This window comes from Cynocephalus volans, chromosome 3 (assembly GCF_027409185.1).
Source record: "Cynocephalus volans isolate mCynVol1 chromosome 3, mCynVol1.pri, whole genome shotgun sequence".
In the NCBI taxonomy this organism is placed as follows: Eukaryota; Metazoa; Chordata; class Mammalia; order Dermoptera; family Cynocephalidae; genus Cynocephalus; species Cynocephalus volans.
Window position 1 is genome coordinate 66,058,978 of NC_084462.1, and position 106,668 is coordinate 66,165,645.

Consider the following 106,668-nt stretch of genomic DNA (forward strand, 5'->3'; position numbering starts at 1 on the left):
CAGAGAGAGCCACAGGCCGGCCCCAAAGTGACTCATCTTTGAAAACATTGGATTGTTTCACTCTCCTTGATGCTGAAATGAAATCTGTCTTTGCAAAACTCCATCCAGATTTCTGTGGTGGCCCCAACACTCAGCAGTACCATGTACTGCCAGAGCAAATGGGAGCAGGAGGCAGTTCAAGCCATCTGTCCTAGAACAAGACATCTGGTCACAGGCCTGTGCCTCTGGTCGGGGTTCTTTGGGAGCCATCTGGCCCTCCTTCTGACAGACCTGTAATAAGCCAGGCTCTTATCAAGTGTTGGTGAGACTAAGATAAGAGGATGCCCAAGCCAAAGTCAGCCTGGCAGTGAGCTTGACTGGCTGGAAGAATTGGGGGGTCAACCAATCACTATAAATGTGTCCAGAGATACCTATACAAGTCCAAGGGCTTTACATCCATCAAAAATCTTCATTTACAAGCACCAACACTGAATGTTGGGTTATCAAGGGCAGTCATACATTTTCTAATGTCAAGGTTGGCTGGGACTCTAGTTTTCTCTGGGTTAAAAAACAACAACAATCTGTCAATTTCAGCAGGAGAAAAGTATAGAGAAGTTAGAGGACACTAGACAAATATTTTAGAAACAAGAGCTCAGAGAATGCAAGGTATTCTGGAGAAACTTCAGTGGAACAGTAGTTTCCCAAATACAGGTGGGATATACACTTGCTTTTGTTAGGTTTGAGATGTTATACAGGTGGGGAGCACTTGCTTTTGTTAGGTTTGAGGTGTTTGGGCTCCTGGTTCATCATGTCTTCATTGCCTGATGCAGCACATAGCACACAACTAGTTCCTGTTGCAAGCTTGATACTATGTTATCCCTGGTTCTTAATTAGAAGAAGCTAAGTGTAGTGTAATAGGAGTTCCTGAAATTTTATTAAAGTAAAATATGTTCAATGCTAGAGAGATTGAAAAGTTTGTACTCCAGGCCTTCATTTACTGCTTTATGGCAAGAGCACATGTTGAATGCTTAGAATGATTCAAACCAATCTCAACACTTAACCCTGCTGCAATTTCAGAGAATAACGGATAACCAACAACCTCATTAGGGAATCTGATTCAGGATCCTCACCTTTTAAAACTGAGCTGGAAAAAAACAAAAACAAAACTGAGCTGGGTTTTCAGTCTCTCCAATTAAAGTGAAAGTTTGATTTTTTAATGCTTATAACTATACTGAGATTATGTTGGAAGACAATAGGGTAGTTATACAGTTAACTGATCTAATATCCTCCTGACCAATTCCCTTCCATACCCCTCTCCCTCAGAAAAGGAGCAAAATACTCAGCATAACACTGTGGTCATTAAGCAACCAGTCATTTCCTAATATGGCCACATCGGCCCTCCAGTTTCACTTCTGGAATCCAAGTGCTAGGAGAATGGTATTTATATTTGTGTACATTTTCTACAACTCCTTCCTTTCTCACTCCCCAAAGTGATGAAGCCTCTGTGTTGTTTGCTTAAACATTAATTATGGAATCGGCAATGACTTATTTTTCTGAATCTACAAATATAGGATCAGCCCTGAATAGTCACAAAGTTTGAGGAATCTCTATTAAAAATGAGTGGTTACAGCCATTTAAAAGAATGAAGTTGATATACTTCTACTACATGGGAAGATTTCAGTGGTACTATATAAAGAGCAAGTTACAGAGATGTATGCAAAATAAAATCATTTTGAATAAGAAAAAAATTGATGATTTAATCTTTTGAAAAACACCTTCCCACTTTAATAAAGTTATGGTACATATTCTATCTTTACACTCAAGTTTCATCTTTGCTTTCTTTGGTAATTAAAAAAAATTAAGGAAAAATCTATAGTATTTGTTGAATGAATCTTATCATGTGCTGAGTTCATTATCATTTAATCCTCACAATTCCCCCTTTACATGTGAGGAAACTAATGCTTATAGGAGTTCACTAACTTGCCCAAGGTTAGGTTGCATGATATAAGCAGCAGAGCTGAGATTTGAATCCAGGGCTATCTCACTGTAATTCTTGCTTTTAGGCCACCATGTTATAGTCCTCCTACCAGTGTAAATATTTGACTTGTAACCAGTTGAGTTTATTTTTCAGTATACATTTTAATATAGTGGACCACAGAGAATCAATGTGGGTGTATATTCGCTTTGGAATTTGGCTAGCTGAGGGGACGTCCTAAGTTAGGGAATAGAACTAGACGATGCTGGACATGAAGCTGACCTGTCCCTTGCATTTGCAGAGCACCAGTTGAAAGAACTTGAACGTAATACAATAGCAAAAGATTAGTAACAACCTAAATGTCCAAGAGTAGGGAACTGAAAAACAAAGAGATTTTTAATGTACTGATATAGAACACTTTCGAAGACATTAAATGAAAAAAACAAGGTTCACTACAGGGTGTTTAACATGTTACCATTAATAATTATTTTTAGAAAGGATATACATATATAATCATTATGATGAACAAGCATGACTCATGGGGTGGGTATCAGTAAATGTAGGCTAAACTATTGCAACAAATAGATCCAAAACATGACTCAGCAAAATACTTAATTTCTTGCTCACCTCATAGTCCTGGGCACATAGTTAGGTCGGTGACGTGGCTCTCCTCCATTGTTGTCATTTAGGGCCCCAGACTCCTTCCTTCTTGTGGTCTATTGCCTCCCTAGATCAGTCAGAAAGTGGCACAAGTTGCTTCCACTCACATTACATTGGAGAAAACTGTCATATGGCCACACCCAAACTGAAAGGGAGTATGGGAAACATAGTTTAGTTGTGTGCCTAAAGAGTGTAATGACTTTTGGTAGACAGCAAGGGGTCTCTGGCTACCAAATATCCCACTTACCCTTCCCCCAAGGGAGATGACAAAAAGTCCCATCTAATTATGACGTTCAGAGGCTGGCTGGTGGCTCACTTGGGAGAGTGTGATGCCGATAACCCCAAGGTCAAGGATTTGGATCCCTGTACTGGGCAGCTGCCAAAAACAAAACAATTATGGCATTTATATCAACATCTGGATTGCAGTTCTCCCTAATTGGCCTGGATGGATTTCTTTATGGTCTAGCAACCTATGAACTAAATGCCAAGCTGTTGCCACTTTGTCACCACCCCAATAAAGCCACCCACCCAATATGCAATGATAGAGCAGGGATAGGAAAATGGCATTAAAAAGTCCTATTTGAGGGCCAGCCTGTGGCTCTCTTTGGGGAGTGTGGTGCTGATAACACCAAGTCAAGGGTTAAGATTCCCTTACCAGTCATCTTTAAAAAAAAAAAAAACGTCCTATTTGGAAAAGAGAGAATGGGAAACACCCATCTTTTGAGTTCAAAGCAATTATGGAAACCTGCTAGAAGCCCTTTCCTGGCAGTGGAGGAAGTTCCTACATTGGACTAGATTTTGCTTCTTGAGAAAAATTCTCTGTCATTGTTCTCCTTATACCCTGCTTCTGCCCTCTGGCAAGTTCCTCAGCCATTGTTCTCCCTGGCTTTCTGTGAAGTGGGGCACATGCCCTCCTGAGGGACTCTACACTTTGACAGCCTGTTTCCTGATGGTGCAGGTTTGGATATCCAAGTGTTATCTTATGACTTTACTTATTTATTCAGACCAGGCTCCTGTGGGTTTTTTGGCAATACAGTTCCCTCAGAAACTTCAGATCAATTTGCTTCAAAACAGCTTCTTGTGCCGGAAATCATGCCTAAATATTGTTTTCAACATATAAATATCAATTTTCATTTGTCTCTTCACTTCATGCGTCCCTCTTTCAGTTTAATGGCAGCTGTAGTGAGGCCATATGGAACAATAGGCTTAGGTGGGAAGGAAGTCTTTAAACTGCTCTTTGCAGTAGTGCTGAATTCCTATGTTTAATTGAAATATTTGAATGAAGGCTTTTCATTCTTTTTTCATGCTGTTGGGGTTCAACAGCATCTTCAACCCTGCAAGGCCCTATTCCTTTACATTTCACTTGCAAACCAGAATGTTCTTGCCTGAGTTTATCTCTTACCAATATCTTGTTAAACACAGCAAGGAACAATCAATACACACTGACATTCTGACTCATAGGCCAGGACTTTAGAATACCATGGAAAGAAAGAGAACTTTTTACCTCCTCAAATACTCCTATTAAAAACAGACAGCAAATAATTTCTTAACGTTTTGGAAATTGCTGTCATTAAGTAGAGGTGGTATTCTTGCCAGAAATGGATACCCTCAACCTAATTAGGCAAACCCAAACTGAAGGACATGGTACAAAATAATTGGCCTGTACTTTTCAAAAATGTCAAAGTCAGGCTGGCTGGTTAGGTCAGTTGGTTAGAGTGTGGTGCTGCTAACACCAAGGTCCAGGGTTCAATCTCTGTACTGGCCAGCCACCAGAAAATAAAATAAAAATAAATGTCAAAGTCATAAAAAGCAAAGATTGTGGACCATTAATTTAAAGGATACTAAAGAGACTTGACAATTTAAAATGGAATGTGTGATCCTGGACCAGAATAAGTTTTTATTTTTTATTTTTTATTTTTTTATTCTGATATAACAAATATTTAGGGGCATTTGGAAAAATCTGACTGTGATCTGTAAACAAGATAGTAGTATTGTATCAATGTTATTTTCAGATTTTGATAATTGTACTATGGTTACGGAAGAGAATGTACTTTATTTCTTACCCAGAAGGTAGCATACTATAAGATCATATACTTTTAATATGCTAAGGCTATTCAATGTGGGCCTTTTTTTTATTCCTGTTTCTGTTGTCAACACTCTTGCCTTTAATAAACTCCTTGTATATAACAAACACTCGTCATAATTAGCCCATAGTCTAGACAGATCTAGTTGCTGGGTTGCATTCACTACCTTTTAGGTTGTAAAATTCCCTGTTGTGGTAATTCCCTCAAATGATATCAATGACTTCACTACCAATAAAATCTCTTAATATAATTACTGGTAGCTACCATCACAAACCTAATAATGCCAAGCCACCAGTACCATTTATTGCCATGCCTAGAGTAAGATATTTTTGCTTACACAGAAATCAAACTAAAGGGCCTAAGGCAGGGACCAGACTGTGTGTTCAAACTTCTACAGCACTGATAGCCCAGGGGAAGTATCACTAGTATGGTTTATCTAAAAAAAAAATGCATAACCTATGCAACTCTTACCAGAAAGGTATACCAAAGCATTCTTTCAGACATTTTAAATTAGTTTCACTCTGAAGTAGTCTCAGATCCACTATCTTTGCCAGGATCCATAAACCCAGTTCCTAGATACCTCCTAATGAGTTGTACTTGCTTTGTGGACTAAAGGGCTGCTGGTTACTTCCCAAAAACTGGCAATAAGTTTCTATTTATGGCAGCTGATGCCTGTATTTAGAATAATTCAAGACCTCACTCAAAGACTCTCTGGGGCAATATTATGTAAAGGGAAACCCTTTCATTCCTGATATAAGCAATTAAACCTTGGCAGGTTTAAATTGCCATCGCTGTGAATTAAACTCTGAGAGCACAGACCAACCACGGAAAGAGAATTTGGAAAGGTATTTTTCTACCCTAAGGCAACTTTACACCAGGCCTTGCAGGGGGCACATAAGTTTGAGAGAGTTTTTCAAGTTTATGACTATATGAATGACTGAAAGCTTAACCAAGACCTCCCACACTTTAAACCTGTTTTTGCAAGAAGTCGCTAAAATAGGACAGGTGGTCAGCCAAAATAGAGTGGCTTTAGACATCCTCCTTGTCTCACAAAAAGAAGCTTGTGCTATGTTAAGGGAGAATATTGCACCTATATTCCCAAAGATCTCTCAGAAATTTTAATATTATCCAAAAAGTTAGAGAAACTTCAAACAATTTCAAAAGATAATAACCTGGTCAATACTTCTTTGTCTTATTCACATAATTCAGGTCAAGACGAGGCTCTTTTCTAAGGGTTTAATCTGTGAAAACTTGAAAGTTAGTTTTGGTGCACTTTCCAGTCCCTTCTTATTATACTAGTTGTATACTTGTTTATGTTGCAATCATATGCTGTCTGGTTGGTGTCCAGAATTTTAAACTCTACTGGGTAGTAGCTGTCTCATCAGATGATGCAATAGATGATCCTGAATCAAAAACAAATTAAATCATGATGATCACCATGACCACCATTTCACCCCCTAAGGAAAACCATGTCATGACATAGTGGACTGGATCTAGAATTCTAGACCAAGGCGCAGCAAACTGGCCCATGTGTCAAATCTGGCCGGCTACTTGTTTTTGTAAATAAAGTTTTATTGGAACACAGCTAAATCTATTCATTTACATCATGTCTATGATGCTTTTGTCCTACAACAGGGGAGTTAAATATGTAGTTATAAGAGAGCTCACAAAGCCTAAAATATTTATGTTCTTGCCCTGTACATTAAAAAAAAAAGAAAATTGCCCATCCCTGTTCTAGACAATATTTAATGTCCTCTTCCATGACCTGTCAAAGAGGGCCAAAAGGGATATGAGAGTGAAAAATTCCACTCTTACCTGAAGGACCCTACTCATGCCCTCAGACATTTACACAGGAAACTATAAGACCAGTCAATATCAATCTTGGGCTGAATCACCCACAGTCATCAAAACCTACATAAGTAGGTCTGCTCTTGAAACCTACCCAATAAGTGACTAACCCCACTTCACTTTGAGCCAATCAAAGCCAACCATTTATATTTTCCCCAAGTCCTGTGTAAACCCTGTCTTTTACTTTGTTCACAGAGATTACATGTCTTCTTGCAGTTCTTCCTTGCCCAGCAAGAAATAAATTCTTGTGTTTTCCAGATTTGAAAGACTTGTGATTCCTTTAACACGAGCAAACCTAAAGTATAATAAATAGCCTAACAAAATAGAGGTTTATTTCCTGCTGACATAGTAGTCTTGGACGGATCTTTAGCTTGGTGGAGCATCTCTCCTCCTTGCAATTCCTCATAGACTCAGGTTCCTTGTATCTATCATCATTTGAGTCCTTGTCACTGTCTGTATCCAGTTAGCAGAAAGGGAAAGAAAACAAAGGAGTTTCTTGCAGGTTTTTATAGGCCAATTCTGCAAGTGGCACCCATCATATTAACCCTAACCCATCTCACATTCCAGTGGGGAGAATTTAGTCAAAAGTTATACCAAACTACAAGGGATGCTGGGAAGTATAGCGAAGCTTTGTGTCTAAAGGAGAAGGTATATTACTATGGAGCTGGAGGTCTCCACTACAAAGTGTAAATCAGAAAGCATTATAATTTTTGTCTTCCACTGGCCTGTTCATTTATTCTCTGGGGCTGGTATTCCCCTGTCACCTTAGATAAAACTTTGGTCAACTCCCTCAACTTTTCTGGTTACTCTTAGGTATTAAAAGTTCTCCTGTTATGCTGGTCTCCCAAACACTATCAATTAAGTAATGAAACTGTCCAGCCCCTTCTAATAACTATTAGTGTAAAATTCATTTAAAATGGAGGCTTCGCTCTCTTTCCCAGCTTGGGCCTCTATGAGGTGGGCCACCTACTGTGGAAAAGAAGCGTGTGGCCAGCTTTGCTCCTTCCTCATTCAGTGCTTCCATTCCACTCCTTTCCTCATCTTGCTGGCCACTGTTTCTGAGCTCTCCAAGCTAGGTGGCTGGCAGTCTATCTGTGTAGATTGGAAAAACATTCCCATTCTGGGTGCATGCAACCCCATGGTGAGAGAACTATACCTCTGTGTGCATTAGAAAAAGGCAACTCTTCTTCCAAATGAACACAACCCCATGTAGGGCATAGGGTTTGGAGAATGGAACTCAGACTGGGCTTCAGCCCCCATTGGCACCTTCATCCAGGGACTCTTTAGCAGTAAACAAATTACACAACCATAAGGCCTGTTAAGGTTGGAATACATGAAGAAAGTAATAGGGGAGATGGTAAAGTTCACACTTGACTAGAACTATCATGAATGGCATCTGCACTCTCAGGTTGGCAGATGTTTAAGGCTTACTCTTATGTGGGGGGGTGGAGGGGAGGGCTGTATTCCCGAGTCCTTTAAACCTCCCTCCTTCCATCTTTGGGGATATCATCTCTTCAATTTCTTTTGCCTAGATGAATACATTGCTTTTACAGCTATTTGTTTATAATTCTTTCTTGAGACTCTAAATCTGGTGATATGCCTCCACCTCCCTTCTGCTGAAGTTCACTCACTTCTCTAGGCAGCTTTCTTGAACAGGATCCAAGACAGCCCTTCTCCAGAGCTCTTGTGTGTTCGTATCATATTTGGACTAGAGAAAACATGTTCATTTGACCCACTGTTGGGAGTGCTGCTGCAACCCAAACCACAGCCTCATCTCTACCCCACAGGATGAACTGTTGTATATCCCAGACATAACTTAGACATCAGCCCACTATGTCTCTCAGGTTGGAAGGAATAAATATTATGTTCTGCTGTGTGATCCCAGTAAAATTCCTTACATTAGTGTGAGGTAAGGGGCATATCCCCCTTAGGATGATGTTAGGAGTAGTGGCAATGACTCAGTACATCAATAGCTTTCTCTAAAAACCTTGACTGTCCTATCTTTTTTTCAACCTCTCCAACATCTTTTGTAGTCTGGAGGTGGATGGTTAACTAAGAGTGAAAACTGGTTTTCTGTAATCTTCTCTTGCAAAACCTGCGTTGGTGGACTTGCAACTAACTTTGAAATGTGACCATATTGTGTCAGCCAAACCTGAGACTAAGTGAGGTTCATTTAAATATCCTATGTATAATATATCTCTGGAAGTACACACATGGAACAGGAAATATTGGTTACCTTTGGTAGGGAATTTGTTGGTTCAGAGCAGCAGTGGGAGGGGGAATTTTTCATATACAATCATTTGAACTGTTTTAATTTTAAACCATATGTACGTAATAGCTATCCAAAAAATTTTAATTAAAGAAATGTACCTCCTAAATATATTAAAGTACATTAGTACAACGAAGCACTTTGCATATCTTTTTTTTTTAGTGGCTGGCCAGTACAGGGATTGAAACCTGGACCTTGGTGTTATACTTTGCATATCTTAAAAAGAATAAGTTAAAAAAAAATCTGATGTAGAAAAATCTCAAAAATACAGTGTTAGATAAGAAAAGGGAGATACAGAATATTTTACAATGTGCCTATTTACATATAACAGAACTATGCATAAATATATATTTCCAAATATGTAAAAAAGTTTCTGGAAGGATTTTATTAGGATAGGCTAAATTAAGTTGTAGTAACATATTAAACCTGAAATCTCCGTTCCCAGCCATAGAAAAGACATATTTCTGTGCATACACACGTCCAGTGCAAGTGGAGCAACTCTTTGGGGTAGCTGTTCTCCATGTAGTGATTCAGGGACCCCAGCTGTTTCCATCTGTGGCTCCACCATCTAAATGTGTGGCCTCCACAATTGCTATAGCAGGGAAAGTCCTACACTGACACTAAATATGTTGGCCCAAGAGTACCCATCACTTCTGTTAATAGCCCTTGAGGCAGAATTAGTCTCATGATCTCAGCCTCATTGCAAAGCAGGGTAGGAAATATTGTCATCCTTTACACTCAGAAAAAGAAGAATGCAATAGGGTTTAATATCGTGTGGCGTTGTTTCTGCCACAAGGACACAAAAACGGGTAACAGTAGGAGGGAGTCTGAGGCTCTTTTATCAGAATGAGTTACTTTTCTCTGTACTATTACTATATTGTTTGGGATTTTTAAACCGTTGACTCATGTATACTTTTTAAATTAAATAATTTATAATTTTAGTTCCAATGGATGCTAAAACTAGTGAGTGAAAGTTTTATGGGGGCCAGGATATAGTCTGAAAATATCTCTGCATAAGAAATTTTATTAATTACAAATGGACAAAGAATAACTTTACAGTGGAAAACCTGGCAGACATCACCTTAACCTAGGAATCAAAGTTAACATCACCAATAATGGGATGAATAGACATCAGGTATCCTGTGATTTAATGAACTGAGAATAACATAGCATCATTTTTATGACATTCCTGAAAAAACTTTATAGCCTGAATCTAAATATAAGGGAAGAAAACCATATAAACCTAAACTGAAGAAATTTGTACAAAATATCTGGCCTGTCCTCCTCAAGTGACAAGGTCATGGAAGGCCAAGAAAGACTGAGGAATTATTCCAGATAGAAAGAAACTAAACAGACTTATAAACTAAATGCAATGTGTGATCCTGGATTGGATCCTGAACCAGAAAGATAATTTTTTATTTTTGCTTTGAAGAACATTATTGAGGCAATTGATGATATCTCAATAAGGTCTCTAGGTCAGATAATATTATCGTATGAATGTTATTTTTCAGATTTTATATTGTGCTATTGTTATGAAAGAGAATACAATATTCTTGTTTTAGGAAACAAACACATACTCAAGTATTTAGGGGTAAAAATTAATTATGTCTGCAATTCTCAAATTGTTCTGGAAGGATAATTACATATATGTAACACGTGTGTGTGTGTGTGTGTGTGTGTGGAGAGAGAATGAGAAAGCAAATGTGATAAAGTGTTAACATTTTGGGAATCTGAGTAAAGGGTATATGGGAGATCTTTGACTTTCCTGAAATCATTTTGTAATTCAAAATAAAGAGTTTTAATATTAAATTAACTATAACTTTTTAAGTTTTTGGACTTTTGCACTGGATATAATGCTGACCAACAGATTCTATTTGTAATAGAATTAAAGTTCAGGGTAATTATTTTTTACATGATATCTCACAGAATTATTGTGAGGATCAAATGTTGTAATGTGTGTGAATGCAGTTTGTAAACCACTAATTCAAATACATTGTTTTCACTATTATTATTGTCATTTTGGCTGAAGTGGGTGATTCCCATTTTGGGCGCTTCCTATTGGAGAATAATGGGGTTGGGGTTGGAAAGTGACAAGAACAAACTATTGAAGAAGATGTGGAATGCCAGGTCAGGGGGCTGGATTCTGCCTGTAGGAGTCACTTTTGGGATACTGAAAAGTCATTGCTTACCAAAGTGGGCTAGGGGGAAATGAATTCTTAACAGTGCTGGAAGGTATCCATAGATGAGCTGATGAATGGTTCAACCTCCTCATTTTACAGTTTAGCTGGTGGGTTTTACAGATGAGGCATCTGAACTAGAGTCTCAAGGTTGAAATTGCGAAGATCCGAAGACTGAGAGGGCAGAAAAAGAAAAACAAGGAGATAACAAATGTCACATCACCAGGACCAACTACATAATTAGGAAGGCCCAGTGGAAAATAAAAATGCAGTGCCCCTTGTTGATACCTTGTTAAGAATTTCAAAACCATGACAGCTGAACATTAAACCAAGCTTAGGCCCTACTAAGCATGGGTCTTGTGTGACAGCACAGGTTGCATGCTCAGGAAGCTGGCCCTGCACATCGCAATCCGCTAAATATGTCCACGTTCAGTCATTCACCCAAGGACAGTTAAGGTCTTAATCTGAGGTGCTTTCTGTTCAAAGGGACAGAAACCCTGATTCAAACTGGCAATCATAAGGAAATGGAGCTCAGCAGAAGGTTGTAGCATAGTGGATTTTCAGGCATAGCATGATCACTGGCACCCCACATTCATCAAAGGGCCAGGTTCTTTCAGTCAAGTCTCTGCCCTGCTGTCCTCAGCGTATGGGATTTTCCCTCAGCCCTGATAATATCCAGTGTGAGAAGTGGCCAACTCTTCCTGTTCTCTTTTGCAGAGGCAAGAATGACTTTCCCAGGAGCCTCTGACATCTCATCAGCCAAAATTGGGCCCCCTTGGAGCTCCAGTGGCACAAAGGGTTAGCGTGTGGTACTTATATGACAGAATTGGGTCCCCTGTCCAAGATAGGAGCAATGTGGAGCCATGAATGGATTAAGTGATCAGGATGTCCCTCCAGTAGCTTGGGGCAGGGCCTTCTTCTCCTGAAGCACGAGGCTATGTGGAAGAGCGTGGGATGCCTGAACAAAATCAGGGCTCTGGTAGAAAAAAGGAGAAAGATTGTCTGCTACAGTATCTGACACAGTGCTGTTTCCAGAACTGCTGATACAAAGGCAGGGAAGTTAGCTACGTCCTGCTGTATGTGAGCTGCTCAGTAGAGGTGAAGGATGAAGTGCAGAGAAGGGTGCAGGGAGATGAGGCTGGAGAGCTTGGCAGGGGCACGATCATGTGTTTCAGGGTAGGCAGTTTGGGCTTCATCCAGTAGGCTGATGAGGACACTGATGTTACACTGTATAAGCTTACGTGGTTCGCAGAAGAATAGTTTTATTTCAACAGATACATGTTTATTCCTATGTGTATTTTAAAACTAGGCAGTAAGCAGAACACAAAAAGCAGTAATCATGAAGAAAAAGATTGATAATTTGAATTTATTAAAATGAAGTACTACTGTTCATCAAAAGGCAGCATTAAGAGAGCAAAAAGGTGGTATCGGCCAGCTGCCAAAAAGAAAAAAAAAGAAGAGAGCAAAAAAGTCAAGGCACAGAGAGGGAGAATATATTTGCAATGCACATATCCAACAATACACCTTTATCAAGAATATATATACACATTTGTGTGGGAGATGGGAAAAGATGCTGTGTGTAATTTGTGGCAAGCTCCAGAAGGGTCTCTGAGGTTCTAGAGCAAGGCCATACCATCTGCAGTGGAGAATCACTCTTTGAAAAATATACACACATACTTCAATACTACAAATCAATAAGAAAAAACAACTAAATTAAAGGCAAAAGACATGACCAAGCGTTTCACAAGAGACGATTTTCAATTAACTGATAAACATAAAAAGTTTTTCAAACTCATTAGTCATCAGGGAAACACAAATTAAAGCCACAATGAGATGCCACTTTCTACCAATTAGAATGACTAAAATTAAAATAACTGATGATATCAAGTGTTGTTGAAGATATGACACAACTGGAATGCTCACTCAGTGCCCTTGAGAAGATAGTAAATTGGTTTGGCCACTTTGGAGAACTATTTTGCAGAATCTAGTGAAACTGAACATACATAACCTATGACTCAGCAATTTAACTCCTTCATGTATACTAAAATACACTAACACGAATATTCGTAGCAGCACTACTCATAATAGATAAAACCTGTCTACAACCTAAATGTTCATCAATGATAGAGTGGATAAACACATTGGAGTGTGATTGTACTATTGTAAATACTGTAAAATATGTAAAAATGCTGCATATTAACGAGAAAGAATAAACTATTAGTACATGCCATAAGATGAATGGATTTCACAAACATAATGTTGAGAGAAAGAAACCAGACACACAAGAACACGCATGGTATGATTCAATACATTTACATGAAGTTCAAAAGCAGGTCAATAAGTATACTCATGTTAATATCAGCATTATTCACAATAGCCAAAAGGTGGAAGCAACCTAAGTGCCCACTGAGGGACGAATGGATAAACAAAATGTGGCATATACATACAATAAAATATTATTCAGCCTTAAAAAGGAAGGAAATTCTGACACATGCTACAACATGGGTCAACCTTGAGGACATTATGCTAAGTGATATAAGTCAGTTACAAAAAGACAAATAGTGCATGATTCCACTTTCCTGAAGTACTTAGAATAGTCAAATTCAGAGACAGAAAGCAAAATGGTTGTTGACAGGGGCCATGGGGAGAGAGAATGGGGTGTTGTTTAATGGGTACAGAGTTTCAGTTTTGCAAGATGAAGAGCTCTGGAGATTACTTGCACAACTATGTGAATGTACTTAACGCTACTGAACTGCACACATTGAAATGGTTCAAACGGTAAATTTTATGTTATGTGTATTTGATCACAGTTAAAAATTAAAATAAAAAAAGCAGGTGAACGAGTCTATGGTGTAGAAGAAGGACAATGGTTGCCTTGACGAAGAGATACTGACTGAGAGGAAGAATAAATGGAACTTCTGTGGTGCTGGTAATTTCTATTTCTTGAGCATGGGCAAGTTCACTAAACTGCACTTAGAATTTATGTCCTTTGATGTTATTGTGGGACAAATGGTGATCACCAGATCATCTTCAAGGAAAGACCTGCTACCCAGCTGCAGAGAGAGTAGTCAGCAGACAGTCTCAGCAGTCAGTTTCTTCAGAGCCTGCCTCAGTTGCAGAGAGATGCTTTACCTGAGGTTACACCCTGCCTGGGGCATCCCACATCTGGCCACTGAGCAAGGCAGAGGTATAAAGGTACAGCCATTTAGACTTGCTGCTGCACAACTCTGATAAGCACTTGTCACTCCAGAGTGTTCTGCTGATTGGCTGAGGCTCGATTGAGCCTGCAGCCCAGGTTGACTTTCCCTCTGCCCAGTCGTGCTTTCTCTCCCCTCCTTTCACAGGTGGAATGGAGATGTCAGGGTGGATGCTCCTGAAGATTTTGACTCTACAAATCCCTCTGAATCTTCTGAGCTTGAAGAAGTGGCTCATTCCCTCTCCTCTGTGAGATAATGTAGTGCCTCTCCCCCACAAAGCAATAGGTATCCTCCCAGAACTTGGCCCTATGTCCCCTCATAACCTATATTAAATTAGCTGCAACATAACCCAGCTAGGGAAGTGCTGGGCCTGATAAGGGAGGAAAGGGACTACATGTGACAGATGTGGCAAGGTCTAGCCAGCATGTACTGGCAGGAGCCAGGGAGACACGTGTGGAACTGGATTTTGAGGGTGCTTTATGAAGTGGGAAGGAACATAAAATTGGATAGGTAAGAGTTTACTGATTTGGGATCCCTCTCTCAAGCTACAGAATGTAATATACTGGCAAGGACTCTAGAAGATGGTACAAACTCACCACTAGGATGGATCCTAGAAGCATAGAAAAATGAGGACACATGCCAAAGAAAACTTAAATGCCAGAATTGCTATGGGTAAACAGAAGACCTGCCAGATAATTATCTTCCATGGGAAGGCCCACAAGACACACTATTTATCAAGGCCATAAAGAATTTGTTAGTGAGAGGTCCACCAGGATCTGTAAAAAGTTAAGTGGTGGCTCTACTCTGTAGGACTGATGATGGAAGAGATTATTAACAGGAGCCTAGAGGAAATTATGTGAAATGAAATAAGCCGGGCACAGAAAGATAAATACATGTTCTCACTCATATGTGGAAGCTAAAAAAGTTGATCCTGTAGAAGTGGGTAGAATAGTTGGTACTAGAAGATGGAAAACACGGGGAGTCAGGGAAAGGGAGAGGTTGGCCAACAGATCCAAAACTACAGCTAGATAGGACGAATAAGCTGTAGTGTTTTACAGTACTGTAGGGTGACTATAGTTAATAATTTATTGTGTAATTTCAAATAGCTAGAAGAGAGGATTCTAAATATTCCCCAACACAAAGAAATGACAAATGATTGAAGTGATGGAAATGCTAATTACCCTGATTTGATCATTACACATTGTATACATGTATCCAGATGTCACATCATACACCATAAATATGTATAATTGTCAATTAAGAATTTTTAAAAAAGATTTTAAAAAGAGAGACTATTACAGAACTTGGCTCATGGGGATAATTTGACCCTGAAATGAGAAAGGCCACATGGCAGTGCTTAACTTCCAGAAGCTAGTCAATGACAGTTATTATAATGGCTGGTGAGACTGGAGTGGCAGCCAGGAAGACCTGGCTCACAGAGAATTATGGAAATGATTAATAGAGCAAAGTATCTCTGGAGCAAAAAAGATGGGCAGATATCAAGGGTACTACTCAGCTTATACTAGCTGAAGAAATTAAGGATAGATGACTGGATGGCTGAAGGCAATAGCCCCAAGAAAGAGTCTTAAACCCCTTCCCAGCGTCCAGACCTGAGGCAGTTTTTGCACTTGGAATCCCATGACTAAGTGTATGGCTGGGTTCCTAGGAGGAAGGACCCTCAGCTCTAGCAAGAATGTGTGATAATGATTTTACCAGTTCTTTCTCAAGGAGACCGATGGTCATTTACTTGGGTAACTGTGCACTGGGGAAAGAGGAATACCCAGACATATGAAGGTCTGTTGGTTGCAGGGTTGTGTTGACATTGATACTGGAGACCTGAAGCATCATCATGCCCCCATCCTATTAGAATTGGGGAGGCACAGGAGGGCCAGGTAATAAGTAGAACCTGTCTTAGGCCTGGCTTATAGTGGGTCCACTGGGTCCTCAGTGGTCCTTTCTCAGTCCCTGAGTGTGTGATCAGAATTGGTTTACTCCTAGGAGCCAGCATAGGAAGGTGCTGGGAGTAGGAATAACAGAAATTAGTTCCATCCTTAAGAATATAAAGGATGCAGTAAAGGTGGTTTCTATCACATCTGTTTAATTCACCATTCTTGACTCTGAAGAGACCAGATGAATCCTGGAGGGTGTCTGTAGACTACATGAGTTCAATCAGGTACTATAGCCCTGATTGCAGCTGCTGTGCCAGATGCGATATTCTTTGCTAGAGCAGATTATTTTGGCCTCAGGTACGTGCTATGCAACCATAGATTTGGCAAATGTGTTATTTTCTATCCCGATCAGAAAAAAAAGTCAGAAAAACATTTGCATTTACATGGAATGAACAACACTATACTCTTAAAGTTTTCCCCCAGGGCTATATGTCCCTTATGTCACAAAGAGATTTGGACTATCTGCACATACTTTTGAGTAGTATCACCTGACCCATTGTATTGATGACATTATGTTAATGAGCCAGATGAACAAGAGGTGGATAGTACACTGGAGGCCTTAGTTAGACACAAGCACTCCAGAGGGAGCTCTGTGAAGATTCTGAGGTCTTCTACATCCATAAAATTTTTAGAAGTCCTCTGATGACTATCAGAGGCATGTTGGGATATCCCTTCCAAAGTAAAAGACAAATCACTGCATCTTATACCTTCCACTACGAAAAAGGAAGCACAACACCTGGTGGGTCTCCTCAGGTTCTAGAGTCAGCATATTCCACGCCTAAGAATCCTGGAGGGTTACTGTAGACTACTATGAGTTCAACCAAGTGCTGTGGTCCAGTCTACATTCCAGGTGTCATGAAAGGCTAACAGCTCTGGGTGAAGCCTAGAGCAGACACAAAGCACAACAGAGCTTTGCAATAGGTACCAGTGCAGTGCAAATAGTCCGATTGCTGGGACCGTGCAATTCAGCAGACCCTATGGTGCTGGAGATTATCAGAGGTAGAAGATACTGTGTGTAGTTTGTGTCAAGCTCTCAAAGGATCCTTGGGGCTCTGGAACAAGACCATGCCATCTGTAGTGGGGAATAAAACAGTCTTTGAAAAAAAACTTTGGTGTACTACTAGGCATTGGTAGACACAGAATGGCTGACCATGAGATACCAAATTACTATGCAGCTGAAATTCCCACTACAATTTGCATCCTCTCAGAACCTATTTAAAAATAAGGTCAGGAGTGCCCAGCAACTATCCATCATAATATTGAAGAGATAAGTCTAGTACTGATCATGAGTAGGACAACAAGGCATGAGAAAGCTCACAAGGAGATATCCCAGACTCCCATAGTCCTCACCACTGTAGAACCAGTGAGTCTCCCTCACCTCACACCTGTGACTGTATAGAGAATCCTATATGACCAGCTGAACGAGGCGGAAGAAGCTTGTGCTTGGTTTACAGATAGGTCAGCTTAGTATACAGGTGCAAGCAACAAGTGGACAATGGACAGCATCACTCAGAAGTGACTTTGAGAGAGTTCTGGTCAACATGGCAGAATAGATGGTCCCCAGTGTCACTCTCTCCCACAAATCAACCAATTTATAACTATAAAAATGTAACATCAGGCAAGTTGGGGCCGCTGGAGCTCAGGGGAAGAGGAGGATAGACCTACAGAGTTCATGAAGGCGGGAGAAGCCACAATGAGAGAAAGAAAAAACTGCTCTGAGCATTTTAGGCCATGGCTGCTTTAAGGCTCCAGCTGTTGAGCTCATGGAGCAGGAGCCGGCAGAAGTCACAGCTGTGAACTTCAGATGGAGTTACTTGGAGGCGGCAGGGGAGAAGAGAGCTTTGGTGGCCCCCAGGACAGCAAGACCACTAATAGGGTTCCCGTGGACCCATGCAGGAGCGAGGAGCCAGAACACAGCTGTAAAAGGGGAGCCATTCAGAGGCCAGTGTGTCATCACAAGGGACCAACACAGGGCCTGTCCCATGGGAAGTGTTTGGAGCACAGGCGGTGGGGGAGACAGGCCCACCGGGAGAACACTGGGACACAGCAAGGACAGCCGACCTGTTCCCCAGTCAGCACAGGACCACTCAGAGGAGACTGGTCGGGAAAACAGAATTGCATGGGGTACAGATTGATGAAAAAACTCAGGCCCAGATCAGAGTTTCTACACAACCCAAGTGCACCAGGTCTATGGAGAGCCAGAAGTACCTATAAGGTCAACCATTAAACCCTGAGCTGCACAAAAAGCCTTCCCTAGGGAAATAGCAAAGCAGCAATTTAGCTCAACCACACAGCTCAAGTACTGGTTCCCACAGGAAGTTCTCCCGTATTAGAACTAAGTAAAGGACAAAAAATTAGTTCCGGCCCAGGTATACCACCAGCACGTTGGGGCCTGCCAGGGGACATGAGGCATGGAGCTGGGGACCAGACCCAACCCCACATCCAGGCATATTGCCAGCCCCTCAGGGCCCACCTGGGTGCCTGGGGCATGCAGCCGGGGACTGGACCCCCCTTCCACAACCAGCACACCATGCCAGCACCTTGAGGCCTGCCCGGGGATCTGAGGCATGGAAAAGTGGACAGGACTCCCCTCCCACAACCAGGTACACTGCGCCAGTGCCTTAGGGCCTGCCTGGGGTCCCAAAGTATGGAGAAGGGGACTGGAGCCCCCTCCCACATCCAGGCACACTGTACCAGCGCCTCAGGGACCAGACACTCCCCACAACCAGGCACACCGCCAGCACTGCCAGGAGCATGCCAAAAACATCACTTCCATGTGGGTGGTCCACCACAGCCACCACAATAACCATGGCCACCGTGAAAGCAGCTAGACACCACAATCACTATGCAGATGGTCTGCTGGCTACTGGAATGCATTGACACAAGAAGAGTCACCAGCAGAGATAAAGAAAAGAAGAGGATGTCTCTCTCCACAAAGCCCATTTCAGAGTGACAGAAGAAGTATCTGCTCTATGATAATATTGGGGGAACAGATCACACCTCTCAGCATTGGACAGATCATCTAGGCAACAAATCAACAGAGTAACCATTATTCTTTCAGAAGGAGAGAAGAAATCTAGGGTCATTAGAGGGGGGAGTAGGAGGGGGAGGGAGAGGGGGATGGGGAGAGATTGGACAAGGGGCATAAAGAATAATGACGATTTATAACAATATGTATGCTAATAATATTGATTTGATCAACATATCTCAATATTGAGCCCCCAAAATATGTATAATCAATTTTGATTCAATAAAAAAAATTTTTTTTTAAAGTGACCTTGAAAGACAATGGTGGGGGGGAATTCTCCAAGGATCAGAACTCTGGGTAGTGCACCTAGTGATCCACTTTGTGTAGAAAGAGAAGTAGCCCTAAATTAGAATATATAGACTCATGGGCAGTGACACATGTCCTGTCTGACTGGTCAGGGACCTGGGAGGAAAAATAAAAGGGCACTTCAGAAAATTCATGGAAAAATATAATTAAAAGATAATATGAATCTTTCCATGAACTTTTGGAAGTACCTTGTACTGGAAGATTGTAGACAAAGAAGTCTGGGGTAGAGCTGTGGAGGTGGAAATACGGGAGTGGGCCTGATGTATGAAGATCTTTGTATCATACGTTGAAACCCATTAGAGAGCATCTAGTAAGAAGGCTTTAAATAACAAAAAAGTCAAAAATGACTCAGCCAATTGACCTTAGCCAGCCTCCGTTAGCAACCACTCCAGTGTTGGCACTAAGGACACATGGATAAAGTAGCCAAAGTGGCAGAGATGGAGGCTACCCATGGGACCAATAACATGGACTCTCGTTTACCAAGGCTGATCTAGCTACTCCTTCAGCCAAATGTTCAGCTTTGCAATTACAAAGACCAACTCAGAGCTCTAGATATGGCAATATTCCTTGAGGAGACCAACTGGACCCCTGGTGGAAATTTGGTCACATTGGACCCCTTCCCTCTGGAAGGGCCGGAGGTTTATTCTCACAGTAATGGACACATATTTCAGGTATGGGGTTGCCTTTCCTACCCACAGGGTCTCAGCAGCACCATTATCCAAGGCCTTATGGAATGTTTGATCCACTGGCATGGGATCCCACATAAGTACCAGACCAGGGACCATGACCATGGTATTTACAGGTCATATTCTATGCTGTGCTATCCAGAAGAAGCTTGCCTGATAGAGTGTTGGGGGAGTCTGCTGAAGGCACAACTGAAGCAGAGACAATATTCTGCAAAGATGGGGGTGCCATCCTCCAGGATACAGAACATGCATTGAATCAATATAACAGGAGTGTTGCTCAGCCATGTGCATGTGTCTGCAATCCTTTACTAATTAACCCTTCTGCCACAGTGTTTGGAATTATGCTAGAATGGATAATATGGATTACTGGTATGGGTGACCACAGATTGGCTTCCCATGCCCAATGCTCCTTTCTTTCTAGAAATGCATGAAGTCATTCCTTCTGGAGTTGACATTATTTTGTATGTATACAGGAACACATAACTGTAAGTTCTAATTGTACATGTGCAGTTTTGTTTTTTCCCATTGGATCAGTGTTAAAACCAAGATTTTTTCCCTTTCTTTTTATTTTGAAATAATTTAAATGTACAGAAAAATTGCAAGACTAGTGCAAAAAACTTTATTTGCCTTGAGTCAATTAAGAGTACATGGCCAACCTCTGGACTATTTAGGTAGTGCAAGGTCACCTGTTTGCTTGAGGGCCCCTAGGCCAGCTGAGAGAAATAGAAAAGAAGGCTTTGGAAATGACAAGTTCTCAGGACACAGCAATTTTAAGAAGACTTAAGAAACAGGGAAGGAGTGAGGCAGGCTACTCCAACCTGTGGCAGGGACAAGGAGTTGGAAAGGAAGAAAAGACCGAGAGACGGAAGTCTGTCCCTGGCCTGTTGCTCAAACCCTATGACTCCTGTCCCACCTCTTACATGCCCATAATTTTTCTGTTTTTATTTTCTACTTGACATAAAAAATATGATTTTTAAAAAGTACTGCTGTATATCAAATAAAACCATATTTATGTGAAAAAAAAAAGAGTACGTGGCCAACAATATGCCCTGTCACCACAAGAATACTTCACCGTGTGTATTTCCTATAAACAGCAACATTCTCTTTCATAAGTACAATACACTCCTCAAAACCAGGACATTGACAATGATACTTTACTATAACCTAATCCACAGACCCCATTCAAATTTCACCAATTGTCTCAATAATGTCCTCACAAAAGAATCCAACCCAGGATCACACATTGCTTTTGGTTTTCATCCCTCTTTAGTCTTCTTTAGTCTGAAACAGTTTCTCATTCTTTCCTTGACCTTCATGACCACTTTTGAAGATAACAGGCCAATTATTTTGTAGAATGTCCCTTGATCTGCGTTTGTCTGATGTATCCTCACATCCAGATTCAGGTTATGCATCTTTGACAGAAATATCACAGAATGATTCTGTTCTTCCTATTGCATCCCGACAGGTGGTGCACAATTTCAATTTCTTGCATTACTGGTAATGTTAACTTTGATTACTCGATGCACATGATTAAGATGGTGTCTTTCAGGCTTCTTAGCACTCAGAATCTAAGATCTGGGGACTAAGCAGGCTCCCTGCTGTATGAAGTTGCTGCTCCCAGTTCTTCTTAGTGGATAGATCTAGGAAATATATGTTTTACACATACATACATAATATACTTAGACATATGTTGTACCTATTTATATCAAAAACCACCCCAATACCTCCAATTCCAATCTAACAGCACATGGTCCTTTCTAGTTTCTCCATTACTATCTTTGTCCTTTCATTTATAATAGAGAGAAACTTGGCTCCCATTATCCTCAAAATATTTACTTATTTGATCAATCTCTTGTCCTACCCCTCAATGAACCCCCTCCTCACCTGGCTAAGGATTCAGACATTCCCACCTGGGCTGCTGCAGCTGCCACGCTCAGTCCCCTGTGGAAACCCTCCTCAGACTTGGGTGCCAACACTCCACTCTTGACCACCACCAATCCCTCGCTCCTCACCATGGACTCCAGCCTCACTTTGTTTGGGCTTTGATATTCTGATTCCAGCCATGAAATGGCTTTTTAAAGCCAAGGAATTAAGAATATGTACCATAAATTCTGACTGGTATGAAATCAGTTATACGTCTTCATATATGCCTGAGGACCAAATTAACTATGTTTGGGTTCTAAATGTACCAGCTAGGTTTCAGCATTTTATCTACTTGAGGCTTAGTTTTGTATATGTGTTATACAACGGGGCTTCAATTATTTTCCTGGTAGATAATGCCAGCACCATTTATTATATAATCACCCTTTTCCCATTGAATTAAATTTCACAATTTAGGGGGCTGCTGGTGGCTCACTTGGAAGAGTGTGGTGCTAATAAGACCAAGGTCAAGGGTTCAGATCCCCATACCAGCCAGCTGCTAAAAAAAAAAAAAAAAAAAAGGAATTTCACCATTCATATGTTACATTCTTATAAACAGATATTGTTCCACTGGTTTATTAGTCTATTCCTATACCAATATTATATTGGTGTCACTGTCTATGGTAGCTTTATGGTGTCTTCTGATACCTGGTAAGCCAAGTGCATCTTTAGTGTATTTCTTCTTACATTTGTTAGCTATTTGCAGGTACTTCACTATTTCCAAATGAATTTTAAGATTAATCCAATTAAAAAGAACTCTGTTGCAGGCCGAGCCCGTGGCGCACTTGGTAGAGTGCTGCGCTGGGAGCGCAGCAACGCTCCCACCGCGGGTTCGGATCCTATATAAGAATGACTGGTGCACTCACTGGCTGAGTGCCGGTCACGAAAAAACGACAAAAAAAAAAAAAAAAAAAAAAAGAATTCTGTTGGGATTATAATTAGGACTTTAATTTTATATAAATTTGTGAATTAACCTTTTTGTGACATGAAGTCTTAATACCCAAGAACGAAACAATGAAAGCCGTACAATGACTGTTCATCGTTCAAATCTTGTTTCATTTATTTATCCAACATATTTTTGAGCACCTACTACATGCTAGGCACTGTTCTAGATGCTGGGGATACAGCTGTAAACAAAACAAATAAGGTTCCTGCTTTTTTGAAGTTTACATTCTGGTAGGGGGAGACAGGTAAATAAATATATATTATATATGTATAAAACAAGTAAACAAATATGAACAATGTCAGATGGTGTTAAATACTATGGCAAAAAATGAATCCAGTTGAGGGGGACATTGAGTGTTGGGAGGAGGGCTTTGTGTTTATTTAGGGTGATAAGGTGATGTGGTGACCTCTCAGCACAGATGCAAAGGAAATGGAGCATTGCATAATCCATGCACCCCAGGCAGAGGAGATAGCAGATGGAAAGGCAGGAGGGGAGTGTGCTCGGTGATGCTGGCAGAGGAAGAGCAAGTAGCCCAGTGTGGCTAGAATGGAGTGAGTGGGGGTAGAGGAGTAGGAGGTAGGGACAGAAAGATAGCTGGGTGCAGCAGGGGATGCATATCGAATACAGTCATGGAGACCAAAGTGAGGACTTTGGCTTCAACACTGAGTGAGAAGGGAAATTATCCTGTGTTTCGAGCAGAGGTGTGATATGATCTGATGAAGGTTTTTCAAAGATCATTCTGGTGGATGGGAGTAGAAGCAGGAAGACCAGTTAGGAATCTCTTAGGATAATTCTTGCCTGAGATGATGGCTGCTCGGAGGAGGGAGGTGGAGATGGCGAGGAGGAGGGGATTCTGATCGTCCAGGCTCTGGTGCCACCACAGTCCACCAGAGGGCACTACACATGCATCCTGTGAGGCTGAGCTGTGACAGAGGTCCTTCACCCATAATGACAGTTGTGATACCTACCCGTGTAACAGCCACCCCTCCCCCTTTGCTGCTAGAACTTAGAATCTTACTTGTATTTGGAACTGTGTTGTGCCTGGTCTCAAAGGATGAGTCATGGTGGTATAAGCACCATCTGCATTTCCGTGATGGTGGTCATCCAATGTCATGGCCCTCCTTTCTCTCCACCACTCTCCTCCAGTACATCTGCATGCATCAGCTAGAGTATTAATGCAGTTGTCTTGGAAAATAGGTTTGCTGAGTGTGACTGGGAGCTCCCTTCTTTGCCATTATTTCTTATGGGAGCATTGCCTTTTAAACCTATAGTGCGAAATGAAAAAAAAATGTTTAAAAAATTTTAATAAATGGACATGGTAAAAGAAATTGAGGTGTACAAAAGGCTTTACAGCAGCACTGTCCAATAAAACTATAATACTAATGTGAGCCACAATGTATCTTTAAATTTTAAATTACATATGTAAACAACTTTTTAAAAAAGTAAAAAGAAATAAGTGACAGTAAGTTTAAGAATAGATTTTATTTAATGCAATATATCAAAAATATGACCATTTCAGAATGTAATTAATATAAAATATACTTAATGAGATAGTTTACATTCCTTTTTTCATACTAAATCTTCAAAATCTGGTGGGTATTTTATACCAACAGCATATCTCAATTTGAACTGGCCACGTTTCAAGCACTCAATACCCACATGTGGCTAGTATCTGCTGTATTGGACAGTGCAGGTTTACAGTGCATGGAGGAATGTTTTATCTTCTCCCCAATATTCATTCATCTTCTTTTTCTTTCATTATGGAACTCCTCCCCCAAGTTTAACAATCAACATGAATGTCTGGCTTGAGACACCATTTCCCAACGTCCCTAAGCATTGGTTTGGCAATATGTTTGCTTTCTCTTGTGGTGTAACAAGTGATGACAAACGTAGCAGCTTAAAACATCACCCACTTATCCCAGAGTTTTACAGGTCAGAAGCCTGAGTTTGGCTGGGTTCGTTGTTCAGAGTGCCACAAGGCTGAAGTCAAGGTCTCCTCTGAGCTGGGCCCATGTCTGGAGGCTCTGGGCAAGAACCTGCTTCTCCACTCGTTTGGGTTGGCAGAATCCAGTTCCTTGCAGCTGAGGATCTGAGGTCCCTGTTCCTTGCTGGCTGTGAGCTGGGGGCTGCTCTGTGTTCCTAAAGCCTGCCTGGATGCCTTCTCATGTGGACCCTCCATCTGCAAAGCAGCATTGGTACAGTGTCTTTCTCATGTTTAGAATCGCTCTGAGATTTCCCTTTCTGCCCACCAGCCGGAAACAATTCTGCTTTTAACAGGCTTGTGATTAGATTAGACCACCTGGATAATCCCCCTTTGCCTTAGAGTATAATCACAGGGGTGAGATCAAATCATAGGTTCTACCTACCCTCAAAGGGGAAGGAAGGGATTATACAAAGGTGAGGGTCATTGGGAAAATTCTTAGAATTCTGCCTCCTGTGTCATGTGATTAGGGTCTAGTCAACAGGAAGTTAATAGCAAATCCATTCTTCCAGTTGCTCAGATCAAAATATTGGGTGTCATGCTTGGCTTCTGGCTTTTCCTCACACCTCACTGGTCACTCAGCAAACTCTGTCAGCTTTGCTTTCAAAACACTTGGAATTCAAGGGCTTCTCATCACCTCCCACTGCACTGTCACCATCATCTCTTGTGTGGATTCCTATGGTAACTCCTGACTGGCTTTCCCCTCAGCAATCAGTTCTTTTTTTTTTTTTTTTTTTTTTAAGTATCTCTTTTATTTATTTATTTGTGACCGGTAAGGGTATCGCAACGCTTGGTGTGGTGTCGCCCGCACCGCGCTCAGCCAGTGAGCGCACCGGCCATCCCTATATAGGATCCGAACCTGCGTCCTCGGCGCTTCCAGCGCCACACTCTCCCGAGTGAGCCACAGGGTCGGCCCAGCAATCAGTTCTTAATACAGCAACCAGAGCGATCCTGGGACAACATATACCAGGCCATGTAACTCAGCACCCTGCAATGGGTCCGCACTTCAGAATAAAAGCTGTAACACTTACGTGGACTGCAAGGTTCTACTTTGGTCTCCTTATTAGCTCTGTAAGGACAGATCCTGCCACTCTTCCCCTTATTCCCTTCTCTGTACCCTAATAGGCTGCCCTGCTGTTTCTTAAACATATCAAAAATTCCTTTAGGGCTTTTACTCTTGCTAGAATGTTCTTCCCCAAGATATCTGCATGACTAGCACTCTCACTTCCTTCAGGTCTGAATTAAAAATTCACCTTTCTAATGAGGCCTTTCATCTCCTCCCCTCCCCCATACATACTTGATACTCCTCTACCCTGCTTTGTTTTTTCCTTCTTCGTAATTTTTACTATGCAACCTACTACATATTTCAATTTTGCATCTTGTTTAGCTCTCCCACTAAAATGTAAATTCATTAGAACAGGGATTTCCTTCCCCTCCTTTTCTTTTGCTCATTACTGTATCAACCTGGCACGTGGTAAGCACTCAAAATTGTTGAATGAGTAATACTATGAGGGGGAGATAACAGGAGTTGAAGCATCTAAGGTCTTTACATTGTTTTGGAAGGAAGATAGTGGCATTGATCAACTTTAGACTTTGCTAAGCTAAATGTTCATGCTATCTTTTTTTTTTTTTATCTTTGTATGCTACACTTTTAAGCATTACCACTAAGAGAACGGAAATGGAACTGTGACTTCAATATCTGTGGGAAGGGAAGAGCAAAAAAGAAAATTTGATTAAGCCAATGGAAGGCAGGAATGAAGAAAAAAGAGCAAAGAAGAGATATGATAAAAAGAAAGCACAAAGCTTCTAATTCCTGCAGAATAATGGCAGGTGCCAAAATCCCTTCACAATCCTTCAAAAACCATACAGATCAACAAATGAAAGCAAATTAAATCACCCCTGCCCTCACCTACAGCATCACTAGGATACAGAGAATACCTCAAATTTTAATTTACATGTAAATGGGAAGATAAATATCTGAAACCATCAGAGCCAGCTCTAGAGCTCCTGTCTAAACAGTCAGGGGAATTTTGTAGTAGAGAGCAGAGGGCAGCCAGGTCCTAGAGGGGGGCCAAACAGAAATACCATCAGAGAACCCTATCCTGAGAGTAGAAATACTGAGGATGGGTCTGAGACCTGATGGATCAAGAGCACTGGCTACTGAGTAATTGAAAGGAAATTTTGTGAAAATTTATGGTATATTAGGCCACAAAGAAAACCTCAATAATTTAAAAAATAGCAATAGTATAAACAACATTCTCTGATCACAATGCAATAAAATTATAAATCAGTAACAAAATTAAAAGCAAAAAGACCCTTCCACCTAGAAATTAAAAAAAAAAAACCTCTCACTACTAAGCAACTCTTGGGTCAATAGGGCTGGCCGGTTAGCTCAGTTGGTTAGAGCACAGCCTTGTAACACGAAGGTCAAGCAAAGGTTCAGATCCCCATACGGGCCAGCTGAAAAAAAAAAAAAAGGATAGTACAAACCAAAACTGGAGAATTTCATGAAATAGCAACAATGAAAGCACAGCTTATCTGAATCTATGAGCTACTACAAAAGCAGTTGTAGAAGAAAATGTATTATGCAAAATACCTGTATCAATAAAATTAAACCTCAACTGAAAAGCTAGAAAAAAAAGCAATGTAAACCAAAAGAAAGCAGGAAAAAGGAATAATACAGAGGTCAGCAAAAATTAATGTGTTAGAAAACAAAAATAAATGGTGTTTGGAGCTGGAGACGGCCTGGGCACTGGCGAAGCTGTTTGGTAGTGGGGTGAGGAAGGTGACCCCTGCCCTGTTCTGGGACCCGCAGCTCTTCCTTCACCCTCCTTCGCTCCAGCCTTTAAAGTGTGATTGCTTGCCCCCCAGTTTTCTGTGTTTTCCTCACCCCCTGCCCCACCGAGCACCATGTTATTTTTTACTTGTGCCTGCTGTGTGTTTACCTGTGCCTGCTGTCCGTGATTAAACGCTGATGGGCAGCAACGGCAGAAGGCAGAGATGGCTTCAAATTCGCATCTCTCCATTTTCTCCATTCAACTTCCTTGTTTCCTCTGTAATAAGACTATTAGGATGCCCGTGGTAACGCAGAGGCTGAGAGATCCTGACATAAATCTTTGCTTGTCAGAATCTGATGCTCCTACCAGATGTGTGGTTGAAAATAACTGTGACAGGAAAAGGTGTTCCACTTGCTTCCTGAAGTACAAAAACTACCAGAGATTCTGGAATTCTATTGTAACTGGTGACTTTTCAGTTAAAATTTGTTCCCTGTTTAAATTGCTTGTTCTTTCACTAAATGTCCATAACTAACCTCTCATTCTGTTTCTTCCTGTCTGCCTTCTCAGATAATACCTCTGGTGCAGAAGTCACGGGTTGTGTGCCTATGGTGTTTTGCAGGTCAGTTGGAGTTAGCTTGGCCTAACACAAAGCGGGCTAAACTGGTTGAGCCTGCAGACCTCTCTACTAAGACTGTGTGAATGTCTAATGAGTGACCTTCTTGATGGTAGAAGGCCCAAAAGTCCACCTCCAGATCATGCTAATGCTCCCATTTTCTTAATGCACAGAGGTATGCGGATGGCTTGTACCTGTCCAGATCACTGAAGAACTTCAAACCTGTTAACTAATCACAGTCCCCCCCACACCTTGCACCACCCTAACTACTTTCCCATAAAGACCCCTCTTTTCCAGTGTGAACAAGGTGGATTTGAGATATATTTCTTTCGTCTTCTTGCTTGGTCACCTTGTGAATAAGACTTTTTCCCTGTAGCAAAGACCCGTGCTTCTGTGTTTGGCCTTCTGTTGCACCTGGGTGAATGAACTCCATTCAGTTTTGTAACACTATCATGGTCCAGAGAAGACAGAATGGAGTGAATCCATCTATGCCTATAGCTGTAGAAGGAGATGAAATCTTGGGACCCTATTGAATATTTTCATTAAAATTGTCTGTATAACTTAGAATTAGATGAATATTTTTAAATAAATAATTGCTGTTATCTTTTAAGACATTACAGGCGTCAACCAGACATATCTTGAGTTCTACAAGGGGAGACAGAGTTAAGTTAACCCTGTGTCCTTTGGGTTTGCTCTCAGTGCCAGGATGATGGTGTGTCACTGCTGGCATGCTCTGGTGCTGAATTTACATTGCTTCCTAGAGGTGAGGGAATGTTAGGAAAGGCCACATGAGGAGTTGAGCTTTTCCACTGGGTTTTGAAAGAAAAGTAAGATGTGAATCAGTGCCTGTGACATTTCCAAAAGACACAATCATGAATGCCATAATTCTGAATGTTGAAATCCCAAAAGATCAAAATCTCTTGTCTAAAATTCTGAAAATCACAATCCTGAAAAATATAATTCTGGAAAAATAAATTAAGAAAAAATTCTTTAAAAGATATTTATTTACATTTGTAAAATAAATTTATTTGAGAAACACTTAAAAACATGACAACACTTTATATGCCACTTTACACAATAACGTAGGCAATGATAGCATACACAATTTTTCAAGCATAAACACTCAGTTATACGTTAATGACAGTCGCACAGATTTAACAGATATGAACAGATGACCATATTCATAAAGAAATAGGTCAAAAGCGAAATGTATAAACACATTTCACTATGGCTGGTAATTTTGTGCACTCAGCTATGTAAATGCGGTCATCTGAAATACTGTGATAGACAACCTAAGTCTTTTGATGAGATCGATCAAAAAATCACGATGGATCACCACTGCATATGCAGTCGTCCAAAGAGCTGAGATCTCAAGAAATTTTATCTTTCACAAATGCAGATGTACAAAAAGAACATCCCTTCCCCAGAATTCAGCTTTCAGGATTTTGACATTTGGCATTTTAATCTTCTGGGATTATGATTTTTGGGATTTTAGACATTAGGGATTTTGATCTTTAGGGATGTTGATCTTTCAGGATTTCAACATTCAAGATTATGGCATTTGGGATTATGGCCCAAACCTGATGTGAACAAGTAAAGACTTACTGGGGCTGAGGAAGGTAGTATTTCCAAGAAAAGGAAATGACGTGAGCAACAATGTGATGGAAGGAGTGTTTGCCTCTGGTTGATCCTATGTGTGAGGAACCATAGCCAAAGCTCCTATATAGCCACAGTCTTTTAAACCTGAAAGTCCTCCTCTATTACCTATTGGCTGCAGTGATCTGTCTACCCCTGTAGCCTTTGACCTAATGTTTACTGTCTTGAGATCTAGATTTGGAGCTTGCCACGTAGGCCAAGCCAATCAGCACAGTCCATGCTCTGAGCTCATTGATGGGTTTGTCTGACAAACGTAACACAGGGATGAGACTAGAGCTTAACTTCATTTTATGGCATAAAAACAATAAGAATTTTCAGTATGGTAACTGGGGTGGATCGTGTTGCAGCTCTCCTTATACCCACTGCCTTTTAAAATCCAGTTTGTTTCTTTTATAGAGTGATTTTATACAAGACATATTATTTAATAAAATTTAATGTACATTAGAAAATTTCTCTAGGAGGAACTCTGTTTAGTACTGTACTTCATGGTCCAAGTTCCACCTTCTTTGAGATGACTTCTTGATCATCATCTTCTTTAACCATATCTGAAGTGAACCTTGGGGAGGATACCCTTTAAGTTGTGTGAGTTCAGGGGCCTGAGGCTGAAAAATTAGAAGCTTTTGTTGGCCAGGTTTTAGAATTTTTATTTTTGTTGATATAGTTCCCTCAAAAATGTTGTAGGCTCAAGCATATGAGTGTTTGCCAGGAACTACATGGATTGATCCCCAAAGAGAAAGTTGGAAAGGGGCCAAGGACCTCTGGAGAGTGAGGTGGGGAAATGAGTGATAAGAAGACAGCCAACAAATGTCCTCCAGAACAGCTGAAGAAAGAAAAAGTAAGTCAGAAGAGGGATTACCACTGGAAACATTGAAAATAAGATAGTCTCTGGGATGATATTGACAACGTTTATCTAAGCACTTCTGGGGAAGAGGGAGCTTTGGCCCAAGGTCATATCCCGTTCAGTTCTAGTGGCAGATCCACCTTTACTGTGGGGATCTTGGAAACACACTCCTATTCTTCTCTGCCCCCTTCTCCCATTCTGGTGCTCTGATTCCAGCTCTCCATGCAGCCTTCTGATTATATCTGGCTTACTATGTTGTTTTCTTATAGGGAGAGAATGTCCTAATCAGAGACTGGAATGCTTGGCAGCTCTGGTTGATAGTATGAATTAATACATCGGCATTCTGGTGTTTACATTAATTTCTGCCTCTCTGTGTCTGCAAAATCTCTTTTCTGAGCCTGTGTGGCTGAGCACCAGACCCTGAAGTCCTGATGTTTACAAGATATCTGACAACTTGTGAGTCTGTGAGCAACTAGGTGAAGAGTTTTCCTTGGAGACCCCCACATTGCCATGTGTCCAACCTATCACCTACTTCTTGAGTATTGGTCTGAGGCCTCATAGAGTTCCGTGTCTTATGCTGGAATCCCATCGTTATCATTCCTGATGTTGATAAGGCTGGGTTTGAGCTGCTGCAAAATTCTTTTTCATCATTAGAATCTCTTGCTATGAGCCTCATGACCTGCCTAACTGCCTTTCTGATCTTATTGTAGAAGAGTCTGTGAGGCAGACTTGAATCTTACATGAACAGACACATCGTAAAAGAGGATATCCAAATGTTCACATGAAGATTTACTCATGCTCATTAGTCATAAGGAATATGTAAATTAAAACTAAGATGAGGTACTAAATGACATCAGAATGACCAAAATGAAAAAAGACCGATAATACCAAGTATTGGCAAGGATATGGAGAAACCGGGTCTCCCAAATGATTTTGGTGGAAGTGTAAGTTGGTACAGCTACTTGAGGAGACTGTTTGCCAATATATACTAAAGCTGAATCTACGCTTATCCTGTATTCCAGTAATTCTACTCCTAAGTATGTACACAACGGAAATGAAAATGTATGTTCACCAACAGACATGTAAGAATATTCACTGCAGCATTATTCTTAATAACTCTAAATAGGAAAAAATCCAAATGTGCATCTAAGTAGAATTAATAAATACATTGTGTTATATTTATACTATGGTATACTATAAAGCAATGAAAATGAAGGAGCTACTGCTATTCACAGCAACCTCTAAGGATCTCATTAACATAAAGTTAAATGAAAGAAAGTCAGACACAAAAGACTATATATGGTATGATTCCATTTAGAGGAAGTTCAAGAGCAGACAAAACTAATCTGTAATGTTAAAAGTCAATATAGGGCTGGCTGGTTAGCTCACTTGGTTAGAGCCTGGTGCTGATAACATCAAAGTCAAGGGTTTGGATCCCTGTACCAGCCAGCTGCCAAAAAAAAAAAAAGTCAGAATAATGGTTACCTTTGGGGGAGAAGTGGGAAAGGTCATGAGAGGTGCTTCTAAGTTATTGTTAAAGTTCTAGATTCTGATGTGGGAGGTGATTATATAGATGTGTTTACTTTGTGAAAATTCATCAAGTTGTACAATTGTAATTTTTTCACTTTTCTTGGCTGGGCTTTGTCATATGTCTATAGGTGGTCTGGCAGACAGCTATCCTAGGCTGGCCTTGGCTAGGGCAACTCAGGAGACTCAGTATGTGTCTGTCATGTTCTTATGGTGATGGCAGAGGTGCAAAAGGGCAACTTCCAGTGTTCAAGCCCGTTTCAAGCCTCTTCTTCCATCATATCTGCTAACATTTCACTGGCCAAGCAAGTCACATGGAAGCTAAGAATCAAGGGGCGGGGCAGGTTTCTTCACTTGTGGTGGGGGCACAGGGAGCAAGGGCACTGCAAAGTCACATGGTAAAGGGCACGGGTACAAGGCAGGTGATGAACTGGGCCATCAACACAATCTACCATGGCATGCGAGAAAGAAAAGTTAATAGTTAATTACAATACAGTGAAATGCACAATAACTGAGAGAATCACAGGGTTTTTAGGGGCACAAAAAAAAGGGCATACTTCATATTTATCTTGTATTAAAATTATTCATGGAAAAGCTTATGTATGGTCATGTCCCCTTCAAGACTGTGAACTTCTTGTATATGCTCATTTTCACATTTGCCACAGATGTTGGCATAATGCCTTGCATATAACAGGCACTTAAATGTTTGTGAATTAAAACTTCACCTATAAGGGTAGTCGTTCATTCCTTGTCCATTTTCATTTCAGGTTCCAGGAGAAGAAAAAGGTCCACATATGCAGCAAGACATATCTTTATATTTTACAGTCATTTCAGTGAACTCATAGTCTCCATTCTTAGAATAGTCTCCAGTCAAGTGAAGGGTTGGTGGGGTTTTAGCACAGAGATTGATGGGTGGAACCATTCAAATTTTTATGTGTTCCCTTTATTTGGTCTTCAATGTGTTTCTTTTTTTTTTTTTTTAATTGTGATAAAATATACATAACATAAAATTGAGCATTTTAACCATTTTTAATTGTACGATTCAGTGGCATTAAATACATTCACATTGTTGTACAACCACTACCACCACACAACTCCAGAACTTTTCTCATCTTAACTGAAATTCTAGCCATTAAACAGTAATTCCACATTTCCTCCTATCCCCAGGCCTAGGCAACAACTAATTTTCTGTCTCTATGATTTTAACTACTCTAGATACCTCAGATACATAGGATCATACTGTATTTGTCTTTTTGTAACTGGTTTATTTTACTTAGCATATTGAGTGACATTGACTTTTAATCTCTCTGGATCCCCCCTTAAAAACAGACAAAGCAGGGGCCGGCCCGTGGCTCACTTGGGAGAGTGCGGTGCTGATAACACCAAGGCCCCGGGTTCGGATCCCACATACGGATGGCCGGTTCGCTCACTGGCTGAGCGTGGTGCTCACAACACCAAGTCAAGGGTTAAGATCCCCTTACCGGTCATCTTATAAAAAAAAAAAAAAAAACAGACAAAGCAACTGGGTGACAAAAGCAAAAGTCCATGGACAATGTTTATAATAAAGCTAGGTGCTTTGAACTGAATTGTGTCTCCCTTCCCTCAAATTCATATGTTGAAGCCTTAATCCCCAGTGTAACTTCAAATGTGATTTGGAGATAGGGCTTCTATGAGGTAGTAAAGATTAAATGAGGTCAGGACAGTGGAGCCCTAATCCAATAGGATTGGTGAAATTATATGAAGAACTATTCTAAATCCTATAATTCAAAAAAACTTCACTGAAATAAAAAATATTTGAAACCACATTTTGAAAGAACATACGACACGATGGAGTTTGGATTTGTTGTCCCCTCCAAAACTCATGTGGAAATTTGATGTCCAATGTGGCAGTGTTGGAAACTGATTGGGTCATGGGGGCAGATCTCTCATGAATGGATTAATGCTCTCCCTGGGGGAGGGGGGATTAATGAGTGAGTTCTCGCTCGAGTAGTTCCCGCAAGAGCTCGTTGCTTAAAAAAACCCCGGCACCTTCTCTCTCTCTCTTGCTTTCTCTCTCGCCATGTGATCTGCTTGTACCCGCTGGCTCCCTGCCACTTTTGGCCATGAGTAGAAGCAGCCTGAGGCCCATGCCAGATGCAGCTGTCCCAGAATCATAAGCCAAATAAACCTCTCTTCTTTATAAATTACCCAGTTTGAGGTATTCTGTTATAGCAACACAAAATGGACTAAAACACCACATGACTGAGAAAATTGACCTAGAAAAAAAAAAACACTCCAAGACATAGTCTGGTAAAATGACTGGACTTTAAAGAAAAATTAAATAAAAATATATTTAGGCAACTAGCTAAAAAGAGCAAGTAACTTATAAGGGAAAGAAAATCAGATTTTCATCAGAAGAAGAAAGTGAAATATCTCAAGGAAAGAAAATGTGAGCCAAGGATTTTATATTTATAAAACTGATTTTCAAGTGTAAAGGCCACAGGCAAACTGCTATTAATAAGCAAAACTCAGGGAATATTATTTTCAGAGAATTTTGTAGCCCTTCCTGAGAAATTCACTAGATAATGAGTTTCAATCAAAAACTAGTGGTGAGCATTAAACATAGAATTCTTTGTAGAAGTAAGAGGGTTAAAAGGAAGAAGATAAAGTATTTAATGGGTAAAGGCTCAGATAACATGAGTATATAGTACCTCAGTTAAAATGGAGAGAAGGAATGGAGGCGGTAGAATGAGAAGGGCATATACAAAAAATTTTAAAACTTTTCTCAATAATTATATTAGTGATTACAGTATTTACATTGATTTTGAGGCTGTTGGGTATGTAATGTGGGATAAAGCAAATAAATAATTATGGGACATTTATATTCCATTTTCCTCTATGTTTTTAAGAACTGGGATTCTCAATCTGAAAAAAAAGGAAATAAAGGTGTTGTATAGAAAAGATTAAATAAAAACCCTGTAGTCTTGAATTTGAAGTGGCAGCATAAATGATTTCTATCTCTATGATTATAGACGTAGAGATATGGGTCTCTATTTCTATCCACTAACATGGCTTAGAAATAATGACAAATCAAGTAGCAACAAGCATCTCTAATGCCCAGATTGTCATCTTGAGATACAATTTCCCACTAAAAACTACATGAGCTTCTTGAAGAAATGGCTAATTCTTGTGCCTGGGACAGGAGATGTACGATATGAGCCTGGAACTCTTGTCATGCCAGATACCAAGGAAACTATCAAAAATTTCCCTGTACCAGCCAGCCACACACACACACACACACACACACACACACACACACACACACACACACACACACACACACACACACACACACAAAATGGCTAACCGGTTAGCTCAGTTGGTTAAAATGTGGCATTGTAACACCAAGGTTAAGGGACTGGATCCCTGTGCCAGCCAGCCACAAGAAAAAAATCTTTTTTCTAGGATTATGTCAAAATGACTCAGGAATCAATTGAAGAGGCTCCACTATAATGGTACCATGAACTTCAACATGAGCAAATACAAGTATATATATTGTGGAAAATGGGAACAAAGTTTTTTACTGCTGGAGAAGGGAGGTAAAATTACAGAGAAGAGGAAAAGAGTGACATTGGATTGGAATTTAAGTATTGGTATGAATTTATACATAAAATATGTATGATATATATGTGTATATAATAGCAATATAGATGGATGCATGTGTGTGTAAATGTTCATTTGTTTCCTAGGTCTATCTACTGAGATGGACTGGAAATAATGATATCCCAGTAGCAATGAGCACACCTAGCATCCAGACTTGGATTCTAAATACCATTCTCCACTAAAAGGAACCAATGCTCTTGGAGAAATGGCTGATATGACAGACTTTGTGCAACAGTAGAGAGGTGATCAGCCTCCACCTTACTGGGACAGTTGATGTAATTAAATACGATCCATAGGTTAGATGATAGTACTGTATTAATATTAACTTCTTGATTCTGATAGGTTGTACTGTGGTTGCAGTACAGTCATTGGAGTGAGCAGGACTGAAGCCATGTCGGGACCTAAAACTACATGGGCTCTTAAAGATTTTAAAAAGACAGGTTTTTTTTTTTTTTTTTGGCATGCATTTCTCCGAGTTATCTCTTTTCCCATGGTTATTTGATATGTTGGACTTTGGTTATGGGGTAAGATGACATTATTTACATGAATGTAAAGTTGTTTTCCAGCTAGCCTGGAGCTGCCGACGTGCACATATTATCCAGACACTGGTAAACCATGGGAGACATCAGTAAAGCTAGCTGATTCCACCCCTCCAGAAGGACCATGAGATAAAAACAAGGACAGGAGCAGAACCCAGATGGGTTTTGGCGAGACTGCACCTGGCCCTTTGCACGTCCCTCTCCCTTCTGCTTTTCATTTCCCACATTCCATTGCCTCAGCTCCTCTTTAAAACCCTCCTGAGGGCTGGTTGGATAGTTCAGTTGGTTAGAGCATGACCTTGTAATCCCAAGATCAAGGGTTTGGATCCTGATCCCCCTACTGGCCAGCCGCCAAAATAAAATAAAATAAAATAAAACCCCTGACAGTTCTAAAGCGGGGAGACAGTTCTAGTCAATCTTCTCAGATGTGTGATGATAAACTTCCTGCCTCGCACCAACATTTGGGACTGATGGGTCTTTTGTTTCTTAGTGGAGAGCAGCAGGACCTGGCTGTCAGTGACAGAGTGTGCCCTTGTTTTAGGAAATGCCCACTGAAATATTTAAGGGTAATGGGACATCATGCCTGCAACTTGCTCTTAAATGGCCCAGGGGGGGAAAAGAGTACATATGTAGAGTGAAAGAGAAAGAATGATAAGGTAAATATTATAAAATGTTAACAATTGGGGACTTTGCGTGAAGAGTATGATGGAGTTAATTTGTATTATTTTTTGCAATTTTACTGTACACTTGAAATTATTTCAAAATAAAAAGTGAAAATATCAATTCTCAAAGACAATTTGAACATATGGAGAAATATTCAAGCTAAGTGAAATGTATTAGTCTATTTCTGTTGCTTATAACAAATACCTGAAACTGGGTGATTTACAAAGAAAACAAAATTTATTGCTTACAGTTCAGAGGCTGGGAAGTCCAAAGTCCAGGGAACACATCTGGTGAGGGTCTTGATGGTAGTGACCCAGGGGTCTCAAATGGCAGAAAATTAGCAGAACAGAGAAAGAGACTAACCTCTCATGTGCTCTTCTTCTTCTTTTTTTTTTTTAAAGATTACCTTGATGTTGTCAGCACCATGCTCTCCCAAGTGAGCTAACCGGCCATCCCTATATAGGATCCGAACCCGTGGCCTTGGTGTTATCAGCACCACACTCTCCTGAGTGAGCCACAGGCCGGCCCACTCATGTGCTCTTCTTTTAAAGCCCTCAGACCCATGCCCCTGACCACCATTATTAATCCACTCACTATTGCATTATCCTACAATCTAATCACCTCTTCAAGGTCCCACCTTTCAATTACCGTAATAGGATTTCCCACTCTCAACATTTATTTTTTTTTTATTTTTTTATTTTTTATTTTTTCTTTTCTTTTTCGTGACCGGCACTCAGCCAGTGAGTGTACCGGCCATTCCTATATAGGATCCGAACCTGCGGCCGCTGGGAGCGTCGCCGCGCTCCCAGCGCAGCACCCTCCCGAGTGCGCCACAGGCTCGGCCCCCACTCTCAACATTTAACAGTGAGGATTAAGCTTCAATTAGGTTGGGGGAGCATCCAATCTACAGTACGAAATATGCAGATTATCGAACAAAGTTGGAGGACTTATGCTACTAGATATCAAGACATATTTTAAAGGTACAGAAATCAGGATGTTTGGTATTGGCACAATGATGGAAAAATACATCAATGGGACAAAATAGTAGGAAATTGACCCATACAAACACAGTCATCTGACTTATGACAAAGCTCCAACTGAAATTCAGTGGGAACTGAATTTTTTTAAAAAATAGTGCCTGGTCAATTGGAAACCTATATGGAAAATAAGAACCTTGCTGCCTACCTCACATCATACACAAAAATTATTTTGAAATTAATCACAGAACTAAATGTGAAAGATAACATTAAAACTTATGGAAGAAAACATAGGAAATTATCTTCATAATTAGGACAGACAAAGCTTTCTTGAATAGGACACAAAGAACCATCAAAACAAAATTTTATAAATTGGACTTTATTAAAATTAAGAAACTCTTTAAAAATACCATTAAGGGAGTACAAAATTGAGCCACAAACTGGCAGAAGATATTTGCAGTATACATTTTTGGTAAGGACCCACTCTGGTGAATTTTTAATTTCAGTGACAATACTTCTAAAAGTTCTTTTTGGCGTTTCTCAAATATGCCTTTTTAAAAAAAATTATGTCTTATTCTTTCCTAAAAGCTTGGTATCTTATTGTATTAATAAATTGTATTTCCTTTCTTATTGACTTCTTACTATCTGACACTTTTGGTGTTGTGACTCTTGTTTTTCATGAATTATCTCTATGAGTATTCGCTAATTCTTTGTGCTTGGCTTTCTTCTTTCCTGGCAGATGGCATGGGTTTTGATTGTGTTGCTCCAAAGAGGATTTATATTTACTTTGTCAAGAGCCCCAGGATCAATTTCGGACATTCCTGGATAATGTTGGAAAGTTTGACCTCAAACTTGCACAAACCACAGGATTGTGGTTGCAAATTCTCAGGGAAGACATTCTTTCACACATTAACTCCCTTTCCATCCCCCACCCCCAGCCAAGCAGAGAGAACTTTTTTTGTCTATTTTTGGTGCTGATGCATGATTTTTTTTTTTTTTTTTTGGTAGTCAGCGTTCACAGTTAGTGTGCAAATATTTTAAGGGTTTCAACTTCATGCAGTCATGTCAGTTTCAACCTCTGAGGAGCTATGGTGTTAAAAAATTCTAAGCAAGGTTTCCATGACCACTAATCTTTCTGGGGAGGTGCTCATCAGCTCTCAAGCTCACTGCCATGTTTTCAGTTCCTCCTTTATCTCTGCTATCTGAGGATTTCCTGTTTCTCCTATGATCACAGCTATATGATTTTTAATAACTGTACTATTTTGTATCACATTTGTTTGTAGCAGGAATAGCTACAGATAATTTTCATTTGTTATCTTGCCAGACCACAAAATCCTCATATTAATTTTATAAACAGAAAAAAAGTTATTTAAAAAATGTAAATGCATTCTTATAATTTGTTTTCCAACAGTTACTGGATTGGCTGAATAATCTCTTGAAGGTTTAATAAATGATCATCCAGCACTTTCTCAGAAGTGGATCCAAATGTGGATTTGCTGGACTGGGCCAGGACACATTCCTTCTCACTAAATGTTTGGTTATCCATCTTTGTCTTAAGTCTAAGCTTTTGATTTTCTCTAGGATCTGACCCTCGCTTTGGAGCACAGCGCCTGTTTGCTAACTTAGTTCCCAAAGAATGTTTGGTCCTGGGTTATTCATTCATGTGCTCATTTAATAATTTATAATTACAGTGTTTCTGAAGATTGTAATGATTCCGAGCTCAGAGAGGCTTACCCCCTCTCTTGGGAACAACAGGCTATAAATATAGCAAGACAGCCACATTTGGTAGATATGTGCCAGGCCCTGGTCAACTGCTGAAGGTAAAATGGAGGACAAGACAGCCATAGTTCATTTACCCATGGAGATAATGAAATCAATGAAAACCAAGATATGTATGAGTATCTACTATATTCAGCTCCGCTTTGAGAAAAACAAAATGAGACAAGGTCCCTAGCTTCTCCTGCAGGCAGTTAAGGCACAATATTGAACAAAGTTTAATAAAATGATAAAATATGGAGTCAGGTGCAAGTACCTTAGTAGACAGGAGAAAAAGGAGTCTAAAGAGGACTGGATAGGTAGGAAGGATTCCTGAAAGAGGGAGTATATCTAAAGATGGTTAGGATGGGGAAGGGGGCACATTGGGTACAGCCATGAGGAACCTGGGCTTCAGACTGGAGACAGAGACAGACCTTGTGAAAATCCCCCCTATAACTTAAGAGAACAGCAGAGGGGTGATTAGCCTCCTCCCAAACCCAGTATCTGTCTGCTTTCCTCTGTCAAGCTATCTTGCTCAATTGCTGCTGTAGTTCCAGGCCGTACATTGGGATGTTCGAGTTCAGCTATTTGTGATCTTAGCCAATGACTTCGCCTTTCTGATTTTACACAAAATCAGCCGTTAGCTGCTATGATCAATGTCATTATTTTTTATATCCCCCCTTTTTTGCTTTCATTAGTCCTTGAATTAACTCCTTGAGTAGAGTCCAATCAGCAGTCCCTCCTCAATATTCTCGCTAATCCTAACTTCTGCACAAACACAATCCGATTTGAACCGTGTATAACTTTTTCAATCATCTAAAAACGTAGTTTCTGTATGAGAGTTAAGTGGAAATTCCCCTCCCGAAATTGATTCTACGAATGACCGTCCGATAAACCCCACCATTGCATGCTGAGGGCGTATCAGGAACCCAATTTAGTAACTCCTCTCAAGGATCCAACTTTTGGAGGGGGGGTCATCGTTCGGTTCCTGGTACGCCGCCATAGGTAGGTCTGCCGCGAGAAGTCAGTGGAGAGGAGCACAAAAGAGGCTGACTTCCACGGAGGGCAGCTATTTTTCAACGGGAGAGCTGCGGGGAAGCGCTGGGGCGTGCCTGAAGAGACCGCGTAAGCCGGAGGGAAAGGTCGACGCCGGAGGGGACCAGGGATCCGCCATCCAGCCAGGTGCCCAGCAGAGGGCGTTCTCATAACTCGACAGAACCGACGGACTTTATATGCCTTTCAGGAGAGCGCGGGAATCACCGGGCTATTTGCCGTTCTTGAAAAGCCCACACCAGGACACCCTCTCGCGCTCCGCGCCCTGGAAGACTGACAGGAAGTAGGACGCTTGCTCGCGAAACACGAAAACAACCTCGCGCCGGGGATTTCAAACGGCCACAGAGCTGCGCCCCGGAACCGGAAGCTTTGTAACTAGCGCCACTAGCCGGCCGGCTATTTATAAGGGGAGGGGCCTCAGTGGGAACTGCAACTCCCAGAATGCAGCGCGCAGATTCCGGTTTCCGGCGAGAGGGGCAGAGTGAGTGTTTACACCGGCGGCTCTGCGGCCGGGTTCCTTCCGCGGGACGGGTGAGGGCGCTGGGCCCCGGGCCGCGCGGGCTGGACGTGTGTCGACTAGTTAGCCAGTCCCACAGGAAAGGCGGGGTCGTCACCAGATAGTATCTCTGCCCCACTGCTAGCTATTTGTGATCTTAGCCAGTGACTTCATCTTTCTGAGCCTTGATTTCCTCATTTGTAAAATGCGGATGATAATGCCTGTGTCGGGGAACAGTAGTGAGGATTAAGTGCGATGTAGCATATAAAAAGATATATTCCTCCCCCTATCTTAACCTGGAGGTGGAGGGTACCTTGAGGATGCCTTAAGGTCAGCTGGGCAGCTCCAGCCTTTTCTTTGTCTTCCATACCAGAGGCCTCTTTAGAAGTAATAATGATGACTATAACAAGGACTTGCCTTACTTAACAAGATTCTTCCACTGTCAGAGTTTCTGATTTATTTTCTGGGCATCCATATGTGCCACGCATGGGGACAATAAAGGCGAAAAATTCTAGTCTTTACTTTCAAGGGCCTCCAAAATTTGGGGCGGGGGTGAGGCGGGGGAGCAGGGAGAGACCGAAAAGTAAATAGGTATTTGTAAGATATTTGATAGCCCCTTTGCCCTGAGGGAATGTGGGAAAAACAGAGGAAAGAGGGGGATGGAGAAGGCTGAATTTGGTTTGGTCTTGGTAGGAGTATGCTAAGAGGCCAAAAAGGGAAGAGAAATTACAGGCAGAGTTAGCAGATGAACAGAGGTATAAGATTGGGGAGACCTTTGTTATGAATGGAAGCTTAGTAGCCTGTACTTATCTGTTGTGGCGGGACAGGGTAGAGCTCTGTTGGGAAGGAAAGCTGGCAGGGGGCTGAATGTGAGTTGTTTTTGTAAGCTAGGCCGTGGAGTTTATTTAGTCTTTTTCACAGAGATGGTTTGGAGCCATTGGAGGAGTTTCTAAACAGAGAAATGACTTGATCAGATCTGTGTTTTAAAATGATGAGTAGGGGGGCAGCATGGACATTTGATAAGGAGAGGCAAGAGGCAGGGAACTGGTTATAAAGCTGTTGTAATAGTTCAAAAGAGTTGATGAAGAAAATTGGACATAGATGTACAGATGGGAGAAGGTTGGATGATGTCATCTGACCTCACAGCATTCCTATTAGGTTGGATGGTGTTTTTATGTCCACTTTAAAGATGAAGAGGTCTAGAGAGCTGAGTTCTTCGCCATTCATGATAGGATGAGTAAAGAGAGCACCACAAATTGTAGTTCTGGCCTGATGTTGCATCCCGTGTTTCTCTGGCAGTGTCATGCTAAATTGTCTCTCATTCAACCCCTTGTTGGGTGGGGGTGGAGTAGGTTGGTGGCCTGTCCTTCAACCACTAAGGCTTTGTTCTTTTACAGGGAGAAAGAGAGAGCGTGAAAGAGAGAGGATGTCTCTCTCAGAATGGCACCTAGCAGTGAAGCTGGCTGACCAGCCACTTGCCCCGAAGTCTATTCTTCGGTTGCCAGAGACAGAGCTGGGAGAATACTCGCTAGGGGGCTATAGTATTTCATTTCTGAAGCAGCTTATCGCTGGCAAACTACAGGAGTCTGTTCCAGACCCTGAGCTGATTGGTGAGTCTCTGTGGACTGGGGTTGGGTTGTTGGCTCTGATCTCTTTTGGGGGAGGATACTTCTGGAGTTACAAGAGTAAATTAAGGGCTTGGGATTTCTTGCTTCATAATGTTAATACTCCAGGAGAGTGAGTGTTGGGTGAATAGAAACACAAATCATATAATAAACCTATTTGTTGCCATTTCCTTAATAATGACATTGTTGAATTCTTTCTCTGAAAGAGTGAAAATTTAGGGTGGGTTAGGGGCAGGGGAGGATGCTTAGTATATGGCATTTGAGGTAAGTCTTAAGGGATGATTAGAAAGGTTTTTGTTTGCTTGGTTGATAAGAGGGAAGGCAGTAAAAAAAAGGAAGTGAAGATGGCAAGGGCATTCTAGGTAGAAGAAGGAGGAATTTAAGTATAACAATTAAATTATACCATAAATTCAATTTATGATAGCTAAGGTATTCAACTGGTGGAAAGAGTGTGTGCAGCCATACCAGGATTGGGCTCATTCTTTTTTGTTGTTGCATTTCCTTTCATTTAAATTGAGCAGTCTCCACGATGTTATGCTATAGAGCTTTTCTGTGGATAGATTCTGTATAACTTTATTTTATGAGTTTGTACTTGCTAACAATTGTTAAAATATATTTATTAATTAAGAGTATCTTTTAAAGCACATACCATTTTATAGGGCGCTGGCCAATCAAAATAAGATTCTCAGGGGATAGAAACTATCTAAATTGTTTTGAGGAGCAAAATATAAATGGACAGTTCTTTTTTAAGATCTGATCTACTGTGGCCGGAAGCTAAAAGATGACCAGACCCTGGATTTTTATGGCATTCAACCTGGGTCCACGGTTCATGTTCTGCGCAAGTCCTGGCCCGAGCCTGATCAGAAACCAGGTGAGTGAGGGTTTGCCTTTAGACAGGCAGAGCTTCTGAAATATATACAAGAGTCTGTGTGTTTTTGAGGTATGGGGCTGGGTGGAGCAAGGGGGTGATTTACTGAGATGATGATAAGAGATATCTTTTCACTTGTTGGATTAGACTACATTGATAAACAGTCCAGTTGTGAACTTGCTGCCAGCATGCTAATGGAAAGAGGTTTGTTTCTCTGCTTTCTAAGTTCATTACCCACTGTTTTCTAATGGGATGGGGGAGTGAGTTTCTGTTTAAACTCCTTTAGGTTAACAGTTTATTTCTCAGAGAACTTTGTATCCTTTTGTTATCGTTGTTGTTGTTCTTTTTTTTTTTTTAAAAGATGACCAGTAAGGGGATCTTAACCCTTGGCTTGGTGTCGTCAGCACCGCACACTCCCAAGTGAGCCATGGGCTGGCCCTGTTGTTGTTCTCATTAGAAAAGTGCTGGAAACCTCTTGTGCTCCTCTAATGCCGTAGTTCTCTTTTTAGCAAATCTTCCCACAAACTGCCTTAGTTGGTGATTCGTTCAGTCAGCTAACTCCTGGATAATTTGTTTTCTAGAAAATATTCAAACAGTATTAAAGTAGCTCTTGGAGAAAATATACAAAGCCTCTCATTCCTTTTTGATTTATTAATTGAAGGTGCTGCTTGGAATTCATAGTTTAAATTTTGCATTTGTGTTTTAAAAGCTTCACCAAGAAAAAAGCTAAGCTTTGTAAAAGAGTTTATCTATGTTAAACTGGCAGTTCAACATGTTTTTTTATAATGTTCATGATTGCCATGACTGGTTATCAGCTTGAAATTTACCCTCTTTCCAATTCTAAACATAAAGGACAAAAACATCTTTTTTTGTACCCTGCCAGGAAGTGAGGAAGAGAAGGGCAACCCCTGGCATGCCAGGGTTGGTCTGGCACTCACATCCAGGCCTTGGAGTCCTTTTGTGGAACGTGAGCAATTGCACAGGTCACCAGCATCAGACAAGACCACTCAGATCGTCATGAATAGAGACAAAGACAGGATCCCTATCATTTCTGAATAGAGACAAAATCCTGAACATTGTCCAAAAAGTGATCAAATATTCCTCCATCCTGGTTGATAAGAGTGACTAGTGCTTCTTTCTCTACCAGTGACAGCTTTCACTTTGCTCTAGTTTTCAACTTCCATCTAGATAAGAGTTATTAAGATACCCAGTAATAAAATCACCCCCATTTCCTGACAACATTCAATTCAGAATATAACCCTGCTTCTTTAAACTTCCCCTAAAGTCACTGAGCCAAAGCCCAAATCCTATAATAAATCCTTTCTAATATCCTCTTATTGAGTTGCCCTACGGTTCCCTATGGTGCTCCACTCTGTACTGAACAGTAAACCCACCTTGTTCAAATACCTGTGTTGCCGCTCTGCTCTTTGGCTGGAGGGCATTGACAGAAGGAAAGTAACATTGGCAGCTTCTGTGAGCCAGTTTTTTCCCCTTTAATATCTTGTTTTATCATTACAGTGGCTCTGCAGTGCAGGTAACAGCATTAGCATTTTACAGATGCAGAAAAAGCAGTAGGAAGTTATTTATTCAAGGTCATCTACTTAGAAAATGAATGCAAAGCTGGGCTATGGACCTAGGTTTTTCTGGCTCAAGAACCCCTGTTCTTTTCACTGGGCTGGCTGCCTCCCACTTCCAAAGGGTGCATTTAGCTCAGAGATGTTGCAGAGACAACTGATTAGCTGATTACTGGCTTAAGACATTATAAGTCCTTTTCCTCCTACCTTCTGCCTGGAGATTTATTTTTGAAACAAACGGACTTTTTATTGGAAGATGAAAATAAATTTTTACATCTGCAAAGATACGGTACTGTGACAGTATTTTAGATATTTTCTCCTTGAGTGCTCTTCTTGCAAAAGGAAGCACATTTCTTGTTCTCCCACTCAATTAGCACCGGTAGGAGGAAAACCCATCCCTTCCCACCTGGGTCCCTTTGGTGGTTCTCCATGGTGGGTTATACATCCCTTCAGGATCTCACCTCAGCCTACTGTTTGAGCAGGGCTGTGTACTCTGAGCTCCAGCCACAGAAAACAACTTGCTGTTCCTTTGAAGCACCGCATTCTTTTATTCTCCCATGCCTTTGCACATGTTCTCAGTTAGGCTTGGAATACATTCTCCCCCCAGTAAACATCTGCTCTACCTTAAGTACCCCTCTCAAATGGTCTCCTCTGGGAGAGGAGACCATCTCTATGTCCTAGCCCTCTCTTTCAGTGATGGCTGTCTGCCTCTGTGTTCCTAGTGCCCCAGCTGGGATCCATGTCTCTGCTGAGGTCCTCAGCATAGTATTTTGTAATCCTGTATTTGGTCTAGTCTTGTTTCTCTTACTGGTCTAAGAGTTCCTTGATGGCAGGGATTCCTATTTTTCACATTCCTGTGCCTTGCCCAAAGCTGGGCTTGGAGTAAATGCTTAGTATGTATTTGCTGAATGAATAAATCAGGTAATTTACTTAAGACGAATATTTTTCAAAAGAGACAACCCTCATGATTAGGAATATAGGTAAGGACGTGGCTGCTACACTGAACCCCAAAAGTGCTATTCACAAGTACTGGTCCTTGATGAGAACAACCACACTTTAAAAAGTGTGACCCAGAATGAACTCGCTACCTACTTCCCCTCCTTTTACCCAAATTTCTTCACCTGTGAAATGGGCTGATGTCCTAAATGGTAAGGTAACCAAGTAAAACTAAGACAACTGCTACACTTTCCCATATATATGAATCATAATGTCCAGAGACTGAAAAGGAGTTTTAGGCCAAGTGAAACACTTGCTATTGGGGGTGTTTGTTTGGTGAAAGTTTAAGAGCCTTAGAAGTACAAGTGTGTTTTCTTCATCCTTCTTTTTTTTAAGATTCAAAATAATATTATAGAAACCTAAAAGAAAATATCAAAGGAAAAACAATTGCCCCTGATCCTGTCACCCTGCCTAAGTGCTGTTCTTCCTGTTGTCCCCTCCAGCCTTGGACCATACGCACACTGACACATTTTACATAGTTTTATCTCAGAATGCAAATACAACTGTGTTCTATTTCTTTCTCTTAACATATTATGTCGATATAGTTCCATATAGTTAGGATGGATTGCAGCACACTTATTTTAAATCACTGTGTAAGAGTCTGCTGAGTTGATTATACCTTCCTCCTTTTCATATGTAAGAAATCTAGAATTCCTGCAGTGGGATGAGGGTCAGATCAGTCTCTTTCATATGGTAAGATTCTCCTCTGCTGGAACTTGAATATGTTTGTTTGCTTTAGCTACTGAAGATGCTTAAGAGACTGCAGTTTTCACATCTGTGGCACAAATGGCTTTTTCTCAATTGGCAGGGCACTCACATTCCTAGGAATGATAAGGGAAGAGAATGCTGCACCTGGGCATATGCTGAAATGGTGTTGCTGTGTCCATGGCAGAGACAGAGCCTGAGCTGTAGGGTAACTGTGTGTCTTGTCCCCCAGAACCTGTGGACAAAGTGGCTGCCATGAGGGAGTTCCGGGTGCTGCACACTGCCCTGCACAGTAGCTCTTCCTACAGGGAGGCGGTGAGTGCGTACTGCAGCCCCCAGCCAGGGCTGCAGGAGAGGGTGTGAACACTGTTGAGTGGTGTAGAGTGGGAGCTGGAAGCCCGTTGCCATGGCAACCAAAAAATGTTCCTCGGGGAGTTTTTGCCCTGTCTGTAGGTCTCAGTAGAGCCCTATCTTTCTCAAAAGAGCATGTCTCAGCCAGGCACTGTTGATTCCCTCTAATGATAATGATACCCCCTTTCCTGATACTGGCCTCATGGAATGAAAATGGTGACAGCCAAAGGATGCATATACTGTTTCTGCTGGGCCTCATTCTTTGACTTTCGCTGAACTACCTGCCTACTGCCCCTTAACCTGGATTTCTTCACTGTGCAAATGGGCTCATGACTTTCTATAGAGAGTTGGCAGGCAAAACTAATACAGCTGTGAACTTCCCATAATATATGTATATGAAATATAACTGTGTGGAGATTGAAAAGGACTTTTGGGACCTAGAGAAATCTTTGTTATTGGGCTTGTAATGAGAGGTTTTATTTTGGAAACACTAGAACTGTAGGTGGGGGAAAGGAACACAGAGATTGAAGGTTTGCTTCAGTCTTGCTTTTTCTTATTGTTTGTTTTCCCTCCAGTAAGTCATGATCTCAGAGCAAAAACAGGTTCATCTGTTTCCAGGGCTGTTGTTCCATTGTGATGGTATATGTGCAAGCACTTAGAGGGAGGAAGTGCTTCAGCAGAGTGTAGGTATTTGATGAGTGCATTGGGCTAGTTGGAGTGCTTAGCCCTCCCCATTTCTCCTGCAGGTCTTTAAGATGCTTAGCAATAAGGAATCTCTGGATCAGATCATTGTGGCCACCCCAGGCCTCAGCAGTGACCCCATTGCTCTTGGTAAGTGCAGGACTGAATTTAATGAAATAGGGATTGTTGAAAAAGGAGAAACCAGGAGAAGGCAGTTACCCTAAAGACACTTTGACCATCTTTTGAAGAATCACTGGTCTTGTGGGAAGAGGGAGTTTAGTCAAGATGTGTTTGATATTCCCAACCCTCTAAGAGCTCTCAGTCTCACAGAGAGATAATGTCCTAGCTAACATCATAAAAGAAGGTATGAAGATTCCAAATGAGGGCAACAGTTAGCCCAAATAAGAGCAATCAGGGAAGCTTCCCACACAGGGAAAAACCCAGAGATGTGGGAGAAAGAGACCGGTGTGTTGGTACTCAGTGTATGACTTAAAGGCAGGGGGCGGTGGATAGTGAACATCCCCACCAGAACAAGATGGAGAATACTTGGCTTGTGCTGCTTGGTGCTTTGTTTCTTCCGCTTCTCAGGAGGGCTGGTTTGTGGTCCTAAGTCCCTGTTGTGTCAATTGCTCTGAGACCTAAAGCTTCTTTTCCCTCCTGTATCTGGCCAGATTTCCATTTTCTGAGGTGAGCTGTGTTTTCTTTCAGGGGTTCTCCAGGACAAGGACCTCTTCTCTGTCTTTGCTGATCCCAACATGCTTGATACGTAAGTGTAACCCTCATATTAGAGGGTACCTTATCTCTCCACATGTGGTCAGGCCAGAAACCTAGTTGTCACCCTGGATCCCGCTCTTGGAGCCCACCTCTGGTCTATCACCAAGTCTACCTTCTAAATATGTGAGGAGGTGAGAAAAAGCAAAGGCTACTTGGGGAACAACGAAGCCCAAGGACAAGGACATGTGAGGAGTGTTGGGATGAAGCAGGATTCTGAGGGAGAGGGCTTTGTGGGCCAGGCTTAGTTTAGATTTCATTTGGTAGATAATAGGGAACATGTGAAGGATTTTAAGTTGGGGAAAGGAGAAGCAGGTTTATAGATCTGTAAAATGTTAGAGCTGGAAGGGACATGACCCCTTATTTTGCAAGTGAAGAAAACAGCCACACTCTGGGAAGAGAAGAGACCTGTCAAAGGTTGCCCAGTGTAGTAGTGATGATGTCTCGATCAGAGACTGAACCCTGAGCCTACTAGGCTATACATTTCCCATCATGCCTTGCCTGAGTGAAGGTGAAGAATCTGCATGGAACCTAGGAACTGAAGGCCTTGCGGCTGTTGCCAGGGGCAGATCAGCAGAAGGACAAAGCTTCCTAGTGGAAGATGCTAAAGACTGAGGAATTTAAGGGCAGGCACAGAAGCCTTTGTTGTTGTGAGGGGGCACCCAGAACTCTTGTCATGGCTGAGGGTGCTCTTTCTTTCTTAGTCACCATTTGGTTTCTTCCCGCTCCTGTCCTAGATTGGTGCCTGCTCACCCAGCCCTGGTCAATGCTATCGTCCTGGTTCTGCACTCGGTAGCAGGCAGCACCCCAATGCCGGGGGCTGACTCCTCCTCTCGGAGCATGCCCTCCAGCTCGTACCGGGATATGCCAGGTGAGCCCCAGAAAAGCGTAACGTAGGCCCCTCAGGAGGTGGCAGTGGCCCAGGGATTTGCTTTACTCAATAGCTATGTATAGCGTTGGCAGAGGGTGTTCCTTGGGAACTCTTGGTTTGAGTCAGGAAGTGCATCTGTCCTGTAATTTTCCAAGGAGAGAGATGAAAATATGAATTTGGAGAGTAACTTGAGCTGAGATTCTGGAGCTGCGCCTATGCCTTTCTGTTCTTCCTCCTGAAATCTGTTCGCCCTCCTCCAGGTGGCTTCCTGTTTGAAGGGCTCTCGGATGATGAGGATGACTTTCACCCAGTAAGTGGCCTGGCTGCCTGCCATTAGTGGGAGATGGTGCAAGGAATGAGCTCCTCCCTGGGACCTGGCACTCCCAAGGCTGGGAAGTGGTCATAGGCCATTTGGGGGCCAAGACCATGTCATACTGTTTCTTTTTCTGGATTCCTTTCTGAACATGGGAGCTTAGGAAGTCTCCCTAAGCACTGCTCCTGGAGTGGGGTGGGATTCATCTGGGAATTTCACAGTGCTGCTTCCCTGATTGTGGGTGCTTCTCTTCTCCAGAGCACCCGGTCCACACCCTCTAGCAGCACGCCCAGTTCCCGCCCAGCTTCCCTTGGGTACAGTGGAGCTGCTGGGCCACGGCCCATCACCCAGAGCGAGCTGGCCACTGCCCTGGCCCTGGCTAGCACTCCAGAGAGCAGCTCTCACACACCAACTCCTGGCACCCAGGTATGTAGAGAGGATTGGGAAGATCAAGGTCAGACCTCCAAGGGAGAAATTCCCCAGCACAGAATAGATTTGCATTTGCTGACCCTGGTGCTAGGTCTGGTTTGAGATGAACCTTGGAGCCCTGGTGGGGATTTCTTGCAGCTCTGATGACTTCCCCCTTCCTTGCCTTTAGGGTTTAGCACAGTCCTGATTGATTCCTTTTAGTAGTTCAGAAGAACCTTGCCTCACATAATGTGCCCTTCCTTGACCCTGACACGGATGAGACATCACCGGCTTAAGCATTCCTGGTGACAAATCACTCCAGCTTCCAAGCCCATCTCTCCCAGTGTTGGGGTCTTAGGGTGGGTTGAGGGCTTGGGGTCCGTGTCCCTGGAGTGGAAGAGAATGGAACCTTTCCTGCCCCACATAGAGAACTTTTAGGTACCTCTGAGTGTTGTCTCATGGCAGGGCTCTGTTGGGAGGCAGTAGTTGGGTAACCTAGGAGCACTGTGGGGTGATGTGACAATAGTGGGTATCTGCTATGAGATTGAGGTGGCTCTGAGGGTGGCACTGACCACTGATTTGTCTCTAGGGCCATTCCTCGGGGACTTCACCACTGTCCTCTGGTGTCCAGTCAGGAACACCAATCACCAACGATCTCTTCAGCCAAGCCCTCCAGCATGCCCTGCAGGCCTCTGGGCAGCCCAGCCTTCAGGTCGGTCTTCTCCATTTTCTCGTTTTTATGTGGCTTCTTCATTACTTTGGATGCTAAGCCTTTTTCTGCTCTCTGGAGGTCCTTCTTACTTGGCATACTTTGCTCTAGAAACAGCTGGGGCATGGCAATGTGACAGGCGAGGCATGTTCCCAGCAAGGGCAGTTGTCCTTGTAGCTTCTACTCCTGCCCCCAGTGACCATGGCCTGATTCCACTGATTGCCTGGCCTGGAGAATCATGACAGTTTTAGTCATGCAGTCATTCATTCATTCAGTGAGCATTGACTTAGCATTGCACATGTATAACCCAGGCCCTGGGAAGGCCTGGGTTCAGATGCTGGGACAAGGGGCACCAGGCAGGTACTGAAAGGGGGAGCAACAGGCAAGAAGCCCAGCCATTGCTTCTTCTTTTGTTGAGGTGAGGGCCTTAGTTGGGCACAACTTTTCTGAGGAAGGTATGTTTAAGCTGATTGTCAGAGAATTAATTAAAGGTTAGCCAGGCAGGGAAGGGGTGTTTGAGGTAGGAGAGGGATGATTTCCAGGTGGAGGCAAGTACCTGTTTGAGCAAATATATGGAGGTATATGCCACATACTGAAAACTACAAGGCTAGAATACAGTGTCCTAGTGTAGAAGATCCTGAAGATGGAGCCAGAGAAAGAGAGCTTGAGCATGAGTGTCAGGAGCCTTGAAGGCCAACCTAAGGAGAGTTGACTTGATCTACAAGTTACCAGGGAGCCCTGAGAGGTTTGAAGGAGGGGAAAGGTCATCCAGCAGTTAAGTGAAATACCTAAGGGCCCAGCATTTTGTCACATGCCTCCCTGTACAAGTTAAACTGTTTGTTTCATGGCTGTTTCCTTTACTTCTCACAGTAAGCCTGTGGGGTGAGCTTCATTCCTGGAACTTGTCTGGGGTCATAAAGCCATGAACTAGTAAAGACAGGGTTCAAGCCCATGTGGTTTTCACTCCCCTTGTGGCCCTCATGGACAGTGAGTGGAACAGGAGGAGGACACGTAAACAACTTGTCTTTTCTGTTCTTTTATCTTCCCCAGCTAGATGCCTGTTCACTTTGCTCTCTAGCTCAGGAGCTTTCACACGCTCCACCTGGCCTGTAAAATGGATCCGAGTTGATTTGAGTGACTTTTTTTTTTTTTTTTTTTAAAGGTGACCGGTAAGGGGATCTTAACCCTTGGCTTGGTGTTGTCAGCACCACGCTCAGCCAGTGAGCGAACTGGTTATCCCTATATAGGATCCGAACCCGTGGCCTTGGTGTTATCAGCACTGCACTCTCCCGAGTGAGCCACAGGCCGGCCCTATGATTTGTGTGACTTTTTAAAGCCCTGCACATTTTCACTCCTGCCTGCCTCTCGGAATTTGCATTTCTTCCCCTTCTCCTTTTCATTACCTTCTTCCCCCATGTAAACACATCATTTTCCCTAGGTGTGCACACCCTCCTGTTATGAGTTAGAGATATTAGTGAAGCTGTGAAAGTCCTAGAAGAAAATGTGGGTGAATTTCTTCAAGTCCTTACAGTAGAGAAAACCTTTTGTGGCTGAAACTCAAAATCCAGGAGCCGTTAAATAAAAGAGTTATAAATTTTAAGTTTGTAAAGGTGAAAATTTCTATATACCAAACCAAACAAAAAACATAAGCAAAGTCTAAAGGCTGGCAACAAACCAGGAAAATAGCGTGTAACACGTTACAAAAAGGATAAGATGTCCCTGATGTGTAAGGGTTCTAGAAATTTAAGACCAGTAACCCCATAGAAAAATGGGCAAAGGATATGAGCAAGCTATTCACTGAAAAGGAAGTACAGATGGCCCTTAAACCTGTGTAATTCCAAGTAATCCCATTTCTAGGAATTTATCCTATGGATGTATGTGCATGTAGAAAAATGACACTTGTACAGTCACTGCAGTATTGTTTGTAATGGCAAAAGATTAGAAACAGCCCAGTTATAGTACATTTCAGGATATCCACAGGTTGGAATATTATATAGTTATTAAAATGTTCTTTATGTAGCAGCATGGGAAAATCTCCAGGATAGAGTAGTGATGTTGGTGAAGAGGGGTGAGGTGGATGTTGATTGGGGATGTAAGAAAAGGGTAAATATAGGAATATATACTTATATTTTCTCAAAGAAAAAAAATTGGTTATCTGGGATGGAGGTGGGAATGGATGAAAGTAAGACTTCACTATGTATCATGTTAAAAAAACAAAACTGGTTTTACAATTTATTCCTCTTTCCCCATTTATGTGTGTGTTTGTGTGTGTGTATACATAAAGCAGGAGGAAGAGAGTAATTTAATATTTTGGAATTAAGATGAATAATTTGTGCTTTTCTTTTGTTCCTTAAGCGAAATATTTCCTTTTTTTTACTGTAAAATTTTGATTTGCTCTGTTAACTCTCAAGCCTACATTTAGTCTTCCTAGAAGCCCTGTGCTCCATAGAACTTAGCATCAGCAACTTTGCTGTAGGACTCCCATGTTCCTTCCTTTCCCCTGAAAGCATAAACCTAAGTGAGTCTTCATTAGGATCCCAGCTAACAGCTGCTGCTCACTCCTGTCTTTCCACAGAGTCAATGGCAGCCCCAGCTGCAGCAGCTGCGTGACATGGGCATCCAGGATGATGAGCTGAGCCTGCGGGCCCTGCAGGCCACTGGGGGGGACATCCAAGCAGCACTGGAGCTCATCTTTGCCGGAGGAGCCCCATGAACTCCTTGTCCCTCCTGGGCTCCCCAACAAGTTGCAGAGATTGCTGTCCATGGGAGGCACACATGAAGGTGCCTCCACCTCTCCCCTCCCCAATATACCTGTGGTCAATTCTCCTGCTTTGTCCGGTGCTTGGTCTTTCTGGCTGATCTAAATAGATGGAGGCAGTGGGGCAAGCAAGGTGTGCTGGTCTTAGTGCTGTGACATCAGGGAGCAGGGCTGGTCCCTGGTTTTGGGCCCTGGGTGGAGGATTTTAGACTCACGTCATGGGATGCTGTGTGATACCCACATTCACCTTTGGGAGAGGTTTCCAGCAGTAGTCCTGGACTCCTTGGCACTTTGGGGTGTGGCAGCCTCAGGACATGTACAAGGTTGGAGCAGGGCTGCTGCCTGATCTTCAGGGTGGCTGCTGTGTGACAGCTGTGACCAGAAGAGGAGAGGCTCATGCTTCTGAGATGTACAGTCTAGGGAGTGGCTAGGTAGACTTTCAGGGGGAGCTTGTGGAGGCAACTTGCCTTCCACATCACACCCTCTCCCAAAGACTTCCAAAATATTCCTTGTCCCTCGCCTGGCCTATCTCACCAAACATTCTTTGACACCTATTCTATAATGTTGCCAGAATCCAGGCCTCAGAGCTGTGCCAGGAAGCAGGGCCCTCTTCTCTGTCCTGAAGGCATAAATACAAGAGCAGTTAAATAACAATACCAAACAAGAACACCAACATGAGTAGGGCTCAGCTTTAATATTGAAGAGAGGGCACCAACCCACAAGCTGCTCCTCCATCTGTCTGCGCTCTCGTTCCCCTTGGCATGGTGTTCCCTGTGGCGTTGCAGACATGTCCAAGTGGAGAAAGTAGGTTTCATGTGCTTTGAATACTTTGTTAGGAAAAACTGCCTTGTCCTCAGATGGTATTTTGGTTCATTTGGGAACTAACATGGGTGCAGAGGAGCTCGGAGGTCTGCTCCTGCCCTGTGCCTTAGTGGATGTTCCATCTCCACTATCCTGTCTTGGGCTTTCGACTTCTGCTTGTCTCCTCCTGGGACAAAATGTTTACCCCTTATAAGGACAGCCTGTTCTGTCATTTAACTGGTCCCCAGAGCATCTATCCCTTAGTCCCCTTTCTGCCCTCAGGAACCACACAGAACAAGCCTGCTCCCTCTTCTACATTAGCAGGGCTTTAGTTACTTAGGGAGAGAAGTAGTGATTCACTTGCCTTTTTGACCTGTCCTTCTGGTTTTGGTACCTGGACATACTGTTCTTTCCTATGGATGACCTCCGGATTGTCAGTGATACTCTTAAAGGGAGGTTCTCAGAAGGATCTACTATTCCAGATATGGCCCGAACACTGCCTTGTTCTTTGCCTCGTCTAAAAAATTTGAAAAATTTCTCTGCATTTCCCTTTCAATCCTAGGATTAATGTTGAGAGGTATTTGCATTGGCAGAAAAGATTCAAAACTCTCTGGGCTTCTTGGTGCCAGGCTTCGTTGTGTCTCAGTTGTCTGTGTGGAGCCCAGCTGCCTCTTCGTGGTTGGCAGCAGAGACCAGGAAGCTCTGTCTTTGAACCCTGTGTCTCTTGCTTGTGTGGGGTTGAAACAAAGGCCAGTTCCGTCCTCATGGGCCTGTGTTGGTCAAATGGGGCTGACACAGCCCTTTCTGTCCCCATGGTGTAGCCTGCTTAGAGCTGGTTTCCATTTTGTGTCAACTCTCACCCTGCCCCTGAGGACTGCCTTTAAAGGTGCTAGGGCTCCTTGACTCCCCCACCCCATTATGCTGCAGAACATTTGGGTGACCCTGCCCTATCCCTGAACTGACCCCCAATACCAGTTATACTGCTTCCCAGAATTGAGCTGTTCTCACTGTTTCCCTTTCCCTTCTTTGTCAGCTCTTTCCTCTATGGGCTGGGCAAGTTGGTTTTGCTTCCTGTGGCCATGTTTTAAATAATATATGTTGAATCTGATAAGTGCCCCCACTGAGCCTGGGACTTTCCATGGCCCAAGGACTCCTTCCTCACCATTGTTCCTTTCACCCTTTCAACAAACCTTGACTGAACCTCACTCCATGACAGGTAAACATGATGGCGTCCTTGCTCTCACAGAGCTTTGTTGTTGGTAAGACAGACAGACATGTTTACACTGAAACCTGGTAAAAACTGGATTAGGTGCTTCCAGAGGCTGTGGGGCTCACAGGAAGGGGAGCCAATTTGGGGTGGGTGTGTGTGTGTGGGCAGGTGGGGAGAAGCTTCTTGGAGAAAGTGGCATCTTAGCTGAGACCTGAAGGGTAAGGAAGAATTGGGCAGGAAGGTATATGTGCTGAGTGGGCTGGGAGTGGAGAGAAAATATGGCTCTTTAAGCTCTATCCATCAGGGTGAATAGCAAGGCAGGTAGGTAGGCAGGAACTGGATTGTTTTATGCCATGTAAGGAGTTTAGACTTACCCCATGGATAATAGGGAGTCATAGAATTTTAATCAGAGGAGAGGGTCAGATTTGTATTTCAGAAAGGTATGCTGGCTACAGTATGGTGAATAGATTGGGGGTGGGGCTAGGGGGTGGGAGCAGGCAAGCCTGAGGAAAAGCGACGAGTAAGGAAGTTGTGGCAGCGATGCACTTAGAACCGATGGTGGGCTGGCCTGGCACTGGGGAAGGAGAGGAGTGGGCAGAGAGAGACTTTAGCAGTTAGAATTGATAGCACATCTTTGGAGAAAGTGAGTATACTGTTGTTATCTTCACTGAACGGATGGGGACACCAATGTTCAGAGGGGTGAGATCGTCTGTCCACAATCTCGTGGTTAGAAAGTGGACAAGTTGGCCTAAAAAATCAGGTCTGTCTTACTCTAAAGTCAGGTCTATTTTACACACTGCCTGTGGCCTCTGAATGTGGAGGAATAGGAGGTGATGAGGCTTCAGAGAAGGCTGAAGAGCCTGGGCTTTATCCTGAGGGCAAAGAGCATCCCTGGGAGGCTTTAGGCAGGGTAGTGGGGGACCAGATTTGTGTGAGAGAGAATCTGACAGCTGCGTGGAGGCTGGATTTGTATGAAGTGAGATCAGAGGTGGGTGGCCAGCTAGGAGGCTCTCTGGGTCCTCCAGATGGGACACGGTAGGGGCTTCAGCTAGAGCTGCAGCAGGGGAGTTGGGTGAGGGGAGGGATAGGAGGTGTGAAGGACAGGCTAGATCTGGGGGGCAAGGGAGGGAGTGGGCTGGACGGTGTAGTGGTGTGGCAAGCATAAAGAACTGGGCTTAGGATTTGGAATGCAAGACCAGTTTTGAACATGTTGGAGCTTGAGGTACCATGGTACAGCCACGAGGGGATGTCTTGTAGACCCGTGGAGGTTTGTGGGCTGAAATAATGATAAGGAAGTTTTAAGTTGAACACTGGGCCTATGTCACATGAGAAGGTAATTCAACTTTTCAGGGAAAAGTAAGGGAAAAAGAATACCCACTAAGGAGTTAGGCTTTATAGGAAATGTGACTGATATGAGACACGGAAGGGGGGCAGGATCTGCTTCAGGGAAGGCGAGAGCAGGAGTCACCAAGCTGAGGGAGCAGAAGGAACTAGTGGTGTCAGATGCCGCAGACAAACCTAGCAACAGAAGGGCTGACCTTGGACTTGCCAACTTGAGCTGTGGTGACCTTTGGGAGATGTTATAGTGAAACCAGAGCTAGATTATAGGGGTCGACAACTGAATAGGTGGGGGACAGGGGAGGCGGGGAGAGCAGAGAACTCTTTAGAGAAACTTGCCAGTGAGGGAGAGAGCAGTAGTTGGAGGAGAGAAGAAATTGAGAGTGAGCTTTTGCAGTTCAGCAGAGGTGAAGTTGGAATTGATGACAAGAACTTTTCTAGGAAGCTAAGAGGAAAAAAAAGGAAGAGGCCCTGAAATAGAATATGCAAATATGCAGAGATGGTGAGTTTTCTGAACAGATCCCTTCTCCTGATATAACTCAGATTTGGCTGGGCTGGCGTGGGGTAGGCTGGAGCAGCTTGCTGGGCACATGGGCCCCAGTTCTGCTCCTCGCCTCAGCCCCATCTGGCCTGGGCCCCAGACCAAGCTCTCAGAGCCCTACTCTGGGGTGGCTTCTTGTTGCTTCTCCCACAAACTTCGGCAGTGAAGGATGAGAATGTTGGGGATTTTATTCAGGCTTCCTCTGTCTGCTTACCCAGTCTCTCCAACAAGTTGGGCCCTCTGTGGCCCTGGACTGGGCTCAGGTCAGCTCAACTGTGCCCCTGGTTCCCCTGGCCCTGTCTCCCTCCCATAGACTCTGCAATCACTGGTAGCAGAATTCAGCTTTCTCCATGCTTGAGATGCCTTTCGCAGCGACCCAGGTACTGGCCTACTCTACCTTGGCAAAACTAGCTAACAGCAATGCAGTATAATAGTGCTCATTTATCAAGCACCCTCTCTGTGCCAGGCATTGAGCTACGCACTCACATATGCCATCTCAGTTGATCCTCATAACAACCCTGAAAAGTAGATATTCTTATCCCCATATAAAGATGAGTGCTTCCTGTTAGTAGGACGTGACTATGCCAGAAAACTGGCCTTTCCAGGGCTTGGATGGGATTGTATCAGGATGATTCCATCAATGCACCCACCTGGGGCCTTGTGCCTGGCTGGCAGGCCTGGAAGCCACTCAGAGGGGCTGAAGGGTTTACTAACCACTCATCCTGGGAGTGGCAGCTCCTCAGGTCTTGGAGGAGAATTAGGCTTTTAAGTCAGACTGACTGAGGTTTAGATTGCTTTTCCGGATGACCTAGCTTCTTGGAGCCTCAGTTGTGTCCTGTTTGTCATTTTCTCTCAATTTGTATATGGGGATATTGACAATGTGTATATCAGAGATGCCAGACATTCAAAGATGGGCTGGTGAATTTTCTGGATGGTCACTGGTGTCATATGCCACAGACAAACTGGACAATGAGGCAACTCTAACAAGAGGATCAGAAACAGGGAAAGTCTAAGGTCCTGCAGTGGGGACCAGAAATCTAATTGCTGTTATGCAGGATGGGACCTCATTTCTTCCTCTCCTGGGCTCAGATTCAAACTCACAGTCTTTCTCAACCCAACATCCCAGAGAGCCACTAATGATGGTTGGGAATTGGCCCAAGGATGACCTTGGGCCAAGATCAACTGGATTTAACATCCTGGTGTCTCAATCCAGCAAGGCAGTGCCTTTGGAGGTGCTAGAATCAGGAGCAAGGAAGGCAGTCTTTTCAGCCCTTTGCTGATCAGCCCCCCCCCCCCCAGGTGTTGTGTTCTGATTTAAGGCCTGATCTTTGAAATGGATGGACAAAAACTGGACTACTTAGCACCTAGGAGGGACCCTGTAGAAGTTTGTTAAATGACTGATCATGTCCTAGGAATCAACCAGGATTAGAGAGATTCCCAGGAAAGCTGCTTGAGGGACACATTTGGAACTGAGTTATTTATCCTGGAAAAAGAGCAGATTTAGAAGGCTATGACCTTAAATGGATTAGACATTGTCTGTGTGGCCCCAGAGGGCAGATTTAGGACCATTGTTTGGGAATCCCCCACTGTGGAAAAAGGCTTTGTGTCAAAGCTAAACAAGATGGGCCAGGCGGCCTTGTGAGGGAGCTCATCGTTGCTGGAGGTACGTAAGCAGAAGCTGCATGTCCTCCATACGGGCTGTTGTGAGGGGCTCCCAGGTTGGACTGAATGTCATCTGAGAGCTACTTCTAATACCAAGGATTGAGACTCATGGATCATTGTATTCATGAATGAAAGTGAACTCTTTGTGGGTGATCACACACCTGCATGTGTATCTCCTCACTGAAATGGCCCCAGCAGCCCAAGGGTCATATCAGAGCAGGGAGGGTCCTGGGATACTTCCTTTCCTGTGGAGATCATTTAAAAAGCATATTTAATTCAGTTTACAAGCGAGAAGGTAATGTGGAAGATAGAAATGAGAAAACTTTGTCTCTCTGGTCTAGAGAGGAAGATAGACCAGCGAACAGCTGTTTTAGCTGTTTTAGCTGTAAAAGGAGCTGTTTTAGCTCCTTTTTCTAATTTTGTAAACAGAGAATCTGAGGCCTGTGCTAGGGCAGGGCCTTGCTTAAGTCAGTGTCCAAGCTAGGACTTGATCTTTGGCCTCCCAGCCAAGTTTAGTCAGGAGATTTTGTCTAGATACATTCCACATGACTTCCTCGAGATTTTGCTCAGCCTTGGGCACTGAGCATGGAGGCTCAGAGATGGATTTGGGGCATGGGAGTGGGGTGGAGAGAAGAGTTTGTCTCCAGAAAGTCTTGAGAGTATATGAGGGTACTTCAAAAAGTTCATGGAAAAATGGTGTTAAAAGATATTATGAATCTTTTCATGAACTTTTTGAAGACCACTCATATCTATACAGTCTGTGTTAAGACTCGGCTCTGTTCCAGAGTGGCCACCAGGTGGCGCTCCCACCACAAACCCAGTGCCATGTTGGCCAAGTTTGGGGTTAAGGATGCTGGGCAGTCCCTTTAAGGGAGGACCTGTCAGGCTTTTAGGTGAGCTGAGTGTCCTGATGGAAAGAGGAAAGATCTATCTCTTCCCTACCAGTCCCCTGTCCATCACTGATTATTCCCCTGTGGATTTTTACTTGTTTTGTCTCCCACTTAAGTTGGCTGGCCAGACTCAAGACTAAACAATTTAAGGTAGGGTCAATCAAATAAAAATGTGCTTAGAATGACTAGGACAGAGAACAGTGATGCAGGAATGAGGTGCCACTGGGAACTGTTGACCCTTGGGGCTAAGAAAGGTGATGGCAATTCTGAGAAGTTCTCCATTCATGGTGGACTGAGTAGATATCCAGGAAGGGGTGGGCTCTGAGCTGGCCTAGGAGGAAGAGGCAGGCTTGGCTAGGTGGGGAAGAAGAGGCAGGTGCTTGAGGGGAACATTTTGGCAAAGGTTTGCAGGTGGGCAGAACACTGAGGAGAGGGTGAGGTGTGGTACCAGGGCCTGTACAGCCCAGGGAGGGTTTCCTCTGCATTCCTCCCCTAGTGTAGCCCCAAGCCCTGACATGGTTATTTTGCAGTTGGGCTAGATACGGTGGTCACTGTAAGGCTGTTGTGCCCATGCCCGTGAGATAGTCATGGGCCTGCCCACAGGAAGCACACAGTGTTTTGGAGGTCTCAGATGTGGCCTACAGACCCGTTTTTATGTGATCATATACATCCTCTCTAATTTTTGAATTATTTTCCAATATTTTGAAACTGGGATTTTTGACAAAGACTCAAATTTCAGCTTCTCTTGAAAGATTAGACTATCTGTTACTTCTGGGTGTACTTCTCCGTGGTCCCCTGGGCTGGAGCTGAGTAGCAACTGCCATGTAAACAGGGCAGGTGCCCTTCAGTGTTCCCCAGGCCCCAGCCCACCCATTTCTTTCATTCTCATGACTGCCTGGCCTCTCTGCCCCTTGCAATAGGTGGTAGTCGTGGTGGGCAATAGTAATCATTGCTGTGCTGGTAGCCAGATGGCCTGGGTGGACACCAAGCTCTGAGGCCTTGCAGCAGGCGTGGGGTTTAGCATGGTCAGGCTGTTGGGGGCTGAATGCCCTCTGAGAGCTACTTCTGATCCCAGGAACTGGGATTCCTGGATCTTTGTATGCATGAAAGAAAGTGAGCTGTTTATGGATGAACATGTATCTGCATGCGTTATCTCCTCATTGACTCCTTCTGCTGCCCACAGGCCTCTTGTTTGGGGTGGGTCACCCTTCTATGAAAATGTGTAGCCATGGAATCAGGGCTGAGGAGGGGGTCAGAAGGAGCTTGGAGAATGGAGGGATGAGCTGAATTGGGCCCTGAAAGGTGAGAGGCTTCAGTCGAAACATTGGGGAGGACTCTCAGGGCCTCTGCTGCCGTTTAGGGACTATGAACCTCAGGTCTGTGTGTGTCTGTTTCTTTGGTTCCCAAGGGTCCTTCTTGGATTTGGCTGTGGCTGAGCTGCCCATAGGGCTCAGGAAGTGACCTCTTCAAGGTATTTTTCTCATAGAAGCCCCTGCATCATTTCTTTCTCCCAGCCTTCTCCCTGCCTCCCCTAAATGTGGAGTTAGGGGAGGGGAAGGACAGGAATGTGCCTCCCCTTCTGATCTGCCAACATTACATCTGTTGCTTTCTCTGCTGGTCCATTTCCCATCATTGGCAGTCAGTGGGGACTGTTCCCTTGTCCTTCGTCCAGGCTCAAGAGTCAGCCTTAGCCTCCAATGAAGCAGTCCCCTGTACCATTCTGATTTGATCTCCCTGTGCTGCCTGAGGCAGTAAAGTCAATGCCTAAACACTGGGCCTGGTACCTGTTCCCTTCCACTGCCCTAGTCTAGCTGCCCTTCCCTCTCTATTGCCTCAATTCATAGGCTCAGTCCTCACCTCCCCTGGCTGCCTATAGTTAACCAGGAATGGGTTGCCATCTGGCCCTGGCCCTTTGTCCCCAGGTGGGCTGGCTCTTGGGGGAGGATGGTCTCCAGTACTACTCCCTGCACCCTTCCAAACCCCCAGCCTGGAAAAAAGATTCTCTGGCATCTACCTGAGTTTCTATCTGCTGCCCTGTTGCTTGGGAGGCTGAGCCCAGACCCTGGCCTGCCTTTTGCTCTGCACCTGGTGACCTGGGCTCTGTCTGGGTCTTTCTGAGGATGGTTTGGATCCAGACTCCAGCCACAGATGGGGGGCAGCAGTGCAAGGGCACATCACACTGAGAGAAGTTAAGGGTGAGGGCCCTAGAGAGACCTAGCCCTGCCTCTAACCAGCTGTATGATCCTGGGCATATCACATCCGCTCTCTGTGCCTGAATTTCCTCGTTTGTAAAGGGAGGTGAATAATAGCTCCTTTCTCATAGGATTGCTAAGATTAAATGAGTTAAAATGAGGCTATGAAAAGCACACAGCAGATAGTAACTGCAGTGTTAGCAATTGTTATTGGAGTCAGAAAACCTGGGTTTCCATTTGGTTGCACTGTTTACTAATTGACCTTGGGCAGGTTCTTGCCCCTCCTGGTACCTCAGGCTCCTTCCCTAAAATGGGGTTATGCTTGCTCCCTCAGTGAAGGAGAGAATGTAGGACAGGCAGGGATGATGTAGGAAGAAGTGGGTTGTGTGTTGTGAGTTGCCGTGCACTGTTATGATTAATTTTGAACCCACTTGAGTTGTTAGGTCTTATAGACAGGGAACAGGTGATTTCTTAATTTGCCCTAACTTTGCACAGAGAGGGCAGACACCAGGGACCATACATGTCCAGCAGATGAGGCACTGGGCTGCAAACTGAGTGTCCGGCTTGGAGGCTAGCCTGGACCAGGCCACACTGTTGACTTCAGGGCCACAGGCTTGGGTGCAGGCCTGGGGAGGATCTCTTAGAGATTGTTCACACTCTTCCTCTCTCTGGGGCAGTGTGTCCCTGGGCTTCATGAAGCTGTTGGCCCCACCCAGTGAGCCAGGAACCTAGCCCTGCACTATCTCTGGAGGCATCTTGATTTTACCTTTTTGGGCTGCTGGGGTACCTTGGGGCTCTCAGAGAAGAAGGAGGGACAGCTGGAAGCAAAATGTGGAATGGTAAAGCTAAACTTCTTGGTAGCAACACTTTCCTGGCCAGGGAGCAGGGCAGAGGGCTGGGGCTGGGGCTGGGGCTAGGGCCGGGGCAGCCTGCCCGTCTGTCTTTGCTGGTGTCTGCTGTGCATGAGTCAAGTCTAGGTCTGTGAGTTCTGATGATTGAACATTCACCTCTGCTACCTGCTCCTCATCCTGTCTCCTCTCAGTACAACCTGCCTTGGGCTAAACATCCAGTAGGCACTAGATAATAGCTTACTGAATTGGGTGGATTTCCCATTCATGGCACAAGCAGAGGTGGTAGGTGTGGGTCCTCTCTGGCCTTAGGGGGAGGTGACCCTTTTACAAAGGCAGGCAGGCAGGCAGCTCTGAGAGAATGGTTGATGGCAGAGCTGCCTTGGCTGCTCAGGTGACTGCAGAGGGATTGGGCCTGGGCTCTCTAAGAGAGTCACCCCCGGGTCATCAGGTTGTCTGGTAGCTAGCTCTAGGCTCCTTATGGGCAGACACCCCCTTAAGCTGGTCTTACTCTGCCTTGCTGCTGCTGGCTGTCGGTGAGTCTAGGGCATGCAGGATGCTCCCCTCTCTTTCTGCTTGGGGAAGGGGCCTTCCTAATTATATCCCCCTCCACTCACATGGAAATGAGTTTGGATTTTCTGAGCGTACACCAGCTGGCTGGGGTGGGGGTGGGGGTGGGGGTGGGGTGCGGGGAGGCAGCCCAGAAGGCTGCTTGCTGGGGAAGGGAGAAGGGAAAGGGAGGGGAGGGAGCCAGGCCAAGATGAAATTTTCCCCGTGTTCTCACATACAGAGCAATAATGGGGCACTGAGTGCTCCCAGTACATCATCCCCGCCCCCCCAGGGGAAAGCATCTTGTTCCTGCTGGTAGGCTCAGCAGGGAGCCGTGACCACTCAGGCAAGCGTGTCCTCTGAGAACCATGGTCCCGGGTCCAAACCACTTGGCTGGCCGTAGCGAGCATGTCTGGTATTGGACTTGCCTGTGGCCCTATAGAGGTCCTCCGCGACTTCTAGGCCAGTCCTTTTATGGGGTTGGGGGAGTGGAACTGAGGCCCAGAGAGGGGATGGGGCCTGCCGCCGATGACTGAAGACCAACTACAAGTCCGTCTTGCCCGCAGCAGCCGGGTTCTCCCCGTGGAGTTGCACGGGAGCGGGTGGCGAAGGTTCCTCAGTGCAGCAGAAGCCATGGAGGCAAGAAAAGGCGGCGGGGGAGGGGCGGGGTGGGGTCAGGCATTTAACTCCGCCTCCTGGCGCTAGGTTGTGCCTGCGGCCGGGCGCTGGCTCAGTCTTGCCGCTGTCGCTCCGGGGCCGCGGGATGACGCCTCCTCCGCCAGGACGTGCCGCCCCCAGCGCACCGCGCGCCCGCGTCCCTGGCCCGCAGGCTCGGTCCGGGCTCCCGCTGCGGCTACTGCTGCTGCTCTGGGCGGCCGCCGCCTCTGCCCAGGGCCACCCAAAGAATGGACCCCGCGTCTCCGCTGTCTGGAAAGGTAGGCGGTGCCGCGCGGCCGGCGGGGCGCGGAATCGGGCGCAGCGCCGGGCGGGTGCAGAGTGTGCGGCACCGGGAGGGAGTGAGTGCGCGCGGCTCTGCGGGTCCCGGGCTGTCCCTGCGGTAAGTGTAGGGGTCTGGGTGAGTGTGCGTGAGTGTGCTCTCTGGCACACCAGGGCCGGTGGTAATGCGGCGAGCGAGCGAGCGGCGGAGGTTGGAGCCCCGGCTAAGTCTCTCCAAGTCCGCCAGCAACCCGGAGCCGCAGCGCCCGGGCGCTGGGGGAGGGGGCGGGCCCGGAGCTGCGTTCAGTTCTGCGGCTCAGGGGCTTCTGCGCAGGACCCCTGGCCTGGAGAGCCCCCAACCCAGCCCCCTCCTCCTGAGCTGCAGGTTCTGCTGGCGCTCGGGGCGCAGGCTGGACCGGCGAGGAGGGAACGGACCCCTTGCCACCGCCGCCGAGCTTCGGCTGCGGAAACAAAGACCCCACCGCCTGCCCCCGCCCCCGCCCCCGCCCCGGCCCAGAGTGCCGGCCAGGCAAAAGGGTGGGCACCCTGCAGCGAGCCAGGAAACGGTGCGGTGCTGGGTCTTGGGGTACCCGGGCACTGCCTCCGCAATCCCGCAATCCCGGGACTGGCCGCTCCCCCCTTGCCCACACGTGGCAGTTGTCACCAGAAATGGGCATCAGAGTGGGGGGCAGTGCCCGTTGGGTGGGGCGCGGTTGTTGGGACCCCCCAGGCGGCGAATCTGGGTTGGAGGTGCAGGCTTTAGTCCACGGTGGATATGAGAACCTGAGTACTGGAATCCCCCCAGGGGCACCTCACTTTAGACCTTTGTACAATGGGACAGAAAGCCGGCTGGGCGGGGGTTAAGGCTTTCTGCTGTGGAACTGAGCTCCCCTCCTCTGCATTGCACACAAATGCTTCCCTACCTCCTCGGCTCTGTCGCCAAATTTGGCGTCTCTGCGGCCCCCCTGTGGTGGTGGTTGGGGACTCACAGAGGGGGCTGGGGGGACTGGTCCAGTTTGGCCATAACAGGAACCTTTTGATGCCTTAAGCAGTTCGCAGAATTGCAGGAGTCTCAGCATTATCTGGGGCAGGTATTCTTAGCAGAAGGGAAAAAAACCCACACAAAACGAGTGGCCCAAACTGCTGCAGCAGCTGAAGGAATGTGACTTGCCCAAGGTCACTGGGCAGTGTGGGAGCTCACATGGAGGCCAGGGCTCTGATCTGGCACAGGACCAGTCCTGGTTCTGGGTTAGGGAATGGAGAAGGATTTAGATGGTTCTCCAATCATGAATGAGGTGCTCAGGGGGTCAGCTCTGCCACTCAACCAGAGATGTTCCTGATGAGAGTGGAGCAGGCAGCTGGAGCTGTGGCTGCCTACTCATGGTGGATGCCTGTGCAACCTTCAGTCAGACCAGCTCCAGCCCAGGCTTCCTCTGCCCTGCCAGCATCTTTGCCTTGCCTCATTCCCCTTAGCTGTCTTGTGCAGCACAGCGTGTGGCCACTCTGGAGGGAACAAATGGCCATGTCCCAGTGTTCTGGAATGTCCCCCTGCATCATCAAACCCCTTGCATTTGGCTCTGCTTACCCCCCCCCCCGCCCCCACCATTAATGTACACCCACTTCTTAGCACTTAATGCATACCTCTTCATCCTGGGCACTTAGTCCCCACCCTGAGGCTATTTAAAGCTGCTTTCAGCCCTCTTACCCAATTTTCCAAGCTCTCAACCTAGTTCCATGCCCCCACCTTTCCCTGCCCACAGTTCATTGCTATAGCCACACTGGCCATGTCCTCTGCTTGGTTATGCACTATTGACTGCTGCTGGCTGGGGTCTGCCAACTGCTCACCAATCTTGTTCGAGGACAATCAGTGGTCTCCTTTACCAGTGCCAGGTGCCCCACTGGCCAGACAGGCCCTGCCATTCACCTGCCATCCCAGGGCCACCAGCTGGTGATGGTGTGCCTGGCTGACAGCTGCCTCCTGTCTCCTGTGGGGTGACACATGGCAGATGGACAGGAATGGGCTTGGGTAGGGTAAACCCAGGAGTGGGGTGAGAGGGACCCTCCCAGGACTGTAGTAAGCCTAGACCCATGTCCACCAGTGGGTGGGGGGTATGGTGGCCTCCAAGAATGACTAGATCAGGGATGACGGTGGGTCTGGAGCTATTTCTCTATGAGGCATAGATTGGGGTTTTAGTTTTGAGCCAGGACAGGTAGGACTGGAATAGGTACAGAAGGTTCTTTATTTTCTGCTGGTTGGACCCCCAAGCCGTAGGAAAAGATGAGAGCAAGGAGCTCTGGGAGGGTCTGAGCCTGCATTTGTCGGGGAGGTTGCTGCCTCTGCAGCCTGATGAAGGCTTGGCACAGAGTACCTTGGGCCAGGGAGAGGGACAGGCCAGCACGACCTACTTGGTGTCCTTGAACCCCATACCTGTCTTTTATCCCTCAGAGCTCGCTAGAGCAGGAAGGGCTCTGGGAGTTGTCCCCCAGGGGCTGTCACTGATACATGGGCCAGTCAAGGATGTGAATGTGTAGTCCTGACCTCCCTGCAAGAAGAGTGTAGAGGGGAGTGGATTGCTGGTGAGGGCAAGGGAATGGCAAGAGGTTAGCATGCTTGTGTAAGCTGGGCACCCCTCCCCTATTCCATCAGTGGTTGGAGGAGATTGGAAAAGCCCAAGAAGGACCTGAATCTCAAGGTCAGAGGTGAGCCAGCCTGTCCACAGAGGGGAAACAGAGCCCATGTCTCCAGTTTCTACCTGCCCAGCTGGTTGTGCCCTCTCTCTTGTCCATTCAAACAACAGGATGTTATTGTTGACTCAGTGGCTGCTGGGGAGCTATTATGGGGCCACTCCCCAGGGCAGGGGGTTGTTGTCACCTCCTCCAGGGGATGAGGTCACAGCTGGGGCTCCCCAAGCGTCAGCATTTCCAGTGGAAATCCTTGTCCCCCTTGGGGACTTAGATGTGTTCATCACCTTCAAGGTGAACTCCCCCTGCAGAAGAGAGTGTGTGTGTCGGGGGAGTAATTCCCAGAAGGAGGGGGGAGTTTCCTAAGCTGGGACAGATGCTCAGTGATGTCACCTGGAGCTTCTTACCAAGCTCTGTGACCCCTCTGTCCTGGCCAGTGAGGATTCTGAGAGCAAGTGGGGGTGGGATGGATGGTGGCACAGGCCCAAGCGTGACCATGTGGTGGGAGGTCAGGAGCCTGGTTCTGGTCCCAGCTCTGGCCTAATTTGCTGTGTGACTCTGGACAAGTCCTTGTGTTTTTATGAAGCTTGATTTCTCCAATGCACCAAGAGAGTGGGAGCAGGGGCTCGTTCTTTTCTGAGCCCTAATGCCTTAAGATTCCTTCCTCTCTGGGATGGGAAGGTCAGGGCAGAGGCTGTGATGTCCAGTTCAAATCTTAGCAGATTTTGAGAAATTGGAATGAGAAATTAAAACCTTGTTGGTCAGGGGAAATTCTTGAGCTTTGTGTTCTTTTCTGCTTTTTTTCATGGGCTGAAGGCTGAAGATCAGTTGGCTTGTTGGCTTGTAGCCTCAAGGGTAGACATTAATTCAACAGACATTTACTGGGGCCAGCCTTGTGCTGGTCCTAGGGCTGGGCTTGGGGGTCCAGTGATGAAAAACTAGACGAGTCTATGCTTGTATGGACTTCTCAGAGTAGTTGGGGAGATGGCTAGATAAACCTGCGGGTACAACAGGATGTGTCAGGGCCTGCAACAGAGGGTAGCCATGGGGGCTGAGGAGGTGGAGGGCTTCCTGGAAGAGGTGGCAAGTCAAGACAGCAGAAGGAGTAGGAGTCAGCGGGGGGAGGGAAGGGACAGGAGGGTGCACCCCACTTGACAGAATTTCAGACCCAAAAGCTTGCAGCAAGGACCATGAGAGAAGACAAGCCATGTAAGGGCCCCTAAGAGGGAGGTGTTGAGTCAGCCTGGGCCTGGGCCTAGTCCTGGGGACTGCAGGAAGTTTTCTTGCAGCAGGGGACATCTAAGTTGGGCCACCCAAGCGTCATCATTTCCAGTGGAAATCCTTGGCCAACCCAGCAGTGGGGAAGAAGGCTGCATCTTCTGGAAAAGGACCATGGCAAGAAGGGAAAGCCTCTTCAGTGTGGCAGTGCTGTCACAGCTCCCTGATGGGAAGCTGGGGCTGAGTCCAGGGAAACTAGGGTTTCCCCATTGACTCCTTACCACGGGGGATTCTCCAGGTGAGGAGGCCTGTCCCTCAACTCTTATCTCCTCCTACTCTTCCTCTGCAGAGACTACATGCAGGGAGGAACTCCTGCTGCACCACCCAGGCCCTGCTGCTGGGGGAGGGGCAGATAACCTTCCTCTGACCAGCTTCCCCTTCCAGGAACCTTGGTCTCCTCCATGGGGTAGATCATGATCTGGGCTGAGGGTGGGGTCCTGAGCACTTGGGGGAAGCAGGGAAAACTAAGCACCCTTCTTTGAGGAGGGCCAGGCCAGGTGGGATGTAAGGCTCGGCCTCTGCGGTGGGATTTAGCAGTCCACAGGAGGTGGTAAGGGAAAAGGTGGCCCTTGAGTTGATAGCTGGGGCCCCAGCTGACATCCTGTCCTCAGCTTTGCATCCCTCATTTCACCCAGTGCAGGGCAGCTGGCTCTGTCATAAGAGACTGACTACACTTCCCCTGCTTTAGCTGTCAGCTCTGGGCCTAAAGTTTCCGCTTTTCTTGTTTCCTTTTTTGGCCAGGCCTGGTTGCCCAGAAGCCTTCCCTCTTCCAAGGTGCGGCCCTTGACCTGCCCTGCCCTCAGAAGAGTCAGGGTTCCCTGGCCTTGCCAGGAGGGCTGGCCACCAGGTGTGTGGCCAGCTGTCCCGTCCTCAGTGAGCCAGGCAGGCCAAGAGAGCTACAGGATGGAGGACTTAGCCCCTTGTTGGGCCCCACCTCCTCAGAGAACAGGGGCCCTGGCCAGCCCAGGCCATGAGACACTGTCCCTTTCCTACCCCCATGGTATGGGGTGGTTCTCCAAACCCTTTACTCCACCTGGCCTTGGCTCTGGTCCTGCTGTCTCTCCAGGACTGGACCCTGGCCTCCCCAAGGCTCCTCCATCCCTCTGCGTCACTGTGCTCAGGATTGCACAGAGAACACGCAGTGACAGAGCTGCCGCTTTCCCCATTGCCTGCATGGTGGTCTGGCCTACTCCCACCTCAACTCCCAGGTTCTTCCCTCACCTCTCCCCAGCTCCCCACTTCCTGCCTCAGGGCCACTGCCCTGCTGGTCATCCCTCTCTGTACCCCATTCACCCTCCTCCTTCTTTCTGCCCAGCAGAATTCTGCTAATTCTTTCTCAGTTCCTCTGAGGAACCTTCTTGGATGACTCCAACCCACACAGCCTGATAGCACAGAGCTTAGGACATCAGAAAAGAAATGTCAGAGATCAGCTGGACCAACCACACATTCCACAGATGGGGAAACTGAGCCTAGAATGACAGGCCCAAGATCACCCAGAGAGACAGGCAGAGCTGTGACCAGGACTGAATCTTCTTTCCCCAACCCTGCTGATGGCCCCTGCTCTCCGTCTCTCCCTAGTTGTCTGTCTGCCTCCATGCTCTGTCCCAGAGGTGAAGCTTTTTGAGACCATTTCTTCCTGGGGCAGCTCAACTAAGCCTAGCCTCTTCCTGCCCCAGTGCTGTCTGCTCCCACAAGCCACAGCAGCCATGACTGTTCTCTCTTCAGAATCTTAGATTTGGACCAGCTCGATACACCTCTTCTGTTGTTTCCTCAGGGTGGCTTGGCCTCAGGTCTCCGGGGCAGGTTGATCTGTGTCATGGCTTGGGCTAATCTGGGTTTAACTTTCACAGCAGCCTGGGATTAGACTGATCCTGCTGTACCTCCTACACCGCCTGCTTCCCATCAGGGGCTTGGGCTTTATTCCAGCACCCCCAGGGGGACCTCTGATCATGGAGGGCAGCCAGCCTTCACCCCCATGCCTCGCTCTTCTGGTGGAGAGGCGCGAAGAGAAGCCCTGGTTTTGCCCTTGGGGATCCCCCAGGTGCCTGGAGAGGTAGGATTCCTGCTTGTGACATAAGGAGGACTCATGGGGAAGTTAGGACTGACCTATAGGTAGCCTAGGACTGTAACAGGTGAGAACAGGAAAGATCAGTGTGGGATGGAGCAATTGGGGAAGGCTTCCTGGGGAGGGGGGTGCCAGGCTGGAGAGAGGGGCAGAGGCACAGGGTGGGAGCAGAGTACAGCCCAGAGAGCCATTCATATTGTTTGTTTTCTGGGTGCAGGGCTCTGGCCCATTCTGTGGAGAAAGGAAGGTCATCTTGAGGAACCCTGCGCCCCATCAGCGGCCCAGGAATCTGTTTTAGGATGTCTACTCTGACATGGGGATTTGGTCTACCCTAGTCCTGCCCCTCCCTGCTATCTGAGCTGCCTCCTGTTGCCCAGCCCTGGCAACGGATGACGATGGAACAAGAGGAGCCTGGCCCTTACCTTCAGGACCCCACAGTCCAGGTGAAATCCCACCAGGTAGTGCGATATGAGAGATGGTGTGTGCTAGATGTGTATGTCATAAAGTCAGGGGAGGATGGAATAGTGAGGGCTGGAGCAGTCCAGAACACTTCCTGGAGCCAGAGGATATGGGATAGAGCTTCAAGGATAGGTAAGAGCCACGTGTACAGAGAGAAGCAGAAAGGGCAATCCACGGGAAGGGCGAGCACGAGCAAAGTGTGGAGGTGGGAATGAGCCATGGCAGCGATGTGCAGAGATGAGGTGGGCCTTGGCTGCCCTGTCCTGAGGAATTGGGCCCTGCCGAGGTGGAAGCCATGGTGGCTTCTTGAGCTGAGGAGCTAGGGGTAGAGGCGAGTGTTTTGGCTAGTGTTTGCTGGGTGGGAACCCAGCTGGGCAGGAAGTAGAGAAGGGCTGATGAGCACACCCTGCCCTTGGCTGTGGTCAGCCCCAGACTACACAGTGTTTTCTATTTTGGGCAGAAATCTTGGGAGACTTATTTTCCCAATTAGCCATGCTGGTCATCACTCATAGCCAGGGCCCCACACTGCACTCCCAGATTCCTGCCCTGCTGTTGTAATTTAGGATCTTTAAGATGGAGAGTACCCCTTCGATGATTAGGAGAGACACAAGATGGAAATAAAGATTTTATTACTTGTAGGTCCTGTGGAGTATATGGCATGGTTGGAGAAGATGCACGCGCGCGCGCGCACACACACACAAACACAGAGGTCAGGGAAAAAACGGAGAGAGAGAGGAACCTATGGGCCAGTGTCTTTATTGGCTCCTGGGTGTTATCCAAACAGGTTTTCCGTGGGAAGATCTGATTGGTGGGTTTAGAGCAAGCAGACACGAGTTCCAGGAGGTCACGCTGTGTACGCTGTGGCATATCTGCATAATCATGCAGGTGTGGAGGTCAGCAGAGCCAGCCAAGTAGGTGGTATCTGGCTGTCCCATAAGGAGATGGTCGCCAGCAGAGAATTGCATAAGGTAGATATCTGGATCAACCGCATTGAGGCACTGGGAGGAGGCAGAGAACTGGAAACCTGCATTTAATAGGAGACAGTCCATCTTATATTCAAAATGGTGCTGAGGTACCGTCACATCATAAGGATTTACTGCACCTGTCTGCACTGCACACCCTGCTTGCTACACATACTCTCTTCAGAGTGTTCTGGGCAGAGGTTAGGCCTTCATTGGCCAAGTAGCCTGACCTCTGCCCTCCCTGGGCCTTGGTCTCCTCATCTGTGTGGGAAGGGCTGGCCTGGAACTCATCACTGTACTCTATGGAGTACAGTGCTTTAAGCACAGATCCTGGAGTCAGCCAGCCTGAGTGTCAACCTCTGCTCCACCACTTACTAGCTGTGTGACCCTGGATTAGTTATTCAATGTCTCTGTGCCTCACTGTCCTCATCTATAAAATGGGAGTAGTGAGAGAACCTACCTTGTAAGAGTTCAGTGATGATTAATTGAGTTAATATATCTAAAAATCACTTAGCATTTACTATGTGCCGGGCGCTATTCTGTGGAAGGGTTGGGTGGTAGGGGTGTCATTGTCACTGTTGTCATCATCTTCCTCCTCTTCTTCCTGCTTTGGCACCTTTGGTTTTTGGTAGAATGCAGCCCTGGCAACCCAGCCCCTACCAGCTCTCCCTAATGGTCTACACTGGTTGGCTGCTTTTGCCCTGTTTCCTGTGCTGGTCCAGGCTAAGGCTGAAGAAACCTCTGTTTCTCAACAGTCTTCCACCTGCCTCCCTCCCTCCACTTGGACTGGTATAGCCTTCTCCCCCACCCCTGCCCTGGCCCTGGGCCCAACAGCAGGCTCTGCACCGCTGCCTATTCTCTGCTTTGAAGGAGCGATCAGCTGACCATGGCCCCACTCTGGGGCTTTTGGAACCTGCTAGGCTAAAGAACAGGCAGAAGGTGGACAGGACATGGTGTTCGTCCTGGGTTTCCCGCCTTTCCTGGGCTTGGATTCAGGGCCTCCTCCCCACTCCGGCTGGGTCTCAGTGCCAGTCTTCCCTCCCTGAGCCCCTGAATCCTGCTCAGCTCAGTGCCCCACCCCCCACATTTCCCCTTCTCCCGAAGACTTTGCCCCAGCTAATCTCACTAACAGCTAAGCCTTCTGGTCCTTTGAGCACAGTGCAGTGCGGAGAGAACCCAGCCCTTGGAGGCTTGGAAGGACCTTAGTTTTTCTATGTATAAAATGGGAATACAGACCCTTGTCCTGCCTTCTTTACATGGTGGTTGGGGGATTTGGTGGGATAGTCAGTGGAGACAGATGAGGATGTAGGGCTCTTCTGCTGCCTTCACTTCCAGAAAGCTGTCTCTGACAACTCCAACACTCACAGGCTTACACTTTCCCAAAGTGACCTGTCAATTTAACCCTGATTGTTTTGTGATTTGTCCCAAGAATCATGGTGGATTACAAAACGCAGGCCTTAACAAGTAACAATGTGCCCTCACTCCAATCCACAGAGGAGGAAACTGAATTCAGGAAGGCCCAGCCCCTGGTCACTGTCACAGCCAGCCAGCTGCCCAGCTGCCAAAGGGAACACAAGGTTTCTTGGAGCCAGGGTTGAGCCCACATATACTCCCTTTCCACCCATGGCTGCCCTTGGTGGGCAGGAGGATGTTCCGCCTCCAGCCCAGCATACAACTCACTGTTCCCATGGCTGATAATGTAGGATAGACTTCACTCCTCTGTGAGCTGAGTACCGCCTCAAGGTCCCACCTTCTATCTCAGCACATGAGCCCTGCCCTTGCCAGGCAGCTGCCTGGAACCTAGCCCTGCCTGAGTGTTGCCAGGACCCCAACAGCAACCATGACCTATCCTTAGCACCGGGCTGGTGCCACCCTAGAAACTGGGCTTCTCATGCCCTTTTCCCTGGCTATATCAAACAAAACCAATGAAACGTTTGTTCCAGTGCTCCCACCCTTTGTAGAAAGCTTTCCCTCCACCACTCTGACACAGCACCTACAGTTCTACCATTAGTCATTCCTTTGGATTTAAGGCTTTGAATGCTAAAGGCCCCTGGGAAACCAGGGCTCCACCTAGAAGGTGGGTGGGCGGGTGATTCCCTTCATTTATCAGGTTAGTGACTTGGCATCTAGTGAACAAGGGAGGGAAGGGTAGAGAGGATTGACACAGGGAAGTAGAGAGAGGCTGAATGTACAGCTTTTTACAAATCAAGAGACTCTCAAGGAAGTCCAGGATATGGTCCTGGGGAGATGGAGCTAGGTGATAAGTACCAGAAACACTGAACCTCCCTTGCTGTGTGCCCTTGGGCTAGTGGCACAGCCTCTCTGGCCTCTGTGCCCCCTCAGCTCAGTTACTGTTCAGATATCTTCCCTTCTACTGTGATCTATGGGGTGTGGGATTCCAAAGAGTGGAAAGGCTGCAGCCTAATTCTTGTACCCCTCATAGGCCTTCCTTCTGATCTCTTTGCCAGGCATGTGGTTAGGCAAGAGTGTAGGGTAGTTTGGGCAATGCAGGGTGGGACAAAGCTGGGGGAGGAGGCTCCTGCCATGTGTGGCTGGATCCTGGACCTGAAGTTTACCTGGCTCCTACTCCTGGGCCTGTGGCCTCCCTGGATGCCCAACTAAGGCATTTCCCGCTGGAGCACCCACATTCCTCTGTTCTCAGAGTCTGCCTCTTTGCCCACTTTCAAAGGGCTCCTTGAGGTTAGCATTGAAGCCCTGTTGAGTCAGTGGGTCAGGATGGAAGGCTGTCTCTGCCTAGACTAGACCATGGGGCCTAGCCCCATGTCGTTGCTCATTTTGTGGCAAACAACAGCCCCCACTCTGCCCTCCCTGCGGGGTGCCCTCTTCTTTCACAAGCAATGAGGATATGGGGACAGCATCCAGAGTGAATAAGAAGAGGAATGATGCTCCACCAGGCAGGCCTGCTTTTGGAAAACCTACCCTACAGAAGTCTAGACTTGCCACAGTCAGCTGCGGGGACCAGAATGCGAGCGTGGGGGCCCAAGAGGAATCAGGCCTGATTCTTTGCAACAGGATCAGCCTCATGAGCACCCTGGCCAGGGGGCTGTGTCTGAAAGAGACCGTCTCCCACAGCTCAGCCATCCTCTTGACACTCATATCTGGCTGAGGCTGGGGTGGGGGATTGCTGGTCTTGCCACTGTGGGGAGGTGGGCACTTGGAGTGGGCCATGGCGTGCAGCTGAGCCTGAGTGTGCTCTTTCTCCATCCAGCAAGAGTGAAGACTCGCTCAGCATCACATGGCAATGGGGGTGGGTTGTCTTGTGCCCAGCCTGCCTCTGGGGCCATACCCTCCCCTTGTGCCCCTAGCCCGCTCCCCTTCCTGAACCCCTGGTTATTCTGGGAGCTTTTAGCTACCACTTAGTCAGCCACTAATGCGTCAGGCCGGGGAGTGAGGGGGGAGACATGGTGCCAGACGGTGCTCCTTTTAGACATACAGGATGGGAAGCAGGGGGAGCCGGGAGGTGAGGGGACACTGGGGTAGGGGGAGGCATTTCCCGCTCCTGGCCCTGCTTATAGGGAGCAAGCAGCAGTGAAAGCTGATGGGCAGTGGGTCAGTGTGTCCTTGGGCTGGCCGCACCTCCCCTCCCCCATCATATGCGGGGCCTTTGTCCTCTGTACCTACCATAGTCAGCTGCCCCACCTTTGCTCAGGCTGTTTCTCCTGCCTGGAATTCTCTCTCTGCCTGTTCCTGGCCCATCTACCTTTGATCTGCCTCCCCCATCCCTTTGGATTCCATGAGGCGGCAAAAAGAAAGCATTTAGGGATGTGACACTTACTCCCTCAGCCTGGGGCTTTTTAGGGGACTTGCTCAACCCTTGCTGGGCAGAGACTTGAAGGCCGCCCCCTCTCTCCATTTTGATCCAATGGGGCCACAGACCCCGGCCATGATGGCTTGGTGCTGCCTTCACTTCCAGGCAGCCCTCCTGCCCCTGAACCCCCAGCCCCCGCTCCTGCCGACCTGAACAAAGCTTCCTTTCATGTATTCATCTAGCTGCTGCCACTCTGACACTTTCCGGGCACAATCAGGCCCTTTGAGGGCCTCCGGCGCGGTGCGGGAGCCCAGGCTAGGGCTGGGGTGGATAATGGGCCAAGGCCTTGTCCCAGGGCTGAGCTGGTGCCACCTCCCACCCCCCATACACATCACCAGGCGCAGAGCTGGGAGGGGAAGGAACCTGGAGGTCAAGAGAGGCAATGCTCCTGGGCTCCTGTTTGTTCTTCTGCAAAATGGGGTGAGCAATCTCTGGCTCCCCTCACCCTGGCTGTTGCAGCCAGGATTTGAGGGCAATTAGGCTCAGGCTTGCAGATCCGTACAGGATGGTCCTGGCCCTAGCACTGAAGTCCCCTGTCCACCTCCCCACCCCCCATCAGCCAGCAGCCCTCACCCTACCTTCCTGTCTCTGGTAGATACTTTGTGAGCAGCCCTAGGGTGTGTACTAAGACAGTTTGCTTGAGAGCTGTGGAAACTTTCTGTGTGCGGCTGTCTCACCCCTCAGACTGGATTCCCAGTGTAGGACCAGGTCTGCCCCTCAGACCTTGCTCTCCAGACCCTTGCCTCCTCTATCAGGCTTGACTCTCCAGGCCAGGGTTGCTTTCCTTTTCCCTTTGACAGACAGCCCTGCAACCTCCAGACAAGGGCTCCCTCCAGAGTCTGTCCTGGTGCCTCTTTCCCCATGAGTAGAGTTGTACATTGGCCTTGAGGCCCTTCTCTGAGGCCTGGTCTTTGGCCTTGCTGTGGGGGCAGAGGTGGCCAGCATGGTCTGAGGGCTGAGGCTCCTCTCCCTTGGCTCTCGGAGACTGTGGATCTCAGGCCCCTGCCCATATCTCCAGATTCAAACGTGCACCTTTTCATGGCTGCCCGGCTGGCCATGCGGCCAGTGGGAGGGGATCTGGGGCCACAGACTGTCCAGATCCCGGGCTGGGCTGTGGGGATGGCACCTGCTGCTCAAGCTACGGGTGAAAGGGGAGCCGTGGAAGCTGAGTCAGGAAGACTGTGTGTCTGTGGGCTGCTGACCCTAGCACTCTAATTTCACTCCAACTGGAAGGGAGGGGAAGCAGAGCAGCGCCCAAGACCTGTCAGCCCTGCTCCGGCCTTTGACAGCACCCTCCCACCCCCCAACAGCACAGAGCTGGGCTCTCAGTCCCTGCCCTGCACATCTGGGCTGACAGGGAGGGAGACTTGGGGTCCAGGGATGGCTGCCATCCCCTGAGCTGTTCGGTCAGGCTGTTTGTGGAGTGTCTGAGGAGAGCCAGGCTGACCCGAAGGTAGCAAGCTCAGCACTTGTCTCTGTGGCCGCTGTGCTGGCATCTACCAAAATGCTCCTGAGAACCACGACTCAGTCTGGATGAGCCAATCTGTCCTGCCTGCTAGTGTGACCTTGGGCTAGGCATAGCCCCCAGGGGGCCTGAGTTTCCTCCTCTGTGCAGTGAGCCAGGCCCTAGTAAAGGTGAAGAATGACAATATTCCCTCTTCCAGGGAAGATTTGGCCACACAGGGATGTGTCTTAAGGAAAAGAAATGAAGGTGAGGGTCACATGGGGTGCGGTCCACCTGCTCCTTACCCCAGTTGAATGCTGAATCAGTAGGAATGGCTCAAATGGCAGCAAGAGGGATTTGGGGCAGACCTGAGGAAATGGTAGTTCTTTTCTGCTTGGGCTGGAGTTTGTTCTGCTTGGGTGTCACTGCTGAGCTGGCTGCCCCAGAGTTTGCTACAGCTGAAGAAGCAGCAGTCAGACCCAGTTCCTGGGTGAGGCCCCAGGCTGGTCAGAGGTAGGAAGATGCTGGCTTGGCTGATTGCTGTGAGCTCACCCGCAGGCCATCCCATCCCTGTAATTTAGTCCTGCAACCAGGACAACCTCAGCAACGTCACCGGAGATGAGTGCCTTTTCCCCAGAGGCAGTGGCCACAGACAGTTTCTTTTTTGGGCAAAATTGTTCTGGTCAGTCCTGAAAGGCCCAGGCTCTGCTCTGTGAAGGTCCCCCGTCCCAGACTTTTTGGGGAGTGAGAGCTGGCATCTCAGTGGGTGAAACCAGGCCAGAGTGGGCCATGCTCCGGAGTCCAGCTCGGGGGGCAGGAGCAGGGTCTCTGGTTCAAGGCCTGCCACCCACCTCCTTCTGTGTGCCCTTGGGCTGCCCTCCCTTGACCCCTGTTTTCCCATCTGAGACATGGGAAGGAGTGGATGTTAAGATTCCTTTCCAGCTCTGATATAGTGCTCACTGAGGGACTGGGGGTGGACCAGGAGGGGTTGGAGAGGGCTTCCTGAAGGAGGGGACAGGGTTTTGAACAATGTGATTCCTGGGAACCAGGACTCTAAGTGGAGTACTTAAAGGCCTTGCTGCCTGCTGAAAGGCCCAGGTGGAGGTGGCTTCTTGCTTGGTCATTGCATAGCAGAGAGCCTTATAGCAAAGCTGAGGGGCCCTGGTCCTCCTGCCTGAGCCCAGTCCCTCAGGAGTGTGGGGCGCATTAAGGGGGGAGGGTCTGTTCTCCTCAGGGGTCCCTAAACCCTCCCCCACCCTGAGGTCACACATATTGTGGTGGAGTGAGAGGCAGCCACCTTAGGGGAGGGGCTGTAGCTCTGAGTGAGGACAACTGGTTGCTGGACCCCACCAGGGGACCCCTTACTTACCCTATCCTTAGCTCTTTGAGTCCTGGTGCCACACAGCCCAGAACTCGTTTCTGAGGCCCTGCCAGTGCCCCCCAGCACCAAGCATTAATTGCCAGGCAGGGGCTGGTATGCTGCGGGGGAGCCAGGATCTTCTTGCTTGGGGCCCACCATCAATGTTTCTATCAATTGCCTCCTCCTCCTCAGGCCGTGTAGGGCAGGACCGGGTGGACTTTGGCCAGGCTGAGCCACACACAGTGCTTTTCCACGAGCCAGGCAGCTCCTCCGTGTGGGTGGGTGGACGCAGCAAGGTCTACCTCTTCAGCTTCCCCGAGGGCAAGAACGCCTCCGTGAGCACGGTGAGCCTGGACCCTGTCTGCTGGCCTCAGGGACACAGCTGAGCCTCTCTCTCTCCCCCGTTACCTTCCCATCTCTCCTCTGGCCCTGGTGAGGGGCCTCAGAAAATCCGAGGGAGCTGGTCCCCCTGCCTCCCTATCCCAAATGGTTTCTGGGGTGGCTCCCTAAAGGTAGTCCAGATTGGAGTAGGGCATTGAGGTGGTGTGGAGAAAAACCAGGGGTTAACATGCCTGGCCAGGTGGGCAAGGCTGTGGGGGAAGCCTGGGCAGGAAACTGGGCTCCAGGACCCATGGCCCATCTTCTGAAATCCCTGGGCTTTAGCTCCAAGTGTCAAACTGAGCAGCCTGCATGACCTTGGGTAAATCACTCACCCTCTCAGAGTCCTAGTTGCTCATCTGTAAGATGAGAATAATGTTCCCTTCATAAGGCTCATCTGGAGGCTGCGTGGAAAGCATTTGGGGGCATCTTGCTCCTGGCAGAGTGGACTAATGCTTCTCCTCTTCCCCCAGGTGAACATTGGCTCTACCAAGGGGTCCTGCCTGGACAAGCGGGTGAGTAGGGGACGGCAGGGCAGGGGGGGCATTGCCGAGCCCCTTGGAAATGGAGAGGAGACCCTTTGGGTCTGAGAAGAAAGCATGGTCCTACCCTGGAAGCCCCAGACTAATGGGGGAGGTTTGGACCAGTCCTGGGAGCTCTAGACTGAGGGTGAGACATGGTCCTCTGGAAAGGATGGAGTCAGCTGTACCCCTCAGGCTGTCCTTGGAGGCTTCCACCTGTGCTCAGCCTTTTTGATGCCTTCTTCTCCGAGACTTCAGGCCCTGGTGCCAGGCCTGCCAGGACCTCCCACCAACCAACTTCTGTCCTCCCTTCTCCCTTCCCTGGGCAGGACTGTGAGAACTATATCACGCTTCTGGAGAGGCGGAGTGAGGGGCTGCTGGTGTGTGGCACCAACACCCGGCGCCCCAGCTGCTGGAACCTGGTGAGGAGGCCCCTCCGCATGTGCCTGATCAGTTCACCCATTACTGAGTGGGCTTCTGTCCCTCATGGTGGGAGGAGATGGGGGGACTCTGGGGCTGGCCTCACCCTGGGCAGAATCCCTGGGAGGGTAGGGCCCCCTGGCCAAGAAACTGGCCTCTGTGTGGGGGCAGTGGCTGTGCAATCATGTGGCCATCTGATCCCCTCGGTCTCCCCAGGTGAATGGCACAGTGGTGCCACTTGGTGAGATGAGAGGCTATGCCCCCTTCAGCCCAGACGAAAACTCCCTGGTTCTGTTTGAAGGTAGGGCAGCACTGGAGCAGGGGCCCCAGAGGGATACTGCTGTATGGGGCTGGGGGAGGGGTGGTCAGCTCCTTGTCCAGCGGCCCAGGCCCGGGGCAGGGACTTCCAGGAGCTGTCTGCCCTTACCCATGCCCCCTCCCACTGTTCCCAGGGAATGAAGTGTACTCCACCATCCGGAAGCAGGAATATAATGGGAAGATCCCTCGGTTCCGCCGCATCCGGGGAGAGAGTGAGCTGTACACCAGCGATACTGTCATGCAGAGTGAGTCAGGCTCCGGTTCAGCTGAGGGTGGACGAGGAGGTGTGAATGCCCAGGGTGACAGATGGGATCCTGATGTCCCCTGGGAGGGCTCCCTGAGGACTGCAGGGCCATTCAGGAAAAGTAAATGCTGGTAAAGGCTGAGCAGCCAGAGCACAGGGGAGTTTGGGTTTGCTGGGAGCAGAAGAACAGCAGAGGCAAGGTGTGAGGCAGGATGGGCCCAACGTGCTGTAGGGAACAAAAACAGAGAAAGCCCCAGACCCAGTGCAGGGTCCCTGGGAGCCGAAGTTTATCCCTTTTTTTTAAAGATGACCAGCAAGGGGATCTTAACCCTTGACTTGGTGTTGTCAGCACCACGCTCTCCCAAGTGAGCTAACCGGCCATCCTTATATAGGGATCTGAACCCATGGCACATTCTCCCAAGTGAGCCACAGGCTGGCCCCAAAGTTTATCCTTCTGCTGAGCTCATGTGGGGACAGCCTACCCTCCCTCCTCATTAGGGCTCTGCCAATTAGGCAGAAGTGACATAGGGGCCCCCAGGGACCTTCTCCCAGTCCCCCAGCATGAAGTCATTGCTTCTGGGCCAGTAATGTCTTTGTAAGAGGAGGACAAAACAAGTGTGGGGTGGGGGTGCAGAGCCTAGGACCCCTTGGGAGGCTTCACCTGATGTTCTGAGTTTTATTCCAGGTCTGATTTGCCCTGGTTTTGTGTAGATGGTGGGGTGGGGGCGGGGGGGGCCAGGGTGTGCAGGGTGAGAGTGGGTCCCCGAGCAGGCTCCCCAGCCTCACACCTACTTGCCCATGTCCCTGGTAGACCCTCAGTTTATCAAGGCCACAATTGTGCACCAAGACCAGGCCTATGATGACAAGATCTACTACTTCTTCCGGGAGGACAATCCTGACAAGAATCCCGAGGCGCCTCTCAACGTGTCCCGCGTGGCCCAGCTGTGCAGGGTGAGTGGGTGTCTGAGGGGTAGTGGCTGAGTGTGAAGAGGAGTGAGTGAGGGTGTGAGTGCATGGAGTGTGTGCAAGTGTGTGAGTCTATGTCTGGGGTTGTGGGAGTAACTGTGTGTGCACAGAGTGTCCTGCGTCTGTGAGTGGGCAAAGATGGTTGAGCTCGTGTACATGTGCGATGGTGTGCGAGTGTGTGTGTGTGCACGTGCGTGAGAATGTGTGAGCGCGACAGTGTGTTTACATGTGTGCATGTGCTGTGTCATTTGTGTGTGCGAGTGTGCGTATGTGAGACTGGGCAAATGTGTGTCTGAGACTGTTGGCTCTGTGGGGACCCTCAACCCTTATCTGCAGGTCCCCACTGTTGGCCTTGTGCCTTGGGTCAGCCAGGCCACCTGCCTAGAGCCTGGCCTGGAAACCCGGCCTTAGTTCTGGGGCACCTCTGCCAGGTCCCTTGGTAGGTCCCAGCCCCTCACAGCCCGCCTTCCTCCCCTGTAGCCTGGGTGCTGGCATCCTGGCAGCAAGTGCCTTGGGCATGTGGGGCAGCCCAGGCAGGTGCTGAGGGGCCTCCTCTCCCCTCCACCCTTCCAGGGGGACCAGGGTGGTGAGAGTTCACTGTCGGTCTCCAAGTGGAATACCTTTCTGAAAGCCATGCTGGTGTGCAGTGATGCTGCCACCAACAAGAACTTCAACAGGCTGCAGGACGTCTTCCTGCTCCCTGACCCCAACGGCCAGTGGAGGGACACCAGGGTCTATGGCGTTTTTACCAACCCCTGGTGAGTGACCCTTACCCTGGGGCTGGGCTGGCATTGGGTCAATGTGCAATAGGGATCAGAGAGCTTGGGCTGTGCTGAGGGGACAGCTTGTGTGGTGTGAGCAGGGACTACAGGCTCAAGGGACAGGACTTTCGCTGAGTCTGGGGTGTAGGGAAAGACAAAGCGAGGTGTGTACTGTTGTGTTTGTAAATCTGTACACATGGGTGTGTGTGCATGCACTGTGTGCACACTCATGATGACACTTGTGCCTGTGGGTCCCACCACCTTGTTTGGTCAGAGTGGATACTGGGCCCTGGGAAAAGGCTGCTGAAGTCTCTCTTGGGGTCTGGGTGCTGTCACACTCGCACAGGTACTGCCTGCGCCTGATAATTCACACTTCTTAATCACTCTCCTTGATTGAAAACAAGGCCGGCAAAAGTGCTGGGTGTTTGTGAGGAGAGGTGGGGGACAGGGTGTGGAAAGCCAAGACCCTGCTCTGTGGTTCCTCTGTAGGTGGAGCCCCCTGGACTGGGGAGGGGATTGGGGTCTGTCCTTGTGGGGCATCAGTAACTATCTGCAGCCTATGCCCAGAGGGATTAGAGAATCACCCAGCCCATGCTGGGATTCCTCCTGCCTTGGGGTTGGGTAGAGCAGATGATCTCTGAACCCACTGATTCCATAACAGTACACAAGGTTGTGGTTTTAGATTGCAGCAGAAATAAATTAGGTTGAACTTGCGTCCTTCCTTTCCTCTTCCTTCCCTCCCTTCTTTTAGCGGCATTTGATAACTCTGTGCCAGGCACTGGGCTTGGCTCCAAGGATGGGCCCAGGCCAAGGAGCGTGGTCGTGCCCTGTCTAGCATGGGGCTGGCCTGGGTGAATGGAGGTGGGTGGGTCCTAGCCCCCCCATTAAAGTGGTTTCTGTGTCCCTACAGGAACTACTCAGCTGTCTGCGTGTATTCCCTCGGTGACATTGACAGGGTCTTCCGCACCTCCTCACTCAAGGGCTACCACACCAGCCTCCCCAATCCCCGGCCTGGCAAGGTGAGCAGTGACACCAGTTGTGGCCCAAACCCCAGCCTTACCTCCACTGCACCTCCGATCCACCCCACTGACCTGGATCTGCTCTCCTTGCCTAGTGCCTCCCGAACCGGCAGCCTATACCCACAGAGACCTTCCAGGTGTCTGACAGTCACCCTGAGGTGACACAGAGGGTGGAACCCATGGGACCTCTGAAGACGCCATTGTTCCACTCTAAGTACCACTACCAGAAAGTGGTCGTCCACCGCATGCAGGCCGGACAAGGGGAGACCTTTCACGTGCTTTATCTAACCACAGGTGAGGGGCTACCCCAGGACCCCCTGGTTTGCTTTGTAAAAATGGATATGAAAGGTGTAAAGAATAATGTAATTAACATCTGGTTGGATCTTTACATATGGAAGGAAGGATTAAGTGACTAGAGCTGTTGGGGATTATTAATGTGTGTGGCTGTGGAAGAGTCAGGCAGGGAAGACTTCCTGGAGGAGGTGGGGGCAGAGAGAAAAGGAGACAGCATCCGTTGATGGGAGAAGAGCATGCACTGGGATTTGGAGGCAGAAATGTGTTGAGTCTGAGCATAGCCAGGTGCAGCTTTGGTGCAGTTGTCTGACTCAGGGAAGAAGATGGTAGAAAGAGATGTGGAAAGTCAGGAGGAGGGTCCTGGTCCCTAGGGATCCTGGGAACCTCGTCAGGCAGAGTGAGGAGATGGGATCCAATGCCTGTTTTGGGGACTATGCAGATGAGAGGAAAACTTTTGAGTTGGTAGAACACAAAGAATTTAGTGAGAGGTGAGGAAGGAGTTCCAGGCGGCAGAGCCTTTGCAGTCTTGCATAGGACTGGGGCAGCCTTTCCTCTTCCCTGCAAGGGGACCTCTCTGGGGGAGCTGGAAGAAATGCCCTGGGAGATGCTCCTGCATTCTGGAAAGTCACCATAGGAGCCAGCCCTGAGCTGGGTTTGTTGCAGCTTCCTGGTCCCAGACTGTGCCCAAGGGGGGTCCTGGGAGTGGGCTTGCAGACAAGTGTTGGGGCTGCAAGCCTCCCTGGAGACTGGAAAGGGCCCCTAGCACCTCTGGGTCTACACAGTTCAGGGCCCAGTCACCCATCCTCAATTGTTCACACTCCCTGGGGTGACTTCCTGCTGCTACTTTACTTTGGCTGTTGTGGCCTTATCTGAATCTGGAACCCTAACACCATTGTTTGGCTCCCGGAAGCCTCAGAGAGAAGAGCTTCCCATGGGGCAAGGCCGGGGTCTGAGACCACATCTCTTTATCCTTCCATTCATCCTGGCTGCACCCATGGGCCCCTATCCTTGCTCTGCTCCAGCAGTGGCTGACCAAGCTGTTGTGGTTAGTCAAGCGGAAAGCAGGGCACGGGGGAGGTCTCACAATGCAGGACTGGGAGCGGGAGCCAGGACAAGGAAGGCTGCACTTGAGCTGTGAGCTCCCTTCCTGCAGGCTTGGGAGGAAGCACATTTGAGAAGTAGGAAGGTAGTCTTGATTCTCCTTGAGGACCATTGGAGAGACAGCATTTTGGAGCCTGCGGCATTTGGAAATATTGGGGGCAGATAAAAAATAGAACTTTCTAGGTCCTCTGCAGATAATGGGAGGCTCTCATAACTGGGAGAAACTATTGGCTCTGTTCCCGAGAATTTTGCCAAGGGGAAGCTGTTACTGGGGCTCTTTTGGAAGGACGTGCAGGGCTGTGTGTGTGTGTGAAGGCAGTGGCTGGGTGGGTGCTTGTCAGGCCAAAGGAGCATCTGGCCACATCTCAGAGTCTGCAGATGGGGGTCACGCACATGTAGAGGAAACATTGTAGGCAGGCAATCATCTGACTGTTTTTTTGGGGCAGGTGATGCCCTGGGAAATTGGGAGGGAGGGAAAGAGGGACGTAGGCTATTCTAGAAACTGGGACAGCAGGTGAGGTGGGATTGGGACAACCAGGGGTCAGGATGCCCCTTAGTCCCTGATAGGTGCAAACAGAGAGTGCATTGGTGCAGGAGGCAGGCTGCCTGATTAAGGGACCTTGGCAACCCTTATGTGAAGTTGAAGATGCTTTTGAGATCTAATATTTTAAAAGGATTATAATATCCCCCACGACTAAATGCAATGTAGAGTCCTGGATTGGCTCGTGGAACAGAAGAACATTAGTGGAAAAACCTGTGAAATCCAAATAAAGTCTATACCCTGTAGTGTAGTTAATAGTAATGTACCAATGTCAGTTGCTTAGTTGTGACAAATGTACCGTGGCTATGTAAGGTGGTAACATTAGGGGAATCTGGGGAAAGAGCAGATGGGAACTCTCTGTACTATCTTTGCAACTTTTCTGGAAATCTAAAATTATTCCAAAATAAAAAATTTATTTAAAGAAAATCTATCCCCTTAGAGTCCAGAAGGCAGGGGCTTCTTAGAAGCTAAGGGGTGAGGTTCTGACACATCTGGATTCCTGCTATATGACCTTGAGCAAGTTACCTAGCTTTTCTGAGCCTCATTTCCTTATCTGCAAAGTGGGGAGGATAACACCTGCCTCACAGGCCTGTGAAGGGTAAAACAAGGTAATGCACATGCAGTGCTCAGTACAGTACTTGGGAGTATGAGATGTTGTTCTCCACCCTGCGGCTTCCCCTGCAGCCTTGGGCACGCTGGGGGCCCTTTCTGGGGAGCCCTGTGCCTCCTGGGATGGTTTCTCCAGACCAGCCTTGGAAACTTTTGGGCTGGCCATTCCCGGCTCACATGTTCCTCCCCAGTCACGCTGTCCTCGCCCCCTGCTCCCCCAGTCCCATGACTCTCGCCTGAGCCAAGACTTCCCACCCCTCCCACTCCGTGTCTTTCCTGGTGGCCCAGCCTAGGGGGAGGTTGCCTGGCTTGATGATGGGGCCCCCATCAGCTGACTCTCTGCCCACCGCCCACAGACAGGGGTACCATCCACAAGGTGGTGGAGTCAGGGGAGCAGGATCGCAGCCTTGTCTTTAACATTGTGGAGATCCAGCCTTTCCGCCGTGCAGCCGCCATCCAGGCCATGTCTTTGGATGCTGACCGGGTGAGCCTCCCCACCCCACTCCTGTCCAATAGGGCTACCCAGTGACAGCCAGTTGAGGACAGGGCTCCTTTGCATGTAATTTGCACATCCTTTAAAGACCCTGTGGGCTCCAGGGCCTGCCAGGCAGCAAGACTCCATGGCCTGGGAACTTAGTATTCTGTGTAGGGGTGGGGGCTCTGGCCTGACCCGAGTCCTGCTCTCCTTCCAGCGGAAGTTATACGTGATCTCCCACTGGGAGGTGAGCCAGGTACCGCTGGATCTGTGTGAGGTCTACGGTGGGGGCTGCCACGGCTGCCTCATGTCCCGAGACCCCTACTGCGGCTGGGACCAGGGCCACTGCGTCTCCATCTACAGTTCCCAGCGGTATGTTGAGCAGGATCCCTTGTCCCTGGGAGCTGGTGGACTTGGGAGTGGGAGTGGTGCTGATGGGCTGGAGGAGGTGTTAGTGCTGGGCCATTCTAACCAGGCCTTCCTCTCTGCTGACACTGGGGTGGAGGGGAGGACAGGGAAGAGGCCACGGCTACAGCTTCCTGTGTGCTGAGCCTCTCTCCTCTTGCCAACTCCAGGTCAGTGCTGCAATCCATTAATCCAGCTGAGCCACACAAGGATTGTCCCAACCCAGAGCCAGGTATCTGCTCTGTCCTATGTGGACCACCATCTGATGAGGGTGGGACAGACATGCCCTGATTGCCCTGGTTTGTGGGAGACATCTGCAGGCCCCAGGCAGATGGGGCAGGACACTGTCATGCTGAGGGAGCCCCCTACTTGGCGTGGGGGCTGGTTATGAGAGGAGTGGGGTGAAGGAGACAGGAGAACAAAGGAGCAAATTGAGGGCTAAGTTGTCCGCAGTCATTTAGGAGTCTTGCCCCTGGCAGCCCAGTCTGTGGGAGGACACAGCCTCCCCTGGGAGCCCTCAGCCCCTCCTCACAGCTGTCTCCCACCTCATTCCCCCACCCCCACCTTTCCAGACAAGGCCCCACTGCAGAAGGTGTCCTTGGCCCGGAACTCTCGCTACTACCTGAGCTGCCCCATGGAGTCCCGCCATGCCACCTACTCGTGGCGTCACAAAGAGAAAGTGGAGCAGAGCTGCGAACCCGGCCACCAGAGCCCCAACTGCATCCTGTTCATTGAGAACCTCACGGACGGCCAGTATGGCCACTACCTCTGCGAGGCCCAGGAGGGCTCCTACCTCCGCGAGGCTCAGCACTGGCAGCTACTGCCCGAGAATGGTGCCATGGCCGAGCACCTGATGGGCCGAGCCTGCGACCTGGCCTCCTCCCTCTGGCTGGGGGTGCTGCCTACACTCACTCTTGGCCTGCTGGTCCACTAGGGCCTCCCTGGGCTGGGCATGCTGCAGGCTTCTGCAGCCCAGGGGCACTAGAAAAGTCCCACACTCAGAGCCAGCTGGCCCGGGAGCTCCTTGCCCACCACTTCTTCCAAAGGGACTGAGTAATGCGATGGGGGATGCAGGCCTGGAGACGTCCAGCCGCAGGCGGCTGCTAGGCCCCAGGTGGGCGAGATTCATGGGGGCCAGAGAGTGAGGGCACTGACTGTGAAGCTGGGGTATCAGTGGCCCAGGACTTTATCTTTTGGAGAATATTTTTCAAAAACTCCTCCTCAAACTTGACTAAATGCAGTGATGCTCCCGGCCTGCGAGCCCATGGGCTGGGGAGTGGGGTTTGGAAAGTGGAGCTGGGACCCCATCTGTGCACCTGGGGGCTGAGGCCTGAGTCCTTGGACTCTCTGTGCCTAAATTGCCTCCTTCCTCCTCTCTCCCTCATATCTGGGGGTGACTGGTGTTCCTGCAGACCCAGAGCTACCCTCTGCCTGGCCCTGCCCTCTGCAGCTCCTTCCGCAGACCTGGGTCCCACTGGACAGCCAGCCTCCTTGCATGTTTATTGAAGGATGTTTGCTTTCCGGACAGAAGGACGGAAAAAGCTCTATTTTTATGTTAGGCTCATTTCATGTATAGCTACTTCCGACTGCATCTGTATGAAAATACCAAAACTACATGCTGGGGTTGGGGTGGGAGAGGGAGGGGCTGGGAAGGGATGGACTGGGGACAGGGGTGATCCCAGTCTGAGGCTCCTGGAGATAGGATGAGAGTCCAGAGACAGGCATGGGTTCTTGAAGAGTGGCATGAGCTGGCTCTGCCCTGGGAGCCCAGTCTGAGCGGGGTATCGTCCAAGTCCCCCAATGTGTGGGGTAGTTATGGGAGGGGGTGGGGTGAGGGAGACAGGGGAGAATGAAGAAAACTGAGCCCTAGGTTCACCGTGTTCATTTAAAAGGAGGAGCCGGGTCCTCAGGGGGAGGTTCCAGGACTCTGCCCTTGGCATCGGGGGTTGGGGGACAGGGGGCCTCCTCCCCTCCCCTCAGCCCCCTTTCCCAGGGGCTGTGCTTCCATGCTCCTAGCCTCCCACCTTCAGCTCAGGACATGCTATAACTTAGGCTAAACTGTGAAAATTCGGTGGGATTGCCTGGGCCAATCTCTCCAGGAGAGCGGCCCTGTCCCCAGTCCTGTCCATGGATTTCAGCAGAGAGCTGGGCCCTTCTCCGGCTGTGTCTGGCTACCCAGGGCAGGGCCTGGGGCCAGCGGCCTTCCAGCTTCGGTCCCTGCATCTCTTCTCAATGCACTTTAATAATGTAACATATTACTAATAAACAAGCTATTTATTTACCTGTGCTTGCTCCTTTCCTGCAAAGCCGTCTTTGGGTGGGGGGCGAGGACGGGGGCTCCCATTTATTACTCAGCGCCTCCTGCCTGTGTGAGCATCACACACATTCTCACATGTCCTGGTTAGAGCCCCAGCTAATGAGAGGCAGGGATGGGGATCTGAACCCACAGCTGCTGAGTGATGTGCTGCCTGCCCAAGCCTTGACCCTGGAGCCCTGATACCTCCGCACTCCTTTTCGCTATTCCCAGCCTCCCAGGCCAGGCTAGAAACAGCCTCAGGCTTCCTGCCTTCAAGGGGGCCGTTTTAGGAGGGAAAGCTGATCAAATAAGGCCCCGTGGGATACGATGTGACAGAAGCGTGTGTGCAGGAGGCTGGTGGTGCCTGAGTGGGGACAAGGGAATGGGTATTACCGAGGCCTGGCAGCCAGGCAGGGTTGGGATCTGAGTGAAGGCTGTGTGTGGAGGGGACAGGGCTGGAGAGTCAAGGAGGGACCCACCGGCAAGGTTTGTGATGAGGGATGTGGTGGGATTTGTGTCTTTCAAACTCAGAGTTTCCTCCAAGATAAAGCAAATGGGTTTTAGAACCTGGACGTTTGTGCCAGAAGGGGCCCCTGCAGCTAGGGTGGGAGGTGGGGAGGGGAGTAAGGAGGCTGTACAGGGGGGATGGAGGTCAGGGCTAGGGCAGTGGCTCTGGGATGGGGGGTAGGGACAGTGGAGGGGAGCCCAGATGTGCCCCAGAGGTCTCCCCTCTGTCTTCTTTCCCCTCCCTTTTGTTCCCTTCTCTTTGTCCCCTGCCCCTGGTTGCAGGGCCCAGACCTTTGAGGTTTGCTGGGAGTTTTTCTGGAGCAGTAACTGCTAGAAGGGATCGCGTGGCAGACTTATGACAGTTCCTCTCTGAGTCTGAGTCCAGCCTCTGGTCAGTTCTGGCAGACCCTATAGGACTGAAATTGCCCCCACCCACCCTTGCCTTCCCTGAGGTTCATTTCCCTTGTGTGTAAAAGGAAGAAGGGCTGGGCAGGGCTTCTGTGGAGCCATCTCTTGCACATCTTGTGTTGACCCAGTCTGTTCATTTTCCAGCTCATGGCTAAGAAGCAGCAGTAGCTCGAGGCTTCTCCTCAGCAAGTGAGCAGGTGCCCAGCTGGTAGCAAGGCCAAGGGTGGGAGGAGTGGGTCCCAGCCTCAAGTGAGTGAAGCAGCTAGTGGAGAAAGTGTGGGCTTAAGCCCTGGCCCCTCTGGATTGCTGGGTGACTTCCAGTGAGGTCCCTGCCCTCTCTGGACCTTGGCAGCCTCCCTCGTTCCTGCAGGGATGCTGTTGTGCTCTGATGGGCCCATGGGAGGGGACTTGAGTGACGGAATAAACTTCTTTGTTTCTACAAAGGCACCAGGAGAGGCTGAGCTGGGTGGGAAGTCGTGTGCATTGTGGCTTGAAATAAGCTGTATAAATCCCATGTAAATGAGTGGGCTGGGAGGAGGCCGGCTGGGCACAAGGCTCCTGCCCTGTTTGCCCTGGTGGACAAGCAGCATAGCAGGCAGGCAGTGGATGGGCAGGACCGTTAGGCTGGGCCCTGGTGGTGGGAGGATCTGCTGTATGGATATCTATGTGATATCCACCATATACACGGTGCCAACTTCAACCTCTTGAGGGCCAGGCTGGGGACAGGAGCCGGGCTCATCTGTCTGCCCTTGGTCTTGTGCATCCTGTCTGGGGAGGAGGAGAGGCAAGCCCGTGAAGGACCAAAGCTCAGCTCTCCTGTGGAAGCCAACAGGGCACAGGAGACACCTTCATGTCTCCCTCCTACTTCATAAGTTAAACGGCCACCAAGGTTTATCCCCTGTCCACTCTTCCTGTCATCCTCTCTCCTCCGGGGAAGGCTGCTGCCTTCTCGTCTCTCTGCTGCATAAAACCCTCTAGCAGCTCCCTCTACCTGCAGACCAGTCGGTCCTGCTGTCCCCACCTCTCTTCTATCCTCTGCTCTACAACCTTGCTTCTGTGATCCCCTCCCCTGGAATGCCAGGAGAAGGATGATCCCAGGAAGAGGTTTCAGAATGACCTGAAATTCTCCAGAGAATTCCTGGAGCCCACCCCCGCCCTTGTTACCTCTGAGCTGTGGGGAAGAGGGAGTCTTTAGGAGGTGCACCTGGAAGAAGGCCCTGGGGAACCCAGGAGAGGGCACAGCCCCCACCTTTGAGACCCCTGTATCCTGGTAGGAGAGGGAGATGTGGGGCTGGACAGTGAGCACACGTGCGATGATCTAGGTGAGAAGCGGGAGCTCTGAGGGGATACCTAACCTATTTGGGGGTTCTTAGGGAAGGCTTTGAGTGGGGTCTTAGAGGATGTGTAGAAGTCCCCCAGGAGGAAAGTGACTGAGTGGAAGAGGGAACAGAATTTGCAAAGGCCTGGGGGCGTGAGAGGGCCAAGTAAGCTCCACGGAGATGGACTCCTTGTCAATTTTGTTCACAGCTGTATCTCTAGCACCCGGTACAGTGCCTGGCACATAGTAGGTGCTCAATACATTCTTGTTGAATGAAAGAATAAGATGAAAGAAGGGAGAGTATGTGGAGATGGTGGAACAACTGTCAGTGCCTCATCCTGGGAGCAAAGGCCCTAGATCTTTATCCTGCAGATACTAGGGAGCCATTGAAGGGTTTTGAGCAGGGTTGAGGTACGTAATGATGATAACGGTAAGGATGATGGGGACATGAGATCCAGTTTTCCTCATACCCCATCCCTGCCTGCCTCACTCCCCTCCCTCATCTCCAGGTGTTTCCAGCTCCTTCCACGGCCCAATTTTAGCCTCATTTTCTGGAAAAGAAAGTGGAACGATCCCAGCTAGGGTGCCGGACAGGAGGTCTGTGGGCGTGGGCTGGTGGGGTAGGGCTGAAAGGGCTAAATCAGGCTCAGGAAATGCTTTTTTATATGGTTTTACTTAGCTCCAGGAGGAAGAGACCTTGGGAAACAAAAGCAAAAACAAAACCCACATTCTCAGAGTCAACAGTGGTCATGAGCCAGCCCCCGCCAGGGAAGAGCACAGCACCACACCCAGGAGGCACTTGCCCTGTTAGCGGCTGGTGCCTTTCTGTATGATGGTGCTTATCCTGGAACTCCTGGACTCAGACAAGGTCAGGGTCCCAGACTGGTAGTTTCTTCAGGAGGAGCAAAATGAATGGGTTCTGAAGGGTGTAGGTAGAGGTGAACAACACATGCTTGGGGTTGGGCCTAGATCATGGTGGGCAAACACATGGCCTGCACTTTGATCTGGTCCGTGTCCCTAGCAGACATCACTAATCAATTGTGGCATCCCCTTTCTCCTGATCTCAGATGAGCGATTGCCTCTAGAACTGCCTCCTCTAAGGGCTGCTGAGCACTTGAAATGTGGCTCATGTGAATTGAGATGTGCTGTCAGTATAAAAGACACTAGATTTCGAAATGTGATATGAAAAAAAAAAAGAATTTATCTCAAATGGATATACTGATTACACACTGAAATGATAATATTTTGGACATATAGGGCTAAATAAAATGTATTATTAAAAGTTAATTTCACTGATTTCTTTAACTTTAATGTGGCCACTAGAAAATTTAAAATTATATGTGTGGCTCATATCATATTTCTATTGGACAGCACTGCTGTAGAATATCTGCTCTGTGAGGTCTGGGAATTTTGTCTTTTGTGTTCACAGCTAAATCTCCAGCGTCTGGACTAGTGACTAGCACATAGTAGATGCTCAATAAATTATTTGTGGAATGAATGAATGAAGCTTTATCAACTTTGCTCTTCAGAGATACATCACTAATTGATCAGATATAACATATTTGCTACCCCGAACCTATGCAGTAGCTCTACCATTATGCTAACATCCCCCAATTTGTGCTTTCTGACTTTAGAGCTTGTGTCACCCTCTCAGGACTTTCCTGATAACCACGAGGGACATCTGAAGGTGGACTTGGGTGAATGCGCTTCTCTGCTGAGGGTCCTCTGAAAGGGGACTTTCAGTTCCACATGATCAGGAAGTAGGGCAGTGTGCGAATTGTCTGGAAATCATGGTTTGCAATTGTGGTTTGCATATCTAGGGTGCGGGGGGTGCTTCCAGTCCACTTCCTGGCCCCAGCCCCTGGACCCTAGGGACAAAAGAGGAGGCTCTGGAGACCTCCAGCTCTGGGGGCTGGGGGTGGGGAAACCTGGGCCACCTTAGTCTTTCCCCAGCAAACAAGGGCTTGTAGCCTGGAGCATCCTTGTCTCTCAAATCAAGCAGGAGCCTAAAAATAGTCTGCAGTTCCAGCCTCCCCCACAGCCGCCCGCGCCAGCCGGCTCCTCTGCAATCCAGACTGTCTGTACAGTCTGCCCGAGCCACCGAACCCCATCTTCTCAGTCTCAGTCCCACCCTGGCCCTTGAGGACCCTGTGCTCAACACTCCTTGCTGTTGGATCTGCTGAGGGCCTGCCTCAGGGGAGTCTGTTCTCCTAAACAGACTGGGTCCTGACTCCCCTGGACCTCCAAACCCCATGCTCTGTCCATTCTCCATTTTTGAGGGTATGCTGGCCAGACAAAGAAGTGGAACCAGCATGTGCAAAGTCAAGGGGTGTGAACTAGCAGTATGTGGTGGGAAGGGCGAGCCATTTGGAAGGGCTGGTTGAACAGAATGGGGCAGTAGGGCCAGGCACAGGCTGGAGAGTAGCAGGGCAGGTCCGCTGGCTCTCATGCATGGGTCCCCAGAGAAGGATGGTGTCTGTGTCCTGCCACAGAGGAGGGCTGACCCCTCACATCTGGCAGCTGCAGCAGGGCTCTTGTCATTTTCCCCAAACCTTGTGTAGAGCCCAGGAGGAACTCTCCAGTGTCAGGGCCTGTCTCCCCAGCTTGCATCTTCCACACCTATTATTCGTGGGAAACCCTGGTACCTTCTAACTCTGAGCTTTTGGGGTTTCCTCCTGCTCAGTGCTGCAGGTGGGCAGGCAGGGCTCCCCACTGAGGCCCAGTGAGGGAAAAGCAACTAGTGCCTCAGTGGTAGAGCTGGGACCAAACCCTCTATCTCCTGGTGCCCAGCCTGGGACCCATCCCCTCACCCTGAGGTTGGGCAGTCACTTCTGGGGACACACCCTCGTCTGAGTCTGAGATATGGGTTTGGGGGCCCACCCTGGGGACTTTGCTGGTGGCAAGAGTGAGTGTGAAGGTGACATTGCTGGCTCGTGACTGTTTCCATGCTCTGAGCTGAGCAGGGTCCCAGCTGCAGGAAGTGGGGGTAGGGGAAGTCACAGTCAACTTCCTCTTCAGGGGGGCAACTTTGGGGGAGGCCAAGGGGAAAATGCTGAGCTCATAGGGTGGTTTTTCCCATAGCCAGTGCTGGGAATACTACTGTCAAAGCCCCCGACGTCTCCTGGTAGCTCTCAAAGACAGAGCGCTAGTGTGGGCATTATTGTCCCCGTTAGACTGACAGGAAAATGAGGCCAGGGAGAGGGAGATTCTTGCCTGGAGCTACCTGGCCCATCAGAGGCTGGCCTTGAACTCTGGACTCCGGCCTTTTTCCATCCCTGGACACAGTACCCTCCCCCAAGGAAGCAGGGGTGAGTGGAATCCAGATGCTTCTCAGCCACAGTGGAGGTGCAGGGAAGGGCTTCAGATTCTTGGGGTTTTCTCACCTCCGCCTCTCCCCTCATTTCCCAGCAGGTATGAGACCTCCTCAGTGTGCATGTTGGCCACCGTGAGGTGTCAGATAGTCTTAGGACATTTGCTCCTGGCTCTGGGGTCTGTCAGAGGTGTCCCCCTCCCCCAACCACCAGAAGAGCTCAGAAGAGCTCAGAGCTGCCTGGAGCTCTGCACCCTGGATGACATACTAGGGATCCCAGACCCATTTCTCAGCTTGACTGGCCCTGTGAATGAAGAGGTGTGGGGTCTGTTGATATTCTAGCCCTGATACATCCGTTCCTGAGCTCCACCTGTTGCCTGGAGACCCACTCCAATCATGGGTATAAACACAGGCAGAGTGTCAATGAAATAAGAGGGGAGCCTCTGTACCGGCAGCCAGTGACAGGGAAGATGGGATTGCGGGTTCTCTACCTCTATGCCTTTCTGTTATTCTCTCTGTTCTAGTCCCATTCTCTTTTCCTGTTGGTCTCTGTCTCTATTCTCTCTCTCTCTCTCTTTTTTTGGCAGCTGGCTTGTTCGGGGATCTGGGATCTGAACCCTTCACCTTGGTGCTGCAAGGCAGCGTTCTAACCAACTGAGGCCATCTGTCCAGCCCGTCTCTATTCTCCCAGTCTTGCTGTGCTCCTGTTCTCTCTCTGACTTGTTCTCTTATGTCTACCCATACACACAATAACAGGCACAGGAGACCACACACATGACCCTCTCACTTGTGCACATGAGGAGATGTGCACATCTGTGCACTTGTGCATCCACACACAGAATCCTCCCTCCTCGGGTCCTGTACATGCACTCAGAGAAGGAGGCAGTGGTGAAGCTCTCTTTTCGTGTGTTCACAGGCTCAGGGAAAACCCTCATCTAATTTCCAGGCCATCCCTGCCTCCCTGTCACTGGCAACTGGGCGCTTGGATCCCTAGTCTGGGACTCCCACTGAAATCCAGGACTCCAGTGGGGATCTCTGGGCCATGATGCCCTGCCAGCCAAGAGAACGAGTGGGGGGAGGACGCTCCCTGGAGGTGAGCAGAGGAGGATGAACAGAAAGTGAGATATGGGGCCGAGCCCGTGGCGCACTCGGGAGAGTGCGGCGCTGGGAGTGCGGCGACGCTCCCTCCACGGGTTCGGATCCTATATAGGAATGGCCGGTGCACTCACTGGCTGAGTGCCGGTCATGAAAAAGACAAAAAAAAAAAAAAAAAAAAAGAAAGTGAGATATGGAGGTAAAGATGCACTGGCCCGAGGGCACATGGCTCCTGCCCCATTTGATGTCTCTTCACTGTGGTTCTGCTGAGATGCTCCACAGCCCACCTGAGAGCTGGGGACGGGATGACTGGAGCACAGGAAGCCCCAGCATGAGGCAGTTGCAGGGAGGAAGGCTGGCTAAAAGTGCCCCCCCCCCACGGGGACCCGGGGGCTGGGCGTCCCTGGGGTGAATGGCCGTGGTGACTGAGGCCTCTGTTCCCATCCTTTCAGGACAATGGGCCGGATGAGGCTCCGCCAGGTACTTTTGTTTCCTGGGCGGGTTGGAGCTTTCCTGGAATGCCCAACTTTCCTGGTCTCCAGGGTTGAAGTGATCCCACAGGAAGGCAGGGGCAGGCAGGAAGCCCTTGGAGTCACCAAGGACCTGCCCTGCCCTGGCGTCTGGGCTCAGGCGGTCCCCAGAGCCTGCATCATCTGCTGCCCTCAGCACGTGGGCCTGCTCCCTGTTCAGAGCATCTACGCAGTGCAGGCTCTGCCAGGAGGAGGCTTGTGAGGGGCAGGCAGAGCCAGGGCTAGGTGCCAGGGAGGGACCCCTCTTACTGCTGGGGCAGCAGCTAAAGCCCCCAGAGCATGTTCTAGAGTCTGGGGCTGACCCAACAGGAGACCAGAGGTCTTTCTGAAATGTTTCGCTTTTCTCAGCTTCCTTGCCAGAGAGGGACATTGACCAGCCATCTGGCTCGGCTTCCACAGGCAAGCATATGAAGGCAATATTAATAGTAATAGTAGTGGACATATACCATGTATCATGCACCTGTCTGGGGCCATTCTAAAAGTTTTACATGAATTATCTTAATTTCCTCACCAGCCCTATGAAGGCGATAGTATTATTGCATCCATTTTGTAATTAAAGGCACCGAGGCACAGAAAGGGTAAGTAGTTTACCAAAATTTCACAGCAAAAAACATGCATCTAATCTTTGTTCTTAAGAAACAGGGATTTTAGACTCTTATCCAATCTCATTCACTCATTTTGTGGTTATTTATGAAGCCCCTCTTCTTTGCCGGGCTCGAGGTTAACACAGGAAAATACACAGCAGAGGTGAGCAGGTGTGGGGCAAAGCCAGCCTCCATGGACCAGCATTCCTCACACAGAGTCCATTAGGACCAGAGGCTTGTACATCCGAGGAAAATGATAGAATCTCCAGTTCCAAGACATTCCAAGTCTCAGAGACACTAGCGGCAGGTTGGGTGGGGGCCCGGCCCCTCTGCTCTGGCTGGGGGGTGGGGTGGAGATCAGCCTTCCCCTCTCACTGGCTCCCACCAGAACCATCTTAGGGTGCAGCTGCTGTGGGGGCTGGAGGGAACCCACATCCTGCCCCATTACGGTGAAGTGAGCATCTGGGGGTGAGGACCACCATGGGGGCCTGAGCTGAGTCACGCTGAACCAGGATGACTCAGTGGAAACCTCTGCCCACTGCTGTCTCCAAGTGGAATACTGCGGTCAGACCAGAGTAAGAACTTCCCAATTGCTGGTCCCCACATGGCTGGAATGCACACCAAAAAAGGGCCTTTGGAAGGGTATACCAGTCCTCAGGCTCTGTCACACTGCATCCTGTGCTCAGAAAGGCCCAGTGAGGCAGAGCAGACTGCTGATGGGGAAACTGAAGGAGGGGACAGGACCCGTACCAGAACTGGGACTGCAGCCAGCCCTGAAGCTGGGGACACAGGGAGAGGACTCCATACCACTGCAGGGCACACCGGATCTCCCTGGGGCTCTTCCCTTCCTGCTTACTCCCCACAGGTCGAATCTGGGGGAAAGGGTGGGGTGAAGAGGTTGGAGCTTCCCTGGGAAAGAATGGCTCGTGAGGAATGATGTTTTCAAAGAGACACAAATAGATAAGCAAACCAGCCAGACAGACAGGTTTGGCCTTCCGAGCTTGTCCCTGGAGAGGTTGTTTGCCTTTATTTTTTTATTGAGAAAAAATTTACAACATAAAATTTGCCATTTTAATGTGTACAGTCCAGTGATTTTTAGTATCTTCACTATGCTCTGTGGCTCCTACCACTCCAGAACATTCCATTGCCCCCAAAGAAACCCCATACCTGTTAGCAGCCACTTCCTCTTCCCTTGTCCTCCCACTAATTTACTTTCTGTCTCTACGGATTTGTCTCTTCTGAACATTTCATATAAATAGAATCACACAATACGGAACCTTCTGTGTCTGACTTCTTTCACTTAGCATCATGTTTTCAAGGATCATCCATGCTGAAGCATATGTCAGGAAGCCACATCTTTTCATTGCTGAATACTATTCCATTGTATGGGCAGCCACATTTTGTTTATCCGTTCATCATTTGATGGAAATTTGAGTTGTTCCTACCTTTTGCCGTTCTAATAATAGCCAGAATAATGCTCTATGAATATTGTGTACAAGTTTTTGTGTTATCGTGTTTTTAATTCTTTAGAGCCTTTATCTATCTGGGAGTGAGACTGCAGAATCATATGGGAGCTCTACATGTCTTGGGGAACAGCCACACTGCTTTCCATGGAGGGAACCCTGTTTCACATTTTTGCCATTGATGTGGGGGTTTCTGATCTCTCTGCATCCTCATCCACACTTGTTATTTTCTGGGCCTTTATTCTTCCAACACGTTTTGTTGAGCACCTACTTGCTACCAGGCCTGTGCTTAGGGTAGGGGATGCAGGGACCCTGGCTGTTCTTGCAGAGCCACGGGGACATAGACATAAAACAGTGGTGGCTGGTGCTGAGTGGAGTGAAGGGAGAGACTGAGCGACAGGAGGCCCCACCTGCGTGGGACAAGCAGGGCAGGCTTCCAAGGGAGGAAGCCATGTTTACGCTGTGGGAAGGTCTTGGTTGTTACTGCCTGTTCCTGCCTCTGCCCCTTTCCCCAGCACCCCCGTCCCTGGGATGGCTGGTGGTCAAGGTGCTGAATGCCCCAGTGTTATGGTCTGAAAAGTCCCAACCTGGCCTGAAATCCACCCATTAGAGCCTGTTCTTTAGTGTTGAAGCCTCATCTCCAGATCATATGCCAGCAGCCCAAGCCAGTGGAGGAAGCCGAGGCAGGAATGACTTGCCAAAGGCCACCCCCAAAGGCGGTGGCTGAGGCAAGACCAGAGCCCTGATCTCCAGATGCCCAACCTGGGGTCCTTTCAGCTCTGAAGGGGGTGAGGCTGGAGGTAGGGAAGGGGACGTGGCAGGAAGCTGACAGGCCCCGGGGGAGGTTGCCAAGCTTCAGCGACTTTCCCAGGCTGGGGGGAGGCTCTGGTCAGGGTGTGCTGTGTTACGGTGAGAGACAGAGGCCCTTGGGGTCTGCCCAGACTGGTTTCTCCTCTGCTCAGTTTCAGTTCTGCCTCACTTGTCCCCTGAGACCCCAGATTGGGGGTGGGTTGGGGTGGTAGTGGGGTGACTCTTAGCCAAGCCCATCCTGACCCTGGGGGCAGGGGTGTGGGGGGTGAGCCCAACTCCAGTCACCTCCCTCAGCCCCACTTCTTATCCCTACTACTGGGTCCCACAGTCTGAGGGCAGTGGCTGGAGGCCTGGCTGTGTCCGTCCTCCATGGGTAGGGGCGAGTGATCTTGATGGCCTCGCCTGCATTAGGACTTCAGAGCTCAGAGCCTCCCGTGGGAAGTGACTGGCCCTGAAAGCATGGCTCGGGGAATGTTTGCCCAGTGAGCTCATGCTTTACAGGGCTAAGTTGAAATGTGTTCACTCTGTTACTCACAGGGCCCAGGGCCAGTTGCTGGCCTTATCAGGTGTTGTGGGTATTTGGAGACAGGGTGCGATGTCTTCCTAGGGTGGGTGGGTGGGGGGTGGTGTTGCTGATAGGGGAGACCAGCCTGACCTGGGTGCCAGACCGTGCCTGAGCCTGGAGGATCACTTTCTACACATTGTGGTTATGTGGGCTTGGGGAGAATGCCCCAGATTTGCCAAAGAAGACCCCAATTTGAGGGACCACCTTGGGCTTGTCAGGGGCCTTGTGGCCCTGCAGGGGAGGTGTCTAGGGGTGCTTCCATGTCTTTGGTTTGCTGGGGTTCTGATGGATCCTTCAGGAGCTCTGGGCACTGGCAGAGAGACCTAGGCTGCTGGGGAGGGGACCCAACCCATTCTCCTCTGGCCCCTCCCTCCCTTGCCTAGCAGTGGCTCTGGGGGCAGAGGTGGGAGTCTGTAGCCCAGCCTCCGCCCTGTTGCCCCTGATGTCTCCTCATTTCCTCATCTTGGGACTCAGCCCACTCAGGCTGACGTTCCCTTTTGATCTTGTTCTCCAGTAGCATCCAGGTGGCTGCTGTGCAGAAATGCGAATGGTGGGGGAAATCCAGAAGATGATGTCCTTGACACGCCTCCACCACCCTGGCCTCAGGAAGGCTCACTTCCCCCCTGGTGGAGCTCCCGCAGGGCTTTGGGGCAATTTCTGGGTCTTTAGCAAAAGGCTCTGAGGGCCTGGCTTTTCCTAGGGGCTGCCCTGGTGCTGTGGCACCATGGGGTGGGGGATTTTGGCAATGCCAGGGGCTCAGCATGGCTGAAATTTCCCCAGATGGCTCAGTCACCCTAAGTATAGGCCTCTATGCTGCCTGCAGCCAGGTCTGTGCCACCCCAGGACAGATGTCAGGATGTGGACTGCACATTTGGGATGAGCAGTCTGGGGTGCTCAGAGCTCTGACAGTGAATTCAGACCGGGGAGGGGGGTGCTGGGGGAACCCAGGTGGGGCATTTAAAACCAATGAGGTACTATGTTAGGACGTAAGTACTACCAGATTGGTGGTCAAAGTGGTTCTTGAATTCTGTCCTTGTGGAAAAGTGGGAGTTAGCTGGGCAAAGAAGGAGCCGGGGAAAGCTGCACAGAGGCTTGGAGGTGGGGTGTGCAATGGCCTATTTGGGGAACTGCGGGAGTTTCCATGTGGCTAACTGCAGTGTGTACGGGGGGGCGCAGGAGGGCAGAGGGTGGGTGGGCGGCTCAAGAAGGACCCTGAGGGCTCAGCCAAGAAGCAGGACCTTTCCTGAAGCTAGCAGAGGGCAGAGGGCAGGGCCCCTCCCGAGCCCCATCCTGCATGAAGCTGGCATGGGCCTCCGAGGCACCCAACTTGGTAGGTGCCATCTCCCCATGCAGCTGGCAGCTGGCTCAGCTCTACCTCTGTGTGGTTCAGTAGGGCCATGGCATGGCCTGGGCTGGCTGAGATGGCTCCCTTGGGCTGCCCTCCACCCTATGTCTCCGAGTTCTGCTCTTCCCCCTTCCAGGGTCCTGACCACCATGCTGGGCTGAAAACTGGCCCTGTGGCTGCTCACTGCTGCCCTCCATCCTGCTCTGTCTCTGAGGGGGCCCAGGCAGGGAGTACTGGTGTGTGCTGATGGGGATGCCAGAGGCAGCAGCCAGGAGAGAGATCCGGGTGGGGAGAACCTGGGCAACCCCCACCTCCCCAACCTGCACGAAGGCTCAGAGTGTTCTTGAAGGGTCTGGGGGCTGGACTCCCCTCTCCAGCTCACTCCCAGGTGGAGCCCTGTGCCCCCACATACAGGCTCGAAAGTTGACCGACGCTGACTGAGGCATGAAGTAGAGCTGGCCTCGGTTCCCCCCACAGGCTGGGGCCCAACTTCTGAAGGAGGCAGGGTGGTATGGGTGGGGGGAGGGAGTCTGCATTCGGAGTCACTTGGCCTGGGTTGGGTCGGATCCCCGCTCTATTGGGGAGTGTGCTAGGCGGAGGCAGTGGAAAGCAGCGTGCTAGTTATCTTCTGACCCAGCCATCCTACTTCTGGGAGTTTGTCCCCCAGAGATAACTGCACAGATACGACATGTGTATGTGATTACTCACAGCACATGCTTGTAACAGTGGAAGATTGGAAACACCCTCTAAATCCATCAACGTGGGACGGGCTTAAACTACGGTTTGCCCCCACGATGGATACTACCTGGCTGTAAAAAAAGAATGTGGAAGCTTTCTGGTTATGAATGTGCACAAAAGCTCTGGGATTTTTTTAAAGTAAAATAGCAAGTACAAGTCAGCGAAGGGGAGAGAAAGTGGCTCATGCCCAGGCTGGGGCAGGGAGCAGCGTGACATGCTTAGGACACCATGGCAGTTCAGTATGACTGGAAGGAAGGGACGATGCCTGATGCCTGGCAAGTGAGGGGGAGACCGGCTTGGGAGGGCCCCTGGGCTCAGAGAAGAAACTGAAAACTACCAGGAACCAAAGGACAGTTTTCAGCAGATTCGGATCTGCTTTGTCTGGTAACAAGATTGGGCAAGTGTAAAGCAGTAACATGCGTTTATAATGTGCTTTATGTGCACGGTCTCGTTTAAACCTCTCAACACTACACCCCACGAGAGAGGTGCTATTATCATCATTCCCATTTTTCAAATGTGGGAATAGAGCACAGAGAGGTTAAGGAACCAGCCCAAAGTCACATAACTGGAAAATAGCAGAGCCAGAGAAGGAACCCAGCCAGCCTGGCTCCTGAGCCCACGCCTGAATCACTTTGCTATCCTGCTTTTCAGAGTGGTGGCTAGACTGGAAGGGGATGGCTGGAAGAGAGGGACAGGCAGGAAGCTGTTATAAGACTAAGACCTAGACAAGGACCCAGAAGAGAAGCAATGAGGGCCTGGGGAAAGCAGTGATTTTGGGGATGGGGATTCAAGTGGAGATTTGGAAGTTTTTAAGGAAGTGGGAGCAGCAAGACCAGGTGGTGAGTGGGGTGCGGATGCTATAGAAGTGGGAGGAGACCCGGATCCACTCATTCATTCACACAGCAAACTTATTGAGGACCTATTGGGTGCCAGGCACTGTTTCAGGAGCTGGGCTTACATCAGTCATCAAAACAGGCATATATCCCTGCCTTCAAGGAGCTTTCATTCTATTTGATAGAGACAGACAAATAATTCACATAAATATGTAAATTATATGGACTGTTAGAACTGTGGAAAAACTAAAATAAAGGCAAGGATGATTGACAGCCCTGGTCAAGGAGCCTTCTGAAGTTTTAAGTGGGTGGTCAGGGTAAGCCTTGTCAAGAATGTGACATTTGAACAATGATGTAAAAAATGTGAGGGAGCAAGCCATGCAGATATTTGGGGGAGGGCATACCAGACAGAGGGAAGAGCCAGGGCTCAGGCCCTGAGAGGGGCATGTCGGCATGCTGGAGGAACAGCAGTGTCGGGGGCATTGCCTCTGTCCAGCAGCCTGTCTCTCTTCTACTTCTGGGAACAGGGAGGGCTACCCTTCCTCCCTGAGGTTAGGCACAGCTGTGTGGTTTGCTCTGGCAGGTGAGATAAGAGTAGAGGAGGGGGTCGTCACTTCTGGCTGAAGCATCTATGAGCCAGCGAGTGATTCCTTCACCCTGCTGGGTGGCAGGTGATGTTCCAGATGTCCCTGACATGGTCCCCAAGTGAGGAGGCTGTGGAGTAGAGCTCTCTGTCCTCATGTGCATGAGGCATGAGAGAGGAATAAGCCTCTCTGCTTTAAGCCTCTGGGATTGGGGTGGACACGGCAGCATGAGTGAGCCCATGCTAACTGATATAACAGGGAGGACTTTGAGGTGGATGGGAGAGGGCAGAGGGGGGACAGAAAGAGGTGCAGTCAGGGAGGCAAGGCTGCCAAGTCACTGGCTTTTACCCTGAGAGAAATGGGGTTGGGGGAGCAGCTGGAGACATTTACACAGGAGAGAGGCATGATTTGGTGACATGTCTTACACTCTGGCTGTTGTGCTGAGGAGGGCTGGGGGCAGGAGAGGCCAAGGTAGGGACAGGGAGACCAATTAAGAAGCTATGCAGTCATCCAGATGAGAAGCCATGGTGGCTTGGCCCAGCGGGTGGCAGAGGTCAGATTCTAGGTATCCTCTGAAATGAGGACCCCAGGATTTGCCAATGGACTGGAGAGGGAACTGGGTCAGGGAAGACTCCAGGGTTTTAGGTCTGAGCAACAGGAAGGGAAGAAGAGAGATGCCAGCCTGGAGCAGGGGAGAGTGCAGGATGGGGAGAGCAGGAGCTGGAATGTCTGGGATCAGACACCTGAGTGGAGAGTTGGGCTGCTGGGGTGTGGTCTGGTCAGGAGATGGCCAGGTGGATGTCTGAGACTGGGTGAGATCAGGAGGGAGAAAGTGAAAGCCAATGCCCCTTTCAGCATCTGAGCCAAGGATGAGGGAGAGAGAAGGGAGGGCAGGTTTGGGGGAGATGACTAGCTGTGAGTGCCCGAGGGACATCCTGGAGGTGGTGTCCAGCAGCCCTGTGGATTATCTGGTCTGGAGCTCAGGAGAGGAGCCAGAGAGTTGGGGCCTTGAGGATACAGAAGGCAGGGCAGGCTGGGGGTGGGAGAGGTCTGTCTCCCTGGGAGGAGCGGTTAAGAGGAAAAGGCCCAGGACAGAGCCCCAAGTGGGGCTCCTTCGAGAGTGGCATCTGGAGGAGGAAGGAGAACCGAGAAGGGCCCAATGGATGGAGTGGTCAGGAGGTGGGAGGAAAGCTGGGTAGGTGTCTCAGGAGCCAGGAGGCTGGATGGGTGCTTGTTTCAAGAAGAGAGTGGTCTGTGGTTTGGAACAACGCTGAGAAGTCAGTCGTGGGCAGAGGAGTTCCATGGAAATAATAGCAGAGCGGTTGTCAGGGCTTTGGTGGAGTGTTGGGGAGAGTCAGATGTCAGGGTTGAGGGGAAGGGGTGCGGGCAATGGAGGCATGGTTTTAAGAGATGGTTTCGAGAGCTAAGACAGAGGCTGGAGGTGTGTGGTGAGGGGCCACTGAGAGAGGGAGCTTGTAGGGTGGGAAAGACTCAGCTGCTGGTTTGGTGCCAAGAGGCAGCAGGTGGAGATGGAGGTGGAGTTTGAGACACTGCAGGACAAGGCAGAATGTCGGCAGGTTCCCCGGAGCCTCGCTGGGACACTGCTGAGGTGACCCCCTGCTCCACTTGGTCTCCTGCGTCCTGAGGAGGGAGGGAGAGGCTAAGGTGGTTATGGGAGGGGGAACGTAGTCAGAGGACAGAAGGGGCCCAGGCGGGGCAGAGGGGAGTGTCAGCATCTTTTACAGATAACTGATGGTGGCTTGACTGTGGAGAGAAGACCACAGAAAACAGGGGAAGGCTTCCAGGTGGGGCAGCTCTGCAGGCAGAGGTGGAAGTGGGAGCGTGGGAAGCATGGGGGCTAGGGGAGGGCCTCAGCAAAGACATGGAGGCAGGGAAGCCTGTGGGAATTTGGGAAGCAGGATGGAGGGACAGTGGAGTGGAGGCGAATAGGCTGGGCCTGACCCTGGGGACCAGCCTGCAGGCAGGGGCCTTGGGTGCTGCTGGAGTCTTGGCTGGGCACCACCTGACCAGAGATGTCCACTGCCTGTGTCTACCTCCTGCCTGGGAGGGTCTCCAGGTGCTCACACCCTCCTCAGGGGAGGCTCACACACCTCCTGGAGGTGAGGTGAGGGTGGTTGAAAGTTCAGGCGAGAGGGCCTGGCTTTGATAGCTCACATCTGGTCATCCTTCCGTTTCTGAGTACACCTGGATCTCACCTACTGAATCATCAGAGCCAGACACCTGCCTGAGGGCAGATCTAAGGTTTCCTAAGAATACACCCACTTCCTTTTTTCTGAAAACCGGAACTACCTTTGTTAATTTCAGAGAAAAGGAACTAGCCTTTTTTGGCATTCCCCCGGCCCCTCACCGGAGCAGGTCATTATTCACCTGGAGAGAGCCTTGGAGTGGCCTCATGGAGACGGCACTGTTATTCTCCCCATGTGACAGATGGGGAGCTGAGTCTGTGGGAGGTACAGTGACCAGAGAACCCCCATGGCTGCACTGTGTAGCGAGTCTACTGAGGTCACAGACATGGCGTGCAGCGTGAGAGGACTGGTTGTGGCATTGTCTGCCCCCTGCACATGGCTTCCCAGACGCTGGTGGGTTGGGTGAATTCCTGATCTCCCTACCTATCTCTGCTGCTGGTTTCCTGGATGCCTGAGGTTCCTGTTGCTCCTACTGACATATGAGAGAGTTCCTCCATCTACATTCACAGGCACTCCACGCAAGGCCCCACGCCAATGCTGGGCGCTTCCTCATTCTTGCTTTGAAGGTCATGGGCTCCTTCCTCCTGCAGGCCCAGGAAGGGACATGAACCCCAAGCCCCCAGCTGGACCATCAGATCCCTGAACGCAGGGCCAAGCCCTAAAGCTTTACTCCCTGAGTCCTTTCAGAGCTGCCTCCATCCTGGTACTCAGTCCTCTGTCCAGGGCTGCCAGTGGGGTTGTCCCAGAAGGTTCGGGACCTGGGGAAAGGAATTAGCTCTTACTGAGCGCCTCTGATGAGCAGG

The 106,668-nt window shown here is 48.1% G+C and overlaps 2 protein-coding genes across 4 annotated transcripts; both read left to right on the forward strand.

Moving 5' to 3' along the window:
• The first annotated feature begins 41,466 nt into the window (after positions 1–41,466).
• Positions 41,467–54,242, forward strand: UBL7 (ubiquitin like 7). 3 transcript variants are annotated; one of them, XM_063090329.1, is made up of 11 exons: positions 41,467–41,529; positions 42,942–43,154; positions 43,921–44,040; positions 47,545–47,627; positions 48,410–48,494; positions 49,053–49,110; positions 49,853–49,986; positions 50,247–50,296; positions 50,558–50,725; positions 51,297–51,419; positions 53,992–54,242. In XM_063090329.1, the coding sequence occupies exons 1-11, from the start codon at positions 41,490–41,492 to the stop codon at positions 54,127–54,129; spliced, it is 1,212 nt and encodes a 403-aa protein (XP_062946399.1). In that variant the 5' UTR covers positions 41,467–41,489; the 3' UTR covers positions 54,130–54,242. The 3 variants fall into 3 exon arrangements, with proteins under 3 accessions (XP_062946399.1, XP_062946400.1, XP_062946401.1); XM_063090330.1 differs by having other exon boundaries at positions 41,515–41,579; XM_063090331.1 differs by lacking the exon at positions 41,467–41,529 and adding an exon at positions 41,823–41,874.
• Positions 54,243–64,955: 10,713 nt separating this feature from the next.
• On the forward strand, positions 64,956–88,889 carry SEMA7A (semaphorin 7A (JohnMiltonHagen blood group)). Its single transcript, XM_063090428.1, has 14 exons — positions 64,956–65,140; positions 79,413–79,564; positions 80,072–80,113; positions 80,449–80,541; positions 80,756–80,840; positions 80,992–81,102; positions 81,913–82,052; positions 82,641–82,825; positions 83,739–83,847; positions 83,943–84,141; positions 86,749–86,876; positions 87,085–87,239; positions 87,443–87,504; positions 87,845–88,889. The coding sequence occupies exons 1-14, from the start codon at positions 64,969–64,971 to the stop codon at positions 88,204–88,206; spliced, it is 1,995 nt and encodes a 664-aa protein (XP_062946498.1). The 5' UTR covers positions 64,956–64,968; the 3' UTR covers positions 88,207–88,889.
• The last annotated feature ends 17,779 nt before the right edge of the window (positions 88,890–106,668 follow it).

Bases quoted from the DNA above. Each gene is read 5' to 3' on its own strand.
- UBL7 (XM_063090329.1), top strand. From the start codon at position 41,490: ATGCAGCGCGCAGATTCCGGTTTCCGGCGAGAGGGGCAGA. The intron at 44,041-47,544 runs GTGAGTGAGGGT...CTTGTCCCCCAG, and splicing joins CGAGCCTGATCAGAAACCAG to AACCTGTGGACAAAGTGGCT. The intron at 49,987-50,246 runs GTGAGCCCCAGA...GCCCTCCTCCAG, and splicing joins CTCGTACCGGGATATGCCAG to GTGGCTTCCTGTTTGAAGGG.
- SEMA7A (XM_063090428.1), top strand. From the start codon at position 64,969: ATGACGCCTCCTCCGCCAGGACGTGCCGCCCCCAGCGCACCGCGCGCC. The intron at 65,141-79,412 runs GTAGGCGGTGCC...CCTCCTCCTCAG, and splicing joins CGTCTCCGCTGTCTGGAAAG to GCCGTGTAGGGCAGGACCGG. The intron at 80,542-80,755 runs GTGAGGAGGCCC...CGGTCTCCCCAG, and splicing joins GCCCCAGCTGCTGGAACCTG to GTGAATGGCACAGTGGTGCC.